General features: G+C 45.0%; 1 protein-coding gene and 1 long non-coding RNA gene across 2 annotated transcripts; both read right to left on the bottom strand.

Annotated features, from left to right (window-relative positions):
* Window positions 1–54,159: 54,159 nt before the first annotated feature.
* LOC120991736 lies at window positions 54,160–54,809 on the bottom strand. Its single transcript, XR_005776789.1, has 2 exons — window positions 54,605–54,809; window positions 54,160–54,475 (listed from the first exon to the last, which is right to left on the bottom strand). It is a non-coding gene; the product is annotated as an uncharacterized LOC120991736 (long non-coding RNA).
* A 34,358-nt stretch (window positions 54,810–89,167) lies between these two features.
* FHDC1 (FH2 domain containing 1) lies at window positions 89,168–141,074 on the bottom strand. Its single transcript, XM_040418555.1, is given in 13 exon segments — window positions 89,168–92,703; window positions 92,705–92,793; window positions 93,386–93,550; window positions 93,686–93,803; window positions 98,402–98,472; window positions 99,365–99,472; window positions 99,604–99,674; window positions 103,850–103,950; window positions 106,028–106,113; window positions 110,968–111,070; window positions 111,829–111,890; window positions 123,515–124,106; window positions 140,945–141,074. Coding segments are annotated over 12 exon segments (3,402 nt in total). The 5' UTR covers window positions 124,007–124,106; window positions 140,945–141,074; the 3' UTR covers window positions 89,168–90,767.
* Between the last annotated feature and the right edge of the window lie 3,105 nt (window positions 141,075–144,179).

Below are 144,179 nucleotides of genomic sequence, written 5' to 3'. Positions count from 1 at the left end.
AGCATCTGCGCACGTCTGCCCATGGTGATCCCCAGGGGCTCATGGTGGCCCCTGTGGGAAATATGTGCCCCCTTATAATGTAGGGGCTTGTGCCCCCTTGTGATGTAGGGGCTTGTGCCCCCTTGTGATGTAGGGGCTTGTGCCCCCTTATATATTTGAATGTGGCCCCTTATATAATCCCCCTTAGAATGTATGATTAATGTATACATGTGTATGGATGTGCCCCAAGCATCAATACACATGTATATTATATATAATATATATATATTCGCCCCCCCCTCCTACAACTGAAACCAGGTGCATCGGTGTGAATGTGCCCCAAGCATTCGCACCGATGCAATCTGGCTAGTTGCATCAGAATGACCGGACAAGGGTCCGGTCATCCTGATGGATACAAAGAGCTCAGATTCAACAGAATCTGAGCCCTTTGTTGTAATTATCCCCAGCGCCGCTGGAGATAATGACACATGATAGAAGAAGGGGAGAAGCCTCTCCTCCTCCTATTATGCGCATTCCGACAGTGCGATTACTATCGCACTGTCCGGAATGCTAGGTGCAGCAGGCGGGAGATCAAAGGCTTCTCCCGCCTGTCTGCAGCGCGTCCCCGATGTGCTGGCCGGCGCAGTGACGTCATATCACTGCGCCGGCCCACGTGGATGATGGGCGGCGTGGCGCGGGAGTGCGGGCCGCCGGGGGATAAATATCCGGCGGCCCCGGCACTCTGAGTTCAGGATCGGGGCCCCCACCTGGAGAGCGCATCGGCGCTCAGGACAACGCGCCCCCCCCCCCCCCCCCCCCCCCCCTCCGGCCCAAGAGAGCAGAGCGGATCCTGCGCTCTGGGGGAAAGAGGCCTGACCGGAGCCCTGCCACCCCCACCTAAGGGAAGAGCGCATCGCTCAGGAGAAGAGCCGTGATGGACCCCTGCCGCCCCCCCAGAGGAGAGCGCGATCGGCGCTCTGTACAGAGCGGCCCCCTGGCTGGCGAGGATCACCCTAGAAGAACGAGCAGAACAATAAGTATCACCCCCCCACACTATCCCACCAACGCCTTAACCCTTGCCTGTGCCCTGATCCCTGTACCACCCCTATCCCACCAACACCCCTGACAACGAGATAGCCCCTGGAACCCTATAACCCTGTTACCCCTGGACACCCCTGGTAACCCTAATCCTATATCCCCTGATCCCCTACTGACCCCTGGAACCCTATACACCCCTGGTTAACCCTGATTAACCCCTGGTGGTTACCCTGGTTCCCTGCCTTGGTTCCTCTGTAGAGCATGCTTCTGCTCTGCAAACAATCCTCTGTAGAGCATGCCTCTGTTCTGCAAACAATTAATTAACCCTCTTGTAACCCCGTAGGGACAGTGAGTACAGACGGGTGGGTTATTGTTAATATACTTGTATGTGTGAATTGTCTAGTTAGTTTATGGGTGGAATTGGGAATGTGTAGTGTAGTTTAGGATTGTATATTTAGTGCTGTATTGTTAGTATTGCGTGCGTAGTGTATTGTTAGTAATAAATACTGTTACTTGTAACTATCTGTGTAACGTGTAGTTATTGGCGATAGTTAGTAAGGCGCATGCAGTTAGCGTAGTGATTAGTGTAAAGCATAGCGAAAGTATTATTGTGTTATTATTATATAAAGGCATAAATAGGCGGAGTCATCAATAGACGGCTCCTCCCATTTATGAATATTAATTACCGATATTTGCATAAATATTGGTGATTAATACTCCCCCTTTACATTAAGTCAAAGCGTTTTAAAGTTATCAGCACTTAAAGTGACATTTGCAAAAAATGGCCTGGTCCTTAAGGTGAAAATGAGCCGGGTCCCTAAGGGGTTAAGGTGGTACCAGGATGTGTTGTGTTTTTAACTCGCATCAATCTCTTATTTACAGTCAGGTCCATAAATATTGGGACATCGACACAATTATAACATTTTTGACTGTATACACCACCACAATGGATTTGAAATAAAACGAACAAGATGTGCTTTAACTGCAGACTGTCAGCTTTAATTTGAGGGTATTTACATCCAAATCAGGTGAACGGTGTAGGAATTACAACAGTTTGCATATGTGCCTCCCACTTGTTAAGTGACCAAAAGTAATGGGACAATTGGCTTATCGGCTGTTCCATGGCCAGGTGTGTGTTATTCCCTCATTATCCTAATTACAATGAGCAGATAAAAGGTCATTAACTCAAAGAGTTAATTTCAAGTGTGCCATTTGCATTTGGAATCTGTTGCTGTCAACTCTCAAGATGAGATCCAAAGAGCTGTCACTATCAGTGAAGCAAGCCATCATTAGGCTGAAAAAAACAAAAAAAAAAAAACATCAGAGAGATAGCAAAAACATTAGGCATGGCCAAAACAACTGTTTGGAACATTCTTAAAAAGAAGGAATGCACAGGTGAGCTCAGCAACACCAAAAGACCCGGAAGACCACAAAAAACAACTGTGGTGGATGACCGAAGAATTATTTGCCTGGTGAAGAAAACACCCTTCACAACAGTTGGCCAGATCAAGAACACTCTCCAGGAGGTAGGTGTATGTATGTATGTCAAAGTCAACAATCAAAAGAAGACTTCACCAGAGTGAATACAGAGGGTTCACCACAAGATGTAAACCATTGGTGAGCCTCAAATACAAGAAGGCCAGATTACAGTTTGCCAAATGACATCTAAAAAAAGCCTTCACAGTTCTGCAACAACATTCTATGGACAGATGAGTCCAAGATCCACTTGTACCAGAGTGATGGGTTGAGAAGAGTATGGAGAAGGAAAGGAACTACTCATGATCCTAAGCATACCACCTCATCAGTGAAGCATGGTGGTGGTAGTGTCATGGCGTGGGCATGTATGGCTGCCAATGGAAATGGTTCTCTTGTATTCATTGATGATGTGACTGCTGACAAATGCAGCAGGGTGAATTCTGAAGTGTTTCGGGCAATATTATCTTCTTATATTCAGCCAAATGCTTCAGAACTCCTTGGACGGCACTTCACAGTGCAGATGGACAATGACCCAAAGCATACTGCAAAAGCAACCAAAGAGTTTTTTTTTAAGGGAAAGAAGTGGAATGTTATGCAATGGCCAAGTCAATCACCTGAATCCGATTGAGCATGCATTTGACTTGCTGAAGACAAAACTGAAGGGAAAATGCCCCAAAAACAAGCAGGAACTGAAGACAGTTGCAGTAGAGGCCTGGCAGAGCATCACCAGGGATGAAACCCACCGTCTGGTGATGTCTATGCGTTCCAGACTTCAGGCTGTAATTGACTGCAACAGGTTTTGCAACCAAGTATTAAAAAGTGAAAGTTTGAGCTATGATTATTATTCTGTCCCATTACATTTGGTCCCTTAATAAGTGGGAGGCACATATGCAAACTGTTGTAATTCCTACACTGTTCACCTGATTTGGATGTGAATACTCTCAAATTAAAGCTGACATTTCATTTCGTGGTGGTGTATAGAGCCAAAAATGTTTGAATTGTGTCGATGTCCCAATATTTATGGACCTGACTGTGTGTGTATGTGTATAGAGATAGAGATATATAGATAGAGATATAGAGATATATAGATAGAGATATAGAGATATATAGATAGATAGATAGATAGATAGATAGAGATATATATATATATAGATATATAAATATACACAAAGTTTCTGGATGTCTGTCTGTTCTTTATGCCCGACCAAACGACTGGACTGACCTTCACCAAATTTGGCACACAGGTACATCACGTGTCCGGGAACGTTTTAGACCAGGTCTCGGCTCTCTAGGATGTATCGTTCCTGAGATATTCCCAAAATATGACCTGCATTAGCCAATAAAAGCCTGCAAGTCTTTCTCTCATATCCCAACTGCCATACACACGGTCACATGTCCCTTATCAGCCAATAGAAGCTCGCAGGCCCTTAGTCTGCACATACACACAGTTTTACTCCAGTTTTCCATAACAAACCAGCCATTTTTCTTTACTGCTGTAGGCCAGCTTTAGGCTAGGCTACGCAACGACAATATGTTGCACGACACATAGGGCACAACTATACTGCTACATGCATCCATCTTGGATGGATTTTTTGCAACTTTCATGTCAGAGACGCAGTATGTCGCATGTCACAGTGCGACACCATAGCCTATCATTATAAAAATTGTTGTGCGACATTGGTACGACAAAGTGTCGTCATGTAGCCCTAGCCTTAAAGGGGTAGGGCGATGTGGAGGTCACTGTTAAGGGGGCAGGGGCCACTATTAAAGGGGCAGCTGCTGTGGAGGTCACTGTTAAGTCAGCAGGGTACTGTGAGGTCTCTGTTAAGGGGGCAGGGAACAGTGGAGGTCACAGTTAAGGAGACGGTCCCCTATGGAGGTAAGTGTTAAGTGGCTGGGTGCTGTATAGGTCACTGTTAAGAGGGTGGGCCCCTGAGGAGGTCAATGACAAGGGAGTGGGGTGCTGTGAAACTTGCTGTTAAAGGGGCGAGCTGCTGTGAAGGTCAAAGTTAGGAGATGGGCTGCTGTGGAGTTGCCATTTTAATGAGGTGGGGCACTGTAGAGGGGTCAGTGTTAAGGGGTGAGCGGCTGTGGACTTCACTATTAAGGCGGCGGAGTCCTGTACAGCAGTGTTTCCCAACCAGTATGCCTCCATCTGTTGCAAAACTACAACTCCCAGCATGCCCGCACAGCCAAAGGCTGTCCGGGCATGCTGGGAGTTGTAGTTTTGCAACAGCTGGAGGCACACTGGTTGGGAAACACTGCTGTAGAGGTCAATGTTATGGGGGATACTGTCGATATCTTTTAACGACACACAGAAACAATAATTGAAATAGATTAAATATACCCATGCGAAGCCGAGTCCTTCTGCTAGTAATTATTTAAAAGAGAACCTGTAACCATGAAATGCAGTGTAATCTGCAGGCATCATGTTATAGAACAGGAAGAGCTGAGCAGATTGATATATCGTTTTGCAGGGAAAGATTCAGTAAAACTCATTTATTCATCTAAGCTCTGCTCTTTCAGTGCTTAGAAGTCATGTGGGTGGGGCCACTCAGTGATTGACAGCCTTCCTTTTCTGCTTAGTCATGCAGAGTTAGCTGTCAATCACTGAGTGGCCCCACCCACATGATTCCTATGCATAAAATAGATCAGAGGTCTAATGCATAAATTTCAAGTTTTCCAGAGTATTTTTCTACGAAACTATATATCAATCTGCTCAGCTCCTCCTGGTCTATATCATGCTGCCTGCAGATTGCACTGCATTTCGTGGTGACAGGTTCCCTTTAAATGACTTGAAAATAGAACTTCCGTACTGAGCTCACAATGTAAAAAGATTAATTCAATAAATCACAATTAAATCCAGATATCTAATTTGCAAAGCATGGATATAGACTAGTAGTATGCACTAACACCTATACCAATGTACATAAATACATCATGCACAGTACGCACACACCATATGTACATAACATGAAGGCATGGCAGCATGTGGCATTGTACCAATTCATAATAGGCATAAAATGGAACCATATTTACCGTTGGCTACAAAGTAAGCTCTATAAAGCCATATCCAGAGTACAGGAGACTGTTCTGGAGTGGTCTGTGGTCTGGTTCATCTAAAAATGAGGACACATAAACTTTCCTTTCATTGAAAGAGAGCATTACATATTCAGTGCTCTGCCTCCCGGAAAATGCACCTAACAGAATGCTAGGACTGCCTTAGTGACATCCAATCGCACTCGCGCTCCTCATCAGACGGTTAGCCACTCTCATTGCCATTCACCTAATTTCCCTCTAAGGCACCTGTCTCAGTAGGGAATTGTTTCCATGGAAACTGCAGATGGAGATTTTTCCTCCCAATAACAGTTGCCATGGAAACAGAGACGAATGCATGTGATCTGCACCGTCATATCTTACATTAAAGTATATATTGTTTTATTTCAGGGCAGAATAAAGGAAAGAAAAAATAAATTGCATAGAGGTTTTGTGCAGGAACATCTGTGTACCCTCAATGACTCTGGAGGTACTGCTCACCTAACATCAACAATATCCTAATATGCCATACTTACAATATGAAACCTGTTAAATGCTAAACTACACTGCGTGCAGAATTATTAGGCAAATGAGTATTTTGACCACATCATCCTCTTTATGCATGTTGTCTTACTCCAAGCTGTATAGGCTCGAAAGCCTACTACCAATTAAGCATATTAGGTGATGTGCATCTCTGTAATGAGAAGGGGTGTGGTCTAATGACATCAACACCCTATATTAGGTGTGCATAATTATTAGGCAACTTCCTTTCCTTTGGCAAAATGGGTCAAAAGAAGGACTTGATAGGCTCAGAAAAGTCAAAAATAGTGAGATATCTTGCAGAGGGATGCAGCACTCTTAAAATTGCAAAGCTTCTGAAGCGTGATCATCGAACAATCAAGCGTTTCATTCAAAATAGTCAACAGGGTCGCAAGAAGCCTGTGGAAAAACCAAGGCGCAAAATAACTGCCCATGAACTGAGAAAAGTCAAGCGTGCAGCTGCCAAGATGCCACTTGCCACCAGTTTGGCCATATTTCAGAGCTGCAACATCACTGGAGTGCCCAAAAGCACAAGGTGTGCAATACTCAGAGACATGGCCAAGGTAAGAAAGGCTGAAAGACGACCACCACTGAACAAGACACACAAGCTGAAACGTCAAGACTGGGCCAAGAAATATCTCAAGACTGATTTTTCTAAGGTTTTATGGACTGATGAAATGAGAGTGAGTCTTGATGGGCCATATGGATGGGCCCGTGGCTGGATTGGTAAAGGGCAGAGAGCTCCAGTCCGACTCAGACGCCAGCAAGGTGGAGGTGGAGTACTGGTTTGGGCTGGTATCATCAAAGATGAGCTTGTGGGGCCTTTTCGGGTTGAGGATGGAGTCAAGCTCAACTCCCAGTCCTACTGCCAGTTTCTGGAAGACACCTTCTTTAAGCAGTGGTACAGGAAGAAGTCTGCATCCTTCAAGAAAAACATGATTTTCATGCCGGACAATGCTCCATCACACGCGTCCAAGTACTCCACAGCGTGGCTGGCAAGAAAGGGTATAAAAGAAGAAAATCTAATGACATGGCCTCCTTGTTCACCTGATCTGAACCCCATTGAGAACCTGTGGTCCATCATCAAATGTGAGATTTACAAGGAGGGAAAACAGTACACCTCTCTGAACAGTGTCTGGGAGGCTGTGGTTGCTTCTGTACGCAATGTTGATGGTGAACAGATCAAAACACTGACAGAATCCATGGATGGCAGGCTTTTGAGTGTCCTTGCAAAGAAAGGTGGCTATATTGGTCACTGATTTGTTTTTGTTTTGTTTTTGAATGTCAGAAATGTATATTTGTGAATGTTGAGATGTTATATTGGTTTCACTGGTAAAAATAAATAATTGAAATGGGTATATATTTGTTTTTTGTTAAGTTGCCTAATAATTATGCACAGTAATAGTCACCTGCACACACAGATATCCCCCTAAAATAGCTAAAACTAAAAACAAACTAAAAACTACTTCCAAAAATATTCAGCTTTGATATTAATGAGTTTTTTGGGTTCATTGAGAACATGGTTGTTGTTCAATAATAAAATTAATCCTCAAAAATACAACTTGCCTAATAATTCTGCACTCCCTGTAATTATACTGTAGGATTTGAGGACAAACAGAGAGCAGCCAGAAGCCTGTAGATGGCTATTGGCCCTCTGACCAAAGACTGCAAGTGCAAAGGAAAACTGGCTTAGTTGCCCATAGCAACTAATCAGATTCCACCTTTCATTTATCAGAGCTCCTTTTAAAAATGTAAGGTGGAATCTGATTGGTTGCTGTGGGCAACTAAGCCAGTTTTCTTTTCCACCAGTTTTGATAAATTTTTCCTCAGTGATTTACTGAACAGTGACAGAAATTTTCTGACTAGTTGGGGACCTCAACATCCATTAGAAGGCCCCAAAGTGACTGTAAGCTACCAGCCTGGCCTACTGTACTGCTATGCTTAGTACATTATAGGGATGGCACAAGAGCTGGGCTTGCATCATCGCTTGTAAGTGCCAGAGATAATGCCAATCCCAGCTGTCAGATGCTGTGGTCAATAGCAACTGCAGCATCTGGGCAGTTAGACAAAGTGAGCTCCCTCTGTTCTTTGATTGGCACACAGCAAATGCAATCACAGGGTACCAGGTACTTGGCATGGCAGCCAGGGACCTTCTGAAGGGCCCCAGACCTCTGGCAGGATGATTAGCACTGTATTATTAGGAGTATTACAATGCATAGTACAAGTGTTCAAAAGACTACATGTTCAAGTCCCCTAAGGGGACTAAGAAAATAAAGACAAAGTTCAGTAAAGTATTTTATAATATTAAAAGCACAAACTTTATAAAAAATTTGAAAAAAAAAACTTGACACACATAAAGAGACATTTTAGGCCGCACTATAACACTCGGCATTTCCTACACCTGGGACGCACGTTATAGAAGACCGTAGGGGGAGGCGCCCTTTGCAAGTACCAAACTAGACTGCGTCTTTAAAGGTTTAAAGAACTGCCTATTATAAACTGTGGCAACAATATAACAGTAACTTAGGATGCTTGATATTTTAGCATACAAGGTTAACTCTTGAACATAGGTTGTTCTCCTTTGCTAGGCTTAGAGGATGGGCCCCGATAGACTTCAGAGCAGCGAGCTACTCTTTTCACTGTTCAGTCTTATTCTGGACAGGTGCTGCCACCACCCACTGGCGTGTCTCATGGGCTGTACACATGCCTACTTCTGTGCGCCAAATGTATCAGGTGTAGCTGGCCAGCTAAGACCTGTCCTAGGTTGCTAGTATAGCTTGTGTGTTTATACAGCTAGACCTGCCAATAACCTTAATACAATTCCTATGTTTGTGTGTTAAAGACAAAAGCAGAAAAAGATATGCCTTTAAGATTAATTATATAATGTAAGGTAAGCTCAATGACACAGCAGAAACAACAGAAAGCATAGCGTTAAACTGTTGTTGCTGGGCAGGAGTCTTGACCAATCACAGCCAGCCTCACACACAGCCTGTGTGGGAAATCCCCTAGCAGGAGCTGCTAGAATCATTCACCAGAGAGAGAAGCTGAACAGACATTCACTCCACTAAGAGCTGTGTTTTATGGAAGCAGAGAGGCCAAAATAGATATTGGCATGGCTACTGTTAATCTAGTGATTAGAACTGTATGCTGTACAATTATATGTGTGTTTACTTACAGTTCCACCAATTGCAAATACTATACAATTGCAAACTACAAAGTTCACAATCCAAATTCCATATTGCAATCAAAATTGCATACAACCATACCAGATCATACTTAATCAATCTGAAAATAGTTACTGCTAACTGCATATTGCAAATTGCGACCAAATTCAGCAAGTGAACTATTAGTTAGACCTCAGATATACCTCTCAGAGAGAGAGATCATAAAGTGCTTAAATAACTTAAAGTGACAGTAATATATCCACCATTTTATGTTGAATGGTTTGAACAGTTGAACCACCATCTTAATCATACTGCCATTTTGTGACATTTTTTCAACACTTGTTATGTACATGGACTATCTGCTGTGGAGGCGGCAGTGTTATATATGAGGAAAAGTTGAAGTTAATAAAGAAGTTATTTCAAGCATTTGGTGTGCTCTTTAAACCTACTGTTTCCATAGAACGGCGCTAGAAGAATTACAGAGTAATAGACAGTCTGGTTAGACTAAAAGTCAGAGATACCAAAATTCTTCTAATGCCACAGTGCAAAAGGCACTTCATAGTGCTACGCCTGCCACATCAGGTCTATCTGGTTCTGTGCGCGGTCCCTCTCATACACGGGCCCCTCCCTATGCTGAAGCTCCATGATGCAATAAACTCCTTCACACTGCTCCGATGCCAGTGTCGAGCCCTGTGTGGGTACACACTGATGCTGAACTCCCTCTCCTGCAAGTTATCAACCAAGAAAATATGAGGGGACTTTATCAAAGGTTGAATCTAGTTTTCTAGCACACAAAAATGCATTTTGTGCAAAAATTTATAGATCACTGTTGCCACTTTTAGAAACTTCTCTTCCACGGCATGACAGTTTTACTAGAATGTACACCAGAAATTGGTGTATTATATAACACAATAAGCCAAGTGTATGAAACTCCAGTTATGATAAGTTCCTCCCTATATTTCATGGTGACCATCAACACTGTCAGGGTCTGGCAGAAAATGCCTATTTGCGTACAAGAATAGGACATGTTCTATTTTTTCTATTTTTTTTTATTTTTTTTGCGGCGCCCAGGCACGGAGTCACGGATGCTGTCCACATCTTTTGTGGCCCCATAGAAATGAATGGGTCCGCACCCGTTCCGCAAAATTGTGGAACGGATGCAGACTCATTCATACGGTCGTGTGAATGTAGCCTTATTGTGAGCCAAATCCAGGTGTGGGTCAAAAACACAGAACAGGTGTAAATCTTTCCATTATACCTTATGTCTGTGTAGGTTTCACTACTGGTTTTGGCTGACAATAACTGATGGAAATAACTGACCAAATAACTGAAGTGTGAACAGGGCCTAACAGTATGGGATGGGAAGCAGGAGAATCCTAATCTCTACTAGTGGCATTTGCTCTCCTTTTAACAAGAAACCTGAAAATGTGTCTGTTTAGGGTGACCTTCAGAGCTTAAATATATGACCATTTCTTTGATCAAGAAGGAAAAGATGTGTAATATAGTGCCAATTGAATACTATGGGGTTGTACTGTCAGTGTGTTTTAATACAGTCTACATTTTAAGGATTTTGCAGGAATCCAGGAAATAAAGTTGTGGCATATGCCATCACTTGCCATATTAAGAAGGTATTCAACCCCAGAAGAAGTGCGCACATGGTATGCATATGGATCTATTCCATGCCATGCTGGGCAGTTTACATGGGCATGGAATTGCCATACACAGATTTAAGCACAATTACAGTTTATATACATATATATTTCTTATAAGAAGGTGATCAACTTTGTAAATACATTGCATTACTTTGTACTGTGATTGAGTTATATATTTTTGATCCAGAGCTGCATTCATAGTTCTGCATGTTGTCCTTGTAAACAGCCAACCATCTTGTTCCTCAGATATCCTCCTAATAGTGATATTGAAAAATCTTAGCTGGGGCTACGAGCATGCTACTTTGGTCCAGACCGTTGCCCCTGAACATAAAAAAGTAAGACTCACCTGCCCACAGTCCCACCGATGCAATGTTCCTGGCCACTATTTCCTGTTAGACCAGGAAGAAGCTGTCCCATGACCAGTCACAGGCCTCAGCTGTCACAGATGCATGAAGGGTACATCACTGCTGTGACATATTGAAGAGTTCATGGGACACCGCCACTTCCTGGTCCCATGAGGTGTGTCTTTTTAACGTTTTTCATGTTCAGGGGTATGGATCCGGACCAAAAAGGGTTGTTGGCTACAAGGCCGATAACCCCTTTAAGGGTCAGCAGTGACATGCTGGTGTACTCAACCCAGCTGAAGATTGATTTTTGCTTATTTACTGCAAAGAATAAAGGCTTGGAAACTGGGGATGTCCTAGGTCCTTTTAATGGTATCCTCAGCAGTAAACACTGAGTTTCTCACTCTCCCCTCAACTTCCCCAGTCATCAAAGCAGATTCTCAAATGCCCAATGGGCACAACAGCTGCTCCTCTAATCTTCATTAGTCAGACAAGCCCCATTAGCGGGTCCAAGTGCCTCCCTTTCCACAGCAAGGTCACATTAAGACTAACTCCCTCCTTTTTCCCAATTTAGGCACTCCTTCACACTCATGCAATATGTCCTAGATAGTGTTTGACCCAGAAAGGAAGACTCCTAGTTTCTAACTTGCACATACATTTCAGTGAGATGCGGAGATTCCTCTTTCCTTCATCATGCACAGGTTCTGGATATTACTCTGTTTTATTGAGGTGTCTCATTTGTTGACTTTTGGAGCACAAATTGATTGGCTGTTGGCATATCTGATGGAGAGTCAAACATATGATATGTTGTGACATGTTTCATAAAGGTCCTACTTGATCTATGACTGAGCAGATGACCTTTAAATTCGTAACCAAAACTTCACTAGTAAACTGATTCACTCCAAGATTTGCAAAGCAAAATTCCATCTAGGAATGCCGATTACTCACACCCAGCTGCTACAGCACTTTATGTTCTGCTCTACGAAGCACGGCATTTGATCAAGCCAAGCATTATTAAGCAAATGAATATTTCACATCATCAATGAAAGCTCGTTACCTAGAATAAAGCTCTTACTCCAGTTGAATTTATTCATCGCTTCTCATTCAGTAAGTGATTTTCCATTTTGATTCCAATGAACGTCCAACACCCACCAAAATTAAAACTGAATTTTACGCTGCCGTCTGTTTTTTCCAAAGCTGTCCTGCTGGGAAGCTGGGGTGCATCATGTAAAGAGAAATGTGTCCCAGGAGAGGGCTGCATATGTTGAGGCACACTGCCCTCCCGTTGGCATGGTATTGAAGATTTCATGAAGTAGTTTAGAGATTTTTTTCAATGCCGGTTGCATATTATTCTGCCAAGCAGAGCTAAAGACTCCAGACACTTGATAGGATTTCAAGCTAATCTGTGCAGAGAGTGAGTGTAGATAACACAGGGTGTGTACACTAATCCAAACATAATATAATCTCAGTAGTGCAGCCTTCAGTTTACAGAGGGTTATGAAAGCTGGAGATGAACATCGGAGCATATTTTCAGTAGTGACTCTTGCAGTGATAATTGTGAATGGTGCATTTTCTGATAACTGGGTTATTAGTAGAACTGAATTTGCTAGATCCAGAGACCGTACATGTTTTAAAAAAGCTGTCTACAGAAGGAAGTCTCTGTTTGGTTGCGCATCCTGCTACAGAGCAGCGGTGCACTGCAAACTGCAAAGAAAGTATTACAAATGTATATTTCCTGTGTGATATATATATATATATATATATATATATATATATATAATAAATACACTGCAGCACATCCAATAGGTGAAAATAGTGGGATCCTTTTATTCACCCATGCAACGTTGCGATCCACTTGCTGGGACCATTTTCAAGCAATACATCTCAGTGCAAAGTACATATTTATGAGGTCACATCATATTAGCATACATAAGTATCAATCAACTTTACATAAAAAAAAATATACTAGAAAAAGCTCATGTGTACATATAAAAACGTAGTGCTGAGGGTACTTTAACACTTGCGTTGTTTGATTCCGGCAGGCAGTTCCGTTGCCTGAACTGCCTGCCTGATCAGGCAAACTGTATGCAAACGTATGTCATTTTTTCTGACTGATCAGGCATTTTTCAGACTGATCAGGATCCTGATCAGTCTGAAAAATGCCTGATCAGGCAGAAAAATGCAATGCAATACCGGATCCGTTTTTCCGGTGCCATCAGGCAAAACAGATCAGGTATTTATTTTTTTCTCATTTTTAAAGGTCTGCGCATGCGCAGACCGGAATGACGGATCCGGCATTCCGGTATTTTGAATGCCGGATCCGGCACTAATACATTCCTATGGAAAAAATTGCCGGATCCGACATTCAGGCAAGTCTTCCGTTTTTTTTCGCCGGAGATAAAACCGTAGCATGCTACGGTTTTCTCTTTTGCCTGATCAGTCAAAATGACTGAACTGAAGACATCCTGATGCATCCTGAACGGATTACTCTCCATTCAGAATGCATGGGAATATGCCTGATCAGTTCTTTTCCGGTATAGAGCCCCTGTGACGGAACTCTATGCCGGAAAAGAAAAATGCTAGTGTGAAAGTAGCCTGAGAAGGAGATATCATTTTGCACATAGATCAATATACAAAATATGTCCATATGTGATAGTATCGAACAAACACCAATATTTTACATGTGATACATGTACAAGTGATAATTCATAGTGATTAGTAGTCACCTGTGTGTTCAAGAAAAAGTGGGAGGGCCAGGCATGGAGTTAGGCGTGCTCAGTGGTCGGTGGATTCCATATCATAGAATTGAAACTCGTGGATACAGCGTTCCGGAACTCGAGTTGCGCATGTCCGTGATGTCACTTAGGGAAATCATGTGACCCTGAGTAACACGTCATGCGACCGGTCACATGATCAGTCACATGAACGTAGGATCAAGCAAAGGTAAACAAGTCATTATAATATGTAATAAGCCAACCTAAATCAGGACAATTCACCCTGGGTATTGTAGCGGAGGATGTGCTACCCTTTGACGCACTATCCTCCGTTATATGCAAGTGAAGATAGCAAGGGCCAGCGTCAGCTATTCCCCGCATATCTCACCCACACTTCACTGACCTGTAGCAGGCGATAATGTCCAAGGTGGCCGTAATAAACGTTATTAGAGCAAAACCATTCATGGAACGCACACAGTGGAAAATGCACCAAATATGAATCTAAATGTCACGGAGTGTACCGCTAGTATCCTCAGTTGCGTTGAGGAGAAGTCAGGTGGATACACAGCTGATAGTCCTACTGAATAGACTGTTTGAATTTGTATTATGGCAAGAAAAAAGCAGCTAAGTAAAGAAAAACGAGTGGCCATCATTACTTTAAGAAATGAAGGTCAGTCAGTCGAAAAATTGGGAAAATGTTGAAAGTAAGGGCTATTTGACCATGAAGGAGAGTGATGGGGTGCTGCGCCAGATGACCTGGCCTCCACAGTCACCGGACCTGAACCCAATCGAGATGGTTTGGGGTGAGCTGGACCGCAGAGTGAAGGCAAAAGGGCCAACAAGTGCTAAGCATCTCTGGGAACTCCTTCAAGACTGTTGGAAGACCATTTCAGGGGACTACCTCTTGAAGCTCATCAAGAGAATGCCAAGAGTGTGCAAAGCAGTAATTAAAGAGGACCTTTCACCGATTCTTACCCTATGAACTAAGTATACAGACATGTGGAGCGGCGCCCGGGGATCTCTCTGCACTTACTATTATCCCCGGGCGCCGCTCCGTTCTCCTGCTATGCCCTCCGGTATCTCCGTTCCCTAAGTTATGGTAGGCGGAGTCTGCCCTAGCGCTGGCCAATCGCAGTGCAGAGCTCACAGCCTGGGAGAAAATAACCTCCCAGGCTGTGAGCTCTGCGCTGCGATTGGCCAGCGCTAGGGCAGACTCCGCCTACCATAACTTAGGGACTGGTATCTCCGCCTACTATAACTTAGTGAGCGGAGATACCGGAGGGCATAGCAGGAGAACGGAGCGGCGCCCGGGGATAATAGTAAGTGCAGTGAGATCCCCGGGCGCCGCTCTACATATCTGTATAGTTAGTTCATAGGGTAAGAATCGGTGAAAGGTCCTCTTTAAAGCAAAAGGTGGCTTACTTTGAAGAACCTAGAATATTACATATTTTCAGTTGTTTCACACTTGTTTGTTATGTATATAATTCCACATGTGTTAATTCATAGTTTTGATGCCTTCATAGTCATGAAAATAAAGAAAACTCTTTGAATGAGAAGGTGTGTCCAAACTTTTGGTCTGTACTGTATGTATATTATATATATATATATATATATATATAAAAAGGCAACAAGGTCAGCAGCACTCTGTAGGTATGCCAGGTGCAAATCCACAAACGTTCGTGGACCAGGAGCAGTAAGGTAGAAGAGACGAAAAATGGGCAGCACTGCGGTCTTGTGGTGAAATCTCAGTGATGTTTATTTACACCCCAAAGCAATGCAGCATTTCAGCTCTCTCAATGGAGCCTTAGGCCTCTTTCACACTTGCGTTGTCTGGATCCAGCGTGTACTCCACTTGCCGGAATTACACTCCGGATCCGGAAAAACGCAAGTGTACTGAAAGCATTTGAAGACGGAACCGTCTTCCAAATGCGTTCAGTGTTACTATGGCACCCAGGACGCTATTAAAGTCCTGGTTGCCATAGTAGGAGCGGGGGAGCGGTATACTTACAGTCCATGCGGCTCCCGGGGCGCTCCAGAATGACGTCAGAGCGCCCCATGCGCATGGATGATGTGATCCATGTGATCACATGATCCATGCGCTTGGGGCGCCCTGTCGTCACTCTGGAGCGCCCCGGGGAGCCGCACGGACGGTAAGTATACTGCTCCCCCGCTCCCCGCTACACTTTACCATGGCTGCCAGGACTTTAGCATCCCGGCAGCCATGGTAACCACTCTGAAAAAGCTAAATGTCGGCTCCGGCAATGCGCCGAAACGACGTTTAGCTTAAGGCCGGATCCGGATCAATGCCTTTCAATGGGCATTAATTCCGGATCCGGCCTTGCGGCAAGTGTTCCGGATTTTTGGCCGGAGCAAAAAGCGCAGCATGCTGCGGTATTTTCTCCGGCCAAAAAACGTTCCGTTCCGGAACTGAAGACATCCTGATGCATCCTGAACGGATTTCTCTCCATTCAGAATGCATTAGGATAATCCTGATCAGGATTCTTCCGGCATAGAGCCCCGACGATGGAACTCTATGCCGGAAGACAAGAACGCAAGTGTGAAAGAGCCCTTTGTCAAGCTAGTGAACATAGTGCTCTCAACATATTTAAATAAACGAATCTCATCAGTTTGACATAATTGCTCATTAAGAAAAAAGTTTACAAATACAAGTATAAAACATGATTATAAATTCATTACAGTGTATCAATACATATAGGCCACCATAGTGTTTACATAGTGTACATGTTTACAGAAAAAAATGGATCCCACATCCACATTTGAATGTTACATACATAATTAACACTAATTATCACATAAAGTGCAGCTGTGCTAGAATATGAATCAATTAGAAAAGTTAAAAAAGAGGACAAACCCACGTCATGAAATCCCATGCATGTGATCCGATATTGGCGTCCCCTATCGGGGACTGCACAGGCGCCGGTATGCATCCTCAAACTGCGAGAGCCTACAAACTCTCGCGCATGCGCACAGAACGTCCGCTTCAAGTGTTTCTGCGCAACTGCCGGGATGCATCCCGGGCCCGCAAGATCTCCCCATAGCCCGCGCACGCGCACTAGGCATCCGCAACAAATATATCTATCTCAGTGGCTGTTAGCCACTGCGCATGCCCAGAAGATCTAATATTATTGTCACGCCGTGACCATGGTAACTACACTCATACGCGGTCCAGAGGGAACAGAAGTCACACAAAACCGGATAATGTCTACAGTGATGCACACACTGGGGATTAGCCCAGCGTATGATCTCCATTGTGATAGGGAAACTCAGGCGAGTCATCGCCCAGGTTCCCAGTCACTACACCTCGGTCTCATGTGACAATTAATGGGGACAGTGTGTGGTCGCGGGTGTTTCACACTGGCGCATGCAACCATCTCTGGGTGCGAGGACCTGTGCGGAACCCATCACCCACACCTCGCTCCCTCTGCCCCATTTACAGACACCGCAGTGTTTTAAAGTGAAAATGAATAAGCATATTAGTCTCAGATCCCCTGATACCCTGATCATATTCCTCTATGGGTATGGATATAGGGAGAAACTTGAAAAAATAAAAAAGCATATATATCGATCACATGGAGATTTCATGTCGGGCGATGTCCTCTCAATCAAGACAATCAGAAAAAAACGATAAATGGAGAGCACCAGGGCTTTTTTTCTGGCGGAACGCACCGGAACGGCGTTCCGCCACCTTTTGACATCGCAGCCTGCGATGTATCAGCGGGGAGGGACTGGGAGGAGGAGCTGGGGGCCGGTACGTTCACTGTGCTCCGGCCCCGCAGCTCCAATAGAGACTTATAAAATGTGTAATTAAATGAATAATGATTCATGCTGCCCCCTCAGTAGTATAACTTTCAATATATTGTACTCACAGGGCTACTGTTATCGTAATGCAGGCCGGCCGGGCAGACGAGCGGCAGCGTCACTGACTGACGTCACGTGCCTGCGCCGCCTACTTTATTCATAAAGTAGGTAGCGGCGCAGGCACGTGGCGTCAGTCAGTGACGCTGCCGCTCGTCTGCCCGGCCGGCCTGCATTACGATAACAGTAGCCCTGTGAGTACAATATATTGAAAGTTATACTACTGAGGGGGCAGCATGAATCATTATTCATTTAATTACACATTTTATAACTGTACTGGAGCGGCAATGGGGGGTCTGTGGATGACACTGTTATGGGGTGGGGGGGTCTGTGGATGGCACTGTTATGGGGTGGAGGGTCTGTGGATGGCACTGTTATGGGGTGGGGGGGTCTGTGGATGGCACTGTTATGGGGTGGAGGGGGGTCTGTGGATGGCACTGTTATGGGGTGGGGGGGTCTGTGGATGGCACTGTTATGGGGTGGAGGGGGGTCTGTGGATGGCACTGTTATGGGGTGGGGGGGTCTGTGGATGGCACTGTTATGGGGTGGGGGGTCTGTGGATAGCACTGTTATGGGGTGGGGGGGGTCTGTGGATGGCACTGTTATGGGGTGGGGGGTCTGTGGATGGCACTGTTATGGGGTGGAGGGGGGTCTGTGGATGGCACTGTTATGGGGTGGGGGGGTTTGTGGATGGCACTGTTATGGGGTGGGGGGGTCTGTGGATGGCACTGTTATGGGGTGGGGGGGTCTGTTGATGGCACTGTTATGGGGTGGGGGGTCTGTGGATGGCACTGTTATGGGGTGGGGGGGGTCTGTGGATGGCACTGTTATGGGGTGGAGGGGGGTCTGTGGATGGCACTGTTATGGGGTGGGGGGTCTGTAGATAGCACTGTTATGGGGTGGGGGGGTCTGTGGATGGCACTGTTATGGGTGGGGGGGGTCTGTGGATGGCACTGTTATGGGGTGGAGGGGGGTCTGTGGATGGCACTGTTATGGGGTGGGGGAGGTTTGTGGATGGCACTGTTATGGGGTGGGGGGGTCTGTGGATGGCACTGTTATGGGGTGGGGGGGTCTGTGGATGGCACTGTTATGGGGTGGGGGGGGTCTGTGGATGGCACTGTTATGGGGTGGGGGGGTTTGTGGATGGCACTGTTATGGGGTGGGGGGGGTCTGTGGATGGCACTGTTATGGGGTAGGGGGGTCTGTGGATGGCACTGTTATGGGGTAGGGGGGTCTGTGGATGGCACTGTTATAGGATGGGGGGGTCTGTGGATGGCACTGTTATGGGGTGGAGGGGGGTCTGTGGATGGCACTGTTATGGGGTGGGGGGGGTTTGTGGATGGCATTGTTATGGGGTGGGGGATTTGTGGATGGCACTGTTATGGGGTGGGGGGGTTTGTGGATGGCACTGTTATGGGGTGGAGGGGTTTGTGGATGGCACTGTTATGGGGTGGGGGGGTCTGTGGATGGCACTGTTATGGGGTGGGGGGGTTTGTGGATGGCACTGTTATGGGGTGGGGGGGGTCTGTGGATGGCACTGTTATGGGGTAGGGGGGTCTGTGGATGGCACTGTTATAGGATGGGGGGGTCTGTGGATGGCACTGTTATGGGGTGGAGGGGGGTCTGTGGATGGCACTGTTATGGGGTGGGGGGGGTTTGTGGATGGCATTGTTATGGGGTGGGGGGGTTTGTGGATGGCACTGTTATGGGGTGGGGGGGTTTGTGGATGGCACTGTTATGGGGTGGGGGGGTCTGTGGATGGCACTGTTATGGGGTGAGGGGGGTCTGTGGATGGCACTGTTATAGGATGGGGGGTCTGTGGATGGCACTGTTACGGGGTGGGGGGGTTTGTGGATGGCACTGTTACGGGGTGGGGGGGGTCTGTGGATGGCACTGTTATGGGGTGGGGGGGGTCTGTGGATGGCACTGTTATGGGGTGGAGGGGGGTCTGTGGATGGCACTGTTATGGGGTGGGGGGTCTGTAGATAGCACTGTTATGGGGTGGGGGGGTCTGTGGATGGCACTGTTATGGGGTGGAGGGGGGTCTGTGGATGGCACTGTTATGGGGTGGGGGAGGTTTGTGGATGGCACTGTTATGGGGTGGGGGGGTCTGTGGATGGCACTGTTATGGGGTGGGGGGGTCTGTGGATGGCACTGTTATGGGGTGGGGGGGGGTCTGTGGATGGCACTGTTATAGGATGGGGGGGTCTGTGGATGGCACTGTTATGGGGTGGAGGGGGGTCTGTGGATGGCACTGTTATGGGGTGGAGGGGTTTGTGGATGGCACTGTTATGGGGTGGGGGGGTCTGTGGATGGCACTGTTATGGGGTGGGGGGGTTTGTGGATGGCACTGTTATGGGGTGGGGGGGTCTGTGGATGGCACTGTTATGGGGTAGGGGGGTCTGTGGATGGCACTGTTATGGGGTAGGGGGGTCTGTGGATGGCACTGTTATAGGATGGGGGGGTCTGTGGATGGCACTGTTATGGGGTGGAGGGGGGTCTGTGGATGGCACTGTTATGGGGTGGGGGGGGTTTGTGGATGGCATTGTTATGGGGTGGGGGGGTTTGTGGATGGCACTGTTATGGGGTGGGGGGGTTTGTGGATGGCACTGTTATGGGGTGGGGGGGTCTGTGGATGGCACTGTTATGGGGTGGGTGGTCTGTGGATGGCACTGTTATGGGGTGGGGGGGGGTTGTGGATGGCACTGTTATGGGGTGGGGGGGTCTGTGGATGGCACTGTTATGGGGTGAGGGGGGTCTGTGGATGGCACTGTTATAGGATGGGGGTCTGTGGATGGCACTGTTACGGGGTGGGGGGGTTTGTGGATGGCACTGTTACGGGGTGGGGGGGGTCTGTGGATGGCACTGTTATGGGGTGGGGGAGTCTGTGGATGGCACTGTTATGGGGTGGGGGGTCTGTGGATGGCACTGTTATGGGGTGGGGGGGGTCTGTGGGTGGCACTGTTATGGGGTGGGGGGGTCTGTGGATGGCACTGTTATAGGATGGGGGGGTCTGTGGATGGCACTGTTATAGGATGGGGGATCTGTGGATGCCATCCCCAGATCCTCCACCCCATAACAGTGCCATCCCCAGATCCCCCATTAACAGTGCCATCCCCAGATCCCCCATAACAGTGCCATCCCCAGATCCCCCATTAACAGTGCCATCCCCATCTGGGGGTTTCTTTTCTGGGCTGGACTTTTATAGCTCCCCCTCCCCCAAATTTTACTTGCATCCCTGTTCTCTAAAGGGGCGGTTTTAGGGGGCGGTCCTAGGGGTGGGTAGGGGGGCGGTAGGGGCGGCCCTAGGGTTGGGTAGGGGCGTGGCCAGGGGAGGGGGGGTGAGTTCCACCACCTTTTCTCTGAGAAAAAAAGCCCTGGAGAGCACAATCTTAACATATACATTCTCCGATACGAGGCAAGGACCCCACTGGTCCATGATTATGTCACTCTGAAGTCAACATTTAATCCACTGGGTTTTAAGGTTCACAATTGGAAGATCCAGTATAATTCCCGTTGCTTCAGGATCATCGACCTGTCACCCCCCCCGTCCCGTCCCCCATCGTGGCATGGCGACTTGGTCAATGACCCTGAAGCGTAAGTCCCTCTCAGTGTGTTGTGCTTCTGTGAAGTGCTTAGATACTGGTAAGTCTAATCTCTTTTTCCTGATGGTATATCTATGATGATTCCGTTTTGTTTTGACGTCCCATGTGGTTTCCCCTACATAGACAAGATGACAGCGGCATTCTAACAAGTAAACTACATAGGAGGAATCACAAGTCATGTGGTGTTTGATCATGTACTCTTCTCCTGTCTGTGGATGCATGAAAGTAGCCCCCCTTAACATCAGTGGGCAATTCACACATCCATGGTAGGGAAGGCAACCTTTTTTGGATGCACCAAAGTATGTACTAAACGAAACCTTATCAGTACCAATGTCCGCCCGCACAAGTTGGTCTTTGATATTGCGTGTGCGTCTATATGACATCATTGGGGGATTGGCAAATTCGGGGGATATGTCTGAAGTTACTGCCCAAAATGGGCCAATGTCCCTTCAGAATACCACCGATCTTGTCACTCAGGGGTGAGAACCGTGTGACAAAGGGGATACGTTTGATGTCCCTTGTCTTATTTGTCTCTTTTTCCAATAGGGTTTTTCTGGATTGTTGCATAGCCCTCACCGTATGTTGTTGTACCAGTTTCTTGGGATACCCTCTCTTAATATACTTTTGGCCCATTGTTGTAAGCCTATCCACAGTTTCCTCCTCGCCTTGCACTATTCTCCTGACTCTGAGTAACTGGCTGTAAGGTAGTGACCTAACCATGTTCCTAGGGTGACAGCTATCATATCTGAGTAATGTATTTTTATCCGTCCTCTTAGTGAATAGATCAGTATGTAATTGATCACCCGATCTACTCACTGTCACATCCAGGAATTACATTTTTGTTTCAGAGGCAGCAAGTGTGAACTTGACCTCTGGATCAATTTCATTGAGGAAATCACCAAATTGGTGCAACTCCTCAATGGAGCCCGTCCACAGCAGGAAGATGTCGTCTATGTAACGCCACCACCCCAGAACTTGTCTGAAGTGGTGGCTAACATAGACGTACATCTCCTCTAGGTGTGTCATGAAAATATTTGCATAATTTGGCGCTACGTTTGAGCCCATTGCGGTCCCGCGTAATTGGATAAAGTACTCATCCTGAAATAAAAAATAGTTGCAGGTGAGCACAATTTCCAAGAGCGTGATCAGAAACTCTCTACATTTCACAGAGTAGGGTGAGTCAGCCAGACATTCTCTAACTGCACTCAACCCCCTAGCATGTGAAATAGATGTGTATAAGCTGACTACATCAAATGATGCTAAAATGACATGTGCCGGGAGTTGTACCTTACTGACCTCATTTAGGAAATGTGTGGTATCTCTTATGTACGATTTGGCTCTCAGGACATATGGTGATAAAATTCTATCCAAAAAAGTGGCAATCTGAGAGAAGAAAGAACCAATGCCCCATACTATGGGGCGGCCTGGTGGGGAGACAAGTGACTTGTGGATTTTTGGTAACATGTACATGCAGTAAGCCGGATTGGGACAGATGCACACTGGCGCAATATTAATGGATTTGAGTTTGTGACGCCAATTGCAGCTTGCGCAGGTACTGTAACAGGCCCCTTTAAGATGTTATGAGCACACGTACTAGGCTAGGAATGCCAGAGGGGGATATTATCTAGTGTCAACGATGTCTCCTACCTTAGTACGGCTGAACTCCTGTATCCTGGCTCACATGCAATAAAATGAGTGTTGCAAATAGGAGTAATGGAGGAATGATGGAATTTCCACACAGATAATAGGGTCCAACTTGTCTTTACTTAATGTTATAAGTGGCAGCTTTAGATCCATACAATTTATAGCAATAGTCTTGGGGTCCCAGCAGGTATTGGCAATATGTGGCAGGAATTATATCTATATATTCTGCATCTAAAACATACGCCTATAGATCTGGCAGGTATCTGTCTTCTGCTCTGTCTTGGGTTCTGCTTGGTTTGGGCCTGACTAGCTATGGAGGTACTTATCTTCTCCTTGTATTTGGAATCTGTACTTACAGGACTGCTCACAGGAAATGGTAGTTTCTTCCTGGAGATCTAGAAGTTCTGCAATTACTGCTTTCCTTTGTCCATCCAGATGAGGTAAGGAACTCAGGCTGGGAAGGTTGCTTTAGGCCTCAGGTTAGGCCTGAATCCTTTGTTGGGATCCCTGTTTCTGGGAGCTCCTATTCACACACAGCCTACCCCAACAGGGGGGCTGGTGCACACTGCCTAGAACCTTCTGTCCTCCCTCTGAAGTAAGAGTGGGAACATTCCACTCCTCCTCAGATGGAGGAAGCTAGCCTGGAACGGTCCATTCCAGTCTAGGTATACTAAACTGTCCTACATACTATCTGCTACAAACTGCTGCCACCTGCTGGTGTACATGGACATTACAGCATAATATATTCAATACAGATAAATACAATGTCAGAATACACAAGATATTAACACATTCACATCTTAACATCATGAAGCTGGGTGGAAGAGTTTTAGTGACATACTCTGGGATGTTACATACACTCACCTAAAGAATTATTAGGAACACCATACTAATACGGTGTTGGACCCCCTTTTGCCTTCAGAACTGCCTTAATTCTACGTGGCATTGATTCAACAAGGTGCTGATAGCATTCTTTAGAAATGTTGGCCCATATTGATAGGATAGCATCTTGCAGTTGATGGAGATTTGACGGATGCACATCCAGGGCACGAAGCTCCCATTCCACCACATCCCAAAGATGCTCTATTGGGTTGAGATCTGGTGACTGTGGGGGCCATTTTAGTACAGTGAACTCATTGTCATGTTCAAGAAACCAATTTGAAATGATTCGAGCTTTGTGACATGGTGCATTATCCTGCTGGAAGTAGCCATCAGAGGATGGATACATGTTCTCATTCTGTTTACGCCAAATTAGGACTCTACCATTTGAATGTCTCAACAGAAATCGAGACTCATCAGACCAGGCAACATTTTTCCAGTCTTCAACAGTCCAATTTTGGTGAGCTCGTGCAAATTGTAGCCTCTTTTTCCTATTTGTAGTGGAGATGAGTGGTACCCGGTGGGGTCTTCTGCTGTTGTAGCCCATCCGCCTCAAGGTTGTGCGTGTTGTGGCTTCACAAATGCTTTGCTGCATACCTCGGTTGTAACGAGTGGTTATTTCAGTCAACGTTGCTCTTCTATCAGCTTGAATCAATCGGCCCATTCTCCTCTGACCCCTAGCATCCACAAGGCATTTTTGCCCACAGGACTGCCGCATACTGGATGTTTTTCCCTTTTCACACCATTCTTTGTAAACCCTAGAAATGGTTGTGCGTGAAAATCCCAGTAACTGAGCAGATTGTGAAATACTCAGACCGGCCCGTCTGGCACCAACAACCATGCCACGCTCAAAATTGCTTAAATCACCTTTTTTTCCCATTCTGACATTTAGTTTGGAGTTCAGGAGATTGTCTTGACCAGGACCACACCCCTAAATGCATTGAAGCAACTGCCATGTGATTGGTTGACTAGATAATTGCATTAATGAGAAATAGAACAGGTTTTCCTAATAATTCTTTAGGTGAATGTATATCACTGGAGTTCTTGGCCGTTCCACATAGAGAAAGGAGTGCAACCTATTATCAATTACACTCTCCTCTCTAGCGGAATCCAGGACCTTACGGATTTTCTTCAAAAATTTAAACTTGGGATCACCTGATAGTCTACGATATACATTTTCGTCGTTCAATTGACGATAGACTTCATCCACATAGTCAGTTGTATCCATAACAACTACCGGTTCAGAACTCACACTTAGTAATGTTCAGTTACATCTAAAAAGCGACTTCACACCAGTTGTCAATCATGTTTCCCTCGACACTTTTGTGATCGCGGTCAGATTTGATTTGGAGGCCTTAAAAATGTCAGGCCATGATGGAATGTGTGTAAAAAGAAATATGACATTGGATGAAACCAATGCCCTGAAAGAACTCTCCAATAACCCTTGTCTGACCATTAAACCGGCAGACAAGGGTGGAGCGGTAGATGTTATGGATACAACTGACTATGTGGATGAAGTCTATCGTCAATTGAACGACGAAAATGGATATCGTAGACTATCAGGTGATCCCAAGTTTGAATTTTTGAAGAAAATCCGTAAGGTCCTGGATTCCGCTAGAGAGGAGACTGTAATTGATGATAGGTTGCACTCCTTTCTCTATGTGGAACGGCCAAGAACTCCAGTGATATACATGTTACCAAAAATCCACAAGTCACTTGTCTCCCCACCAGGCCGCCCCATAGTATCGGGCATTGGTTCTCCCTTCTCTCAGATTGCCATTTTGGATAGAATTTTATCACCATATGTCCTGAGAGCCAAATCGTACATAAGAGATACCACACATTTCCTAAATGAGGTCAGTAAGGTACAACTCCCGGCACATGTCATTTTAGCATCATTTGATGTAGTCAGCTTATACACATCTATTTCACATGCTAGGGGGTTGAGTGCAGTTAGAGAATGTCTGGCTGACTCACCCTACTCTGTGAAATGTAGAGAGTTTCTGATCACGCTCTTGGAAATTGTGCTCACCTGCAATTATTTTTTATTTCAGGATGAGTACTTTATCCAATTACGCGGGACAGCAATGGGCTCAAATGTAGCGCCAAATTATGCTAATATTTTCATGACACACCTAGAGGAGATGTACGTCTATGTTAGCCACCACTTCAGACAAGTTCTGGGGTGGTGGCGTTACATAGACGACATCTTCCTGCTGTGGACGGGCTCCATTGAGGAGTTGCACCAATTTGGTGATTTCCTCAATGAAATTGATCCAGAGGTCAAGTTCACACTTGCTGCCTCTGAAACAAAAATTGAATTCCTGGATGTGACAGTGAGTAGATCGGGTGATCAATTACACACTGATCTATTCACTAAGAGGACGGATAAAAATACATTACTCAGATATGATAGCTGTCACCCTAGGAACATGGTTAGGTCACTACCTTACAGCCAGTTACTCAGAGTCAGGAGAATAGTGCAAGGGGAGGAGGAAACTGTGGATAGGCTTACAACAATGGGCCAAAAGTTTATTAAGAGAGGGTATCCCAAGAAACTGGTACAACAACATACGGTGAGGGCTATGCAACAATCCAGAAAAACCCTATTGGAAAAAGAGACAAATAAGACAAGGGACATCAAACGTATCCCCTTTGTCACACGGTTCTCACCCCTGAGTGACAAGATCGGTGGTATTCTGAAGGAACATTGGCCCATTTTGGGCAGTAACTTCAGACATATCCCCGAATTTGCCAATCCCCCAATGATGTCATATAGACGCACACGCAATATCAAAGACCAACTTGTGCGGGCGGACATTGGTACTAATAAGGTTTCGTTTAGTACATACTTTGGTGCATCCCTGCCATGGATGTGTGAATTGCCCACTGATGTTAAGGGGGGCTACTTTCACGCATCCACAGACAGGAGAAGAGTACATGATCAAACACCACATGACTTGTGATTCCTCCTATGTAGTTTACTTGTTAGAATGCCCCTGTCATCTTCTCTATGTAGGGGAAACCACATGGGACGTCAAAACAAGACTGAATCATCATAGATATACCATCCGGAAAAAGATTAGACTTACCAGTATCTAAGCACTTCACAGAAGCACAACACACTGAGAGGGACTTACGCTTCAGGGTCATTGACCAAGTCGCCATGCCACGACGGGGAAGGTGACAGGTCGATGATCCTGAAGCAACGGGAATTATACTGGATCTTCCAATTGCGAACCTTAAAACCCTGTGGATTAAATGTTGACTTCAGAGTGACATAATCATGGACCAGTGGGGTCCTTGCCTCGTATCTGAGAATGTATATGTTAAGATTGTGCTCTCCATTTATCGTTTTTTTTCTCCCTTTTTTTCTGATTATCTTGATGGAGAATATTGTTTTGATTGAGAGGACATCGCCCGACATGAAATCTTTATGTGATCGATATATATGCTTTTTTATTTTTTTCATGTTTCTCCCTATATCCATACCCATAGAGGAATATGATCAGGGTATCAGGGTATCTGAGACTAATATGCTTATTCATTTTCACTTTAAAACACTGCGTTGTCTGTAAATGGGGCAGAGGGGGCGAGGTGTGGGTGATGGGTGAGGGAGCAGGGGACATGTGACACGGAGGTGCCCCGGTCCTCTGTTCCGCACAGGTCCTTGCACCCAGAGATAGTTGCATGTGCCAGTGTGAAACACCCGTGACCACACACTGTCCCCATTAATTGTCACATGAGACCGAGGTGTAGTGACTGGGAACCTGGGCGATGACTCGCCTGAGTTTCCCTATCACAATGGAGATCATACGCTGGGCTAATCCCCAGTGTGTGCATCACTGTAGACATTATCCGGTTTTGTGTGACTTCTGTTCCCTCTGAACCGCGTATGAGTGTAGTTACCATGGTCACGGCATGACAATAATATTAGATCTCAATCTTCTGGGCATGCGCAGTGATATGGGGAGATCTCGCGGGCCCGGATGGATCCCGGCACTTGCGCAGAAACACTTGAAGCGGATGTTCCGTGCGCATGCGCAGGAGTTTGTAGACTTTCACGGCCTGCGCAGTACCCGATAGGGGACGCCAATATCGGATCACATGCATGGGATTTCATGACGTGGGTTTGTCCTTTAACTTTTCTAATTGATTCATATTCTAGCACAGCTGCACTTTATGTGATAATTAGTGTTAATTATGTATGTAACATTCAAATGTGGATTTGGGATCCATTTTTTTCTGGAAACATGTACACTATGTGAACACTATGGTGGCCTATATGTATTGATACACTGTAATGAATTTATAATCATGTTTTATACTTGTATTTGTAAACTTTTTTCTTAATGAGCAATTATGTCACACTGATGAGATTCGCCTATTTAAATATGTTGAGAGCACTATGTTCACTAGCTTGACAAAGGCTCCATTGAGAGAGCTGAAATGCTGCATTGCTTTGGGGTGTAAATAAACATCACTGAGATTTCACCACAAGACCGCAGTGCTGCCCATTTTTCGTCACTTCTATATATATATATATATATATATATTTATATATATATATTTACTGTATCTCCAAACCATAAAATATTTGCGCGCGCCCATCACAACAGTTTTTTTTCATACTAGGCCACACCCCTAAGTCTGCCCAAAGCATTATTACTGACTCCATCGCAACAGCAACAGCTAGGGATCAGTTAGGTGAATATAGGTTCTACATTTTTTTTTTACAGCATGTAGAGTCCCTGGGACAGTTTTTTCCCGTTCTTCAATATCTATTTTGAATATTAGCAAATAAATAATCAGATTATAGATATTTTAAGGTACGAATTGGACAAAAGTTATGTTCTAATGTACAGGTGGAAACAATACAGATAGTTTAGTAAGGAGTAATTTAGTAAATGTATTAATGCACATTTATGCATTAATTCACCAGGTCAAAAAGAGGGACATTTTAAGGATCAAAGAGGGACAGAGGGACTTGGGTCAAAAAGAGAGACACTTGGGAGGCATTTATCTCTGTATGCCAGGGATAATAGGCCATATTTGCACCCACAAGAAGCAGATACATGTGTGTGGAGCTGACATCTAAGCCCCATTCTTGGATTTAGGTACTAGCCAGGACAGGGCCTGAATACCTATAAAAGCAGGGCAGAAGAAGGAGAGTAAAGAGGGAGTGTAAAGTTACCATCACACAAGAATTGCTGTTGTAAGAAGACCACTAAGTCCCCATTGCTCTGTGTTCAGTATTCTTCCATTGCCTGAACAGACACACTGCAGATTGGCCATCTGTGTGAGTACATTGCCCACATCGGTCGAAACACATCAGATGAGAGCAGGGATGTACGTTTTGTTATGCGATTTATTACAATAAAGGATACATTTTTATTTACAAAGTGCTGGATTCCTTCTCTACCTTCAAATCGCTTATTGCTAAGGACGTGAACAAGCCTTGAATTTGTGCAGTGACCTATTTGATGACTTCAAAATCTGGTGATGATTACATGGGGGCAAATGACACACTTTAATACTAACTAGGTCGTTAAATAAATAATTGACACTAACAACATAGTGGAAGAAATGGCCGCTGTGCTTTATTAAGGGTCACTTAAAATAATTTACAACCATAAATAAATAAATAAATTAATTTAAAATACCATAATAACCAATACCAGAAGACCAATGATAAATTAACCATATAAGGACCAAGATCCACTCAGCATGAGCTGAGCGACACTACCCCTCTAAAAAAGCCCAGCGACAGATGATACAGTGAAAAAATAAGGGAAGGAGGGGTGGGACGCTGGTCAGCTCTTCAGACACTTCTGAGCCAGCTCCGCCGAACCTGGGAATATAAAGGGGAACAGATTCCCGCCGCTAAACAAACAACAAATCAGGGAGCTGGAAATCTCCCCCAGCAACCGGCAGCAACCAATCAGCTGCCCTCTTGACTCTCAGCAGCTGGAATCTTCTAGAATGCAGGTAAGACGATTTCTGAGGTGATTTTACCTGAAATAGAAAAAAGGGCGGGAAAAGAGGTACAGGGAAGAGAAACAAGGCCCCTAAACAACCCCAACTTTAAGCCTACTTAAGGTGTCATAGCCCCCATGTCTCCCCCCAAGCTAAACGCTCTGGAGGGGTTAATTCATGGGGGCAAATGACACACTTTAATACTAACTAGGTCGTTAAATAAATAATTGACACTAACAACATAGTGGAAGAAATGGCCGCTGTGCTTTATTAAGGGTCACTTAAAATAATTTACAACCATAAATAAATTAATTAATTAATTTAAAATACCATAATAACCAATACCAGAAGACCAATGATAAATTAACCATATAAGGACCAAGATCCACTCAGCATGAGCTGAGCGACACTACCCCACAAGCCACGCCTAACAAAGACGAGGCCCCCCACAACATTGCAGCCATTTCTCCACTATATTCTGAAGGCCCAAATTAAAAATATCAATCCCTACCTCAGAAAGATGAACGTTATCGGACCTAAAAAGGCCAGGCAAAAACCCCTCCAAATCTAAATGCCTATAACTAAACCCACCCACCAAAGTAAGAAATTTTTCAAGGGCCCTATTCACTCTTTTACAGATTTTTTCAAAAAATTTACCATCCTTTCCTGACCAGACTAAACGAGGGACAATTTCTGAAAAAACTAAATCAGTACTGGGAAGACTATGACGTAATAAGGCCAGATCCCTCTTCATAACCCACAATAGTTCACAGGTTCTTAACCTACCTAAATCATTCCCCCCAAGGTGGATAACTATCAAATGCGGAACAGGCCATTTTTTCATAAGCCTATTAATTTCCACCATTAACCCTTTCCAACACATTCCTCTAACACCCTGCCAAAGAATAAGAACTTCAGATGTATTAAACGACAAATTCTCTGAGTATATTCTTTTTTCAGCTCGCTTCTGAGCCCAAAACACAAATGAATGTCCCACAATCCAAATCACAAACTGACTCCCTGTAAAAATAAAAAGGCATTCAGACTGGTAGCATTAACTCTGGTCTAACATAAATTTTAAACCTATTAGATTCCCATCTCCCAATTCTTTTAACTACTGAATCATCAAACCCAAACCTAGAAGCCTCCGTCGCAGCACCTATCCTAAAAGAATGCGACGAGAATTTCACAGAGCTAAGCCCCAATTTCCCCAAACATTTCTTCAGAATTGCGCTAAACTGAAATTTAGTGAGAGGGGAGAAATCCTGATGCATTAAAAAAGAGCCACTTTTAGAAGGATGAATCTCAAGAAAACACCTTACCAGTTTAACCGGACAAAAATCAGAACCTAACCAAGAACATAATCTAACTACCTGACCCCTACCATACTGATCAGTTTTGGACCTTCTGATAAAAATCTCCACTTTAATATCAAAAACAACAACATCTGAAAACTCCAAACCCGATAAATTATTACGGCTCGCCGCCACCAACTCACTAATCCTAAAAGCCCCGAAAAAAGCTAACACAAAGGCTGTACGAAAAAGCAATACCTCAAATTGATCCCTACACACGTCACCCAAAACTCTACAAAGGTCACCCAATAAAGAGATAGAAATTGGCCTCCTAGTATCCAGCTTGCAAACACTTTTCTTGTAACCCTTTAACGACTGTTTAATCTGAAAAAAGGAAGATAACGGTCTCTCACCTCGCAGTTTCTGAAAAAACTAAATACCTGCCACCACTCTAGCAATAGACGAAGCCGCCAATTTTCTATTAAACAAACTAGTAACAAACAATAAACCATAACTTAAAACATCCCCTTTAATATCCACTGAACATGCATTTATGAAATAACACCAATCCCTCCATGCGGCAGAGTAAGCTGCCCAGGTTTTTGGGGCTAAAGACCTCTCAATAGCTGCAGACATCAGTCCCAAATCAACCCCCACAGATGTTGAGGACACGGGCTCCCATCCAGATCCGCCTCCGGAACTAACTCCCGGAATCTCAGGAACTGTGAACGAGACAAAGAATCAGCCAGCACGTTAGAAGACCCTACAATATATTTCGCTTTGATCCATATATTAAACTTCATACAAAAAAGAACTAAATGCCTTAATAACTTTACCACTACATCACATTTAGACGAGAGAGTATTGACCGCAAAACAAACCCCTTTGTTATCCGTGTGTAATAAGATCCTCCTATCCTTAAACTCATACCCCCAAAGAACAACTGCAACAATAACCGGAAACAGTTCTAATAAAACAATATTCCTAGTGAGACCATTCTCCACCCATGAAGCTGGCCATTTTTCAGCTGACCATTTTCCGTTCCAGAACGCCCCATATTCACAACTACCGGCTGCATCTGTAAATAACCCTAAAGCGTCTGAACTCAAAAATTCTTCCTGCCAGCAAGTAGAACCATTAAATTCCTGGAGGAACTCTAACCAAACACCCAAATCTTCCTTCAAACATCTAGTCAACCGAATATGGGAATTAGGCGACTTAAGACCCCTAGTCGAAAAATACAACCGACTAGAAAAAACCCTACCTATGGGAATAACCTTACAAGTAAAATTAAGGGAACCAAGAAGAGATTGCATTTCTCTCAGCGTACATTTCTTCTTACCCAACAAAGACAACAGCAACATCCGAATTTTGACTAATTTCGCCTCAGACAGGCGGAATTCCATGCGACTAGAGTCGATAACTATCCCCAGAAACTCTAAACAAACACAGGGACCAACAGTCTTCTCCTCTGCTACTGGAATCCCAAAACAAGAACAAATATCTAAAAACCTAACTAACAGATCTGAACAAGCACTAGAATAAGAAGAACCGACAAACAAAAAATCATCTAAATAATGAAGAACACCATTAAAATTTAAATCACACTCAACAACCCACTGAATAAAAGAAGAAAATGCTTCAAAGTAATAACAGGACAACGATAAACCCATCGGCAGGCATTTATCAAAATAAAAATAACTGTCAAAATGAAAACCTAACGAGTTGAAGCCATCTGGACAAACAGGTAGTAAACGGAACGCAGATTTAATGTCCGCTTTCGCTAACAGGGCATCCTTGCCGAAAGACCTAACTAAAGCTAGTGCACTATCAAAAGAGGCATATGACACAGAAGCCTTAGATTTATCCACCATATCGTTCAAAGAACTTTTTTTTTCTGGGAACGACAGGTGATGAATCAGTCAAATCCCCAGGCTCCTTCTTTGGCACAACGCCCAAAGGAGAAAGCCTAAAAATTAACAAACGGCGGCTCTGAAAAGGGGCCCTCAATCCTCCCCAAGTCCAGCTCTTTCTGAATCTTAATACGGACCACCTCCTTATGCAAATTTACGGATTTTAAGTTCTCAACCCAACAGCAGCCAACACCAGAAAAATGTGGAACTTCAAAACCATACAGAAAACCGTTAAAAATCTAATCAGCTTTCTGACGGTCTGGATAAAGAGCGAGCCAGGGTTGCATTTCTGCCAACTTCACTGGACTCAATGCTTTTTGCCACTTGTTCCCTAACGTTCGGCTGCTGTTGGCTTGACTGGGAATTCCTTTTAAAGCAACGGGACATAGGATGGGTCCCCCCACAAAAGGAACACTTATGTTTAAAACGGCAACTATTCAACCATTTACATGAAGCCTCGTTATAAGCAAAACATACAGCCTTTCTCATAACCGTATGAGACGACACCGGCGGCTTTGCCGGAATAGCTTTTTGCGGCAACATCAAATTTACCCAAAGCCCAATGTCCTTCACACCCCATTTAAGGGATGGATGGACAGCTAACTTTTGGCGGAACGTCTCGTCGTAATGAAACCAAGCCATCCCGCCAAAATTCCTGTAGGCTTCAGTAACAATATCCAAATGCTGGAACAATCCCGAACACAGCTCAGAATGCTTCTCCCCCAAAACCGCAGCATAAACACAAAATGCCTGAAGCCAATTGTTAAATGATCTATGGGGAAAGCGTTTCTTTTCATCATCTAATTTTTCATCCTTTTTAAAAGCACTATCTTTGGCGGATGGCAATAACGCCATTAATTCAACGTACTCCATCCGCCAAATACGCTCTTTCATATTAACACTAAGATGATATCCTAAAGGAGACACTTCACAGGCTAGAGCCTCCTTTTAACAAGTCTCCTTAACCCCTGCACTTCTCTCCATCACAGGCACAACATTGCCAACATTATTAACACCAGACGGAATAACCACCGTACCTAGACCATTGCTCCAGACATCTGAAGCAGCATGAACCGTTTGCCTGCTAGAGAACTCAGCTAGCAGCTTAACCAGATCATTTAAAACAGAAGACTCAGACACAGGGACAACATTTATGTTCTCACCCACTGGTTGACCCTCCTGGCGTGGACCAGAGGCTGAAGATGATAGGTGTGGTAGTCTTCCCAGGGGGCCCGGAGACGGCCCCCTGTAACTCATTCAGGACGCTTTGCTGATCCACTTCATGCTGCAGCTCCTCACTGGCAGCACCTTGATGACGCTCCCCACTAGTGAGATCACATGCTGTATAGCTTGTAAGACCGCTCTGCCCTCCAGACTCGCTGCTCCTGGAGGACCGACAGCCTCTCTGCAAAGCCACTCCTCTCTGGCTGCTGCTGAGTCGGCGCCACGCCCCGGGGGAGGAGTATAAGCGCTCCTTGCTTTTCTAGCTCTTTTGCCAGGTAGCGCTGCTGACTCCTCCTCCCGGAACCGGCTCAGAGATCCTCTAGCTGAGCGCCGCTCCGGCAAGCTTCTAACAGCTGGAACTGGTCCTTCATCTTCCTCCACAGGCGGCGGCGGAAGCTCCAGCGATGGCGGCGGCGGCGGTAACATCGGGGTTCCCAGCAGAGGTCCGGGCGAACTCGGCGGCGGTGACATCACTTGAGGTGAGCTTAATAGGAGCGGCGCCGGCATATTCAAACAGCTCCTCAGCCAGTCTTCTCCGCCGGCGGACCCCGCTCTCTTCATCAGCTGCTGCAGGAGTTCTTCCATGTCCCACGCTGGTCAGCTCTTCAGGCACTTCTGAGCCAGCTCCGCCGAACCTGGGAATATAAAGGGGAACAGATTCCCGCCGCTAAACAAACAACAAATCAGGGAGCTGGAAATCTCCCCCAGCAACCAGCAGCAACCAATCAGCTGCCCTCTTGACTCTCAGCAGCTGGAATCTTCTAGAATGCAGGTAAGACGATTTCTGAGGTGATTTTACCTGAAATAGAAAAAAGGGCGGGAAAAGAGGTACAGGGAAGAGAAACAAGGCCCCTAAACAACCCCAACTTTAAGCCTACTTAAGGTGTCATAGCCCCCATGTCTCCCCCCAAGCTAAACGCTCTGGAGGGGTTAATTCATTTTCTCTATACAGTGGAAGTGTGGACCTGCAACCTATTTAAAAAAGATACAGAGTCTGCCTGCCATTAGGGGGACCACCCTATTGGTTGTGTTGCATTGGATTGCTTTACAAGAAGTGCTACACCCTATACCTGGATGCCTATGTCTAAAGTCAGCTAGAGAAGTGCAGTGTGAGGAGGACTATGTTAAAGAGACACTTTGGCCTATTAACTACCTGTGCCGCTATGAAGCCTGTAACATCTGTGGAAAGAGAATTTTGTCTACCAATTGCCAGTCCATTGCATGCTAAGAACTGTCCTGATGTATATGATTTCTTCAGTAAAGAACTGTTCACCTGCACAATTGCCTCCTTATTGCTTTCTGCACTACTACACTACAAAGTGTTGGCGTTACAAACCGGGGACCCTGCCTTGCACCTTGAACATTAAGGGCACCTCAGCTGTCATCAGACAGGGGGGCTTCCTAAAGGGAAGAAACCTGTGACCTTCCACATCACTGCATGAGCCCAGGGAGTTTCAGAACCATGAGTACTACTACAGCTCCCATCCGGCCACCCACTTCTGTATGCCCCTGCAACATGCTGCATTGGATGATAACATGAGTCGTGTTTTGAGATTCCATAAAGGGCTGGACATTAACTTTCAGTGCTGCTACCTATATGTGGCACTAGAGTGACCGTTTTCTTCTTTCTGGAAAATATATTTTGTATGCTTATTCTCAGGGAGCATTGCTCTAAATACTCCTTAATAGTTGAATCTCCACAATTACAATCATTACCTTCTAAGAGCTCATACATGCTGCACTGAAATACACTTGAATCTAGTGGCATACTTGCCTGTAGGCGAAATTTCTTTGCACTAACATAAAATCAGCACTCCACTAGTAAATCATTTTATCTAGTCAAAAAACCTTCCATGTTTTATCTGGAGAATGAGGGCCAACTATGCCCCTATTACATAAATAAGAGAATAAAGAAAAAAGGGCAATATCTAAAACGTAATGATACAGAAGAGGCCCACAGCCACCGCTGCTCTGCTCACCTCTCCTGGCGGCCTGGACCTACCTCCTACTGTCTCCTTCTGTCCCTCCATGCAGGTTGTGGCTTGCTTGCTGGTAAGGCATCCCCTCCTCTGCCTATAGGGCGCAGCCGGCGCTTCCTCCAGCCTGCTTGTTGGCAATGGATGGCCGCCCTGGGAGTAAGGCCTCTATCTCTATGGGAATGTGATGGAGCAATAGGTTCCTAGCTTGATAGTTCCTGCAAAGGTGTGCTGTATTTGTTTATCTGTCCATGCACCAACTCCCGCCCATCTCCTGGATATTGACCTTCTAATTCCTGACCTATGCCTTCCCTCCATATTGACCCTTTGCTGCCTGCTCTCACCTCATCCTGTCCCTGATTACGATCTTGTCTGACCTTTTAGTGGTCTGCATTGGTGTCTCTTGATCTCCGGGGGTCAGCTGTCAATCACACAAAGACTACTACGGGAGGTAGCGGCCTGGTGGTTCTCCTGCAGCAAAGTCCAGATACCTGTACAGGGGTTTAAGGGTGAAAACAGGGGACTGCCAGGATAACACCCTTAGGAGTAACCCAAAGCGTTAGTTGACACAGTGAGGCCCTCCCCCTGCTGTAACACTTAACTTTTAATATAGGTAACAATAAATTAGTAATTAAAGTGACACAGTAATTGACTCAGTAAAATGGGTGGACACCACAATATGGCACAAGTCACTGTTCTGTAACAATGTCCAAATAGTGACCACAGCCAAAAAGTAGCCACCCCTACAATACCAAACTATGAAGTCCCAATAGGGTAAAAGTTTACTCTTTAGGTAATGGTCAGCCACTGTGTACTGGGTGAAGGTATCCGGTGTTCTGCTTGATGTCCAGAGTTGGGCCTCCTGTGTGGTACTACTCTCCCCATTAGACCCTAGAAAAAAAAAGGGGGGGGGGGGTAGTCATTCCTGGTAGCTTAACCGCCTCACGTCCGCCCATAGGATATAAACGTCCTATGGGTGGACGTCTATTTCTGACAGCACGTTTTAAAACGTCCTGTCAGAAATAGCAGCTGCACGCTAATCGTGCAGCTGCTGATCGGGTTGCCCGCTGTCAGTGACAGCAGGGCAACCCTAAGACAAGGCAGGGACAGTGCCCAGGTGTCCCTGCCTTCACGATCGCTGCAGACACAGCGCTCACCGAGCGCTGTGTCTGCAGAGCAGGAAGCGCTGTGCGCTTCCTGTTCCGGCCCGGCGGTCATGTGACCGCCGGGACCGGAGTGTGCAGGAGCTGTGTGAGGTCTCTCAGAGACCTCGATCAGCCCTGCTGTGAGGCTGTACAGCGCAGGATTGCTGCTGTACAGCCTCTATAGGGGTGCATTTGTCCTGTAACTGGGGCTACTATCTCAGCCCCAGTTACAGGAGAAATCAAGTGTGAAAAAAAAAAAAAAAGTTAAGCAAATGTCCCCCAGAGGTCTTGTATGACCTTATGGGGGACGAAAAGTGTAAAAAAAAATAAAAAAAATAAAGGGTTGAAAAAATAAAATAAAATAAAGTTTCACATGCTAAAAAAAAAAAAAGTTCCCAAGTTAGGAATAAAAAAAAAAAATTAAAATAGAAAAAATAATGTAAAATAGACATATTTAGTATTGCCGCGTCCGTAAAAACCAGCTCTATAAAAATATCACATGACCTAACCCCTCAGATGAACACCGTAAAAAATAAATAAAAAAAACTGTGTCAAAACAAGCAATTTTTGTCTTCTTGCATCACAAAAGGTGCAACACCAAGTGATCAAAAACGCGTATGTCCCACAAAATGGTACCAATAAAACCGTCACCTCATCCCGCAAAAAATGAGCCCCTACATAAGAAAATCTCTCAAAAAATAAAAAAACTATAGCTCTCAGAACATGGACACATTAAAACATAATTTTTTGGTTTCAAAAATGCTATTATTGTGTAAAACTTTAATAAATGAGAAAAAGTATACATATTAGGTATCGCCACGTCCGTAACAATCTGCTCTATAAAAATGTCACTTGACTGAACCCCTAAGGTGAACGCTGTAAAAATAAATAAATAGAAACTGTGCTAAAACAACCAATTTTTTGGTCACCTTGCCCCATAAAGTGTTATATTGAATGATCAAAAAATCATATGTACCCAAAAATAGTACTAATAAAACTGGCACCTTATCCCCTAGTTTCCAAAATGGGGTCACTTCTTGGGAGTTTCTACTGTAAGGGTGCATCAGGGGGCTTCAAATGGGACATGGCATCTAAAAACCATGTGGAGTTCCTTTCCTTCTGCGCCCTGCCGTGTGCCCATACAGCAGTTTACGACCACATGTGGGGTGTTTCTGTAAACCGCAGAATCTGGGTAATAAATATTGAGTTTTGTTTGGCTGTTAACCATCGATGTGTTAGAGAAAAAAATTGATTAAAATGGAAAATCTGCCAAAAAAGTGAAATTTAAAAATTTGATCTCCATTTTCCTTTAATTCTTGTGGAACGCCTAAAGGGTTAACAAAGTTTGTAAAATCGGTTTTGAATACCTTGAGGGGTGTAGTTTCTACAATGGGGTCATTTATGGGGGTATCCACTATGTAGGCCCCACAAAGTGACTTCAGACCTGAACTGGTCCTTATAAAGTGGGTTTTGGCAATTTTCTTAAAAATTTGAAGAATTGCTTCTAAACTTCTAAGCCTTCTAACGTCCTAAAAAAATAAAATGACATTTCCAAAATGATGCCAACATAAAGTAGACATATGGGGAATGTTAAATAATAAATATTTTATGAGGTATCACTTTCTGTTTTAAAAGCAGAGAAATTGAAATTTAGAAAATTGCGATTTTTTTAAATTTTTGGGTAAATTTGGGATTTTTCATAAATAAAGGTGAAATATTTTGACTCAAATTTATGACTATCATGAAGTACAATGTGTCACGAGAAAACAATCTCTGAATGACTTGGATAAATAAAGGCGTTCCAAAGTTATTACCACATAAAGTGAGATATGTCCGTTTTGCAAAATTTGGCCTGGTCAGGAAGGGGGCAAAGGGCCCAGATGGGAAGTGGTTAACCTTGGAACACCTGCCCTGACAAGAGCAATCTTTTCCTCTAGTGCATGCCATGTTTCTATCCTAATAGATTTTTCATTGGACCTGATGATAAGGGATTAAAGGTGAAACAGAATATAGAGGCAGAAAATGTTGTAGCCGCTGAATGGAATCCAAAGTGGGTGCGAATACCATCAAAAATGTCCCGGTCCACTGACTGATGCTGTTTGCACCCATTTTGAATCCCATTCAGTGAGTACAACTTTTTCTGCTCCTAACTTCCATTCCAGCTGTATTCCCTAGCCATTATGTCTCCTGAACAATCCATCTACTAGGATAAAAAAAAAACATGGCATGTTGGGCAGTGCAAAGGGCATAGTAGGGAGATTTATCTTATATAGGACAAAGTTCTGGACTGGATCACTCTTGTCATGGCAGGTGCTTGGTAGTTAAGCTAACAGGGATGACTAGTTCCACCCTTCTTTTCTATGGATCTAATATGGACAGTAACCAATACCACTGATGTTATGTATTACACTGGATAACCTTCACTATTCACCCAGTACAGAAGGGACCTCACGGGCTAACCACCACTTGGGTAACAACAAAATGTTTTTCATTTTTTTACCCTATAGGGACTACTGGTTTGCTAGTTTCCAGCTGTGGTTATTAATTGGACATCACTACAGCACAGTGACTAGTGCTTTATGGTGAAGTCCTCCTATTTTAATGTGTCAGTTCTTTCACTTTATTTGCTATTTATGGTTATTTATATTAAAAATTAAGTTTTAGATATTGCCCCTTTTTTGGATTATTAGATCTGCGAGTCTCCATGGGGGAACTCCCTATTGATTTAAATACAAACTGATCTAATCATACAATGTGAAATTTTTAACATATATGGACTTTACAGTATTTTAAGTGGTCACTGTAATTTCAACAAACTTTGCATAAGAGAGAAAAATGCTCCTTTCTTCACTTCAATCCCACCACATTTCTTTCCTACTGTAGTGAACAGCAGGAGGAGCCAGGAGCTCCTGGTGCGCGTTCTTTATTGAGTAGACTCCAGAGCTCAAGTCACGCTGAAACAGTTCAATACAGACTTTAGCAAAACAGCTGGTATGATTCAAGAAAGTGACCCAGCGTTTTGCTCAAGGTATCTGTCACCAGTTTATGCTGCCCTCAGATAGGCCAGCATAAAACTCAGGGGCGGACATACCGAACCGGCTGCACAGGAGCCCAGTGCAGGAGGGGGCCCCTTCTTACCGGCGGCAGAGGGAGATGAGCGCTTCCATTGTGGAAGCGCTCATCTCTCTATATTCATCTGTATCGCCATCCTTAGGACGGCGATACAGATGGATGCTGCGGCGGGGCAGGGGAGAGGCGTCTCCATTTCCTAGTCCTCTCATAGGCTGCAGGCCTAGTGCCTGTAGTCTATCTGAGGCTGGCGCAGGCGGCACGATGATGTCATCGCGTCGCCTCAGCCGTACAGAGTGGGACACAGGCCGGAAGAGGCCTGCATCGCATCGCTGAAAGCGACAAGGAGGTAAGTATATGTGTTTATTTATTTTTTATTTACACTTTGCTAGGGGCCCTATCTGGCATCTACTGGGGGCCCTATCTTATGTACTGGCACACATGGGGGGCACTATGGAGGAGGAGGAGCACTATGGGGGTCCTATTTAAAATACTGACACACATGGGGGGCACTATGGAGGTGGGGAGTACTATTGGGGCCCTATTTTATATACTGGCACACATGGGGGCACTATGGACGGGGAGGAGCACTATGGGGGGCCCTATCTTATTTACTGGCACTATGGGGGGCACTATCTTATTTACTGGCACACATGGGGGCACTATAGAGGGGGAGGAGCACTATTTGGGCCCTATCTTATATACTAGCACACATGGGGAGCACTATGGAGAAGGGGGGAGCACTATGGGGACTGGCACACATGGGGGCCCCTATGGAGAATGGGAGAATAGGAGCACTATTGGGGTCATTATATAGGTGCATCATACTGGCACACATTATGGGGGCATTTTATACTGGCACATTGTCAGGCACTATGGGGACAAGGGGAGGCGCACTTTTGGTGCACAATATAGGAGTATTTTATACTGGCACAAATTATAGGGCACTATGGGGACCTTGGCTCTACAGAGGGCACTAAGAGGAGGTATTTTTTATACTGCCACACAACATGGCATTTTTATCTACTGGTACAAATTATAAGGAGGCATTTTTCTACTGTTACACATTATAAAGAGAATTATTACTACCGGGGCCTTTATGGTAAGCTTTATTACAGTTGAAGGACTATGAGGAACTTGAATACTAGTATGAGCACTATGTGAGCATTATTACTTCTGGGACACAGTGGGGACATTATTACTGTAGGGGCACTATTACTACTACGTGTTGTCTGGTAGATAGTTATTTCTATTGGTGGGACTTTGGGGAGCACTGTTACTGTGGGGGGGCACCCTGTCACGGTATCAGCTTAGCACAATTATTTTGGGGGACATTATGTTTGCACTATTAGTGTCAAGGGCACTGTTTCCTGTGCACAGTTATTTTTTAGGACACTGTGTGCCAATAATTATTGAAGGGGAACTATCTGTGTGTAACCTGTATAGGGAGCACAGCAGGCACAGTATTAAAGGTGGCAGGATGAGATGTTCAGAAGGTGGGAGGATTATGGAAAACTAGGAAACTAAGATGTCTGTCTGTCAAACTCTACAGAGAGAAGAGATGGCTGTAAGAAATCATCATGGCGGTGTGGTCTGAAAGGAGAAGATGAGGACAGAGAACATCTACATCAAAGGGCGACGTCACTGGATGTAAGAGGTATGTGGACCTGTATTAGGCTACCTTCACATCTGAGTTAGTGATTCTGGCAGGCTCTTCCAGCAGAGAACAGCACTGCTGAATGCAGACAGAATGTCCGCCGGCACCATTAACTATAATCTGGCAAAAATGCAGAGAATCAGCGGGATACAAACCGCTGCATGCCTGATTTTGTGTCTGGCCAATTCCTTGCATTCTCTGCCGGATCAGGTGGCTGGAGCGTAGTGCCGCAGGTGTGAAAGTTTTCCTTACCCTGTATGTTTTGTATTGCTTTAAGTAATGTTAGGACGGAATAGGTTATGTTGAGAATCTGGCTTGGGGGGGATGGGTCTGTGTCTGCCCCTGATAAAACTGGTAACATTCCTTTTGAAGTAAAAGCAACTGAAAAATGACACAAATATTTTAATTTATGTCCAAAGAGAACTCATTCAAACCTGAAACAGACTGAATCCCACAAATTGGTAAAATAAACACTTTAAAGGCCTTGCTTGCTAACATAGCTGCCCTCCTCAAATCTGGGAAGGTGCTAATTTGTATGAATTTTCACTCATCCATTCACCAATGTATCTGAAGACCTATCAACAGGATCAACCCTATTAAAGCATGCACACTGCCTGGCAGGGCTGATTAAGTTGATACCTGTCTTGTGGAAATTGGTTTTGGCATTCCCAAGAAAAAAACTAAAATTTTTATTAGAGGGACTAGAACCCTCTCGTGGGTGCACTGAAGCTCATGGGTGCCTGCTCTCAAGTGGATGCCAGAGCCTAGAAGCAATGTGCGCGTCTATCAATACTGATGGAAGCGCTCATTGCTGGAGTGCTGGGAGCTGCAGTCCTGTCACTCAGCTCCCCCCGCGCTCCATCTCTCCCACACTGAAGACTTCTCCCTGCTCCACCATTCATCCTGCAGGCACGGATCGCGCTGCTGGCCTGTGTGGGAGGAGTTTGCAGTCCGGGAATCTAATTATACTCCTCCCACACAGTGCTGCAGAGTGATCTGTGCCTGCAGGGGAGAGCTGGATCTGAGCTTCAGGAATGGGACAAGGTGAGTAGTTACAGATTTTTTATTTTATTAACACTGAGGGGGCAAAGAGGGCATTACTACTATACATGGGGCACAGAGGACTTTACTACTGTGAAGGGGCACACAGAGGGAATTACTACTACAAAGGGGCACAGAGGGCATTACTACTATAAATGGGGCACAGAGGGCTTTACTACTGTAAAGGGGCACAATAGGCATTTCTACTATGGAGGGGACACAGAGGGAATTACTACTTACAAAGGGGCACAGAGGGCATTACTACTATTAAGGGGGCACAATGGGCATTACTACTGTGAAGGGGGCACAATGGGCATTACTACGACGAAGGGGGCACAATGGGCAGTATTATTATAAAGGGGGCACAACAAGACCCGCCGGGGGTACCAAACACTGCATGGCACTGAATTTTAATATATATTTTTTACTGTTACTACAAAGGGAGAGGTGCAGTATCCACTTCAGGGATCATGTGCCATACATTTGGCACACAATCCTAGTCTAGAGTTAGGACCCACAGTACATGCATTAGATGAATCTCTCACTAGCGCTGTGGCGAGATCAATTCTCCCGCAGGCGCTGTGGTCTCTAACCTCATGCTAGGATCACATGCCCAATGTATGGCACATGATCCCAGTAGTGGCCTTCGCATAGGAGTGCAGCACAAGTCGAACCCTTAAAAACCATTAGGAGCCGCAGCAGGGGCATATGCAGGACATATAGACTGGGTGGTCACAGATGATATCTGAATTTTCCAGGTTCATGAAGTTACATGTATATACACATTTTACTTCTGTTTGTGTTTCTCCTTATCTGTTACCTGACAGATTAAAATCATATCTTATAATGGTTTACAAGACATGCTACGTACATAGTGTTACTAGACATCTTCAGAAATCTGTATAAATGTGCAAGATACTAAAACCTGCAAAATGAGCAGTGGAGACAAGAACAGCGAATTACGGTAACTCTGAAAGTCCTGTTCTGCTTTGGTATTGAATGGCTAAATGGTAAAAATGATACAATTCTATAAGGAAACAGTTTTTAAAGACAACAAGCTAAAAAAAATACTAAAGCCATAGCACTAATGAAAGCTCTGTTATACTGTACAAGGCTGCAGTGCTCACATAAGCTCTCACTGACAGCCAAATAATAGGCCAACAATAATGTAAACTTGGACAATCCCTTTAATGTATATTACTGAAACCACACTTGGTGCGGAGTAGTAATAAACCAGTAGTAAAGTGATCACGGACCTGTATCCAAACTAAAATGTACTTTTTAATGATCTAATATATAAAGCTGAGTATATGTGTGTGTATGTACACTCACCTAAAGAATTATTAGGAACACCATACTAATACGGTGTTGGACCCCCTTTTGCCTTCAGAACTGCCTTAATTCTACGTGGCATTGATTCAACAAGGTGCTGATAGCATTCTTTAGAAATGTTGGCCCATATTGATAGGATAGCATCTTGCAGTTGATGGAGATTTGACGGATGCACATCCAGGGCACGAAGCTCCCGTTCCACCACATCCCAAAGATGCTCTATTGGGTTGAGATCTGGTGACTGTGGGGGCCATTTTAGTACAGTGAACTCATTGTCATGTTCAAAAAACCAATTTGAAATGATTCGAGCTTTGTGACAAGGTGCATTATCCTGCTGGAAGTAGCCATCAGAGGATGGATACATGTTCTCATTCTGTTTACTCCAAATTCGGACTCTACCATTTGAATGTCTCAACAGAAATCGAGACTCATCAGACCAGGCAACATTTTTCCAGTCTTCAACAGTCCAATTTTGGTGAGCTCGTGCAAATTGTAGCCTCTTTTTCCTATTTGTAGTGGAGATGAGTGGTACCCGGTGGGGTCTTCTGCTGTTGTAGCCCATCCGCCTCAAGGTTGTGCGTGTTGTGGCTTCACAAATGCTTTGCTGCATACCTCGGTTGTAACGAGTGGTTATTTCAGTCAACGTTGCTCTTCTATCAGCTTGAATCAGTCGGCCCATTCTCCTCTGACCTCTAGCATCCACAAGGCATTTTTGCCCACAGGACTGCCGCATACTGGATGTTTTTCCATTTTCACACCATTCTTTGTAAACACTAGAAATGGTTGTACGTGAAAATCCCAGTAACTGAGCAGATTGTGAAATACTCAGACCGGCCCGTCTGGCACCAACAACCATGCCACGCTCAAAATTGCTTAAATCACCTTTCTTTCCCATTTTGACATTCAGTTTGGAGTTCAGGAGATTGTCTTGACCAGGACCACCCCCCTAAATGCATTGAAGCAACTGCCATGTGATTGGTTGACTAGATAATTGCATTAATGAGAAATAGAACAGGTGTTCCTAATAATTCTTTAGGTGAGTGTATGTATGTCCACTAAAAGAATGCGCATTTACAGTGATGAAATTTGGTACACAGGTACATCAGGTGTCCGGGAAGGTTTTAGACCGGTCTCAGCTCTCTAGGACATACCGTTCCTGAGATATTCCCCAAAAATGCATTAGCCAATAGAAGCTTGGTCACATGACCCTTATCAACCAATAGAAGCTCGCAGACCATTAGCCTCCACATACACAGTTTTACTCCAGGTTTCCATAACAACCCAGCCATTTTTCTTCACTGCTGTAGGTGAGCTTTAACCCCTTAAGGACTCAGCCCTATTTCACCTTAAGGACTTGGCCATTTTTGCAAATCTGACCAGTGTCACTTTAAGTGCTGATAACTTTGAAAACGCTTTGACTTATCCAGGCCATTCTGAGATTGTTTTTTCCTCACATATTGTACTTCATGACACTGGTAAAATGAATTAAAAAAAATTCATTTTTATTTATAAAAAAATACCAAATTTACTAAAAAAAAATAAAAAATTGCAAATTTTCAAGTTTCAATTTCTCTACTTTTATAATACATAGTAATACCTCCAAAAATAGTTATTACTTTACATTCCCCATATGTCTACTTCATGTTTGGATCAATTTGGGAATGATATTTTATTTTTGGGGGATGTTACAAGGCTTAGAAGTTTAGAAGAAAATCTTGAAATATTTCAGAAATTTTCAAAAACCCACTTTTTAGGGACCAGTTCAGGTCTGAAGTCACTTTGTGAGGCTTACATAATAGAAACCACCCAAAAATGACCCCATTCTATAAACTACACCCCTCAAGGTATTCAAAACTGATTTTACAAACTTTGTTAACCCTCTAGGTGTTGCACAAGAGTTATTGGCAAACGGAGATGAAATTTGAGAATTTCAATTTTTTGGCAAATTTTCCATTTTAATCCATTTTTTCCAGTAACAAAGCAAGGGTTAACAGCCAAACAAAATGCTATATTTATTGCCCCGATTCTGTAGTTTTAAGAAACACCCCATATGTGGCCGTAAACTACTGTACGGGCACACAGTAGGGCGTAGAGGGAAAGGTGCGCCGTATGGTTTTTGGAAGGCAGATTTTGCTGGACTGGTTTTTTGACACCATGTCCCATTTGAAGCCCCCCTGATGCACCCCTAGAGTAGAAACTCCATAAAAGTGACCCCATCTAAGAAACTACACCCCTCAAGGTATTCAAAACTGATTTTACAAACGTCGTTAATCCTTTAGGTGTTGCACAAGATTTAATGGAAAATAGAGATACAATTTCAAAATTTCACTTTTTTGGCAGATTTTCCATTTTAATATTTTTTTTTCCAGTTACAAAGCAAGGGTTAACAGCCAAACAAAACTCATTATTTATGGCCCTGATTCTGTAGTTTACAGAAACACCCCATATGTGGTCGTAAACTGCTGTACGGGCACACGGCAGGGCGCAGAAGGAAAGGAATGCCATACGGTTTTTGGAAGGCAGATTTTGCTAGACTGTTTTTTTGGACACCATGTCCCATTTGAAGCCCCCCTGATGCACCCCTAGAGTAGAAACTGCAAAAAGGTGACCCCATTTTAGAAACTACGGGATAGGGTGGAAGTTTTGTTGGTACTAGTTCAGGGTACATATGATTTTTGGTTGCTCTATACTACACTTTTTGTGAGGCAAGGTAACAAGAAATAGCTGTTTTGGCACCGTTTTTTTGTTTTGTTATTTACAACATTCATTTGACAGGTTAGATCATGTGGTATTTTTATAGAGCAGGTTGTCACGGACGCGGCGATACCTAATATGTATACAATTTTTTTATTTATGTAAGTTTTACACAATTATTTCATTTTTGAAACAAAAAAAATCATGTTTTAGTGTCTCCATAGTCTGAGTGCCATAGTTTTTTCAGTTTTTGGGCGATTATTTTAGTTAGGGTCTCATTTTTTGTGGGATGAGATGACGGGTTGATTGGCACTATTTTGGCGTACTTGCGACTTTTTTGATCACTTTTATTACCTTTTTTGGGAAGATTGCAAAATTTCAATTTCCTCATAGTTTTTCTTTTTATGGCGTTCACTGTGCGGGGAACGTAACATGACCATTTTATAGATCACGTCGTTACGGACGCGGCGATACCTAACATGTGTAGTGTATTTTTTTTTTTTTATTCAGTGATAAATGTTTTTTTTTTATCTTAACTTTTTTCACTTTCTTTTTTAATTTTTTTGGACCCAGACCCACTTGGTTCTTGAAGATCCAGTGGGTCTGATGTCTGTATAATACAGTACAGTACACTATATAGGGTATTGTACTGTATTTTACTTACACTTTGTCTGAACAGATCTATGCCTTTAGCACAGATCTGTTCAGCACCATGGACAGCAGGATGCCTGAGAAGGCGTCCTGTTGCCATGGGAACCTTCCCCGTCTGCTCAGTTGTGGCCACAACTTCGCAGACGGGGAAGGGTAAGGAGGGGGGCTCCCTCCCTCTGTCACCCCATCCTGTCGGGGGCTGCAAAGGCACAGCAGCCCCCGATGGGAGAGGGAGGGAGCTCCCTCTTACTGTTAACTTTTTCCATACAGCGGTCCGTACGGACCGCAGTATGGAAAGGGTTAAACGGCTGACATCGCATCACAGATGTCAGCCGTTTATACCAGAGTGTCAGCACCAACTGTACACCAATGATTATTCAAGAGGAGGCGGGCGGGGGATCGCGATCCCGCCTGCCGCACCGCCCGCCTCCCGCACCGCCCGCACCGCCTGCAACACCTGCAACACCCCCCCTGCACTACCTGCCGCCATAAAATCATTCAGGGGTGCAGGGGGAGTGAAAAAGTTTGGGGCATTTTAAAGTTTGATCAGAATCGGCAGAAAGCGCAGCAAACCGCAGGTCTGAATTGACCTGCGGTTTGCTGCGATCGCCGATAAGGGGGGGTCACATGACCCCCCCGGGGTTGTGACAGGATGCCGGCTGAATGATTTCAGCCGGCATCCTGTTCGGATTAACCCCCGCAGCGCCGCAATCTAATTTTAAACTCATGACGTACCGGTACGTCATGGGTCCTTAAGGACTCGGGAAACATGCCGTACCGGTACGTCATGCGTCCCTAAGGGGTTAAAGGAAATCTGTCACCAGGATAATACAGTCCTGATCAAAAGTTTAAGACCACTTGAAAAATGGCAAAACATCATATTTTGCATGGCTGAATCTTAACAAGGTTCCAAGTAGAGCTTCAATATGCAACAAGAAGAAATAGGACTGAGACAAAACATTTTTTGAGCATTCAATTTAATGAAAACAACGAATAAACTGAAACAGGCTGTTTTTCAGCTGATCAAAATTTTAGGACCACATGCCTTTAAAAGGCCAAATCTGTGCAAAGATGTGGATTAAGTGTCATTTTCTGTCAGGTAGTCACACGTTGTGATGGCAAAGGCAAAAAAACTCTCCCTTTTTGAACGTGGTCGGGTTGTTGAACTGCATAAGCAGGGTCTCTGACAGTGCGCCATCGCTGCTGAGGTGGGACGCAGACAATCATTTGGAATTTCTTAAATGATCCTGAGGGTTATGGAACAAAAAAGTCAAGTGGAAAACCCAAAAAAATGTCCTCAGCATGAGCCGGAGGATCCAATTGGCTGTCCGTCAAGACACTGGACGATCCTCGACCCAAATTAAGGCCCTTACTGGTGCTGACTGCAGCCCCATAACCATCAGACGGCATCTGAGACTGAAGGGCTTCAAAAACAAAAAACGTCTTCAAAGACGTTTGGCAGACCTATGTATGCTTTTAATACTTTACTGTCAATTTTATTCAGAATCATTAAAGGTTTTTTTTAAGTGATTTACTATCCTCAGTATAGGTCATCACTAGCTGATCGGTGGGGGTCTGATATTCCGCATCCCTGCTGATCAGCTGCTCTGTGTAGCTCGCTCAACAGATGTCAATGCTACACAGCACCAGAAACATTGTAGCTGCGGGAGCTCACTACTACTACTACTGCTCCCAATCAGACCCCCACCGATCAGCTAGTGATGCCCTAGCCTGAGGAACGGCCATTACTTAATATTCCCTGGACAACCCCTTTAAAGGTTACTTGCCTTTCATTTACTCATTAGCTCATTACTAAGTGCTGTTATTGGCTATTCCTTATTCTCTCCATGATACTCAACAGCGTTCATGCTATAATGCAATCTGTCCAGATGGTGTCACTGCAACAACAGCATACAGATCATTATTCACACAGCATATACTTACGCTGTATATAATTGTAAAGCTGTTAGCTAGGCTATGTCCATCTGAATGTCACTATATATTATGTTTTTGGAGTATATAATTAATAGGTAGAACACAAATAAAGTCGGAAAATAACATTGACTAGTGTCTAAGACCCTGGCTGGGAGACTGTTTCCTCCAGCCTTATTCATATTCCCTTTGTCAGCACAAGAGACTGATCCCTGGATTAAATTAGTACCTTGAACATAATATCACACTCCTTCCCTCCCATTTAGATTGTAAGCTCTTATGAGCAGGGACCTCTCTCCCTTTGTATCATTGTTCTCTCATTTATTTGGTTTGCTCATCATTTTTTAGCACTTCCCCTATTGTATATCGGCATGGAATAGGTTGACACTATATAAATAAAGATTATTATTATTATTGTTATTATCTTAACCATAGTTATCATAATATTCATTTTTACAAATCCCTGCTATAGTTTATTTGCAGCTGCAGAGAAATTTACGTATTTAATTTTTTTATTTACTGCAGTTGTTAAAGGGGCTGTCCATCCATTTTAAAGTGATGGCTTGTCCTCTGGATAGGCCATCACTAGCTGATAGTTGGGGGTCTGGCACCCCACACCCCGTTCTGTGTAGCTTCATTGCTGGAAGTCAGCACCACAACTATACTGCACTGTCAACATTGTAGTAGACAGCACATGACGACTGCAATGCAATCTCCCCCTTTGAAATCAATGGGAGCAGCGCGGCAGCGACGACTGCTGTCCATTATGATGGTTTGTGGTTTACATCGCTCTGTAGCTCCAGCATCAACTTCCAGCAATGGAGCTACACAAAACAAATTATCTGCGGGGTGCAACACTTTTATGGCTGCCTAGCAGTACTCTATACCCAAGGTTCTAAATCTGTGATGTGGATACACCAGAGGGTAAACACTTATCAAACTGGTGTAACGTATGTTGTAAAAACTGGAGCAGGTACAGCGCTCATTTTGAACACTATATTTCTCAAGGTATTTACACCAGACAACTGCCATAAATTAATGGATAAATTCTCCCACTTCACATATTACAAAGTTATCTGTCTGCAGCCACCACTCGGGAGAGCTCAGTGCAGAGGGTTTTTCACAGTTCAATGGAAGCTATAATAATGTCTCTGCACTGAACCTCCCTAAGACAAGGCTGCGTGAAAATACAGTGTTTTCACCTCGGGATGGAAGAAGGAGTTCAGCGCCTCCGTCTCCTCTCTCTCCTGGGCCACACAGCAGTTGCATGGTCTGCCCTCAATGAAAGTAAGCCACTGGTATTGGGGTACAGTTTTGAATAGGTTGGCAAATGGTCCTTTTTACACGGACCAACAATCTGGCCAATTATTGGAGATGAGCATTTGTAGAAACACTCGTTCCTGATAATTAGCCTGTCTAAAAGGTGAATGTCTGTTCATTGGGTGATTGTGTTTTTTAATCATAATTTCGGTGCCACAGATCATGCTGTATTACTGGCAATGTTGTATTGTTTCCTGAGATTTGCCTGCTTTATCAATCCCTGTAAAAGTACCTTAAAGGCAGGCTTGGACTGGCCCACAGGGGAACGGATGAATCCCCCGATGGACCCCAGAGGAAAGTAGGCCCCTAGTCTCCCACATTTGCACAAGTGGCACATGACACAGTAAACTGACATATAGATAGGCTGGCTGAGATGCTATACAGTACATTGCCTATGTTCATATAAAAAACTGGGTAGTGTGGGCAGGTAGTGTATGCGTGTAGTTTTACAGGGGCCCCCTACAATGAAATTTACTGGTGGGCCCTAGGCACCCCAGTCCAACACCGATTAAAAGGGGTTGTCTCACTTTAGCGGATGGCAATTATCATGTAGACAAAGTTAAAGGGGTTATCCAATTTCTCAAACCCCACCCCCCACATATGCCAGGCCCCTCACCAGTAATATACTTACCCCACTCCTCTCGCCGCTCTGGTTCCTGCACCGCCGCTGCTGCTTCTCCCTGCACACGGATGAAAACATCCGGTGTTGGGGGGTAGCAGCCAATGGCAGGCAGAATCTTCAAGTTAAACCTCTGGCTGGAGGGAAGGGGTTAGGTCAAGAATTTGGTATGGGGGATTCAATTTTTGGCTCAGGCTGCAGGAAGGCTATGTGCTCCCCTGCCCTTTGCCACTAGTACTGAGGGAAGGGGGCCCAAACTGAGCTCTTGCACTAGAGCCCATGAGCATTTAGCTACCCCCCTGCTCACCACTATGTGCCTGCTGCTCCTGTAGTCACCGGGCTCTGCTTTTACATGCAATTTGAAAGAAGTATGTATGGGTGCCGGGTGACAATTAAAGATGCGGTCCAGCAGTTACTGGTGAGCCGCATGCGGATCCTACTGTCAGGGCCGCATTATGTATGGGCTGCCTTAGGGCTTAAAGGGGTTGTACAGAATCCTAAAAAATGCCATTTAATTGTGTAAATCTTCTACAGATCATAATAGTGTACATATCCAACTATTCCTAAGTCTTCACCTCAATCTTCATGCTCCCGCTGCAGTCCATTCTTTAAAATCTGACCAGCCCATTCCAAGATCACGTGGGTCTGACATCACAACTATTCGGCAGGGATTCTGACAGAGGGGATCATGGGAGGCCTGGTGGTGATGTCAGAGGAAATCCAGAGAAGGTGCAGTCATGTGACCAGTCTCCCGATCTCCGGAGTGAGACAGAAAAAGTAGTGCAATACATTAGAAAGTTACAGGGCCTGGCAGGGGAAGCACAGGGAAAAGGAAAGATTTATACCCCAATAACCCCTTTAAGCTGCTTTCACACAATCAGTGTTTTTTCAGTGGTTTCCATCAGTTATTGTGAGCCAAAACCAGGAGTGCGTCACAAACACAGAACAGGAGCAAATCTTTCCATTACACCTCATCTCTGTGTAGGCTTCACTACTTCGTTTTCCATTGACTGTAGGTCAGTGGAAAAACAATGGAAACATTCACTACTTTGGTCTATACTGTAGATCAAACACGCCAAAAAGTCTATGGGTCAGTGAATACAACTACAACTGACAGAACAAAGATGGCGTCCATGGTCTGTCAATGGTTTTCACTGACAATTGGTAGGAAATGCTCTGGAAACCCCTTCACAGACATGAAACTCTGACTGTCTTGTCACAAATGTGTGAATAAGGACTTATGGTATGGTCACAAGTTCACTAATTATTTGGGACCTGAGTGATGTCATCATCATGTGACCAGTGAAGGAACAGACAGGTCTGCAGTGCAGAGGAGAAGCGGTGAAGGACCTGTGGGCAGAGCTCTGGTGCTAGGTGTGAAAGAGAGGTTAGCAGTTTATTTTCCTCTATCAGTTGTCAAATACTAGGAGTTGTAATTCTTTCCTTATTCTCAGATGGCTGCTTGAGTTTTAAGGACCTGGTTCGCCTGTCGTATATATATGTTTGGCATGTCTGGAGTTTTAGTCCTGCCCACAAGGGATTTTGTGAGATTACAATAGAGCCAGTTCGTACTTTGCACTGATAAAAAATAAAAACACAACACAATATGACAGCTTTCATGGTGACAGTGCGCTCGTTCTGAATGTGACTAAAGTAAAGTTTTTGAACACAATAAACTCTGATAATAAGTAACTCCTTTAAGTCATCTGTGCATTTGATACCATTACCTCATGTAAAGGGTTGTACAAGAGCCTAGTGACCGCCTAGTATGATGTCAGTGGCTACATGAGGACAGCACACACCAGATGAGTCACCGCCATCTCTAGGCAAAGAATGGTAGTAATTAAAACAATCAGTATAAAGGTGACGTAAATGTATCTGCAGCCTATTTATGAATGGGGGAAAAGGATTGAAACAATGGATGAAGGTGAGGGAGATCTTCCAAAGCTAATCCATATATTTACACAGCTATTCCCTAAAATATAACTGCATGATGTTCGTGTAAGCACCTAAATGGGACCGTCTTCTCTCCTGACATGTCTGTTTTAGTAAATACATATAATTCCTATGAAATTACAATTCTGGGGGTTTTAGGATGTGTCCAGTCAGACCCTGTCAGGACTCAGTGACCATGGGCGTAGGAATTGCCATAGCAGCCATAGCAATGGCTATGGGGCCCTACGCCACTGGGGGCCCGGGCTGCCTGCTGAGGATTATTATTATTTTTTTAATTCATGTGGTATAGCTACAGGGGTCGCAGGCCCCTCCAGGACAGACAGAGAAAGCGCTATCTGCAGGGCCTGTAGGCTGTGGGCAGTGTGATAGGGAACGGCCGGAGGCAGAGAGGTGTACCTGCAGTGAGGAGAGGGAGTGGTCCCACTCCCAGTCTGGGCGGCAGTCCTACTGGCCGGAAGTGGAAGAGGCGGAGCGTACAGCGAAGCTGCGTGCTGCTGGGCCTGGCAGCGCTGCTGGAGTGTGGGCGCGCAGACGTTCAAGTGGCTGTGAGGTGAGGGCTGGCTGACTCTGGGACTGGTAACATTTACTCTGGAGTCCTGGACCATTATATCTAGGGAGGAGGGGGGAGCAGGACCCTGGAGGTCTGGACCAGTACATTTAAGGAGAAGGGGGGAGCAGGACCCTGTAGGTCTGGACCAGTACATTTAAGGAGAAGGGGGGAGCAGGACCTGGAGGACCTGGAGGGGGGAGCAGGACCATTATATAGGGGGGAACAGGACACTGGACCATTATATCTGGGGAGGAGGCGGAGCAGGACCCTGGAGGTCTGGACCATTATATTTAGGGGGGAGCAGGACCCTGGAGGTCTGGACCAATTTATTAAGGGGGGAGTCGCAGGATCTCCAAGGTCTGGACCATTAAATTGAGGGGGGGAGCAGGACACTTGATGTCTGGACCATTATATCTGGGGACTGGTGGTGGGAGATTTAGGATGGGTGTGGAGGTGGGAGGTCTAGGAGGGGTGTGGGGATGTTGGGGTGGGAGGTACTGGAGGGGTGTTTGGGTGGGAGCTCTGGAAGGGGTGGGAGGTCTGAGAGGTATGTGGGGGTGGGAGATCCGGGAGGGGGGCCCATACATCTTTTTGGCTATGGGGCCCAGTCATTTCTAGCTATGCCCCTGTCAGTGACCCTAATTTATCAAGTCCGGCATGTGCTACTCCAGCTTTGATAGGGCCTGCACTGCCGAAAGAGGCATGTTATGTATGCCTCGTCATAAATCACCTGCCTCCTCTGGCTCTCCGTGCGCCAGAATAAAATCTATGGCATCCTGGAGCTGCCATAGATTTCACTCATTATTTAGGGGTGTAAAGCGGCAGTGCCAACACAAGTAGGTGGGGCCAACAATACTATATTGTGGCACATTATTCCACCCCAACAGAGCCAAATACCACAGTTCATCACAAAATACTGCCAGAAGCATAAAATACATCTCAAAAACTTCCACTGGCCTGCCGGGAGGCTGATCAAGAGCCTGGTCTCAGGAGGGGCACTTTCAGATTATTTTCTGTCCGCTGCCACAAAACAATAGTGCTTATAGAACAGACTACACAGTGTAGGGGTATACTGTATATTGTGTGGCACATTGTATGCTATATGTGTATAACTGTCACGGCTGAGGATGGGGAAAACCCACAGCCGTGCGATGCCTGAAGATGGTGGTCGCTGCTAGGCCAGGACAGGAATCAGGGAGCAGGTCACCTCCTATTACGTCCCTAGTTCTGACCCTGACTCCTAGCTGTATGAGCCGACCCTGATGGTAGGAGGGCTCATACTCTGGAACCTTGGGGTCCTTACTAGCCCTCAGGGTGGCCCTGAACTAGGAGCAGGGTAAGACGACCTGTTCCTCCTAGATGCGGACGAACAGGAGTCTCACAGAATTTTAATATCTCCACCCAGGATACTGATATATATGCTGGTCACCTGAGTTGGGTTTGGGGGCCATTTTCTGTAGTCTTTACAGGGTACAGAGGTTCGTTTGGTTGCTTGTCTTTGCTGTTTTACCATGGCGGATGACTCAGAGGAAGAGGTCGTATTGCCCAGGCTTGTTTCTCGGCGATGGGGACAGTGATCCGTTTTGTTGGACGAGGAACCTAGTAGAAGGCGGCGTTTTTGGGTCCATCCGATTGTTTCACAACGCTACCGGAAAGGACACTTTCATACCCTCTACCAAGATCTTCGGCAGCATCCAGAGAAGTTTTTTTCCTTCTGTCGGATGTCAGTCACTACATTTGACCGCTTGCTGTCGTCTCTACGTACTGTCCTTACCTTCATGGACACCAATATGAGGCGCAGCATTTCTCCAGAGGAAAGGCTCAGGTAAGGTAAGCAATATTTTACTTATAGTTTAAACAGTAATGTGCACTGCTTCTTGCAGGAGGAACATGTTTCTGGAAATGGCTGGTGTCATACATGTGCTAATGTTTGCTGAAGTAACCTTTGTACTTAATGTTTTGCGCTAATATTAAGCTCTCTTTTTTTGTTCAAATCCCTGACACATAACATGACAAGATTAAAGGTAGTTGTTTATTTTAATTAGGTTTCAAATTTGTGGTCCTCTAACGTCATCATCATGCAGAGTGTTCAAATCATCCTTAAAGTTGCTCATACCTTCTGCATGGAAATGGCGTAAACACAGTTGTTGGAACTTAGTTGTGGGAGTACCGCCCACACCCCAATTGCTGCTACATTTTTTTTAATACACACATATTCACGTGATATATTTATATAAATACGTGAATGGACATAGATTGTTTTAACACATGTCTCGTATACAACATTTTTGGTGAATCATGTATGGGATGTTCACTTTTATTTGCTGCTTCCTGATATGGTTTTTCTTTCTTTTTCCTACAGATTTCTTGCAAGTGGGAACTCTTTTGCATCCCTGCATTTTGAGTTTCTTTTAGGAACCTCAACAATTTCTCGGATTGTGCGTCACACTTGCCATGTCATCTGGCATCAACTCCGAGAGACGGTGATGCCACAGCCCAAGACGGACGATTGGGTTCGGATCGCTGAGGGATTCAATCTTTCGGCGCAGTTTCCCAACTGCATTAGGGCAATGGATGGCAAGCACATCCGTGTGAAGAAGCCTCCTCACTCAGGGTCCCGATTCTTAAATTATAAGCAATATTTTTCGGTAGTGCTTATGGCTGTTGCTGACAGTAACTACCGGTTTATAATGGTTGATATTGGGGCCTATGGAAGCACAGCAGATGCTCGCATCTTTACTGCTTCTAAAATGGGTGAGGGGCTTTGTGCCAACCAGCTTGCCCTGCCTGAGTCCAGAAGACTGCCCGGATCTGCTTGTCCGCCGCCTCCATTTGTCATCGTGGCGGATGAAGGGTTTGCATTGACTAACCATGTTATGCGCCCCTTCCCAAAGCGTGGATTGGATGTCAGGAGGCGTATTTTCAACTACCGGTTGACTCGTGCCTGTCGGTATGTTGAGTGCGCTTTTGGAATACTCTCTAGCAAGTGGAGGGCGTTCTTGTCATCCATACAGATGGATCCGGAGAATGCTACCCTGGTGATTAAAGCATGTGTTGTTCTACTCAACTTCACCAGGATTAATGAGGCTTCCTCTTCTGTTGACATGGAAGATTTTCCTACGTCATCAGGTTTGGGTTTGGAAAGGACACTGCATAGACGACCTGGGACTGCAGGTCCGGCTCCTCAGCAGGCATTGGGGCAGGACTAGTTGCCGGGGAAAATGCTGTATCATTTAAGGCCATATCTGAGTCTTCAGGCTCATCCAAACTGTCCACAGTACTGTATAAAAAATTGACATGAAAACATATATTACATCATTTGCCTACTACATTTCAAAAGTAGTTAATGTTTTCTAAATAAAAACAACTGTGTGTGAACTACATATACGTTGTGCATGCATACATCACAGATTTGATCATAATTTTGGATTATCACCTTCAATGTGAATTTTCCTATTAAAAAAAACCAATCATAAACATTTTTAATGCCAAATGTGAAACTATTTTAAAAAAATTGATTGGCGTCTGTATCAGTCCAGCACAAAACGAGGTATACACATTCAAGGACCAAAAGCAGTGCTGATATTCTGTCCGTCTCTTCTGTATCTGGCCTGCTTCGAACATCCTACCATCCGTATGTAATGTAAACCAAAAAGAACATCATTTCCTAAAAAAACAACATGGACCACGCATCACAAGGCCATGGTGGTAGTAGTAGTTACTATTCAGTTATATGGACACTGTTGGAGCATCATTATACTCTATTATAAGCGGTTTCTATATGTGTCATTTTTTATAGTTGAACTTTGAATACTCCATGTTGAGGTTTATAAGCCAACATTAAAACTATGTAAATGACAATCAGGGCTGGCCTTAGGTGTTCAGGCGCCCTGTGCGACCTAATCTTGTGGCGCCCCCCCCCCGTTCACCTAAACATACACAAAAAAGGAAAACAATCTTTGTAACAAAAAGTTTTTTTTAATTACAGATAATTTAAGTGCAAGTGCAAACAAGTACAATCATACCCAGTGTCACCCATAGCCAGTCTCCTGCCCCCCTTAATCATACCCAGTGTCACCCATAGCCAGTATCCTGCCCCCCTTAATCATACCCTGTCACCTTTGCCCGGTCCCCTGCCCCCCTTAATCATACCCAGTGTCACCCAGAGCCAGTCCCCTGCCCCCCTTAATCATACCCTGTCACCTTTACCCAGTCCCCTACCCTTCTCAATCATACCCAGTGTCACCCTTACCCAGTCCCCTCAATTAGACCCTGCCCCCCTTAAATTAAGGGTGACAGACACTGGGTATGATTAAGGGGCAGGGGACTGGCTTTGGTTGACACTGGGAATGATTAAGGGGGCAGGGGACTGAGTAAAGGTGACAGGGTATGATTAAGGGGGGCAGGGGACTGGATAAGGGTGACACTGGGTATGATTAGGGGGCAGGGTCTAATTGAGGGGGCAGGGGACTGGGTAAGGGTGACACTGGGTATGATTAAGGGGGCAGGGTCTAATTGAGGGGGCAGGGGACTGGGTAAGGGTGACACTGGGTATGATTAAGAAGGGCAGGGGACTGGGTAAAGGTGACAGGGTATGATTAGGGGGGGCAGGGGACTGGGCAAAGGTGACAGGGTATGATTAAGGGGGGCAGGAGACTGGCTATGGGTGACACTGGGTATGATTAAGGACCTTAAAAGTTGACAACTCTGATAAATGTATGAATTGGCCGGATTATACAGCACATGGTACAGTGGTGCAGGTGTGGGGATACTAATGTACAATAAGTTCAGGAAGGAGGAGATTAGTCGTGCAAGCCATTTGGACTAAAAGTCTTTATAATATGACATGGTGACAACTATAGGATGCTCAATTACAAAAGGGACACACGTGTCACAAAATAAAAAGTGCACATACAGGTTTTAGACATGACTACTGTTTGCTGGAGCAAAGGGAGGGTCAGCCATTTAATGAAAAAAAAAGATGGGGTATGGTATTTAGTGCACGACTCTTCCCAAAACCATACACAGTTTTATGCAAAATGAAGCTGGCCCACAAAATATACATTCTTTTGACCTCATAGAATTTATAGCTACATCATTTTAGGGACAGACAGGGCAAGGACAGTACAACGACATTGCTGGCACTTACCTAAAGCTGCACGGCCTCGGCCATCTGCTTGGGACCATTCTGCCCGCCTCATGCTACGGGCCACTTGCTCCCAAGCCGACTCCTAGCGAACTCGGTCCTGATAAATATTAGATCGGGTGTCCCATAGTTCGGGCCTCTCCTGCACCAAACAAATCAGTTTCTCCACATTTCAGCGTGGCATCTTAGTTGGCAAGAAATATACTAGCAAGCCACTCACTGCCACACCACACTAGTGATTTGCGCCACAAGTGCCTAGAAATTAGCATAACCTGTGACCTTGAACTTCCTGTATCTTATTTTTTTTTATTTTATTGGCACAAGTTCTGACAGACAATTTTGCCATGGCAAATGATAGAAATAAAACAGACGTGGACGACAATCGGATGTGCCTCCGCATTTTTAAGCGGTCCCATTGACTTGAATGGCTCCGCAAACCGTTTTTCGCGGACAAGAATAGGACAGGTTATATTTTTTTGACGGACTGGAACCACGGACGCGGATGGCAAACGGTGGACTATCCGCATTTTCAATGGCTCCATAGAAATGAATGGGTCCGCATCTGAAACGCTAAAATCGGCGGAACGGACGCGGAAACAAACAACGGTCGTGTGCATGAGGCCTAAAGGGGCACAGAGAGGGCATAACTACTGTGAAGGGGCACAAAGAGGGCATAACTACTGTAAATGGGGCACAATGAAGGGATAAGTACGGTACTTTAAGGATGCACAATGTGGGCATAACTACTGTGAAAGTTGTACAATGAGGGCATAAATACTGTGAGGGGGCACAGTGTGGGCATAACTACTGTGAAGGGGCACATATCTAGAGAAAACTACTGTGAAGGTTGTACAATGAGGGCAATACTACTGTGAGGGGGTACAAAAGTATTGGGGGGTGCCAGAGAAGGGATCCGCCCAGGGTGCCAAACACCTTAGGCACGCCACTGTACATCGTATCTCACCAAATCTATCACATGGCCATAGATCTGTCAATAATATAATATCATTGTGTTCTAGCACAGGCATGCTCAACCTGCGGCCCTCCAGCTGTTGTAAAACGACAACTCCCACAATGCCCTGCTGTAGGCTGATAGCTGTAGGCTGTTCGGGCATGCTGGGAGTTGTAGTTTTGCAACAGCTGGAGGGCCGCAGGTTGAGCGTGCCTGTTCTAGCAGATAGGAGGTGTGTGTATCATGAAAGCTTTTCATGTGAGCTGAGATCATAGGCTGAGTCAGTTAACCTTGAAACACTGATATAATGATATACTGCAGTAAGTGAAATATGTCATATATTTTATTACTTAATGAGGTATATACTTGTTATTATAGCCAGGCTATGCAATTACACTAGTTGCCTAGGTGTGATGCATGTAGTGCGCCACCACATTTTTTGGGGGCTGTAACAGGCCCGTTTTATGAGGCAACACCCACATCTCTCATCAGGCACCCATCTCGTCCTGCACACTGCCCCCTCAGTGCACTTCGGTGTGTCTGATGACGCAGTATACTGGAACCACATGCAGTTAAGGTACATGGGAGAAGCCCTCCATTCTGTGTCTGGGAGATTTGGGCAAGTGTGGGTAGACCCCATAATTTAAAAGGATTGTCCTATGATGGAATATTTATTTACTGCATCTAGATATTGTAGTTACATAGTTGTTATCACGACCACTGCTCAGAACGTCCATCTAATGTGTCCAGTGCTGGTGGCCATACTCACCCTGTACCTCAGGCCCAGTGAGTGACCACATCCTCATGTACAAGGTGGGCAGCAAACCAGAATATGTGCACCAGAAGTGACTTCTTTTTGCCAGTAGTGAACACATTAGGTGGACCTGATGATAGAACTAGAAGTATGAAACAGCAATATCTAGACACAGAAGTATTTTCTTTCAAATCATTCAGACTGAAATATTGCTATTACCTGTGGGATCTAACAGAGACATGTACTATGTAACACTGGGATAACCCCTTTGAACTGTGTAAACAGTCATTGGTCCTTTACTGAGATAATATGATATTTACGGATCACTTTATTGGCTTCTACTTCTTCCTAGTGCTCACCACCTCCATGTGGAGTGTCACAGACCCTGTCCCTCCTTGCCTTTTGACCACATATCTGACTAGACGTTTATCCTCTGAAAAGGTTGTAAATCATTCCTTTACTCCTGTAATTCCTCACCACATACATCGCTGTGAGGTTAGAGGACAGCGGTCTTTTTCTTGGTGACCAGGCGGAGTGTTGGACGCCTTCAGTAAGTGCCCCCTATGTACTCTAGGATACCTGTGCGGACTGTATTATCTGACCAATAGTTCTGTGTGTGTAAACCGCCATCTAACCAATGATTGGTCAGAAAATCTGTCAGATAATCTGTTGGCGTAATACAGGCCTTATAAAGTCAGTTTTAAATGTGTAGTCCTTGACCCTGACAGGGTACCCTACACGAGGATGGGGGGAGACCATAAAACGTTCACACTGCTTATTTAGCTTATTTTATATTTTTTTTATAATTGTTGATTTTATTAATTTTTGTCAATAAAAAGTAATACAGGTACAATGTCACATTGCATAACATCAATATCAAGAATGTATTTTGATATATAAAACATACATTTTGTATCAGAGGCCAATGGGCACATTGAGAGTTGATACAAAAAAGACATAAAATCCTAACAACAACACGACACATAAGGGGAGAGAGAGGGAAGAAAATAAAAAAAGGGGGGAAAGAAAAACGAATGTTCAGAGGACCCTTATTGGAAATGATCAAAAGCGTCATCCCATGCCTGCCAGACCTTTGTAAATCTATCAACTGAGTTAGTAATGCATGCAGTTAGGTATTCCATTTTCCTAACCTCTATCACACTGTGGATGAGGTCCAGTCGGGTAGGCGCATCTGTTCTCAACCAAAACCCCGCAATTAGGCGTCTAGCCGCCGTTAACACCTGAAGGACTAGAAGCAGGAATTGTTTTTTTAATGATATTTTTGGCATATTCAATAAGTAAAAAAGAGGTGTAAAAGGAAATTGAATTGCGAGGAGTTGAAAGAGAACCGACCCCACCATTCTCCAAAAAGGCTCAATCATAGGACATTCCCAAAAAATATGAATATGAGTCCCCTCACCTGTCATACATCTCCAACATCTATCAGAAATATCTCGGCTAAAGTGCTGTAATAGCTGTGGTGTATGATACCAAAACATAAGCACTTTATATGTGTTTTCCCTATATGTAACACATGAAGACTTCTTCGCTGCTCGTTCCCATATCTGCTTCCACCCTGCATGCGCTATAGGGTAGCCAAGAATTGTTTCCCATTTAGTCATATAGGAGTGAATAACAGAGGAGGATGATAGGATAAGGTAAATGTCTGAGATGAGACCCCGCGTTGTAATCGTCATCTTACATAGTTTCTCAAATGGTGTAGGGGTTGACACTTTCATTGAGTGAAAGTGGTCCGAAAAAAAATGGCATATCTGTACATATTGAAACCTAGAGGACTCCGGCAATTGATGCAAGGATCGTATCTCATCAAATGATAAAAAGCCCCGAGACCTATAGTTTACAACATCTGCGAATCTGAACAGTTTCTTAGGAAACCATGTTTTAAGAAAGGCTGTGTGCATTCCTAACGTAAATAGTGAATTAGACAGGGAGGAAATCATAGAAGATTTTTCCGACGCAAGTGAAAACAGTCTGTTACTTCTTGACCATATGTTACAGGTAAAAGACATGAGGCCTAATAACTCAGGTCTAAGCGCGGGCTGCTTATTTAGCTTATTAAGATAATTAAAGGGCTTCTACCACCAGAAATACAGTTATGTAGCTGACTGACGTTAGCGATGCGCTGATGTCAGCACTACATAACAGTATGTTTCTAACATTTGTCCCTGCAGCCGTTCTGGTAAAATACACACTTTTATAATATGCTAATGAGCCTCTAGGTGCTATGTGGGCGTAAAATCAGCACCTTGAGGCTCCGTCCTCTCACCCTTTATCCCGCCCAGGTCCCCTGTTCTGCCCGCCCTGCTCCTCTTGATTGATGGCACAGTCTGCAGCATCGCTGACGAAATCCCGCGCCTGCGCCGTTCACTTCTGTATTCGCCGCAGGCACAGTGAGTGAATGAAGCGCTCCTGGTGCCGGATTCCTCACTGCGCCGACTACGTCACAGTGAGGAAGCCGGCATCAGGAGAGCGGCCTTCGCTCACTGCGCCTGCGCCGAATACAGTGAACGTCAGCGATGCTGCAAACCGTAATAAAGCTACTTCACAGTATTTCTGATGGTAGAAACCCGTCCAAAAACCGTACAGTGACTGAACTGAAGACATCCTGATGCATACTGAATGGATTGATCAGTTTTTTTCCGGTATTGAGCCCCTAGGACAGAACTCAATACCGGAAAAGTTTAACGCAAGTGTGAACGTACCCTTAGATATGATCCATATTCCAAACCTTTATTGTCCTGATTAGGGATGAGCAAACTTTATATTTTGAAGTTGGTGTGCGGGTTTGTGTTCGTGTATATGCTGAATTGCGTTATGGATTCCGTTACCATGGACCATAACACAATTCATTCCGTCATAATAGAACGGATTTGTCCGGTTTTCGTTATGTTGGAGTCGTCTCCATTATGCAGGGCATAGACTTCTATTATGACGGAATGAATTAAAGGCATTCCGTTATGCATTCCGTCATGTAATTGTGTTATGGTCTGTGGTAATGGAATCCATAACGCAATTCAGCATATAACCCAATCCGAACACGAACTCAAACTTCAAAATATGAAGTTCGCTCATCCCTAGTCCTGATCCTTTGAATAGGGATCAAATTCACATGTTGTTTTAGATCCAAAGACGAATGAGCTTGTCAGCAGAAATGTTGCAGACAGAATATGCAGGTACAAGGTTTTTGTTTCTTCTCACAGAGAGGTGCATCAAATTTGTAGATATACCCATTGGAAGACATGAAGAATGTTATCCGTCTCCTGGACTCCTTTGAACCAGTATAAGGGGTTTAAAATAAACCGCGATAAATGTGTCCTGATGCCACTGAAACCAGTAATGACTGGAGATAGATTTCCCAGTTTATGCGAGGGTATTAGGGTTAGTGACTCCCAGATCACCTATCTAGGTATAAAAATAGGAAGGTCTCCTTCTTCCCTTTACAGTCTAAATTATCTCCCCTTGTTTAAAAAAATTTAATCTGATCTTAGCAGGTGGCAGAGCCTCCCCTTGTCTCTATCAGGTAGGAGTCACTTACTGAAAATGATATGTTTCCCTAAACTACTCTATCCTCTACAAACGATACCAGTGCTTTTAAAACACTCTGATGTTTGTGACCTTCATTCTGTGATCACTAGGTTCTTGTGGGCGGGTAAGAGACCCCGTATTGCCTTAGCTAAATTAATGTTACCTAAAGAATTAGTTGGCCTTAATGTACCAAACATTAGATTGTATAACCTGGCATGCCTTCTTAGACATGGCTTAGATTGGGTGCATGAGACTAGCCATTTTTCCAATTATGACCTTGAAGCACAGTTGTCTCACTCTTGGCCTTTAGTGAATCTACTACACTCTAGGAGACAGGCTCTGTCTCAGCTCATGAAACACTCATTGATAATTCGTGATACAATGGTGGCGTGGAAGGAGACCCGCAAATTAGCTAAAAAACCTTATTTGGCCTCCAGAGTAATGGGTATTTGGCAGCACCCCGAATTTCCACAAGGAGTTTCGAATAAGATGTTCCAGGTTGGAGATCTAGGGGCATTAAAACTTTACTTGACCTTCTTCAAGTCACAGAAAAAAGGTATCTTACTTTCCCAGAACTCTGTCAAAAATATAGTCTAGATAAACATCATATGTTACCTTTCCAGCAGGTATATCTTTTCTGTAGAGATAGATTAAGAGATGTAGTAAGTGAATGCACAGGTGCCTCCTTGATTTTCGCCCTAGGAGCGGATAAGTCCAGGCTCTCTATATCATATATATATAAAGTATTAAGGGAATCAGGTAACAAAGCCTCAGCCCAGTTTCTCTTCAAAAAATGGGGGAAGACGCTTAATATTTCAGTCACACCTGGAAAAATTCTCCAGGGATGGCTCAGAGTGTGCAAGGCGGTGCCTTGTGAGGTGTGGAGGGAATCTCACTTGCGTTTAATGCACTCAGCCATTTATGCTTTCACCTTTCCTAAAAAGCCAGATAAGACAGATTTTCTCACTGCCTGCCCGAAATGTGGTCTAGATAAAGCAGATCTGACGCATTGCATATGGTCGTGTCCACAGGTACAGGCATTTTGAAGTCAGGTCAAATGCTGGATTGGGGAAGTTTGGAAAGTTGATCTGAGTTTAACACCTGAAAATATGCTCTTCCATGACTTTGAAGATTCTCAACATTCTCCCCCCTTGATAGTAGACATAGTTTTGGTGATTTCACTGCGTTGTCTTCTTCAGAGGTGGTTGAAATCAGGGGTACCTGGACTTCATGAGGTGAAGTCACAGATGGTGCGTTTCATGTACATTGATAAACTAGACACAGAATCTAATAAAGATAAGAAAACTAAAGGGTTTTTCAAAAAATTGAGAATTTTTATTGAAAACAACTTTAAACAAGAGGTTATTGGTGAGATTATGCAGTCATTCAAGTACACAGAATGGTATAATCTAGAAGCCCTCAAAGGCAGCACGTTGGGAAAATTAGCTATGTAGGTATTTAAGGTCAGCTACAAAGAGGGATAAGGGGGGTTGACATGATGGAAAAAAACAATAGCAATTTGTTGGAATTATAGGTGAGAGGGCATTTGCTGATGTGACTTAGTTGGGGGGGGGGGGGGGGGTTTGGGTCGTCTGTTGTTAAAATGATAAAAATGTGTATTGCCTCTTTGCTCATGTAACCAAAAGTACTATAAATTTTGTATGTTGGTGACACTAATAAAAAATATTTGCAAAAAAAAAAAATGTAGATATGGTCACTTTTACACATATACAGTGCCTTGAAAAAGTATTCATACCCCTTAAACTTTTCTACATTTTTTCACGTTATACCCACAAACCTAAATGTATTTTATTAGAAATTTATGTGATAGACCCACACAAAGTATTAGGTATGTGTAAAGTGGGAAAAAAATGATACATGGTTTTCAAAATTTTTAATAAGTAACAATTTATAAGGCTGAAAAAAAGACATTTGTCCATCCAGTTCAGCCTGTTATCCTGCAAGTTGATCCAGAGGAAAGACAAAAAAACAAACCTGTGAGGTAGAAGCCAATTTTCCTCACTATAGGGGAAAAAAAAATTCTTTCCTACTCCAATCAGGCAATCAGAATAACTCCCTGGATCAACAACCCCATCTCTAGTAGCTATAACCTGTAATATTATTACGCTCCAGAAACACATCCAGGCCCCTCTTGAATTCTTTTATTGTACTCACCATCACCACCATCTCAGGCAGAGAGTTCCATAGTCTCACTGCTCTTACCGTAAAGAATCCTCTTCTATGTTTGTGTACAAACCTTCTTTCCTCCAGACGCAGAGGATGTCCCTTCGTCACAGTCCTGGGGATAAATAGATGATGGGAGAGATCTCTGTACTGACCCCTGATATATTTATACATAGTTATAGATCTCTCCTTAGTCATAAAAATCTGAAAAGTATGGCATGCACTTGCAATCAGTCCCCTGTACTCTGATACCCCTAAATAAAATGCAATGTAACAAATTACCTTTAGAGGTTACCCAATTAGTAAATAGCATCCACCTGTGTGTAATTTATTCTCAGCATAACTACAGCTGTTCTGTGAAGGGCTCAGAGGTTTGTTAAAGAACATTAGTGATCAAACTGCATCATGAAAACCAAAGAACACACCAGACAGGTCAGAGATAAAGTTGTGGAGAAATGTTAAAGGGAATCTGTCACCTGCTTTTACCATTTTAAGCTGGCACCATTGCTATGTTGACTAAAGTACCTTATTTCCAGCAGTCTTCTCTTTACTTTATTTCGTTTTGTAGTTTTGATATAAAAGCGCTTTTTATGTTATGCTAATTAGGGTCCAAGGAGCCCAGAGGGGCGTTTTTTTCACTCTCCGGAGCCCAGTGACGCCCCCCTGCAGTGCCCAGCCCGCCTTAATTTGAATTCCAAGGACGCCTCCTGATCATCAAATAACCTCCCACAGCCCCGGCAAACGGTTCCGCCCCCTCCCCACGTCATAGTCTACCTTATAGAAATGCCCCGTCCTTCTTCCTGTCTGCGGCCAGAAAACTCGCGCAGGCGCAGTACTGCCAGCGGCCTGCGCGATCATCAACCTCCTGAGGGCAACAGCCTCAAAAGTCTCACTGGGCATGCGCCGAGCCCAGTGATGTGACCTGAGCGCTGTTGCCCTCAGGACGTTGATGATCGCGCAGGCGCAGGCCGCTGGCAGTACTGCGCCTGCGCGAGTTTTCTGGCCGCAGACAGGAAGAAGGACTGGGCATTTCTATAAGGTAGACTATGACGTGGGGAGGGGGTGGAACCGTTTGCCGGGGCTGTGGGAGGTTATTTGATGATCAGGAAGCGTTCTTGGAATTAAAATTAAGGCGGGCTGGGCACTGCAGGGGGGCGTCACTGGGCTCCGGAGAGTGAAAAAAACACCCCTCTGGGCTCCTTGGACCCTAATTAGCATAACATAAAAAGCGATTTTATATCAAAACTACAAAATGAAATAAAGTAAAAAGAAGACTGCTGGAAATAAGGTACTTTAGTCAACATAGCGATGGTGCCAGCTTAAAATGGTAAAAGCAGGTGACAGATTCCCTTTAAGCAAGGTTAGGTAATAAAAAATATCACAAGCTCCAAACAACTCATGGAGCACTGTTCAAGCCATTATCCGAAAACAGGAGTATCGCACAACTGCAAACCTACCAAGACATCGCCGTCCACCTAAACTGACAGCCCAGGCAAGGAGAGCACTAATTGGAAAAGCATCCAAGAGGCTTATAGTCATTCTGGAGGAGCTGCAGAGATCCACAGCTCGGGTGGGAGAATCTGTCCACAGGACAACTATTAGTCATGTATTCCACAAATCTGGCCTTTATGGAAGAATGGAAAGAAGAAAGCCAGTTTTGAAATCAAACCATAAGAGGTCCCGTTTGCAGTTTGCCACAAGCCATGTAGGGGACACAGCAAACATGTGGAAGAAGGTGCTCTGGTCAGAAGAGACCAAAGCTGAACTTTTTGGCCTAAATGCACAACGCTACGTGTGGCAGAAAACTAACACTAACATTTTCTTTTCACTTTGTGTTGGTCTATCACATACAATCCCAATAAAATACATTTAAGTATGTGGGTGTAATGTCAAAAAATGTGGAAGAGTTCAAGGGGTATAGCCAGTTCCAGGTGTGAGTGATCAGAATGACATCATCTTGTCACGCAGGCAGTCGTGATGATGTCATTGCGCTTGTCTGAGCTGCCCTATGGTCCCTTAGGCTTAAGGCCTAGAGGCTTGTTGCCTATGAGAGTAAACAGTGGGGAGGAGAGCTTCTTATTCAAACGCGGGCACTGGGCAAAACATCTGGGGCCCAAGCCCCACATGTTAGCCCAAGAAAATTGATGGGTGTTTTGGGCGGCCATGGGCCCCTCAGCCTCCCCAAATGACCCAATTGTAATCTTCCATTGGTCTGACGTATTTAGGAGATGGGTCTCCCTCTCCCATCCAGCCAGCGATTGACAGCTTTCTTCCTATTACTGTGCATAGGGTGAAAGCTGAAAATCAGCAGCTGGCCCACATCTCATAAACATATCAAACTAATCCTTCATAGCACTGTGAGATGAACCAGAATACACACACTGATTGCAGAAAACAACCATGCCAGATACTGCTGCCTTCATGGTGGGCAGCATAAATGTCCTGACAGGTTCCCTTTAAAGCACCTGTGTAAATCTTTGTATTTTTCAGTAAACCGACAGGTTCTCCTTAAGGTCATGCTCCTATTTATATACTTTTGGATCAACTTCTGTTTCCTTAAGAGGGGGAGTAGCTATCATGTTCATTGCTCGATCCAAATATCCGGAGTACATTGGGAGGGGTAGCTAATTGGAGCACTTTCTTCCAGTTCGGAGCACACCCTCAGCAGTCGTGTTTGAACAGGTCTTTATATTGTCAGTTTTATTGAATATAATTCAGCAACAGAACAGCTGCCTTCACGTAAATGATACTTAACATGGATGCACGTGTCACCTGAAGCTACAGTGACCAAAGCACAGACCATTCTTATTTAGTGAAAATAGAACTACATCCAGATAGGGCAAATTGTCCTGCCATTGGAAATGCACATGTCAAATGGGTTGAGATTTTGAGGGCCTGTCCTCAGGATAGGTCACCAAAATCAGATGGCCAATGGTCCAACTCCAAGAACCCCAGCTGTTTGAAGAGGCTAATGACGCCATGTTCATTGGGCACATGACCGAAGTGCAGCTCAGTGCCATCTTAGTGAATGGGGCTAAGCAGCAACACTAGGCAGAGGCGCAATCCAATGGACGGCGCTGTGCTTGGCGAGTTGCAAGTAGGCCACAGCGCTCACTGGAACACAATGGCCTCCTCAAAACTGCTGATTAGCGGGGCTCCGGGTGTTGCACCCTCGCCTATCTGATATTGATGACCTATCTAGTGTTGAGCACGAATATTCGTATTGCGAATTTTTATTGCGAATATCGGCACTTGGAATATAGTGCTATTTATTCGTAATAACGAATATTCAGTTGGGTTTGTTTTGTTTTGTTTTTTTTAACACGTTTCATGTGAGAGAGAGAGAGAGAGAGAGAGAGAGAGGAGCTTGAATACTGTGCTGTGCTGTGCTTTTTCAAATTACATTCCAAATCACATATAAATATTCCAGATAGTTAGTGTTAGATAGTAATAGGGAATTGTGTAGCTGATAGGGTCCAGTGCAGGGTGTATAGGGATAGTAATCAGTATTATGTTGTCAGATCTGATTAAAGGTGAAGTTGTATGTATTACGCTAAAATATTCGATAGTGGCGATTTGCACCATCTTGAATACTTTGAAAAACTCTATCTGCATATAAAGCTATTGTTATGACATACATGAAATTTTAATTTAAAACTATTATGCTGTAATGTACAATTACTTACCGTGATCAGTTCTTCCTCACTATCTCAAAAGTTGCTGCCAACCATTTTTATCACTTATGAATCTAATAGTGCGCGCGCATAATAGCGCAATCTAAAAGAATATCCCGAAATCGCAAATATACACCTAAATATTCGTGATCTATCGCAGATTCGAATATTGCCCCTGCTGCTCATCACTAGACCTATCCTGAGGATAGGTCATAAATATCAGAATCTCCGAGAACCCCTTTAGGTTACTTTCACACTTGAGGCAGTGTGATCCGGCAAGCAGTTCCGTCATCGGATCCGCCGATTTGGATGTGACTGAAAGCGCTTGTGAGACGCATCCGGGTGCGGATCCATCTCACAAATGCATTGCAAGAATGGATCCGTCTCTCCGCTTGTCATTCGGACAGACGGATCCGTCTTGTATCTTTTTGCACATTTTTACTGGTCTGCGCATTAATACGCACTAATACATTCCTATGGGGAAAAATGCCGGATCCGGCATTCAGGCAAGTCCTCAGTTTTTTTTCGCCGGAGATAAAACCGTAGCATGCTGCAGTATTATCTTTTGCCTGATCAGTCAAAATGACTGAACTGAAGACATCCTGAACGGATTACTCTCCATTCAGAATGTATGGGGATATGCCTGATCAGTTCCTTTCCGGTATAGAGGCCCTAGGACGGAACTCTATGCCGGAAAAGAAAAACGCTAGTGTGAAAGTAGCCTTACAATGGTAAAACAAACGAACTTTGATCCCAGCTTTCTAAGATGAAAGGAGAGGTATTAAGAGCTGAAATAATTAGACGCGAGTGTTCACTTTTAACATCAGATCGTTTTTAGGTCCAACCATTCTGGATATACTGCATATATCCTTACAGCTGACGGCCGGCAGCTGCCACAAGAAGAAGCTTACTGGATATGTTCAGTGGTAGATGCATAAGCCTGCTGAATATTTTCATTAAACACAAGGGGGTCTTCTATTAAAGGGGTTATCTGGGAGTAGAATATTGATGACTTATGCTCAAGATAGGTCAGCAATATTAGTTTAGGGAGGCCTGATTCCTGACACTGCCACAAATTTGAAGAGCCCGTGGCCTCTACACAGCATACCAAGCACAGCACTGTACATTGTATAGAGGCTGTGCTTGGTGTTGCAGCCCCCACCCATTCACATGAATAGGACTGAGTTGTGCCTGGTCATGTGACCATTGAATGCGCCGTCATGGGCCTAGAACGAGGCATCAGCACCAATCGAAGTAACCCGGCCTCTTCAAACAGTTGACCGGTGGGGTACCGGGGGTCAGACACCCACCCCTCTGATATTGATGATGTATGCGGCAGGTAAGTCATCAATACTCTACTCCCAGAAAACCTCTTTTAGGGATTTGAACAAAATTTTGACTTTTCTTGCCACTTTAGAAAATTGGGTAGAATTAAGAGACACATGCCGCTATTAGTAAATGATACTTTTTACTTCAATGAACTTCCATTTAAGACTGGTATAACTCATTATCTCTTTGCATGATCTTTGAAGCTTTGTCTCAGACAAGAACAACACTTTTTCTGGAATAAAAATAAATAAATAAAAATTTAAATTATTTCATATAACTATAAAACTTGGATTTATACAATATGATGACCTGATGAAACATTCTGCCCTGTATATAATTGTAGGATCCACATTTAGCACTTACATGACACTGTAAAGATATCGTACTTCGAATAACACATTGAAGAGGACCTGTCACCACAAAATGCCATGCAATCTGCAGGTTATAGAGCAGGAGGAGATGAACAGACTGATCTATCATTTTGTGGGAAAAGATTTAGTAAAACGTGTCATTTATACATATAAAAATCTGCTTTTTCTGACTAGTTCAAGGGAGGTGTTATGAGTTTAGTGAACCCGAACTGCAAAGAATTTTTCACTGAAGTTTGGGATCGGTGTTCAGGTGATTTTATTATTTTCCGTTATAACGGAAAATATGAAGGTAGATAGGATTTTTTTATTATTATTATTTTTAACCCTTCAAAGGCCATTTCATTTAGCATTCTATCTTAAGAATGCTATTATTTTTCGTTATAATGGAAAATAATAAAGTGAAGTTCGGGTCCCCATTGACTTTAATGGGGTCCGGGCTCGGGGTCAAGTTCGTGTTCCGAACTTTGACCTGAAGTTCGGCCGAACCCTGCGAACCCGAACTTTACCGGGTTCACTCATCCCTAGTTATTAGTGATTGATAGCATTCTCTGTGTAAGTGTATATACATATATAGCTGTCAGTCACTGATAGTTGTACACAGAGGAGGTGTTATCAGTGATTGATAGCATTCCCTGTGTAAGTGTGTATACATATAACGGTCAGTCACTGATATCTGTACATGGGGGAGGTGTTATCAGTGATTGATAGCATTCTATGTGTAATGTGTATACACATAAGGCTGTCAGTCATTGATAGCTGTACACAGGGGAGGTGTTATCAGTGACGGATAGCATTCTCTGTGTAAGTGTGTATACATATATAAAACTGTCAGTCCCTGATAGCTATACACAGTAAAAAGGTGTTATCACTGATTGATAGTTGTCTTCAGGAGTGGTCTTAACCACTTCAGCCCCCAGTGCTTAAACACCCTGAAAGACCAGGCCACTTTTTACACTTCTGACCTACACTACTTTCACCATTTATTGCTCGGTCATGCAACTTACCACCCAAATGAATTTTACCTCCTTTTCTTCTCACTAATAGAGCTTTCATTTGGTGGTATTTCTTTGCTGCTGACATTTTTACTTTTTTTGTTATTAATCGAAATTTAACGATTTTTTTTGCAAAAAAATTACATTTTTCACTTTCAGTTGTCAAATTTTGCAAAAAAAACTACATCCATATATAAATTTTGCTCTAAATTTATTGTTCTACATGTCTTTGATAAAAAAAAAATGTTTGGGTAAAAAAAAAATGGTTTGGGTAAAAGTTATAGCGTTTACAAACTATGGTACAAAAATGTGAATTTCCGCTTTTTGAAGCAGCTCTGACTTTCTGAGCACCTGTCATGTTTCCTGAGGTTCTACAATGCCCAGACAGTACAAACACACCACAAATGACCCCATTTCGGAAAGTACACACCCTAAGGTATTCGCTGATGGGCATAGTGAGTTCATAGAACTTTTTATTTTTTGTCACAAGTTAGCGGAAAATGATGATTTTTTTTTTTTTTTCTTACAAAGTCTCATATTCCACTAACTTGTGACAAAAAATAAAAAGTTCTATGAACTCACTATGCCCATCAGCGAATACCTTGGGGTCTCTTCTTTCCAAAATGGGGTCACTTGTGGGGTAGTTATACTGCCCTGGCATTCTAGGGGCCCAAATGTGTGGTAAGGAGTTTGAAATCAAATTCTGTAAAAAATGACCTGTGAAATCTGAAAGGTGCTCTTTGGAATATGGGCCCCTTTGCCCACCTAGGCTGCAAAAAAGTGTCACACATCTGGTATCTCCGTACTCAGGAGAAGGTGGGGAATGTGTTTTGGGGTGTCTTTTTACATATACCCATGCTGGGTGAGATAAATATCTTGGTCAAATGCCAACTTTGTATAAAAAAAATGGGAAAAGTTGTCTTTTGCCAAGATATTTCTCTCACCCAGCAGGGGTATATGTAAAATGACACCCCAAAACACATTCCCCACCTTCTCCTGAGTACGGAGATACCAGATGTGTGACACTTTTTTGCAGCCTAGGTGGGCAAAGGGGCCCATATTCCAAAGAGCACCTTTCGGATTTCACAGGTCATTTTTTACAGAATTTGATTTCAAACTCCTTACCACACATTTGGGCCCCTAGAATGCCAGGGCAGTATAACTACCCCACAAGTGACCCCATTTTGGAAAGAAGAGACCCCAAGGTATTCGCTGATGGGCATAGTGAGTTCATGGAAGTTTTTATTTTTTGTCACAAGTTAGTGGAATATGAGACTTTGTATGAAAAAAAAAAAAAAAAAAAAAAAAATAATCAGCATTTTCCACTAACTTGTGACAAAAAAAAAAAAATTCTAGGAACTCGCCATGCCCCTCATGGAATACCTTGGGGTGTCTTCTTTCCAAAATGGGGTCACTTGTGGGGTAGTTATACTGCCCTGGCATTTTCCAGGGGCCCTAATGTGTGGTAAGTAGGTAAATGACCTGTGAAATCCTAAAGGTGCTCTTTGGAATATGGGCCCGTTTGCCCACCTAGGCTGCAAAAAAGTGTCACACATCTGGTATCGCCGTATTCAGGAGAAGTTGGGGAATGTGTTTTGGGGTGTCATTTTACATATACCCTTGCTGGGTGAGAGAAATATCTTGGCAAAAGACAACTTTTCCCATTTTTTTATACAAAGTTGGCATTTGACCAAGATATTTATCTCACCCAGCATGGGTATATGTAAAATGACACCCCAAAACACATTCCCCAACTTCTCCTGAGTACGGCGATACCAGATGTGTGACACTTTTTTGCAGCCTAGATGCGCAAAGGTGCCCAAATTCCTTTTAGGAGGGCATTTTTAGATATTTGGATACCAGACTTCTTCTCACGCTTTGGGGCCCCTAGAATGCCAGGGCAGTATAAATACCCCACATGTGACCCCATTTTGGAAAGAAGACACCCCAAGGTATTCAATGAGGGGCATGGCGAGTTCATAGAAATTTTTTTTTTTTGGCACAAGTTAGCGGAAATTGATATTTTTAATTTTTTTCTCACAAAGTCTCCCGTTCCGCTAACTTGGGACAAAAATTTCAATCTTTCATGGACTCAATATGCCCCTCACGGAATACCTGGGGGTGTCTTCTTTCCGAAATGGGGTCACATGTGGGGTATTTATACTGCCCTGGCATTCTAGGGGCCCTAAAGCGTGAGAAGAAGTCTGGAATATAAATGTCTAAAAATTTTTACGCATTTGGTTTCCGTGAGGGGTATGGTGAGTTCATGTGAGATTTTATTTTTTGACACAAGTTAGTGGAATATGAGACTTTGTAAGAAAAAAAATAAATAATTCCGCTAACTTGGGCCAAAAAAATGTCTGAATGGAGCCTTACAGGGGGGTGATCAATGACAGGGGGGTGATCAATGACAGGGGGTGTGATCAATGACAGGGGGGTGATCAGGGAGTCTATATGGGGTGATCACCACAGTCATTGATCACGCCCCTGTAAGGCTTCATTCAGACGTCCGGATGCGTTTTGCGGATCCGATCCATCTATCAGTGGATCCGTAAAAATCATGCGGACGTCTGAATGGAGCTTTACAGGGGGGTAATCAATGACAGGGGGGTAATCAATGACAGGGGGGTGATCAGGGAGTCTATATGGGGTGATCACCACAGTCATTGATCATGCCCCTGTAAGGCTTCATTCAGACGTCCGGATGCGTTTTGCGGATCGGATCCATCTATCAGTGCATCCGTAAAAATCATGCGGACATCTGAATGGAGCTTTACAGGGGGGTGATCAGGGAGTCTATATGGGGTGATCACCACAGTCATTGATCATGCCCCTGTAAGGCTTCATTCAGACGTCCGGATGCGTTTTGCAGATCGGATCCATCTATCAGTGCATCCGTAAAAATCATGCGGACATCTGAATGGAGCTTTACAGGGGGGTGATCAGGGAGTCTATATGGGGTGATCACCACAGTCATTGATCATGCCCCTGTAAGGCTTCATTCAGACGTCCGGATGCGTTTTGCGGATCGGATCCATCTATCAGTGCATCCGTAAAAATCATGCGGACATCTGAATGGAGCTTTACAGGGGGGTGATCAGGGAGTCTATATGGGGTGATCACCACAGTCATTGATCATGCCCCTGTAAGGCTTCATTCAGACGTCCGGATGCGTTTTGCGGATCCGATCCATCTATCAGTGGATCCGTAAAAATCATGCGGACGTCTGAATGGAGCTTTACAGGGGGTTGATCAATGACAGGGGTGTAATCAATGACAGGGGGGGGTGATCAGGGAGTCTATATGGGGTGATAACCACAGTCATTGATCACGCCCCTGTAAGGCTTCATTCAGACGTCCGGATGCATTTTGCGGATCCGATCCATCTATCAGTGGATCCGTAAAAATCATGCGGACATCTGAATGGAGCTTTACAGGGGGGTGATCAATGACAGGGGGGTAATCAATGACAGGGGGGTGATCAGGGAGTCTATATGGGGTGATCAGGGGTGATCAGGGGCTAATAAGGGGTTAATAAGTGACGGGGGGGGGGGGGTGTAGTGTAGTGTAGTGGTGCTTGGTGGGACTTTACTGAGCTACCTGTGTCCTCTGGTGGTCGATCCAAACAAATGGGACCACCAGAGGACCAGGTAGCAGGTATATTAGACGCTGTTATCAAAACAGCGTCTAATATACCTGTTAGGGGTTAAAAAAAACACATCTCCAGCCTGCCAGCGAACGATCGCCGCTGGCAGGCTGGAGATCAACTCTCTTACCTTCCGTTCCTGTGAGCGCGCGCGCCTGTGTGCGCGCGTTCACAGGAAATCTCGCCCATCGCGAGATGACGCATATATGCGTGACTCTGCGCAGGGCTGCCACCTCCAGAACGCGATCCTGCGTTAGGCGGTCCGGAGGTGGTTAAAGGGGATTTCCAGGCTCCTGATATTGATGATCTAGCCTCAGTATAGCTCATTAATAACAGTCTGCTGAGGGTCTGGACGCCATGCACACCCAATCTGTTGCTCTCTGTAGCCTCTGGCGATGGAACTAGCACTTCAAATGGAGCTATGTTTCCTGTTTCATTCAAAGTGCTAGTTTCTGCTGCAAGGAACAGCTGATCATGGGAAGTGCAGGGTGTTAGAGCCTCACCGATCAGATATTAATGACCTATCCTGAGGATAGTTAATCAATATCAGGAGCTTGGAAAATCCCTTTAAGTTCAGAAAAAACTGAGATAAAGACCACTTCTGTGCAAAACTATCAGTGACTGACCGCTATCTGTGTATCTGTTTAAACACTTAAGGGTACTTTCACAGTAGCGTTTTTCTTTTCCGGTTTGAGTTCCGTCAAAAGGGCTCAATGCCGGCAAAGAACTGATCAGGTATATCCCCATGCATTCTGTATGGAGAGTAATCCGTTCAGGATGTCTTCCATTCAGTCATTTTGACTGATCAGGCAAAAGATAAAACCGCCGCATGTTTTATCTCCGGCCAAAAAAACTGAACACTTGCCGGAATGCCGGATCCAGCATTTTTTCCATACCGTAGGAATGTATTAGTGCCGGATCCGGCATTATGTGCAGACCGAAAAAAAATTGAAAAAAATAAATGCCGGATCCGTTTTGCCAGATGACATCAGAAAGACAGAACTGGCATTTCAATGCATTTTTAAGACTGATCAGGATCCTAATCAGTCTTACAAATGCCATCAGTTGGCATACAGCAGGCAGTTCCGGCGACAAGTCCCGGCCGCAAGTGTGAAAGAGGTGGGTTTACACGGGCAGAATCTGACAGATTATCGGGAACAAACCTTCCTGCGAATACTCGTTCCCAACAATCTGCCCATGTAAAGGTGCTGTTGATCACCCGATGAATGAGCGAAACGCTCGTTCATTGGGTGATCCTGTTGTTTATATAGGCACCTAAATTATCGTTTCTGGGCAGCAAGTTATGCTGTGTGTAATGACCCAGAGTGGGCATTACCACCTCCTTTGTACACCCACTATCTTGGTTGGTGTAGCCTACATCATCTCTGATATTTAATGTCATTTCCTGCCGTGTGTATATGAATTTCCTTGCCAATGTTATGTTAACATGTAATGTGCCTGGTTCACCAGCAGGTGACAGAAACATCGGCAGTGTTAGTTTCCTTGGAGAGGAACCTCCTAGTTCTCTTCTAGCCCTCTCTAGAGAGGGAGGAGTTAGTTAGTTAGTGTGCAGTCTAGCCTACCCCCTCCTGGGGAAAGGTTGTGTGTTGGCTAGCAGAACACAGTCTGCTCTGCTAGGCCCAGAGGACCAGCCTCTGAAGTCTACATGGTTGTTTGTCCCCTTCTGGGCTTGCATTACCTTCATACAAGCTGACGCTAGAGCTTGAGGTACTCCAAAGCCAGGACAAGAAGTTCCTAGGATTAAAGTAAGAGATAGACTACAGTTCAACAGAAAAGGAAAAGTTCTTATTTACTCCAGCTAGCATAGCAGAGCTGAGATTGTTGCAGAGAAGCATTTGCCTGCCATTTAAGCCAATACCTGCTGATGACCAAGATACCGTTCGGAAACGGTTTGGATTACAGTTTATGCTAAGTAAAGCTGTGTTCAACGTTACTACAAGTCTGGACTCCATTTATTCTACTTATTCATCATCCAAGTTCAACTACTCTTTTTGCACTGCTTCGGACTACATCACATCTGGGATCCAAGGATATCCAGGTAGGAGGACCGTGACACGTGTATATAACATCTACAGAGACATTGTAGGCCACTCTACAACACTCTGGCAATCCTACCCTGGGTACCAACATTACCATCTACAAAGGGGATTCCATGTCCTCATTGCTTAACTGCAACTGGCGTCACGTTTACTTGCTCTATAAGAGGGACATATTTCGTAGAAACCTCCTAAGGGGCAAGGGATACCCCAGACGCCCTACACAGTAGGCCCGTTGCATGTGCAAACAGTGATCTGTTGCCCAGAAACAAAACAGCTCTATGAGGACGAGTGATCGCAATAGCGATCACCCATTCTCATACTGTGGAAGTGACTAATGTACGTAAACAAAGCGGTCTCTTCCACTGAACGAACAGCCAACTGTCGGAAAGGAATGCTTCCTTCCCGACAATCTGCTTCTCATTGCACCATGTAAATGCAGCTTTAGGCTGCTTCCACGCAGTCAGTGTTTGATCAGTGATTGTGAACCAAATCCAGGAGTGGAAACTACACAGAGATAAGGTAGAATGTAAAGATTTGCTCCTGTTTTGTATTTTTGATCCAAACCTGGTTTTGTCAAACACTCACTGTGTGAAAGCGGCCTTACACAGGGAATGCAATCAACCACTGATAACACCGTTCCCATGTACAGATTTATATGTATAATCTTCTCCCATGAAACGATATACCAATTTGTTCAGCTACTCCTGCTCTATACCATGCTGCCCGCAGACTGAACTGAATTTTGTGGCGACAGCTTCCCTTTAAAGAAATTTTCGGGAAAGATTTAAAAAAAAAAAAATGGTAGAAAAGAAGCAGAACTCACCTCTGCCCATACGGTTCCATCAGCACCAGCTTGACACTCCAGAAATGACAGGAAAGGCCTGAACAGCCAATCACTGGCCTTAGTGGTAGTATTGCCTCCCACTTCCTACATGTCGAGGCGGGACCAGGAAGTGCAGAGCAGCAGAGACTAAAGCAGTGGCGATACATCAGTGGTGGGAGATTAGTGTATTCTTTTAACTCTTTCTGACCATTATTTTACATCATCTCCTCAGAAAAAGCCTTTAGATCACCTCCATTAATTCTCTACTTAAAACTGTGCCTTTTTACAAATAGCATTAAAATAGCCACTGTAAGATAACCCAGGAGTATGAGGCACAGGTTATATTTGTTGAATGATTCATTCTTCACAGCTGCACCTTCACCAAATCCGGTGTTAAAAGAAAATGAATAAAATAGGTTTTGTACAATGTACACATGCTATTAAAGTGAAGGTCTACAATTTATTTTCCTGGTAGAATGTATGCACAAGGAATGCACGACAATGATGAGTAATTCAAACAGTTAAATGCAAGTAGAAGCTTAAGAAGTCGGGACTAATCAATTGGAAAAAGCATGCACACAACCTCATTTCTTGTGTGAAGAGCGAATATTTCCCTGGGTGCTATAGCAATCACAAATCAGTGAATAGCGAAGAGACATAGTTTACTTAGGCCTGGGAACGTACTTGATGAGAGCTGTGGATGATGTAACAGTTTAAGGAGGTTAGGTTTAATTAGTTCCCTTGTCATACTCTTAGAAATTAGATCAGCGACCACATTTTTTATTCTTTCCTGCTGTTTCCCCTGCTTAAATTTGAAAACCTCTTCATCATGGGTATCAGATTTTTAATATTTAAAAAAAAGAATTATGTATTTTACATGGTGGTTATTTACCATGGATACTTATTTGACAATGACCTGTTTACTTGAGAAGAGCCAGGTGACATACTTTGCTTTAAAGGGACGGTTCACTATTGACGGCCCATCCCGGGAGTCCGACATCCACACCCATGCTGATCAGCTGTTTCAGGGTAGCTTGGGGGTGGGAACTACACAGCCCCATCCATTGTGTAGTTAATGGACCCGATAACTGCAATGCTGCCCCATTTCACTTCAATGGGAGCAGCACTGCAGTTACCAGCTCTGTCCAATACATAATGGATGGATCTGTGCAGGTCCGATGCCGGAGATACATTGAAACAGCTGATCAGTAGGGTTGTGGAATGTTGAACCCCCCTTCCTCCAATCTGATATTGATGCCACATCCTGAGAAAATAATTAAAAACATAATGCAGCGCCAATGAAGTGGAATTTATTTTAAATAATTTTACTTTATGTTTAAGCTATGCAAATAGCCGACACTGAGAAGGATGCCGTTTCCTGTGTTTTGAATAAGTGAACTTTTGAACAAGATTAGAATAAATAAGAGCACTTGCAAAAAGGAGACTTTTGTATTACTTACCAGTAAAGTCTCTTTCTCGCTCTTCCTTGGGGGGACACAGGAAACCATGGGTATAGCTCTGCTCCCTAGGAGGCGTGACACTAAGTGAAAGCTGTAAGCCCCTCCTCCATCAGCTATACCCTTCAGCCTGGAGAAGAGACTACCAGTTGCGTGTCCAAGTAGTGAAAGATAACCACCAACCGGAAAAAAGAACCGTCAAGCCCCAACGGGGGCAACCAAGCCGGAACCACAACTGTAAACCCAAATGAAGGGCGGGTGCTGTGTCCCCCAAGGAAGAGCGAGAAAGAGACTTTACTGGTAAGTAATACAAAAGTCTCCTTTTCTCGCCCATATTCCTTGGGGGACACAGGAAACCATGGGACGTTCCAGAGCAGTCCCAGAAGGGAGGGACCAGAACAAACTAGACCAACACCGGAGGCATCAATCAACTGCCGCCTGCAACACCAGACGGCCTAAAGCAGCGTCAGCCGACGCATGAGTATGCACCCTGTAGAACTTGGTGAAGGTGTGCAAGGAGGACCAAGTGGCCGCCTTGCAAATCTGCTCCGTAGAAGCCCCGATTTCTCTGAGCCCAGGAAGCCCCGACCGCTCTAGTGGAATGAGCGGTAACACCGAGGGGCGGAACCTTGCCCTTGGCGAGATAAGCCTCAGTAACAGCCATCTTGACAAAACGGGCGATAGCAACCTTGGATGCCGCCAACCCTCTGCGCGACCCCTCCGGAACCACAAAGAGCGAGTCAGTACGCCTGAAAGAGCTGGTTACCTCCAGGTAAACCTTGAGCGCCCTGACAACGTCCAGGCGATGAAGTTCCCTCTCCCTAGGGTGGGAAGGGGAAGGACACAAAGAGGGGAGAACGATGTCCTCGTTCAGATGAAAGGCGGAGACCACCTTAGGAAGGAAGGAAGGGACCGGACGAAGAACTACCTTGTCTGGTGGAACACTAGGAAAGGTTCCAGACAGGAGAGTGCAGCCAATTCGGACACCTCCGAAGAGAGGTGACGGCTACAAGGAAAATAACCTTGCAGGACAGAAGTCGCAAGGAAAACCGTCCGCAGAGGCTCGAAAGGAGAAGCCTGGAGCGCTGAGAGAACCAGGTTCAGGTCCAGGCGGTACCGGAGGCCGGTAGGGGGAACCGCGTGAGCCACGCCCTGAAGGAAGGTCTTGACAGGACCAAGGGGGGCCAGTGGGCGCTGAAACAAAATGGACAGCGCAGACACCTGACCTTCAAGAACTAAGACCCAGACCTTGGGCAAGTCCGCTCTGCAGGAAGGACAAAACGGTGGGGAGAGAAAGCGGAGCGGAGGAATCCCCAGATCGGCACAGAACCCAAATAGGTCCTCCAGGTCCTATAATAGATCCTAGAAGAGGACGGCTTACGGGCGCGGATCATGGTGCGGACGACGTCCGCAGAAAAACCCCTACGTGTCAGGACGGTGGTCTCAACAACCACGCCGTCAAACGTAGGGACCTTAAACGCGGGTGGAAGATCGGTCCTGAGAGAGAAGATCTTCCCTGGCGGGGCAGCGGCCAGGGCGCGTCTGCCAGGAGCAGCATGAGGTCGGCATACCAAGACCGGCGGGGCCAGTCCGGAGCGACCAGAATTACCGAGACTCCTTCCGCCGCGATCATTCCGAAGGACCTTGGGCAGGAGTGGGATGGGAGGGAATATGTATGGACGCGCGAAGCCTCGCCAAGGAAGAACGAGGGCGTCGGCTCCGCAAGCTCCCGGATCCCTGGCCCTGGACAGATAGGCGGGGACCTTGTGATTGAACTTGGAGGCCATGAGGTCCACGTCCGGTATGCCCCAACGAAGGCAATGGCCTCGAATACCTCCGGGTGAAGAGACCACTCGCCGGGGTCGACAGTGGTGCGACTGAGGAAGTCCACCGCCCAATTGTCCACCCCTGGAATAAAAATTGCCGATAGGGCCGGGACGTGGGCTTCCGCCCAACGGAGATGCTGAGACCTCCTCATTGCAGCAGCGCTGCGAGTGCCCCCTGGTGGTTTATGTACGCCACAGCCGTGGCGTTGTCCGATTGTACACGAACTGGATGACCCTTCAACAGATGAGTCCAGTGTCGTAGAGACAAAAGGGCCGCTCTCAGCTCCAGGACATTGATCGAGAGTTGGACTCCAACGGAGACCAAATTGCCCTGGACGGATCGGGGAGGAAACACGCCTCCCCAGCCCAAGAGACTGGCATCGGTTGTAACCACCAACCAGTTGAGTGGCAGAAAAGACCTGCCCAGAAGAGGGGACTGTAACCACCAGCGGAGAGATGACCTCACGGAGGCGATAGATGGAAGGGATGATCCAGAGACTGCGGCGATTTGTCCCAGGAGGAGAGGATAGCCCGTTGGTGAGGGCGGGAGTGAAACAGCGCAAACGGGATCGCCTCGAAGCAAGGCAACCATCTGCCCCAAGACCGCATGCAGAAGCGGAAGGACGGTCGACGGTGGAGAAGGAGACCCCGAACCGCCCCACGGAGGATCAGACGTTTTTCCGAGGGAAGACGTACTTCCGCGCTCCCGTGTCTAAAAGCATTCCCAGGAAGACCAGTTGTCTGGAGGGGGGAAGGGTGGACTTGGGGAAGTTGATGACCCAACCGAACCTCGTCAGAGTCTCTAGAGTGAGATCCACGCTGGCAACCGCTTGAGAAAGGGACGGAGCCTTGATGAGGATATCGTCCAAGTACGGTAGCAGAAAACACCCCTGGAACGGTGAGTAAAGGCCAAAACCGGGGCCAGGACCTTGGTGAACACCCGGGGGCTGTTGCCAGCCCAAAGGGAAGGGCGACAAACTGGAAGTGGAGGTCCCCCACGGCGAATCGGAGGAAGCGATGGTGACACCGGGCTACCGGAACATGGAGGTAGGCATCCTGTATATCGATGGAAGACATGAAATCTCCCTGCTCCAGGGAAGCCACCGCGGAACGGAGGGACTCCATCCGAAACCGTCGAAGGAGGAGAAAACGGTTGAGCTTTTTGAGGTCCAAAATGGGCCGCATGGAACCTCCCTTCTTGGGAACTACAAAGAGGTTCGAGTAGAACCCTTGGAACCTTTCCTCTAGAGGAACGGGGGTAATCACCCCCCTGTCCAGTAAGGCTTGAACGGCCGCGGAGAACGCAACCGCGCGTTTCGGGTCCCGTGGCGGGCGGGAGCGAAAGAACCGATCTGGAGGGAAGGATGCAAATTCGATTTTGTATCCGGAGCACACAATTTCGAGGGCCCAGGCGTCGGAGACGTGAGCCAACCAGACGTCCCTGAAAAGGAGGAGCCGGCCCCCCACCCGGGTGGGTGGGGGCGCGCCTTCAGGCAGAGGATTGCTTTGCTGCGGGTGTGCGGGCAGCCTGCGGCTTGCGCCAGGAGGGCTGCGCCCGAAAAAACGGCTTCCTATGTTTGTCCTGGGGAGGAGCCGAAGCGGCAGCTGTGGTGGGAGCCCCAGAGGCCCTGCGGGAGGACCGAAAACGAGACGCACCAGGGCGTCCGCGGGGGGCGCCCCTGGCTTGGGGTTGAGGAAGATGGGTGCTTTTACCACCCGTGGCCTCCGAAATAAGTTCGTCTAGGCGGACCCCGAAAAGGCGGGAACCCGCAAACGGTAGCCCCGCCAAGGAACGTTTGGAGGCAGCGTCCGCTTTCCAAACCTTCAGCCAGAGCTCCCTCCTGACGGAAACTGCCAGGGCGGAGGAGCGTGCAATAAGGGCTCCCGCATCAAGGGAGGCCTCACAAACAAAATTCCCGGCCCGAACAATAAGCTGGGCCAAGGAACGCAGGTCCTGGATAGGGACGTCCGAGTCCAACTCCTGTTCCAGCTGCGCACCCCAAGCAGAAATTGCCTTCCCTGCCCAAGCAGAGGCAAAAACCGGTCTGAGAGCAGAACCGGAGGCAGCAAAAATGCCCTTAGAAAGGGTCTCCATGCGACGGTCCTCCGCTGACTGAAGAGAGGACCCGTCGGGAACAGGGATGGCCGTGTTCTTTGACAGCCGGGCCACAGGGGGGTCCACCTTGGGTGGGGAAGACCATGTGGCCACGACATCTGCTGGAAAAGGATAGCAAATGTCCAGCTTCTTGGGGTTGACAAAACGGGCGTCCGGGCGAGCCCAAGCCTTAGACACCACAGAGGAGAAATCAGAGTGGATTGGAAAGACCTTTGAGACCTGCCTGGGTCTGATAAATGAGACGCTAGCTGCGTCCGAGCTAGGGGGATCATCCTGCACCTTAAAGGTGTCACGAATATCAGAGATGAGTTGACCCATCGCTGAGGCTAGCTTGGACGGCAGGGCCGAGTCCATTTCCAAATCTGAAACCGCCAATTCACCTTCAGAGAGCGAATCCTTTGGAGAGGAGAGGCCTCGTCTGGGTGCGCACGCGTGGCCGGGAAGAGGGAGGCATCCGAGGAGGAGGCTCGCTCTACTCTAATACGCTTCTGAGAGTGCCTAGCTCGGGTAGGGGTCACTAAAAGAGAGTGAACCCGCTGCAGCGGCAGACAGAAGCGGTGGACCCGGAGGGCGCGACAGTAAGAGTGGCGTCCTGCGGGGTAGGCGGCCTGTCTATTAGGCGGCCCACGACATGAGTGAGGCTTTTCCACGGCCTGGGACAGGGATCTAGCCCAGTCAGGCGGGTCAGAGGGCAGCAGGGAGTGACACAGCGGGCGACTGGGGGGGGGGGGGGAGGGCGGCGGTGGAGCCCGGCATGCAGTACAGTGCGGATCAGACTGCCCCCGGGGAAAGGGTTCCCTACAAGCAGTACAGGCATGGTACCAAGGCTTGGCGGCTGCAGAAGGGTCTGACATGGTGGAACAAAGATGTTGCACTTAAAGTGGGAGACCCCAAGGAAAGAAACGGGGATAACACCCAAGCGACAGTACTGTGGCACGGAGGGGGTTAAAAGTCCTACCAGGACCCGGATGATGCAAGCGGCAGCGGTAAGGGGAACAGACTGAGGAGGCTGTGGAGGAGAGGCAGCAGCACCGGCTTCGGATCGCACTGCAGAGAGGATTCCCACGCAGCACTGTGCGATGAACCCGGAAGTAGCGGAGCGCATGTAGGAAGCTCCGCCCCCCTCTCTGCCCGCTCCGAAGCAGAGCCGCGCGCGCGCGGCAAAATGATTTTAACCCCCAAGGATCATGAAGTGCCGGCCTGAAATGGCGCCGTTCACGCCAGGAAGCGGCCCCCTCCGCGCCTGGATGTGGCAGACGGCTTGCTTTTTTCCTGCAGCCGTCCCCTTGAAGGTAGCGTCCCTGCCAAGGACCTGCCCAGATAAACTCCCCTGCCCGATAACGGTCCCGATATATGCCCGGGGGGGGGGGGGGGGAGGGGTGGCGCACGATGTAGCAGTGGCCATGTAGTAACAGTGGCCATGGGAGCCCAGGAGGCCTGTAGCAGCGGTGGGAGGGAGGAAGGGGAGGCTGGAGCAGCCTGTCTCACCATACGCTGTCTTCACCCTCAATCCATCCAGCGGGGTCGCCCCTTCAGCTCCTGGCACCGCAGTGGCAGGAAGCCGGGGGAGGGACTTGGCGTGCGGGCGACCCTGAGCTGGCGGGACGCAGGGGAGCGAGGCTGCCCTGGTCCACCTTGTCTTCTGTGGGGGAGGCGGCAGTGCGGAATTACCGGCACTGGCGCAACTCAACCCCGGGAGAAACAGAGGGGTCTAATGCGCCTCTGTTGTCCCTGTAAGTAGAAAAAAAACCGAATTAAAAACAACAAATAACGCAAAAATAAAAAATCATAGGAAAACAACCCTGCATAAGCAGGGGGTGTCTTGCCTCCTTGGACACTAAGCAAAAAACTGGTAGTCTCTTCTCCAGGCTGAAGGGTATAGCTGATGGAGGAGGGGCTTACAGCTTTCACTTAGTGTCACGCCTCCTAGGGAGCAGAGCTATACCCATGGTTTCCTGTGTCCCCCCAAGGAATATGGGCGAGAAATAATAATTGTTACTGTATTTCTGTGGAGCAGCCCCCTCTTTAGGCACCATGCACACAACCATATTTGTTTTGCAGTCCACAAATCGCAAAATACGGATACTGGCTAAGTGCAGGTCACCTTTTTTTAAACTCTTGTAAAAGTCCTATCCTTGTCCGCAAAACCGACAAGAATAGGACATGTTCTATTTTTTTTTTTGCAGGGCCACAAACGGACATAAGGAAGCATCTTTTGTAGCCCCATTGAAATGAATGGGTCCGCATCTAATCTGCAAAAAAGGTGGATAGGATGCAGAATGAAAATACGGTCATGTGCATGAGGCCTTATTCATCAAGGCCAACTGTCCTAAATTTTTACATGCAATCTTGTTGTTTCTTCATGTCCTGGGACTTCACTAAAAAGGAAGACTACAAGCTGAGGGCCCTGTATATACGAGCTGTGGAAACAAAGTGCAAGGCTTGTGTGGGGGCACGTTGGGGGAGGCGTAGTTTAAAATCAGGGATGTCCAACCTGCGGCCCTCCAGCTGTTGCAAAACTACAATTCCCAGCATTCCTGGACAGCCTACAACTATCAGGGCATGCTGGGAGTTGTAGTTTTGCAACAGCTGGAGAGCCACAGGTTGAGCTTCCCTGTTTGAAATGATTCTAGATTTCCCAAGACAGCAGATAAGAAAAATATAAAAATATTTTCATGTAGTGACAAATACAAAAAACAAAAAAAAACGACTGATCATGCCATCAACATGCACTTTTGGACGATGAACGGCTGAAGTTTTACAGCTGCCATTGGTGATATTGATTGCTCGTTCACGCTGGTTTTTCAAACGGCAGTCAGCCGGAATGGCCGAAATCTGCTATACCGCCTGACTTTATTCTTATGTGTATTGCCACCTTTAGTCTCTGTGTTATTGCTAATGTTGCATGATCGCCTACATCAGGCATGCTCAACCTGTGGCCCTCCAGCTGTTGCAAAACTACAACTCCCAGCATGCCCGAACAGCCTACAGCTATCAGCTTACAGCAGGGCATTGTGGGAGTTGTTTTACAACAGCTGGAGGGCCGCAGGTTGAGCATGCCGGGCCTACATGAATACATGGCAGGCACAGGAAACTTTCATGCAATTGTTTCTTAAAGAAAAAATACAACGAAGAGTGAAAAAAAATTCCATACATGGCACAAGCCAGATGACTCATGTGACTTGTACAGTAGATGTAAGTGTTGGGTGGTATAGCTGTAGGATCACCCTCTTAAGGCACAACATACTGTAGGTTTTTTCTTTTAATTTACTACTACAATGGGGGGAAAAAGATGACAAAACAAGAAATTTACTTTTATTTGAGAAATTTATTAGCAAACTATTCTGAAATATGTAAAGATCCTTTAAATACATATTGTCTATGTACATTGTACCTTCTTAGTATACAAATTTACATTATTAAAACATACTTAAATAAATCTTCAGTCAGAAAAATGGTAGTAAATGTACAGAACATGAGACAAGTACAGCCTACCACTGGATCCTGTTCCTGAATATCTGCCTTTATATACAGTGTATTTCTGATACCTGAACAAGAGGAAAAGCTCTGACCTGTATCTTCTAGGAAGATGGCACAGAGGGTCGACTATAGTCTATAACAGGCCTGGCCAACCTGCGGCTCTCCAGCTGTTGCAAAACTACAACTCCCAGCATGCAAAGACTACCTACAGCTATCAGCCTACAGCAGGGCATGGTGGGAATTGTAGTTTTACAACAAGCTGGAGAGCCGCAGGTTGGGCCATCCCTTGTTTATAAGAAAAAACAGGGCGTTTTTACCAGATTCTCTGGAATTTCTGCTGCACAGAAGATACCATTTACACATCACAGTCTCATATGCAAAGACAAAGTACACTTTCTAAAGGCATTTTAAGTTACTCACTTTGGCAAAATGTATGTTGAATGACTGTCCAAGTGTTGAAGAATTGTATGTAAATGAGCGTAGTGTCAAATACATGCCTATTATTTCTGAAAAGCACGTTATATGGGCCTCCACATTAATCCAGCATGATCCTAGTTGTATATTATATGTTCCTGTGTAGCAGAGTGGCTGAGGTTGACATTCTGGATTGCTAATCCATCATTACCTCCTCAATTGATGATACTTTGGTGATCAATAATATGGTGTACATACTCCGTTATGAATTGTGGATGAGGCATCCTAGAACAGATGTCCAACTCCATATGGCTTCACCCTGGAGGATTGCAGAATAGTGGCACTTAGGTGTCCCATTTCATAGCTGTGTGATGATGCATGGAAAGCCCTTACTACCCTATTGGATGATGAGAGAATGTTTTTTTAGCGACATATCTGCCAAAGCCATGTACCAAGCAGCTGTGCCTATTTTATAGTTGTTGCCATAAACGGCATTATTTTATAAATCGTTAACAGTGGTACGATCGATGAAGATAAGCGATTATATAATTTTATTGTTTTCCCCCGCCTCCATATAAACCGTCCAATTATAAGTACAAATGTTCAAGAACCGGGGAATCATGAGATCTACATATTAGTGTTTTTCAGAAAATAAAGGCTCAGCCTGTGTTGGGAAAAAAGTCAGTTTGGTACTTTAAGAGTTCATTTGGGACAGCACGAACAATACTATCACTTCATTTTACACTTCGTTGAGGATACCTATGGGCTTGTCCACCTTTTAGATATCGATGACCTGACCATGATACAGATGACCTGACCAAAAAAAATATCTAAAAGGTGGACAATCCCTTTAAAAAGTAGCTGCTGTATGTTGTAAGACCCAGTGGGTGCAAAGCCTAAACCGAAACAGGTTATCAGAATAGAATCAAAATTCTTAAATGCACGTCCCACTTGACCAACATTTAGCAGAAGAGTAATAATAGACTTATGTCAAAACTAACATGATTAAGCCTAGCAGCAGGTTTGACATGTGAACACTAAAGGCTAGAATCACAGTGAGTACACACTGAATGGTTGAGGTGCTGTCAACAGGTGTTAAATACAGAGAGATGACACCATTCAGATGCATTATAAATACAATGGCACTTCTGTGTTCATCAAAGTAGATAGCTTTGTATGTAACAGCACTGACGAGTCACCCTCGTATTGACTTGTATGGTAGTGAAACACTTGTGCCAGTCTCTGCTATAAAAGCCAGTCATTTAGAAGACTCTACCCAGCAGAGCCCCCTTGTCAAGCCAATGGCAGCAAGATCAAGTACTCGTTTAGCTGGAAGCAGCCAGCCATAGAAAGTCAATTATTAGCTTGTACCTTTGGAAAGTGAAAAATGCTGATTAGAGTCCTGCTTGTTCTATAGAACAATTCCCCCCAAAAGTCTGTTTTCTGGAAGTGATTACTGCAGATACAGATTCTCAGATAAGCACTCTTTCAGCCCAGCTCAAAGACACAAATTCCTTCATGAGGCTTCATAATGCACATGGTGGTTAATAGTCCCAACAGTTATCGTCTATAGAAAAGAAAAAAAACCTCTGCACTGCTTTTGAGCACAGCTTGTCAAAGGAAACAGCTACCTGAAAAAACACTTACTTTATTAAATTCACCCAAATAGGGGTTGTCGGACAGAGACTCTAAATAAACACCTACTTCAGTAAAGGCTTCAGTATTTTCCCTAGGGTTGTTTTTCCTGTGTCCTTAATTTTCAAAGAAGACCTTTCAACTATATTCCTTTCTTTTTGGGAAGTCTCAAGTTTGCCATTGCTAGTAGCTTCTGTCACCTTCCCATTTGCCCTAATGCTATTGGTCCTTTTGAAGGTACCAGCACTATTATTTTCTTTGGGGGTAGAATCTCTACTTACTGGTTCAGACTTTCCTTTAGATTGGCGCAAAGATGTTGACCTAGTTATTGATGAAGTTTTTGTTGGGGTAGGAGGAGGAGGAGCTTCTGTCTTTGCACGGCGGGAAGATGAGGCTATCGTGTTCCTGGCAAAACTTGGAGTAGATGAAGTTCTCAGATTATTGCTTGTAGCTGAAGGCTTGCTTACTTCTGCAGTTGGTGAATCTGGTGTCTGACTTGTCCGACAGATCTTGGTTTCATCAGGCTTTGGCTTACTAATATTTCTAACTGGCTTTGCAGCTGGTTTTTTGATAGAACTTTTCCTCTGAATTTGGTCCCTCTGAAAACGTGCACTGTTAGAAGTCAAACTTGCTCTTCTTTGAAACTTGGACTCCTCAATAGTAGTAGTAGTATTAGACTTAGGGGAAGACTTTTGAGTATTATCAGATTTTGCTCGAAGAAACTGACGTTGCGTCTGTTTTAGGTCATCTGATTTTATTTCATCCCGAATTGAGCTCCCGAGTTCTGTACGTTTTATACTTCCAGGTCTGTTGGTTTTAGAAATGGGTACAACTTTCCTCATTGTGACATGCTCAGAGTCATTCAACATACGAACAGGTTTAGCATTGACACTGTTACTTGGGCGAGTAACAGTTGCCTTTGTAACGCTTGGGATTCTTTCTTTTAAGGAGTTTTGCCTCTTGGGGTCCTTAGGGTCTTTACTTTTCAAGGCATTCTCCTTGGAAATACTGCTCTTTCTATTACCAGGTTCTGATTTTTCAGATTGATCAGAAGCAGATGAATTAGGTCCAGCTCCACCTTCCGAATCAACAATCTGCACATTTTCATTTACTTTCTCATACACATCTTGGATTTCAGAACAGTCCTGTGTTAAAGAATAATCTGTAGCATCTTCAACGTAAAACAGTGGCATGTGCTCTTGTTTATCAGAAATACATGTGCTTTGTGACATAGGAGTGCCGGCATTGTCTAAATGAGCTTCAGTTGTATCAGTTGTTTCCTCTGAGGTACTTAATGAAATAAATGGCTGGTCTTTGGTAGTTTTATCTAGTGCCATATTATTGTCATCTACACTGCTAAAGGAACCCAAGTTGAGCTCATCACTTGGTTCTAAGCTTGTGATACATGTATAATCAGAGTTTTCTGTCAGAGATTGCTGGAGACCAAATTTTTGCAACTTTTTAACCAGCCCTCGTTCTTCTACTGTGACTGTTAAGGGACTTAATGGTGCCTTTTTGCGCTGGCTTTCCATCGTATTCTGGCAGCTTGGCTGTTGGTTGTTATTTCTGTCTATTTTATCCTGTATGTAATGCAAGTTAGAAATGGCAGTGTGGTCAGGCACCTCATCTTCCAAACTTATAAGTACAGTAGGCAATGATTGTGGGCTTTGAACGGCTTCAATCTTACTGAAGTCAATATTGTTCATGTTCTGATTATTTTTCTCCTTGGTTTCTATCCATGCAACTGTGGGTCTTGGATGGTGAGAATGAGATCGGGGCAGACTGTTAAATTTGTTGGCTTGACCATCCTGTGGTGCTTCCAAGTACATCTGCAGTTCTCGATCTGCTGTAACTGCTAGCGACAGCCGGGACCGCCTTGTGCTACTGTTTCTGCTTAAAGGACTTTGGGGTCTTTGTTGCAGAAACGGCAAAACGTCTTCAAGTCCTTTTTTTGTTAACAACTCCACATCATTTTCACTGCTACTTCTTCCAAACCCTCCATTTCTCCAAAGATCGAGGTGCGCCTTTCAGTTCCATGTCCTTCTGTCTCTTCTGCTGTCGCAAAGCTTGAATTTCCCTCTCTTTATTTTCCTACAAAAATAAAAGCAGAACAGCCATTTCACAATTAGCTAAAACATCCATATGCACAATGCCCACAAAGTTCAAGGCCTTACCCAAGAGGATTTTCCAAACTAAGGGGAAAAAAAAAACAACTATGGGGGTCATCTATCATTCTGAAATATGCCTAAATTAGGGGTAATTCAGGTGCAGATTGCAGCGCAAGAGCTAGCTATGCCGCAATCTGCGACTTCGTCCTGCTCATGCCAGGTCTAAATAAGTGAGCATGGCGTGGACAGGGCCGGCAGGCCCGTCTCATTTACCAATTTCTACGCCTGTTTCAGGCGTAGAAAAAGGTCTAAATGTAAGACAGCTGTCTCAGATTTAGAACTGGCGGAGGATCCGCCGAAGTTATGGAGAAGCGATCCGTCCAATTGAAATTAATGGGACGGTTAGGTGAAATTACACCTGCTCACCGCTGCAGAGGCGACGGCCAGAAGGTAAACAGTGAAGAGGAGGCAGCGCTGGCATGGCGCGCGCCCCCTCTTCAAACAGCTGATCTGCGGGGGTGCCGGGTGTCGGACCCCCGCCGATCTGATATTGATGACCTATGTAAAGATCTCACCTTTACAGCTTTGTTAAACTTTTCACAAAAATCACGAAAGATCTGAAAACATTCATCAAGTTTCATGGTTTCTTTGTCTTCACAGAAGAAGTCTATTAAAGTGTTCCCTTCCTTTTGCAGCTCCATCTTCTGCTTCTCCAGCTCTTTCAAGTCTTTCACAGCATTCTGAAATACAATGGATAGAAGCGCACTATTGGTGATATGTGCAATGCATGTAATCACTGTACACATCATACAAGATTACACACTAGTCAAAAAGCATTAGAAGCCCCTGTTACCAGAAGGGTCCAACTCATGTACCTGAAGAAACTGGTCCATTTGCTGTGACAACTCTGCATCCTTCTTGATCTGTTCTTTGAGGGATTTCGTCTTTGTTAATAGTACATGGAACTCTGCCTCCATGTTTTCTGTAGACAACCTGAAAGGTAAGGAGACACAATTACATAACAAGTTAAAAGCCTGTGTTGAGGCATCATCCTGTAATGTTTGAACAGTTTACCAAACACCTCAATGTCAAACACAGCCATGCCTGGTTGTCAAATTCATAAAGAGGATAAATTGGGTGGAAGCAAGTTATCTCAAAGAAAAAGAGGGCTTGTTACTGGATTAACAATGACTAATTTCTCACAGACTATGCCATGCTGTAATGTTCTGGGATCACATACCCTTACGGCATGATTAGTAATGTCATGCTGACGTGCACAGCCGATTAATCTAAAAGTGGATTAAACATTCAGAAAAGCAGAGAGGGGCTACATACTGAGCTGTGAGGGAACTTGTCTGAAGGATTTCACACAGATCGGGACCAAGCAGCCTGCAGTGTATGACAATATATGCAGGCTGCAGAAGACAAATTGAGGAAAAGTTTTAACACCAATTTCAAACGTGTATTTTAATCAAATAATATTTTAATAAAATAGCCAATGTAATAAAAAATAAATAAAAAACCCAACAGGTGTCCAGAACCTTTAAAGACAACCCCCAATAACCCATCTTTATATTCTTTATTGTGACCTTTAGTGGTTCTATTCTTCTACTGGTGCACTTGCAACTATTTTTCAAATATTGAATTACAGCTGACCATACATATTAGCTGTTGGTCAGCTGAAGCCACCAATTCCAGCAAGATGGGTCAAAAACCTAATGTGAATAAGGGTCTCCCGAGTCTCCCTGGTGACAGATGTCAGGGAAGAGAAGAGTCAGGAATGTTGGGTGTCAACATTCCTGACTCTCCAAAGAACAATTTTGGCTGTTATGTGTAACCCGCATTCATGACCATTTTATTGAATAAAGTACCGCAATTTTGGATCTAGTGAGTACCACTACTTTCTTCCTATATTTGATGTACTTTTACACAATTTTACGTATCACTGTTTTATCTAAGAAGCTGATTTTACATACAGGGAAACCTCTCAGAAAGACCACCTCTTTGAGAAGACCACATACTCCCCTTATCCAGACTAAACTTCCTCTGATAGATTTTCAGTTCCACCATATATTTCACTTGGGTGAACTAAGTGGAGCATTATATAAACTGGGGGGACAACAAGAGAAGAATTATTCATACTGGGGCACTAAGGGGTGCATCTGATGTCCAGGAGGCACTATGGGGGACATTAGGTATACTGGGGGCACTGCAGGGGTTGTTGTTGTTTTTTTTGTTTTTTTAAACAAAGCCAAATGAACTACTTCTGTTTTCAATGGCCAATTTTAAGGGCTGTTAAAAACAGATGCCAAAACGGCCATTAAAAATGGATACACAGACAGAAGATGGATGCACACACTGATGCAAAATGGCCACAAAAAAACTGACTATGTACGTTTTTATGGGTTTGAATGTAACCCTATACTAAAAAATGTAAATAGCAAAAATTATCTGTCACTCTGGAATCTATTACCAGAAATTGATAGAATGTTTGGTGGCGCTTTCATCAGTGTGAATGAAACAACTTAACCATTGATTAAACCATACCTAAAAAAAAATTCAGCACAGGATAAGTGCGCTACACAGCAGATGAGCACAAGGAAGGCGGCTGATGCTTTTCATCATGCCAGTTTACATGGTATTGCTTTTCTGAAGACTTTAGTTTGCTCAGGGCTGGAGTACAAGCTGAGCTTTTGTGCATGAATCAGCCTTTTGACCCAGCTTTCTCTGTCATAGTAACAACTGAAAGGAGACCCCAGTAGTAATGTGGGAAAGCCAAGCACCCGACACAAAAAGGTTAAATTCTTGCTCTTTTTTATGCTCTGGAGAAACAGAACCATAATCCCACTGGTAAAGCGGAATACAGTTGCATTTTAGTTATAAAATGTGTGCGCCTATCATTTTAGAAGGTAAAGGGAATCTGTCACCAACGACCTCCCTATCAAACTGTTTGCATAGACACATAGCTGTGGTTCACCTGATTAAAACGCTGTTTTTCTTCTGTCAATCAAAGGCTCTGTCCTCTAGTTATGATACTTTTTCTTAATATGCAAATTATGGCTTTGGTGCAATGAGGGCATCACCATTGCTCTTGTTGTATCCAAGCTCCGCTCATTTCCGTGGCCTGCCCATTTCTCACTGATTTGATTGAGGGGGCTAGACAGTGGCAAAGCAGCGAGTGAAGGGATATCCACAGAAAGGAACACAGCTTGGGTGCAACAAGAGCAATGGTGATGCCATCATTGCACCAAAGGTCTAATTTGCATATTAAGAAAAAGTAATATAACTTGGGAACGGAGTCTCGGATCAACAAAAGAAAAACATAGATCACAGCTATGCAAACAGTTGGATAGGTAGGTCGCTGGTGACAGATTTCCGTTAACAAGCCGGTAGCATGTGGGTGTGCAGATACTTTGAAGGGAAGATGCTGCATTGCTCACAGTAACGTGATGGCTGGGTTTACATGGCCAGGTTCTCTGATGCAGTTTTTGAAGCAAAGACTAGTAGTGGATTCAGATTTATATATATATATATATATATATATATATATATATATATATATATATATGAGGTGAGGTAGTATCTGTCCTTCATATTTAGTCTCCCATCTTTACAATCCACTCCTGATTTTAGCTTCAGAAACTACATAAAAAAACCTGAACACTGAAACCCAGCCTTAGCTTTGCCCACATTCATATTATGACCAGAAGAAATCTAAAAGCAAGTACTTGAAAAATGTGACTACATCGTTTGAATTATATGAAATACATTATGGGGGAAAAAAATCTAGAAATAAGGAAAAACTACAATAGTGCTCAATATTTGAGATCTATGGAAGACAAACCAAAAAGGGCGTCATATCTAGTCTATGCTAGTTATACTCAACATTGCTATCCACAATACAGTGAGGCCCTGTTCACATTAGCATCATGGCTTTGGTTAATACCGCGATAGCTATGCCGCCATTTCTTTCAAATTGAGCCCTTAAGAATCTTGACACTCATTTGACTTTAAATGGGTTCCATAAGGTTTTTGGTACTTTCGACAGTAAAAATGGAGCTGTAGCCCCTTATTCTTGCTGTTAAATGCACCATTACCCCTACTGGAAAGCACATTTACTTTCCATTTATATCCTCCACAAGTACACAAAATGTAAGCATTCATACAAAAGAGAACTCCTAGTGCTGGAAAGTTCTGATCGTTGTTAAAGGGGTATTCCAGGAGTCTAATACTGGCGGCATAGCCTCAGGACAGGCCATCAATAGCTGACTGCCAGGGGTCATACGCCTGGCACCCACATCGATCAGCGGTTATGAAATACGTCATGTTATTTGGATGAAGTTATATACACCATGAACCATTGTCCCTAAACAGTGATGTGTTCTGCTGTTTTTTTAATGGTGCTTTTTATTGATTAATTTTTAATGTGTCAGAAGGCAAGAATAACCTGAATTGAAGCCAACAAGGTGCGCTACTTCTGTATTATACTGCACATATTGTCAGTTGTACCATTTTTATTTTCCCAGTCAAATTATTTTTATTCCAACGGCAAACATAGGGGATGTCCCGAATAAAAAGCCTTTTGGCTCTCTGGGTAATCTAAACATGTACAAGGCAATCTTTGTACCCAATTACCATATGTTTCGCCCCAGAAGATGCATTTTCCCCCAAAAGTGGGGAAAATGTCCCTGCGTCTTATGGGGTGAATACTAATGAGCGCTTCCATTATGCAAGCGCTCATTAGTACCGGAGGACCAGGAAGCAGTGAAGGCTCTGTACTCAATGCTTCCTAGTCTTCGGCTGTGCTGTGGCTGTGCACAGAGTGAGGGCGCTCTGTGACCCCAAGCTGTGCGCAACGGTTCACAGCACAGCCGGCGGCAGGAAGAGCAGGAGGTGCGCTGGAGGTGAGGAGCTGTGGCGTTCAGAGCAGGAGAAGCAAGTGTTTTTTTTTTTATGTGTTCTGTGGCTGATGAGAGGCATGGGAGCTGAAATATGGCAATGGGGGCTGAAGAGAGGCATCGGGGCTGATAAGAGGCATATGGGGGCTCATGAGAGGCATGGGGCTTCAATCTGAGGTCCTATTGGGGTCCTATTAACATTGGGGGTCTGACTGGGGTTGTCATCTGATGTCTGAGAAACATTGGGGGTCTGATTGCTGGTCTGACCTGAGGTCTAATGAAAAATATTTTTTCTTAAACCTAGGTGTGTCTTCTGGGCGGGTGTGTCTTATAGGGCGAAAAATACAGTACTTCCTCTTACAGTATCACTGAGCTGTATGCAATGTGCTGTGTACGGTATCAACATCGTACAGGACATTTTGCCAGAGAACATGCTGTGAAAACAGCAGTCTGCTATAGCACCTAACAGGACACGTGTTTTTGTTGTCGTGGAAGGCATTCACATTTGACAATATTAAAAACCAATATGTCTTGCCATAAAATATCACAGTTTACAAATTACATGGAGAAGCACACATGGGCTTGTATCCAGCAGTCCGTTAATGGTTGTCTCCTGTACAGCCCCATGGCAATACCCCTATGGGGACAGGAATGGCGTCACATGTATATGTCCACAAGGAAAAAAGTATTTACCTCGCTGCTTCATTTACATGTTGCAGTTTCTCAGAAAATGTAAGTAATTCTGAATCTTTCTTCTGGGCTTCCTAAAAATAAATCATATATATGATAATACAAGTAGTATGTAGACTCTAAGAAATATTCTTAAAATAAATACAGATTATTGCTAGTCTTAGTGCTATCCTTGGTATGGTAGACTGAGACACCCATTTCCAAAAGTCCTATTAAGACATATGGACCTTATTGGGGGAAGCAGATCACTTATTAGAGTCCAATATATTACAAGTCACAGTGGAACCCCACTAAGGTGCCTTTCAGATGAGCGGGTGTCACACTGGGACTCGCAGCACAGCACCCATCCTGACCTCCGAGCACTGACGGGTCACATAGCATTATATTGATTTATGATGCTATGTAACCCTTAGAGGTCTGGGATGTACTGGATAACACTGACATAAGGCTGTCAATGTTATCTAATACATCCCAAAACTGTAAGGGTTACATAGCATCATAAATCAATATAATGCTATGTGACCCGACAGTGCTGGGAGGTCAGGACGGGTGCTGTGCTGCGACTCTGCAGCGAGAGACTTGCTTGTCTGAAAGGGGCCTAATAGTGTGTCTCTTGATCTGGTGGACGCTCTTATATTATATGGTCAGTCATTCCATTGAATATCCACAAGGTAAAACTACATTTTCCATACAGCAGGGGTATGGTTTACCGGCTGTACTGGGGACATGGCATATATGAGACAACCTTTTCAATACTGAATAAAAGGTCAAATTAAATAGGATGGCCCACAACTGCCTCTGGTATGCCAGCTAAGCATGTTGGCCATTAATAAACGCTATATATCCAATATAGACAGCCTATTCAATCACAGATTTTCCGTCTGGGCCACTGTGTAAGGATTGCTAGAAGTTATCACATTTTTCTTCAATAGTTCCATGCAAACCGTGACCGTGGACTACACTTACCAGAGCCACAAAATGTAACAGATTCATCCCAGGTTTATTCGCCTTTGTGTCTGCCATCCTGAGCAGCGATGACAATTTAAAACCAACAGCATTGCCAGCATATCCACCCTGGAGAGAAAATAGGCAATGTAGGCACTGGAAGATCTCCGAAAAACAAGTCAAATGGGAGTTGTACAGGGGACTTGTGGGCATCTCGTAAAAGAAAGACAACAACAATAACCACAAGGCACCACACTTACTGCATTCATGATGTTCCCCGCTTGCAGGACCAAGTACAGGATGGCGTGTAGCTGCTCGCATGACATTAGTTCTAAAAAAATAAAATTATATATATAAGAAAGGAATGTCTGAAAAACCTACATCTTATTTTATTATTATAAGTTAAAAGGGAATGTACTATATGGCAACCTGACTCCAAAACAATCATGCTGGAAGCAATACGTGCTTTTGTTCTGCGCCTGTCCCACTTCCGTACAGGCCTATGTAACAGAACCCCCCGCTCTGCCGTGGTAACTGTAAATGATCCCCAGCTCATTATTCATGGATTTCATGAGTGCACAATGCTTCGAGACAAGATGCTCCAGCGCTGTAGTAAACAGGAGCATAAATGTGGTAGGCATTACTTACTATGGCATCATCTCCTCTCGTATTTCCGATTCAAGTGAAACTCAAATACTTAGGGGAAAAAGCTATTCTGCAGCTCAAATAAAAGCAGTTTCCAGATGCCAAATTACTAGATATGAAGAAAATGTAATAGATCACTGCTCTCCAACTATGCACTGACTGATTTGCGTCACATTCTGAGCTTTGGAGTCAAGGAGGAGGTCCTATCAGTGATTGACAGCCTTCTCCCTATGACTGTGCATACACCGATAGGAACGCCTTGACTTTAGAGCCCAGAAAGGGCAGGAATCATACTGAATCTTTTCCTATTCATTTGCTCAGCTCCTCCTGCTCTACAACATGCTGACTGCAGATTATTCTGCGTTTTCTTGCTGACAGGTTCCTTTTGAAGCATACCACATATTAATACTAGGACAATTTTATTACTCGCTCATAATATAAATAGCATTTTATAGATAGGCCTAGCTATATTATTCACTCCATGCCTCTTCTCCAGGTAGCAATTAATGTCCAATAACCAATATAAATTTATTACATACATATAGGCAGCTTGTGATTAAGTTTTTCACCCTCCCACATGACAGTAACACACCCTACCAAAATGTGGGTCAAACCTGTAATATAATCCAAAAAGATCTCCTGCAATAGCAAGCCCTTCTCGCCACTGTAATTAACCTCTGTAAATCCGTCTGCCTCCCTACGAGAAGAGTACTTGTTACCTACACACTAATCCTCTGCATACAAATGGAACAGGAACCATCTCCATGTATATCGCTATAGAGGTCCAGGATCATATGTGAAGATGTGCACATGTACAAGATAGAAGTCTAAATGTAAGATGATCTTATGTGTACTGTACGTGGGCCTCACAGGGACATTCTTTCTTCCATGGGGGTAAGCCATTGCCAGAGGTTCCCGCAGTAGCCAGTACCCTTTGTAACCACTGAAATAAACTTGCAGTTTCGGATAAGCCTAGAACGCATGTCTGTGGTATAGTCACGTGAAACCGGTAGCACTGCAAACACCTAGGCCCCCCGCACACGGGTGAACGCACGCAGGATCCGCACAAATTTCCGTGTGTATTTATGTGCATTTCTGCAGCATATCCGCAATGTCTAAGTGCGGATTTTGGTGTAATTTGATGCGGTTTTGCCGCAGATCTCACACCCTTCCATTGAAAAGGATGAAATATGCAGCTAAAACTGCAAACATAAATCAACATGCTATTTGAAATCCGCACGGCCGTTCAATTCTGCATGGAAAAAAAATAATCTGCTGGGTGTACATGACATTTGGGTAATCTCATACACTTCGCTGGTACTGTAATACCCTGTGGGTTTTCTGCACGGGAAAACAGCACGTATTCCGCAGCGTGTGCAGGTGGCCATACACCTTCCTCGCTGCCTTTGCAAATGAAGCAGGTGTCAGCTAGTGAGATAGCATAAGCTCCACATACATTGCTATCTCTGGTCTCGGCAGGGTTACGTAGCAACCTCCTGCTTTTGTTCTGTACACAGGGGATAATGAACTGTGTACAAAGCAAAGGGTATGGGACCTGTTCACCAGTGCATTCAATCCGATTTCTTTACCAAGTGTAAAATAATGAATAGGTAGCCTGCATAAATCCTATTCCACTGCGCTGCTGAAAGCAATCAAATTTCTCTGCAAGTAACTATTTCAGGCTGGGGGGGGCAGGGGGCAGCTTTTTGAACCCAGCAGGTACACATCACAGCTGAGGCCAGTCACTGGATGCAGCGGTGCATGAGACCCTGTCCATCCAGAAGTTTACAAGACAGGGGGAAACAGGGACCCTGAGCAGAGCTGCAAAGAGCAGGAGAGTAGGATTTGTTTCAGCTGCTATCAGTGTCCAAAAAGCTGGACAACTCCTTTATTGTCCAAGGTCACATTCCAAGAGGACAAATTTTCTTGCTTTTCAATCGGCAGCCATATTGACTTTTATTTTGCAGGATGGGCTGTATCTTTCAAATGTCCAAAGTCTTGATGAACATGCATTAATATTTTCGGGGGGTGGGTGGGGGGATGGTGTCTGCATCTGCATCTCCCAGTCACGCGGATCAAAACATCTGGCAAGGGGGAGGGGTTCAGCCAATAGCAGGCTACAACAGGGATGCTAGTGAGGCTCGTCCCCATCTGTACGTCCAGTCCGTGGCACCCGCAAAAAAAAAAAAAAAAAAAAAAAATAGAACATGTCCTATTCTTGTCCACAGAGGGCAGGATGTTCCGTTCTAACGCACACGGCCGGTATCTGTGTTTTGCATACAGCAAAACAGGCTACAGTCGTGTGCATGAGCTTTAAAAGGCAGGGCGGGAAGTGTTAAATATAAAGGAAAACACCCAAATACAATACAAAAAGAAATTCCTTGTTTTCCTATGAATAATGACTATTTGTATGAAGGGGACTTCCATTTTCAGATTACTGTACAGAACTGAATGTAGGAAAACACTTCCTGATAAAGCCTTTAAAGGGAACCTGTCACCGGGATTTTGTGTATAGAGCTGAGGACATGGGTTGCTAGATCACCGCTAGCACATCCGCAATACCCAGTCCCCATAGCTCTGTGTGCTTTTATTGTGTAAAAAAAACAATTTGATACATATGCAAATTAACATAAGAGTCATATCTTACTTGTGTGACCAGAGAAGAGTCATTTTCAAGCTCTGACTCATCTCAGGGTAATTTGCATATGTATCAAATCGGTTTTTTTTTCACAATGAAAGCACACAGAGCTATGGGGACTGGGTATTGCGGATGTGCTTGCGGCCATCTAGCAACCCATGTCCTCAGCTCTATACACAAAATCCCGTTGACAGGTTCCCTTTAACAAACAATAGTTGAGAACTCAGATTGTTACTTTGTATCACAATGCATTCTGACGGAACAGATATGTGGCAGATTTTCTGATGTCGACTTGCATGAAATTAGGAAATTGGCCTGGGGTTGTCTCACTTCAGAAATTACATTCATCATGTGGATAAGGTTAATACGAGGCACTTACTAATGTACTGTGATTTTCCATATTGCCTCCTTTGCTGGCTGGATTCATTTTTCCATCACATTGTACACGGCTCGTTTCCAGAGGTTACGACCACCCTGGTGACACACTATAGGAAAAGTGGCAGCGATACTGTGGGAGCACGTATGCGCAGCAGATCCCGTCCAGAACACCTGACATCTGAGCTGCAGCGGTGGCCGTAACTCCTGGATACGAGCAGTCTACAATGCCATGGAAAAATGAATCCAGCCAGCAAAGGAGACAATATGGACACAATACATTAGTAAGTGCCTTGTATTAACTCTCTCTACATGATAAATGTCACTTGCTGAAGAGAGACAACCCCTTTAAGTCCTAAGCACTTCAAGTTATGTTCACCACAGTTTTACCCTTTGCAATGCCGAAAACCATAGCAAATCCACCACAAAATCTACAGATAAATCACCCGGATTTCACCTATTTCCACCTGGAAACTGCAGCAGATATTTTCCCTTGCAAATGACGTCCTGTGCGGCCGTACCCTCACCGTCTACTAGCCATTACTGCGCAGTCATGGAGGTTTTTATAGCAAGCTCCAGAGCCCCAAAATCCAGGGTTCTGCGGAGGCAGATTTTTTTTTTTCGGAATCTTAAATCAAACCTTTGTAAAGTTGATGAATGGTTCTCCTGCCATATCACAGGCTATCATATGGGCAATTTTTCAAACCAAAATGATGTAGGGTAAAGGGCGTTTAGAAAAAAAAAAAGCCCTTTATGGCGTACTTTTTAGAATTGCCATTTTGAAGACGTACAAGATATAGATCCTACAGAATGAAGGAAATAATAGGACGTGCAGTATCTCTAATTACCTTTTGTGGCTAATCGGATTATCACCATATCCTGATTCAAAGAGGAGCAAGAAGGTGAAAATTCTTTCTTCAGCACCATTGCTTCTATTCGCAAGTAATAACTGCAGAAAAAAGAAGCGTCTGTGTATAAGGCCGATTCTTGTAAGCACATTACTTTTACACACTGACATAAAAGGCGGCAGCACACTGAAATATTAAAGAGCCATTTCATTCTCCCAATTTACTTTTTCACAGATGTAATCCATCCGTCATCCATACTAAACCCATGATGAATGGATGGTTTGGATGACAGACGGATATGATATTTTTCATTATTTGCCATGGCTGCTCTGCTCCTCGATTCCCCCCGATTTGTGAGCAGTACCAAGCCCGATACCGTGATATTAGCAGCATAGGGTTAATTTACAGGGTTTCTCAAAGGGGCATCTTACTCATCTGTAATGAAGAGCAGAAAGGTAGGTAGGGCGTGAGCTACTGAGCATGCCTGTCCCAACCGAGATCCTAGCCAGGACCATGGCAAATAACAGAACACCAAACCCACAAGTGCATCCACTGCTGCAGGATCATGGCGGTGGCTATAACCACCGGGGACAGCCGATACACAAGGTAAGGGACATAGGTGGATGGCCACCAACAATGCCATTAAAGATGCTGAATAACCTTTACCACAGAGGTATTTCACACAATCTTAGTTTGACAGGTATTTCATACTGAGTACTGTTAATAAATTGTTTTATTAGGGAATGTGTCATCAGAAAATAAAATTAAGAATTGTTTTTTTTTTCTTCTTCAATATAATCATCTACAATAAATGAAAATCATGAAATCTTGCAGTTCTCAACCCGGCCACTGAGCCTCACAGTAGGCTGACATTTCCTGTAAACTCTTTAGTAGTCATCTCATTATTTTCACAGGCAGGATTATCTATATGTTAATAACACAGGAACCACCATTCACAGATGACCTCCTCCCACTCCCAGCAAAGTGACCTTTGCACAGGTCATAGAACATGCCTAAAACACTCTCCCATAGAAGTCAATGAACATCTTCAGACTACAGGTTCCTATGGTCCATATGGCTGCTGTAATGCATCTCTCCAAATGGGGTTAACAGCAGCACAGGCAGGATAACTGAACCCATAATCATGTACAGAAAAGAGAAGAAAATCTACAATCCGGTAAGAAAAAAAGAATATGTATTAGTGCCTGGTCTTAAAGGGGTTATACAAATTCTCACCACTAATGTTTGTTTCGTGTCACTGCTGCAGCCAATCACTGGCCTCAGTAGTCACATGCTGTATAATGCTGAGGCCAAGAATTGGCTGCAGCAGTGGCGTGGTGTATATGGTATGTCACCACTGTAGCCAGGAAGATTTTGTTGACGCTGGAAGCGCAGGGTAGAATAATGGTGTCATTTTTGCTATACATTCACAATGGCTGGCAAAGTTTTATAAGAACTGAGACAACCCCTTTAATTAGGAAAAATGGACAGATGATGTGTTACAGAAGCACAAGGATCTCAGGGCCCCTAGAAACGCCAATGTATCCATCATGGCAACCCTGAGCAACGCCTTAAAGAGCTCTGAACACAAGAAAGCTGATAACACGAGAAGTCATAATGCCAACCACAGAAGTGACAAAAGGACTGCACTACTGAGACTATTGCTGAAAGGCTTGATCAAACCCCTACAAAAACCATAATCAGATGTGGCAGATATAGATTGTCAGCTCATGTGGCAATTCTGTCTGAACAAACATGCAGTGACATCAGAAATGAATCTCGCCGCTTTAGCCTGAACGGCAGGATCTTGTTTGAATTAAAGGTGATGACCACTGTTTCCAGAATTACTTTTTCTTAGGAGGATTCCCTGAGAGTAAGCGGTTATTGCAGGTGATCACTGGAGCGGGACTGCAGCGCCACCACAGGAGAAATACAGCATTACATAATTCCCTTTGAAATCAATGGGCTGTCCCATGCCAATGCTCTACCTAGTAGATGAGGGTCCTAAACAAGGGGACCCTCTAGTACCCAGAATATCCTAATAAATTGGAGATGGGTTTTCTATAGAAGACGATCACTAAATTAGAAGCTGTTCCCATTTATCAACCCAAAGTGCAGACAAAACCTGACAGGAGCCGAGCGACTGAAGTCTACATGTTACTTCTGCTCTGTACTTACTTTGGCACCTGTATCAGCATGTACATAAAGGAATCTGCCAGGGATAATTTCGTTATTTCCCCGCTGAAGGCTTTCAACTTCTTCACCTATAAAGTAACAGAGATTATTATTATTACATGCATATCCATCCAGCATAAGCACAAGTACAGATGGCGTCCAGACTCCATGCAAACAATTCCAGGTGGTTTAGTTTATTCCACTGAAACAGGAGAGCTGAATTGTTCCCAATCTGAACGGCCGCGCCCCGACTGTACAGTACACTAAGCCGATAATAGTCCTTCCAGATTCCTTTTCTCCCACATAACTCCAAAATGGTTTTATTTCTATATAAAGACAGCCCTGTGAGGTTATTTGTAATCCGCAGTGTAGCTAACGCAGCGTGTCAAGACAAGATACAATATAAAAGCAGAAACAAAATATATATACATATATAATTGTACATAATCCCCCACACAGTATACAAAAACACAATGGGCTGCAATAATAGGATTATTGCACAGTGGATCATTATAGAATTAGCCAGCCAGGCATGTGTCATATTTGACATGCAAATCTTTTACAAATCTACGGACAAATTCAGAATTACTGCACGCAACATGCTTAAAAGAGGACAAAAAGAGAAAAGTAGTGCAGGGCATTACTAGGGGAAAGGAAATAAAAATGTCCTACTGACATCATAATAGCTCAGGATCTGGGATACAGAAAAAACTATTTGCTAGTATCAGTATTAATGTGAGGATACTATTACTGTAGCTACTCCTTCAGACGTAACACAGCAACAGGTAGGTCACCAGTATCTGATCGGTGGGGGGGTCTGAAACCCGGGACCCCCACTGATCAGCGGTTTGAGAAGGCACTCTTCTCTAAAGCCTTCTGCATACTCAAAGCACAGCACCGTACATTGTATAGAGGCTGTGCTTGGTATTGCAGCTCAGTCCCATTCACGTCAATAGGGCTGAGCCGCTCCTAGGCCATGTGACCAACGCACGTGACGTCCCATGGCCTATGGAAAGCTACAAGGAGGAACCTTTCCCATGTATTTTGCACATGAGGGGGAGGGGGGGGAAATGGTCTTCTGCTGGCGGTCTAGTGTGCAAAATGCAAGGGGCAGGTTCCTTTAAAGGGGTTTTCCGAAAATTTGGAACTGATAACCTATCCCCCAGATAGACTGCCAGCACGACAATATTCCTCCTGTACATATACGTATTATATATACACCCCTTATATAAACTGGGCATACACAGAGTAAAAAAAAAAAAAAGATACACTTTTATGCACTATGCCAATTACCAATGAGTAGGGCCTGGGGGGCTGTTCATGTGAAAAGTCTCCTTACTGTAAACGCACCGACCAGGAGTGTTTGATGCTCCAAAGATGACCCAACGTCAGAAGAAGTTCTCCTGAAACCTTTAGCATCTGCCATTGATTCCCACTTCCCAGGTAAGCGCAGTGAAGCTGGGTGTACTAACACTGGTATATACAGGGGCGTAGCTAACGGCTCATGGGCCCTGGTGCAAGAGTTCAGCTTAGGCTTTGTGGCCAGGTAACCACAAACTACCTGCTGCCTGAGGCAAACCACCCCCCTCCACCCCATGCCAAATTCTTGACTTTACCCCTTCCCTCCAATCAGAGGTGTAACTTGAAGATTCTGGGCCCCAGTGCAAAATCAATGACAGAGCCCTCCCAGCATGCACTTTCCATAATACTGGTGTCTTCTTATGTTGCACAAGAGTCTTTGGGCCTCCTCAGGCTCCTGGCTCGGTAGCGACTGCTACCTCTGCACCCGCGATAGCTACACCCCTGGGCTTATACCAGGAGAAGCAGGGAGTGCCTGTGCCAGCTCAGAGACCTGCACGTGCCCAGGAAACAGGACGGCTCCTGCATAAGAGTTGAAGATCACTTCTGTAGACTTTGGCCAACTTTGAAAGTTTTAACCACATTTTCAATAGGTGGGATGACAGCAAGGAGCTATTCACACAAACCGAGCATCAGCTGGCTCATCGGGGAAAACTTGCATGTTGCACAAGTTCATATTTTACTATATGCATTTTCACAAAGGTTAGGGTGCATTCACATGACCGTATAAATGGATCCACATTGCAATGGGGCCGCAAAAGATGCGGACAGCACTGTGTGCTGTCCGCATCCATTGTTCCATTCCGCTGCCCCGCAAAAAATATGGAGTATGTCCTATTCTTGTCCGCGTCTGCAGACAAGAATAGGCATTCTCTATATAGTGCCGGCCATGTGCGGTCCACAAAATGCGGAACGCATACGACCGGTATCCGTGTTTTTCGGATCCGCAATTTGCACCCTTAACAAAGGCATGTTTCTAAATTTACATAAGGGAGAAATAACTAGGTGCTGGCCACATCCAAGTGATCGGGTCCTTTTTGGATCACTGACAAGTTATATCCAGTGCTACACAACATATCGGCACTAACTAATATAAGAGGTGATGATAGCAGCTCAGTTTCCAGAGGGTCAATTGATCAAGTGATAAATACTCAAACCACCTACTAGACTTGACTAAAATCTGGTTACTGAGTAGCAGTCTCCAGTTTCACAACTACTTCTATCTCGTCCACACACATATCCCACGTATAGCCGTTCATGAATGACGATCCTCCCCGCAGCTCACAGGTCTAGAACGTTATCTGACGCCCATTCACTGAAATACGTAAAACCACTTCAACTGTTCTTTCCAGATAGACAGATTTTAAATGTCTTTAAATATTTATAGGTTTTTCTAAGAAAAGCCATGAAAAATATGAATAGTGGGAAGTACTCGTAAATCAAATCAAGCTCATATTGAAAGCTTGCTCAAGTCATTTGGCACTACACGTAATCTGCGGAGCGATAACAGACGAGGCTGCAGGGCAATGTCGCTGCCAGCACATCTAACAAAGCAAAATAACAACCTTTGTATAAAAGGATTAACATTATAGATCCAGAGAAATAGTTACGCTCATATTACTTCCCTCATTAGCAGTAATACAAAGTATTGTTTTAGGTGTAGTCACATTACACCAGGCTTGTCTCATGAGTAATGTCCCCTCCTTCAGAGGGATTATATCATTTAGATGATTATTTTACCAATTAGCACCAGATCGTGAAACCTGTTTATGACCTGCTTTTATTATCCCATTGTAGATTTCATTTTCTTTTATGTTCTGTATGTGGTGGCGGGGGGCGGCCATCTTGCCCGAGCTGCTGCACTGTTGACGGCATCTAGAGATTTGCTTTACGGCAGTCACATGGACAAAGGAACCTATAGACTGGAGAGGACTCCTTGACATCAATGGAAGATTGTTAAGAGCCTGCTCTGAGCTTCTCAGGGGTCATACTGTGCGGGGAGAAGGGGGTTCTCCAGCCATCACCTATTCTCAATGGTGGAGCCGGTGTTAGCTCTTGCTTTATAATGGAGGTGCTAGCTTTCATTACTTTTAAAGGACATGTTTCCCTTTGAGAAGGCTGAATCAGGAACATATGATAACAATTATGATGGGGCAGCAGAGACAGAACCACTCTAGGCTACCTAAAGGCTCTGGTGCAGGAGGATAAAGGAGCGGTCAGCAGGGCTGCGGAGTTGGTAAACCAAACTTTTGACTGACTCTTCTATTTTTCTACCATCCAACCATGAAAAACTGACCAACTCTACAACCCTGCTAGTTAGAGGCCTTAGGGCGAGTTCACGTATGTGCTGGAGGCTCTGTTTGGGGCCACCGTCACAGATTCCATCACAAAGACCAGACAAAAAAAAAAGCCCCGCATGCAGGACTTCTTTGGTCAAAAAACAAAAAAAACAGGATTCTGAAGAAAAAAAAAATGAACGGACGGCATTGTAGTCAATGCAGTCTGTTCAGTCAGTTATGTGCCCTGTCCGGCACTTCCGTTATTTTCATTGTTCTACTCCTGTAACGGAGCAGAACAGCTGAAAAAAAAAATAATACCCGGCCTTCTAGGTATAGAACATATCATTTACATGATTAAAATTTTAAAAATGTTCTTATTTCATATGAAAAAGTAAATATTCGACAAGCTATGCATCTACTACCTTTCTACAATATTAATACATAATATTTTTAAACCAAGGTTGGAGTCAATACATTTCCATAGATTCCACCCAAAATTGGCTCAGTGACTCCACGTCCTGGTTGTCAGCTAACAGCCCCCTCTAGAGTGCTCCTGGACATCAGTAACCTGAAAGAGCCGTGCGCCCTATGCTACTGCCTTCTGCTGGCGCTCAATTACTGATGGACATGTAGCAGCCGGGTCACCATCGCTTATAATTACTGTTTATTGGCACCCCAAAAAGTGCAACCAGGTATTCACCTACCGACCTATGGTTAGGGTACTACACCTTACGGTGTGACACAATATAGCGGCAGAGCAGGGCCTTTTATTGTCACTGACAGAATCTATCCCAGACAGGAAGGGTGTCAGCAGCTAATGGAAACTGTTGCAGTGGAATGTAGTGACCTGGCAGGATATGCTTTTTCCAACTTAAATATCGATTATGTTATTTGATGCTAAAATAACCTAATGATGAAAAGATGAATGGGGTCACTTGCATCATGGTGAAATGATACAATTATTTTGGAGAGGAGCGCACTGTAAAACAACCCAAAACGGTACCTGTAGGGTTAAGCTCTCCCCACAATTAGCACATCATTATGACGTGTGCTGCAATTAAAAAATAATAATAATAAACTTTATAAGTGGGCAAAAACCTGAATAATACATGTGTTGTACTCGTCCTCTGTAACTGTATATACAGGTCGAAGGTTCACTGGATAATAGCCAAGTGCGCTGGACACTTCTATCAAAGGAAAAAGTCACGTCACTAATGAGATCACTGCGTCTTTATCACTATCACCTTCTGTGGAGGAGAAGCAGTAACCCTTTACAACATCAACATGAATAAGGACAAATCTTACCTCCTCTGGCTCTGGAGACAACTTCAGAAGTTCCTGAAGGGCTTCAGAGTCGTACAAATCACACTTCCCCGTATGGATATCTTCAATGACATGTTCCCCAGACCTAATAGCAAGTTTTAAAGAAACAAAAAAAAAAAAAAATTATAATTTAAATAAATTGAACCAAAATCAAAGACTGAACTTCCACTGAATAAGGCCTCTTGCACACGACCGTATGTATTTTGCGGTCCGCAAAAATCGGATCCTCAAAAAAATTGGATCACATCCATGTGCATTCCGTATTTTGCGGAACGGAACAACTGGCCCTTCATAGAACAGTACTATCTTGTCCGTAATGCAGACAATAATAGGACATGTTCTATTTTTTTGGGGAACAGAAATACAGACATACGGAGTACCTTCCGTTTTTTTTTGCGGACCCATTGAGGTGAATGGTTCCGCATATGGTCCGCAAAAAAAAAAAACGGAATGGACACGGAAAGAAAATACGTTTGTGTGCAAGAGGCCTAAAACAAATACAGGAGTTTTCAGCAGTCTTGAAACTCTCAGATCTTCCTTGTAGTCAGTATGATAAAGGCCTGGTTTACTGGGTACACCATGGTATTGTGAGGGAGCTTTTAATACATGCTTCATGGTGTATGAGGAAGGTCACATACAAGTATTTACTGATATTTGTATTTTAACATTTTTTTATGAAAAGTTTGCAAAATTATTTATGAAGTTGAAGACCCAAATGCTAAGCCAGTTCAAGCAGTCCTCAATAATTTGCCTTTAACGAGTATTCATTTTAATAATGGCTACCTAGGAGCCATAGCGGGACATACTGGTTTCCAGTTGGGTCACACAATTAGCGGAGCTTACTTTTTAAACTGTTTCAAGAATATCCCAATATTCATGCTTCGTTTGGAATCCAGAAGAGAAACCTAAAAGGAGACCGAAAACAAATGATATGTTTTAAGACACACATCCACATAATACAGAGAAATAGGAAGTGTCCTACAAAGCAAAATACGGGCGTTCTGTACATTGTGCCAGAAATTATAATCTAGCATCAGACTATGTGAACAGATACACATAAGGCTACATGAATACCACCACGCCATGTTTTGCAGTCTGCAAATTTCGGATCAGCAAAACACGGATGTCACTTGTGTGCGTTCCACAATTTGCAGAACTTAACGGGCCACCCATAATAGAAATGCCTATTCTGGTCTGCAAAACGGACAAGAATAGGACGTGCTCTATTTTTTTGCGGGGCCACAGAATGGAGCATCGGATGCGGACGGCACACAGAGTGCTGTCCGCATCTTTCGCGGCCCCACTGAAGTGAACGGGTCCGCATCCGACCCAACAACAGTCATGTGAATGAAGCCTAAACCAGACTTTCACTGTGCACCAGTTTTAACCACTGCAAACCTTGCCTTCAGTGTAAAAGCATTCCCAATTCTATGGGCGTTCCTGAACCGCTTTTTTAGTTTCTCACCACTATTCCACTAGTGCACAGCTAGGACCAGCGACTGCTTCATCTATAGGAAGTCTCAAAACATACCTTCTGTGCCAAATAATGTGTCCATCCCCCATGCTTTATACTGAGAGAAATATTATGAGCAAAAATTAACTGAACCACAGATAAAACCTAAATAATGACAAAAAACTTTTGTGTTCATCTCCTCTGGTGCCTTGTGTGACCGCCATGTGTCCACATCTTTCATACACCCCATAGACACACAGGATTCACAGAAAACACTTTACAAAGAGGATGATAGGTTTGTGTCCCCACAGCCGCTATCAGTGCTATGAGCCATCACGTAATGGCTGAGCCGGGCAGCATGTAAAATAAAAGACTGAGCTCCCCCCGCATTATCATCTTCCTGCCGTGCCATCATCACTTTCTGTCTGTGTGAAATGTCTGAAAACAGGCCGTTATCTGGGGCAGCAGAGCACAGGATGTAAAATGTGAACACTATCCTTGATGAAAATGAATCTTATTGAGAATAAGAATCATAAAATCCAGTTTCGCCCATCATCTGTTCCCTACAAGATGGGGGGTACTCTCTCTCCTTGGAGCTCGCACCCTAATCTGCGTGTATAGGCTATACATGGTCCTCTGGAATTCCAGAGGAGAATGTATGGCCTATAAGTCTCCACACACCGATTAAGGCGCTCTCTCCCCAAGGAGACTTTGTACCCCCCAATATCTGACTTAGCCCTCTCACCCAGTTAAGCCAGTACTCTATGGTCTACATTGATGAGGGGCCATTGCCCCGAAAAAGCTGTCTGCAGATGAGATGCTGGCTTATTTAATATCTGAGTCATGTCTCAAGGCCTATTCATATGCTCAAACACTGACTTATTGGATAACTGCCTTACATCCGGTGGCATCAGAGGCAGAGCTCGATAAGAGCCCATTTACATCGCTATCTACACATAAAATAGGGTCTACTCACACAGCAGCCAGAAGGCTTCCAACACAAATCAATTGTATCTATAAGCCCCCATTCACCCAATGGAGATCAATAGAGCATCTTGAGGCCTCAGTCATGGGTGTCTGTTCAAGTAAACGGGTCTGGGCTAAAACTACCAATCCCAGCCACTACATAATGTACGGCGCTGTGCTTGGTACTCTGTGAGGAGGCTGCAGCGACCACCAGAACACCAAAGCCCCGTAGCCTCTCCAAAAATCTGATTAGTAGGGGTGCTGGTGTTCTGACCCCCACAGATCCGATATTGATGACCTGAGAATAAGTCATCAATACCGAACTCACGGAAAAACCAATTAATACAGATTTTGCCTTGGGTTGGCTTTGAACCCCTTGCTACAAATGCTAACCACAGGGCCTCAAATGGCGACCATAGGTCATCTAGCATTTTCTAGCCAGGATCCATAAGCAAAAATGCAAGTTCCTTTGTATCCTGAAGGCAGAGTCCATGTAGCCGAGCACCTTCATCTGATTTGTGCGCATTTCTTTATACAACACGTTTTCCACACGCACGTTGATGCCTGGATAAGAGGTCTCACTACAGAAGACATTAAGTAATGAGGACTCGCCCACAACTATTTAATTGCAAACTAAACAATCCTTTCACTTGTACATCCCAGATCCCGCTTTGGGCATGCAGCAACTCTTCTTGGTGGAGTCACGTGTCAACGACGGATGCCAAGGATAACACAATAAACAGGAAAGACATACTCGGTAGGACATCCGTGTCTTGCCCCCAGGTTCAGGAGAACAGCTCCTACTTCAGGACAGGTACACACTGTACAGTTCAATTAGCCATCATACATAGGGTGAAAATCACTGCCTGGATCCACAACCAACCTTTTCTTACGATATTCTGTTGAATAGCACTTCTGTCACTAGCTAATTTCTCTGGTGGGAATACATTTCCATGGAAAGTCCTCGAGGACAGCCATAACTTGTAGCCCAACATCACGCGCCATTTCATCATGCAAATATGTTTCCACATCCAGCTCCTCCATGCTGGGTCAGATGGATCTGTACAGATAAACTGCACAAGACCATGGCAATGGTTGTGCTTAACAAAGAGCGTGTGGCTACATGACATTAACATACAGGTGCACCGGCAGGAGGAAGTAGAAAGTCAAGCTATATATACACACAACGATTAGCCAAAACTTTACAACCATTGACAGATAAAGTGGCACAAAACAGGAGGTACAGTATATTAGGCAGCATGAGAATAATTGGTTCTTAAAAGGGGTTCTCTAAGAATTAAGAAAATTAAACTACTTAGATATTACTTTATAATAAATATATTCCTAAATACTTTTCATTAGTTATAATGCTTCGTTTTGTCTGTGGAGCAATCAGAGGAAATAAAATGGCCGCTGTCCCATTAGTTCACAAAACCTAATCACACAGCAGGACAAGTTACTTCAAAACACTGAGCTAAACAGCCGCCTCATCCTCCTCATTGCTCTGCTTGTCAGGGATTATGATCCTGAATACATCTGATAAGAATAACAATCTCTGTGGCAATGGCTTTCGTGAAGTACGGAGAGGATGGACAGGACAGACTGTTGTAATGTGTTGCTGTGGTAATGGAGACTGCATACAAGGCTGCAGCCCGTTATCCACACACCAACCCTTCTCTCTGTACTTCATGTCTCCTCATGAACTCTATTCTTACTGAGATCTTATCAGCTGTATTCAGGATCATAATCCCTGACAAGTAGAGCAGAGAGGAGGATGAGGCAGCTGTTTAGCTCAGTGTTGTGAAGTAACTTGTCCTCCTGTACGATTAGGACGGGTTTTGTGTGTAGTAATAGGATGGCAGCCATTTTATTTCTCCTAATGATTGAAGAAATGGCACCAAGATGCACTATGGGCAAAATTTGGGATCTTGACATTCATATGGATGTTAAGTTGTCACATGTTGAGTGAGGAGACTATAGATGTTCTACTGGAAACTCCCCTTGTCGCACAAGAGACACAGGGGGCTCAACAACCAATAAACCCTCTATTTGGTTATGACAAATAGGGGTGGAACATGAGAGGTGATAAATCACCCAGGGGAAGGAGTCTCCTTGCCATAGCCCCCTGAGGATGCCACATAACAGCAAAACATATCAGGAAGGGCTTTGCGCTCAGTTTTTAACAAATGACACAGTGCCCAGTGGATCCTCACAACAGTGCCAACATGGGCGTAGGCGATCTACATTGACAGTAAATGATACAAAGTAGAACAGCAATGTGAAGTTGCCTTACGAGTATTGGAGCAACCAGGCCATTTGGATAATTATATTACTATTTAATTCATAGCAAAGGCTTAAAGGGAACCTGTCATCACCTTTCTGCTGCTCATACTAATGGCAGAATAAAGTAGAGACAGGTGAGTTTATTTCAGCAGTCTGTCACTTATAAGTTAAAAGTAAGTGGTTGCCGAAAACCAACATCACAATCATTAGAGTCACGGCCACCTGAGAAGAGTCATGAATTCCTGCTCACCTGCTGATGACTGACAGTCTTCTACCTAGTTCTCTCTCTTTCTCTCTAGGAGAGAACTGCCAATCATCAGCAGATGGGCGAGAGAGCAGGAGATTAGGAATAACCAGGACTCTTCTCAGGTGGATGTGACTCTTTTCAAGGCCTGGGCTGCAATGATTATGATGTTGGTTCTCAGCAATCTCTTACTTTTAGCCCATGAGTGACACACCGCTGACATCAGCATTTCTGTCACTATTTTATGCTGCTCTCAGTGAGGTCAGCGAAAAGTTGATGACAGGTTCCCTTTAAGTATCTGAACTTATAATGTGATTATCACTAATGGAAGATTTAATTAGTTCTCCTTTAATATTTAGGATTTAAATACAAGCTAAGTATTAATAAAGCAATCATTGCAAATTAAGAAATAGGCTATTTGCCTGCAGATCACATTTTAAAGCACCTAGCTCCAATCTGGCATAGGGGAGGGGCATAAGAGCCAGAGTAAATGCAAAGTTGTTTAGCCACATGAAACCTCAAAAATCAGCCTCTACAAGCAGCTGATCTGAGGTGATCCCCGGAGTCCTGAGTGTAGGCCATCAATATAGAAATTCGGACAACCCTTTTAAAGGATATATCTGTCCATCAATATCAGGAGCCTGGAAAACCCATTTAAAGCTCAAGGAATATCTGTGAGTTCTGTTAAAGGGGTTGTACTATCTTAGAGACTGTGGGCATATCACTAGGATATGCCCCCAATGTCTAATAGGTGCGGGTCTCAACTCTGGGACCCGCACCTACACTTAGAATGGAGGCGGCAAAGTGACGGAGGACACACCGAGCATGCGGCCACACTCCATTCCTATGGAAAAGTTGAAAATAGCCGAGTGCCACGCTCAGCGATTTTTGGAAGTCCTATTGAAATGAAAGTAGGCGCAACACTCAAGCACAGTCACTGCGCCATTGATTTCTATGGGGCCGACAAAAATGGCCAAGCCAGCGGGATCCGCACCTACCAGACACTGGGGGCATGTCCTAGCAATATGCCCCCAATGTTTCAGATGGTACAACTTTTTTAACTTATAACTAATGCTTGGTAACTACAACCAGTGCCATCAATCACTCCAAGGTATCAGCTGCCCAAGATTTCTGATTCCCAGGGCAATTCAACTGGAAATGGAGATGGAAGCAGCACTATAACTCCCACCATCCAGAGAATACCACATCACAAGAAGTCATTGTGTCATTTCAGCTCTTTAGACAAAATAGGACTAAAAATAACGTATAATATTTCGGTAAAACCGGCATCTCCTTATTTGTTAAGCTGAAAAATGCAATATAGACATATCACCATTCTGTGACATAGGTTCATCAAAAGGGACGGAGGAAAAAGTTCAGGACACATACGTCAACAGGCGACTGTTACTGGGAGTCTGGTGACATTCCACTGATTTATAGCCGTCTCTTACTAAAGCCGTGGTCTGCAGCATGAACAAAACAAACAAAGGGATGTCACACAGATTGCTGGACACCCACGGAGGGCAGCGCCCGCTGTTATTTCAACTTGTTTCCACAAAAAAGGTTTATTACACATTTATGGCATGGTATGAACGAGGACGAGTTGCTGGCAGTCTGAATGACTGAACGGGTAACCTTAGTGACATTCTGCAATGCACATGGGGGCATCAGTGCAATCTCTACAGAAAGTGCACTCAAATAACAGGGGCGACCCTGCTACAAGACAACACACTCATTATGCACCGTGACATATCTAGGATACTTCAAGCACCTTAAATGTTTTTTAAATTTACCAGACATACCCACATCATAGAGTTAGAAACCCCACAATACAGAGGATGACTTGTGGCATGACTAATGCAAACCCGGAGCATTGCAAAAATGGATTACGGTATTCTCTAGAAGACAGGAGGCCCCGATTTAATCATGCCTTCACTCCAGAATTCTGGCTTCAAAAAACATTGGAAAATGGGTCTTTTGTGACTGTTTGGATTACTTGTGCAAAAATGTGCGACTTTTTGCATTGTAAAGGTGCCTTCCCACATAGAGACATCCCCATGTTAGCCTATGGGGATGAAAAGTGTCAATACCTGCATCCTGTTCTGGCGTGGAATTAACATTCTGCAGCGGAACAGAACGCAAATAAAGTCTTGTTGCGCAACATAATTCACACACAAAATCCACAGCATCAGCTACAACAAAAACACCCAATGTGTGAAGGCACCCTTAGGCTGCTTTAACATGAGCGAGTTGTACAGTCCGAACTCGGAGCGCGAGTATAAGACCGCTCCCGTCCTGACCTCCCAGCACTCCCGGGGTCCTATAGCATTATATTGATTTATGATGCTATGTAACCCTTAGAGGTCTGGAATGTATTGGATAACACCGACATCATGATGTCACTGTTATCCAATACATTCCAGACCTCTAAGGGTTACATAGCATCATAAATCAATATAATGGTGCTAGGAGTTCAGGACGGGAGCTGTCTTAGGCCTCCTGCACACAAACGTGTGCGCCCTGTGGCCGTGCTGTGGGGCGCAATGCACGAACACCCACGGTGGGGCAGCCGCAGCGGATTGCGGACCAAATCCCTTTAATTAGTCTGCGATCTGGCCGTTCCGCAAAAAGATAGGACATGTTCTATCTTTTTGCGGAACGGAAGTACGGGATGAAACCCCACGGAAGCACTCCTCAGTGCTTCCGTAGGGTTCCGTTCCGTGCCTCCGTTCTGCACTATTCCGCATCTCCGGACCCATTGAAGTGAATGGGTCCGCATCCGTGATGAGGAATGCACACGGAACGGTGCCCGTGTATTGCGGATCCGCAAATGCTTAATAGGGCCAGATCTATCACAGACTGCAAAAATGTTGCAGTCTCACTCCAGTAGGAGGGTGATGTAGGAGAACTGGGGTAGCTTTTCTACACAAAAAAGTATTAGGCTTAAGGATGAGACAAATTTATCAAACAACCTGTGACCCTTAAAATAAATGTGGCATAAAGCACGCCAACCCAGACTTTATACCAACTATTGGTTGACTTACATAGAAACAGAATTTTACACCAGAATTGTGGCAAATATTCTTCATGCACCACGCCGATCCCTTTCAGGGCAAGTAGGGAAAAAGTGTAGAAAGCTTTTTATTTGCACCAAATTGTGTGAATTCTTAGGCTGGGTTCACACTTCAGTTATTTAGTCAGTTATTTCCATTGATTATTGTGAGCCAAAACCAGGTGTGGGTCAAAAACAGGCTTCACTACTGGTTTTGGGCTCACAATAACTGAAGTCTGAGCTCAGTCTTAGGGCGCATGCACACAGCCGTTGTTGGGCCATGCCTGTATTGCGGCCCGCAAACAGAGGGTCGCAATATGTGGGCACTGGCCTTGTGCACCCCGCTTTACTGATGCAGACCCCTTCACTTGAATGGGTCCACAATCCGGAAGGTCGGCGCGGACCGGAGGCACGGAACCTCACGGAAGCACTCCGTGCATGTTCTATTTTTATGCAGTGCGGACGGATCACGGCCCCATTCAAGTACAATTGGTCTGGATCTGTCGCGGCAGCCGCATGGATGGTGCCCATACATTGGGGACCCCAAATTGCCGCCCCAATACATGGAACAGACGAACAACGGCCGTGTGAATGAACCCTTAGACATATTCTAGGCTCAGACACATTAGTAAATCTGGCCCATAGAGTTTGTATGTATGTCTAATGCAAAAAAAACTCTTGTAACATTAGGCGCAAGCTGAAAACGTGACACCCAGAACAAAGCGGCACCTTTTATACCGGATTTTTACAAAGCGAATTTTTGTAAAATCTCCAATTCTAATCTAATTGTGGTTAAAGATACAAGTAGGGAATATGTTTGCAGCTACAAAATTATTAAAAGGGGTTGTCCCATAAGAGAGAGCTCCTTTCAAAATGTGTCGCAGATTTTGTCACAAAGGTGTTTTGCGGCAACATCTGATTTTTCCCCTTTTTTGCTTAGTGGCGAAAAAAAAGGGGGCATGGCGCGAGTGCGGAAAACCTGCCTCATTTGTCATTTTCCACGCCAGTTTTTCAGAAGGAAAATGATCTTAATGTATGCCAGCAAGGGCCAGTGGCAGCAAGCGGCAAAGTTATGTAGACACCCCGCCTCAAACATAACTTTGGTGCATCCACTGCCAGCGCAATCGCCAATCTTAATAAATGCCCCCCAAAGTCTTTCTGCTTTAGGAAACATGGATCCAATATACAGGATACAGAAGCGAACGTGACACTGCTAATGCATTAAAGTCTCCAGGAAGGTTCCTGGACCAACTTAACTACTTTAGATAAATGTGGGTCAAATATTTGCTTATTAAGGACAATGTAGCCATTTCAGGAAATCAATTCTGATTAGGAATGTAAAATCTATATATAAATCTAATTATATATAATTTATAGGCTATCGGCCGCTGCTGTATTCCAGGGGTAAAGTGACATCTCAGAGATTACGTTCTAACACATCATCCCTTTGTGGCTGTAAAGTCATTGGCTGTTCTGGGAAATGCAAAGAGAAGCATGAATCACCTTATGGAGGCACCAGCCAGAATAAATTGTTCTTACACCCTGTACGCGTCCCACATGTGCAACGCCTGTTATTGTCTCCACCTTCAAACAGGATCACACCTAAGACCACAGCCTGCACCGAAATATCCAGAAGCAAAACAAGGTGCTCTGCATAGCCTGCCGCCTTGTATCAGTAGGGCCCGGCCCAATCTCGCCAACCATCAGGCACTAGAGCTGGCCACACACCAGAGATGGTCAATGGCCGGTCGGAACAGTTCAGAGGATTTTTTGACTACCTCTGACACAAAACAATCCATCATTGTCAGGAGCCCATTCCAATGATAAATCTGCATCTCATCAATGGGTGGCCTATCGCATCCCCTAATCTAACTCGTCTCCATTCACCACCCCTTCATCATCATTTTTCTGAACCTGATCCATCAAACACCATAGAAAACAAAAAAAAGATTTTTTTTTTTAAATATTTGCCTATTTTTATTTTTCATACTGGCAGCACTACACAATTAAAAATTGCAGACGAAATGTTGTCTTCTGTAGCAGGCAACACAAATGACCTTCCATATAGACAAGGCAAGCCACTGTCAGTTTCCTGCTACTGTGAGGGGAAGATGATCTGCAAAGTAATCCCCATGATGATAGTAGGTGTAGAATTGGGACAACACTATGACAGTTCTATTGTTCTTTTGATAGGTTTAGATAAAGATACATAGAGATTAGCATTCCGTTAATTAGCGTAATGTATGATGCTTTAATTAAAGAGGTATACCCATCACAGACAATGGGGGCATATCGCTAGGATATGCCCCCATTGTCTGATGGGTGCGGGTCCCACCTCTGGGACCCGCACCTACAACGAGAACCGAGCAGGGAGAGCTGTGGCTGGAGGACCCCGAATTTCCCAGGGTCCGTCCACCACCAAGCGCTGCTCCCATAGAAGTGAATAGGAGCGCACCGCGCATGCGCGGCCCCTGCTTCCATTCATTTCTATAGGGCAGATGGCCCCATAAAAATGAATGGAGGGCGCCTGCACAGTGCGCCCTCCGTTCATTTCCCTGCTCCGTTCTCATTGTAGGTGCGTGTCCCAGAGTTCGGACCTGCACCTATCAGACAATGGGGGCATATCCTAGCGAAATGCCCCTGTTGTCTGTGATCGGAATACCCCTTTAAGTCACTAAAAGTGGCTCTCTATGGTCACGGTGAAGTTTAGAATGAAAAAGTTAAATGAGACAAAGGAGGAAGCATGAGAACCAGAAGAGGAAGAATACATGGAGCGATAAAAACAAAAAACAAAAGCCAAGACAAAGAATAGTCACAGATATAAAAAAAATTAGCGCATATTAAAATCCTAAAACTGTCCCTTAATAATCTAGATTTTCAGGGAGGGTTAGGTCTCGAGGCCGGCCATACATGCACCCATGCTTTCAACTGGGATGAGATGGCATTCCTGTGCTCTCTGCATTTTTGTGGCCCCATCAGAATGAATGTGTCCCTGTACCATCTGCATGAAATGTTGATTGGATACTAACGGAAAATATGTATAAATTTCAAAATGGAGGAACACACAATGAAACTGCAGGTCATCTCCCTGATCTGCTGATCAGCTTCAGATACGAGGGCAGATCTGTCTCTATAATGCAGCGGGCACCATGCATCGTATCCAAGGACGATGCCACTAAACAGATCTGCTTGCACAGCTTCGCACCAGCAATTAAAGATTCACAAGTCTAATTGGGATCCTACTGCTAATTGGATAGCACCAGAAAGTGACCTCATTACATTGCAGTATCTTCAGTATTACTATGGATACAACAAAAATAGGATTACTTTAAATGGATTTCTATACTTTTTACTAAATATGGCTCAAATAACAGTGCACACTTAGAGCTTCACGTTCTCTTCTGAATGAACAGCTTAAAGAAAGTCAGGCTACAGGGGACAGCACTGCCGCCAAAAAGGTGGCAAACTGTCACATACTTTACCCCCAAAACACCACCTGCCGATATGGTGTGGCTGGCGAGGGCACTTTTCTCCACCAAAATCATACAGCAATTTAACACCTCGCTTATGCAGCCCAAGGCGTTACCCTATTCTATTCCTAGTACCATACAATATCACTATTACATAGAGGTTTTTAGAATTTTTTTTTATGATGGCCTATCCTCAGGATAGGTCATCAGTATCTGACTGGTGGGGGTCCGACACCTGGGTTTTGAGAAGGCAGAGGCGATTCTATGAGCGCAGTGGCCTTCTTTCTGCTTTTCCTAGGCCGAGTGATGACACGTTCATCGTTCACGTGGCCTAGGCGCAGCTCCGCCTCATTGAAGTGAATGGGGCTGGGCTGCGATACTATGTACAGTGCTGTGCTGGGGAGCCTTTCAGCTGATTGGCAGGGGTCCCAGGTGTCGTACCCCCACCGATCAAATACTGAAGACTTATCCAGAGAATAGGTCATCAGTAGTGTTGGTAGCGGAATCCATAACTGAATTCTTAGATAACTTGAACCTCATACGCCAAACTTCGAAGTTCGCTCAACACTAGTCATAAGTAAAAAAGAGCTCAGAAAACCCTTTTAAATTTATTAAAAGTTGTGCGCAGAGAACATACTAATCTTAGTACATCGCCCCCTAGGTTTACCACGTGGTGATTATTGCCTCATTTGGTCAGAATTACATCCTAAAGGTCAAACACTTTCACTAGCAATAGCCGCGCTCTTGGCTGACAGCCGTTCCTAACAAACTCCCCACACACATGCAGAGTGTAACTGTGTTTATGAAGGGGAAAAAGCCCCTGCCTCTTATGTCCCTGGATTGGTCATCTTGAAATTCACATGCGCCTTCCTTTCTACCCCCAATTTTGCTGTACAAACATCACCCGAGCATTTCATACACCTCGGATGTCCCGCTGACCCAAGTCTAGTTTGTATGACCCGAATGAAGAAACTTTCAGCCCTGGTATGTTATATGAATGTATAACTCTACTCCACACATTAATAAGCTACAGAAATAACGTCAATTTTTCGAACAGTTACCTCATCTTTCAGCTCACGGAAAGACAACCTAGAGCTCCCAGTTCTCTTGAAGACTCCTGGCTTTCCATCCTCTTGTTGCCCAAACAATTCTTCGATTGTCTTTGTGTCAATTTGGTACTGATGCTGTCTAGCAGCTAAAGTCCAGATGTTGGTTTTACCCTTGACTTTCTCTTCAGGGATGGTTTTCCAGAAAAAGCTCCTCATTCTCTTTTTTCTGTTGTTACTGCCATGTCCATAAATACCGTTATGTAGAAAAGGAGGAGGTGGGGGGGCACCAGGTAGGGGAGGTGGCGGCGGCGGCCCTTGGTGAGAGTCATGATTCTGAAAGGGAAGTGGTGGAGGAGGTGGAGGTGGAGGAGGAGGAGGAGGAGGTGGTGGTGGCGTTTCAGGTGCAGCACTTAATCGGTCATCAAGCATGAAGTCACTAATGACCACAGTGCAATCACCAATCTCCTTATCATTGACCAGGGATACACAGTTCATAACATGCATCTTGATGTAGAGTTGTCATCAAATGGGGCATCACTAATGATGGACCGCAAGGCAGTAGAAACCGTCGTCCACCATCACATGCATCTCACGGGTTCGAGACCTGAAAGGGACCAACAATGGTATTAATTCCACGTTTTAAATCAGAAGTAAAAGGGGTAAACAAAATATAATTCAGTTAATATTGTCAATAAGGCTACATGCACACGGCCATTGTTTTGGTCCGCATCCGAGCCGCGGTTTTTGCGGCTTGGATGCGGACCCATTCACTTCAATGGGGCCGCAAAAGATGCGGTCAACACTCCATGTGCGGTGCGCATCCGTTGCTCCCTTCCGTGGTCCGTAAAAAAAAAATATATAACCTCTCCTAGGCAGTTATATCAAAAGCTGTCCATGTCATTCCGCAAATAGCGGAACGCACACGGACGCCATCAGTGTTTTGCGGATCCGCATTTGTGGACAGCAAAACACACAACTGTCAGGTGCATGAGGCCTAAGGCCTCGCTCACACTTCAGTATTTGGTCAGTGATTTCCATCAGTGATTGTGAGCCAAAACCAGGTGCGGGTCAAAACCACAGCACAGGACCAGATCTTTCCATTATACCTTATCACTGTGTAGGCTTCACTTCTGGATTTGGCTCAGAAATCACTGACCAAACACTGAAGTGTGAACGAGGCCTAAGGGGGAGTTCACGTCACGGTTTCATTTTCTGTTCTATTGATCCATCAGAACAGGGGGGAAAAAAAAAGAAAAAGATAAAGGATAAAGGGTCCTGTGCATCAATTAGGCTAAGGCTACACTTCGACATTTGTCACCCAACAAAAGGTGTACGACTACATTGTGACATTTATTGCAATTGTCGCAGTGCAACACCTTGGACTCATTACAATAAATGGCGAGCGACATGTCGCAATGTAGCCCTAGCCTTATGCACACTTTGCATCCGTTTGAGACATTTCTGTCCGAGATCCATTATTTTAGATGGTAAAAAAAAAAGTCCTGCATGCAATACTTTTTTTCCAGTCATACAGATCTCAGACACAGGACCCGTTTTTTTGTTTTTTTTCCCCCTGTTCTTCTGACCGATCAGAAGAAAGGAAAATGAAACGGTGATGTGAAATCCCCCTAATGTGTATTGTTTCAAATTTATCTAAGAGGACAAAAGCCACCGACTGGCCCTTTGAAACAGGCTAAAACCCGAGACACCCATCTGCAGACAACTGTTTTGAGTTTTTGCCCGTGGTCAGCTCAGAGCAGTGTGGCTCTTAAGGCATCCAACAGAGGGCTCTAGAGAGTCAGTCCTCCTGGATGCATTGCCTGACCTATAAGACTACCTATGTCAACTTGGCACCAGACTTAACTGTGCAGACCAGTGGTCTCCAAGTGTTGTGAAGCTACAAATCCCAGCATGCCATAGCATCCAAAAGCTGGAAGTTTTAGGCAGGTGGTAAAAATGCTGCAAAGTAAGTGTATGAATTAACAAAATGCAAAGTGAATGTAAAGGAGAAATCTAAATCAAATCAATATTTGATGTGATCGCCCCTTTGCCTTCAAAACAGCATCAATTCTTCTCAGTCCACTTGCGCACACACACAGCAGGGAGGTTGTTCTAGACATCTCGGAGAACTAACCACAGTCAGATCATCTGTGGATGTAGGCTTGCTCAAATCCTTCTGAGTCTTCACATAATCCCAGACAGACTCAATGATGTGGAGATCGGGGCTTTGTGGGGGTCATATCATCACTTCCATTGTGCTTAAGATAGTTCTTACTTTCCGCGCCTGCCTAAACTCTTTCACAGTACGGTAGTTTGGCAACAGCTGGATTGTTGAACGCTGGAAATCACTGATATGGACTCATTCCGGTGAAACTTCTCATGTATGTTTCTAATCTTCTCTATCAGTTAAGAGCAAAGCCTTTACTCGGAGATCTTTTACCTATCACAGAGAACATAACAAAAGGCTTCACCTCGGTGGTGACAGTCACCTGTGGTAACCTCTTAGCCACCTAATGCTTCTTGTGTTTCCCCATTCACTAAGATGTTGACTTTCCAGCAGGATAAAGGATATCGGGGACAAAGGCTGCAGTGACGTAAAATTACTCACTCAGCCATCGTTCCTCCCCAATTCAGGGCATCTCCTTGCTTGTGGGTTATTTACAGGCAAACACTTATACATCCTGGAAATGTACCTGCTAGCTCTGCACACTGTATAGTAAAGCTGTAAGGTACCACTCATGGTCAAGTAGACCTTTCTAAGCTTCTAGTCTAGGTTGAGGAGTTGTTTTACATTGCATTAACCATTTAAAGAGGACCTTTCATCAGTTTAGCCCTAGTCTAATTATTTATGGTCTTACCTTATAGGGAAGCCCCAGGGAGGAGCTCATTCTCCCTGGCTAAGAGCGGTGCACTCTGATTGGATGTGCTCACAGCCACGGAGAACAGAACCGCCCCCAGCAAAACTGAGAGTCTCCGCCTAGTATAACCGAGACAGGTCATTATAATATAAGGCACCGAAATCAACGGGGCCAACAGTAGCCGGGGGATGTGGGGGCTGGTCTTTGGAAAAATAAAATAAAAAAATAAGTGCTATGGCATCAGTGGGGGCCGCTGTATGAGGTAAGACCATAATTAGACTAGGGCAAAACTTATGAAAGGTCCTCTTTAAGCCCTTCCCAAAAGTACAGATGAGGCAGGACAGTATAGTACGGAGTGACTAATGTACGGTATGTTTAAAAGCATCTAGGGAGAATGAATTCTGCCATTTATTCCATCAATTAAACATTTACGTCCAAAAAAACATGGTCACACTGAAAATGTCTGAGCCGCAAGTTGCTGGTAAATTCAGTATCTCCATTCTGCTAACTTTTTTGAAGCCTACATGCTATTACCATTTACAAAGTGATCACTGATGACATTTATTTTTCTTGAAATAGGAGGTCCCTTTTGTACCTAATGTACAGGCAAGTGTAAAAACGAAGATGATTACCAACCATAAGTCATCCTAGGAGGTTTCTCCTAAAGCATGAAAAACAAACATAACCAAATTGACAAACAAGCATAAAACGCTGAAAAAAAGTTCAACTAAAGTTGTCCGTACATTTTAGACATGCATCGTCGAGACTGCCCCACAATCTAAGGCTTATTGCACACGAACGTGTGTGCTCCGTGGCAGTATTGCGGATCCGCAATACACGGGCACCTTTCCATGTGCGTCCCGCATCACGGATGCGGACCCATTGACTTCAATGGGTCTGCAAATCCGGAGATGCGGAATGGTGCGGAACGGAGCCCTACAGAAGCACTACGGACTGCTTTCCTGGGGTTTCGTCCGTACTTCTGTTCCACAAAAAGATAGAACATGTCCTATCTTTTTGCGGAACGGCCAGATCACGGACCCATTAAAGTAAATGGGTCCGCGACCCGCTGCGGCTGCCCCGTGGTGGGTGTTCGTGCATTTGTGTGCAAGAGGCCTAAGACTGCATGCACACAGTTGTCCAATCTGGGAAAAACACCCCATATGTTGGCCGCATCTCATCTGACCTGAAGTGACTAAATCATAGTGACTTATGATACAGTGAGATCCTATCTGGGCACAGATCAGAGTACCGTGGGGGTGGGAGGGTCTACATGTCTGAGCCTTTGCTCTCAAGGGACATAAGCTGCCACCAGTGGTGTTTGTCAGTAGTGTTTTTCCATTTTCACCATTGAAGACACACATGCTCGGCTAAGCAGAGTGTAGATGTGTATGGGGAGTTCTTTCCGCAAATCATTTGGCCCATAACCAGGGGCGTAGCTACAGGCTCATGGGCCCTGGCGCAAGAGTTCAGTTTGAGCCCACCCTACCCTCAATACCATTTCCTACCACCACCAGACCCCTGCACGCCCAGCATGCCCAAAGGCAGAACTAAAATCTCAGAGAAAATACATTTTATTTTAATCCAATAAGTGCATAATAATAATAATAATAATAATAATAATGATGATGCTATCTACCGTATATACTAATCATACCCATCAATATAGACACAGGCATGGAGAGGGAGAGTCAGTTCTGCAGCCAAGGGAGGGCTATATACTATCATACCCATCAATATAGACAAAGCACAGAGAGGGAGAGAGTCAGCTCTGCAGCCAAGGGAGGGCATAAACCTGTGCACTATACCCCATCAGTACAGCTGTAAACATGTCAGCTCTGCAGCCAAGATAATCCCAGCTCATGCCCATCAGCACTGGCACAAGCAGGAACAGGACTGTCAGCTCTGCAGACAAGAGGACAGAACTAGTATGTTATTAACCCTTATCTGCCCATCATAAGAGCATGAGCACAAGACCCTCTGCCCCCAGGAGATGGTGCTGTCCCTTCACAGCAGAATGTGCCAAACGATCAGCTCAGCAGCTGGGCAATGCCTGCCGTACCAGTGCCCTACCATGCCAATAAACACAGCCACCAGCCTGCTGCCAAATCCAGGTCACCCCTGCCCTGCCATACTGAGGGGGGTCCTCAGCTCTGAAGCCTGGGCATTGAGGACTGGCATGCCAGCCACCCATCAACTGCCAGGCACCAGGCTGCCAGATCCCAATCAACTGCCAGGCACTAGCTCCTACCCCGAGGTGGGCACCGATCACCTGGTCTGTGCCCACCCACAGCTAGCCCTGCAGTATGCACAGCAGTACAGAGGCTGGCCTGGTACCCACCAGCAGAGAGGATAAGGGAGCAGCTGGGCACCTTGAACACTGTAGAGAGATCACGCCGGCGCGCCTCACTCACTCCAGCGCGCGGCACGCAGCTTCACCTCCTCCACGGCCGGCTGCCCGTACAACTCTGCCAGATGGGAGCGTGACCACTCCCTCTCCTGGCTGCGCCTGCACGCACACGGGCGATACCTCCGCACCCACCCTATGTGAACTTACTTAGCCGCCCGCAGCCTGTATTGTAAATCACTCAGGCTTTACTCAGTCTCTCCTGGGGGCCCCCCCTGACTTAGGGGCCCGGTCGCGACCCCTATAGCGACGCCACTGCCCATAACTACTGAAAACATATAGCTACCTTACAGCTCTGTTCACTCTTGGGTCATGACTTCCATTTATGATTGAGTTAAGACAAATATGCCAAATCCACTCAGAAACTGGCAAATGCCTACTGGTCCACTGACTTAACAGGATCCATTGGGGCTCCGATGTTTTTGATGGCAGCAGACTGTGCTTTTCTTGTGATCAAAAATACCAAAAACCATGAAAGAATCCCCAAATGCACGTGAGATCCGAGCCTTAATAAATACAATTATTTGAGTGCTCTGAACCTATATTTAGTTCCGCAGAATACAGCTGTCTGGACACGCATATGATGTGTGACTATATGGCAGCCGATTCTTCACCCATGATGGTTCGATGATGACAGCTTACTATATAGGTGGGAGGTTTCTTTTCTAAGTAAATACCCACAAACCTAGAAACATCTGGTTTCTGACACCTTCATCCTTGTGAATACAGTCGTGCAAGTCTTTGTCATGCATTCTTTGGGAAACCTCCTGTTCCTCTACCCTACAACTCCACGTGTGGACATACCTGATGACCTATCATTTTCATGAGAGATGGAACCAGACTTCCAGCAGTATCGGTTACATACTAGCTGCACGAAACAGTAGGCTTTATATACCACTGGGATATATATATATATATTTAAAATCACTTGGAATTGGGCTTTTTCTAGACTTCAAACAGTATATATTACTTCTTATCAGCACGCCAACAACAGTCTGGATTACTTGCATCCTGCTAGAACAAAAAGGCTCAGCTCTGTCCCCTTTAAACATCACAATTACTGATGGGTATCTATTTGCCTAATGATAGAGTAATTACTGTACGGACACAAAAACATGGTTCACCTTCATGTACAAGTGACAAGAACCAGGGTTATATAAAAACGCAGGCAACCCCTGTAAGCCACCTAAATCAACAAATGAACGTATGCCCGTTTTCTCCACGGATGCTTCCTGCGTTTCGGTCCTCATCGCTGCGCTTTGTTTTTCTGGCTGCAGCAGTGACGTTCTGTGAACACCGGTCATCACTGCAGCCAAACGCTGGCCTCAGCTGAGGCATCCCGAGCACCGCTGCCATGACTTTCTTGGCTGCAGCAGTGACCTGTGCACAGAATGCCACTGCTGCAGTTGAAAAGGTGCCGTCAGCAACAAGAGGACCAGAGCGCAGCGATTGAAGAAACAGGGAAGAAAACAAGCGAGTATTCATTCATTTGTTATTTTAGGCCATTTACAGGGGCTGCCTGAGTTTTTCTACAACTCAGTCAACCCCTTTAACACCTTCCCTGTATGCATCACATAACAAGCCTCCATTGGACTGGCAATACACCCTTTCCCCGTGGTAAGGAATAGCATGTTATGGTGCCCTACTCCATACAGAGGCATTAAGTAATATATAATAAAAAATAAAAAAAAAGCGGTGTACGTTTTTTTACAACATTTTTTTCTCCAACATTTTCCATTGGAGGTATACTTTACGAAAAACCTTCAATAAACACTGCAAAATACAGTGGATCATAAAAGCAGAGTAAATACTCATGTCCGATGTCCTCTTTTCTGAATCCACCCCTGCTTTTGGCTTCAAAAACTGCATAAAAACCTGAATGTGCTGCAGAGAAATTATTTTTTGTGCCGCTGATTGTGACACACAGGCTAATCATGGGGCAGGAGCATCTGCACGAACCTTCCTTCCCAATAATTGCCCCGATCACCCGCCCTTAGTAGTTGCAGCGATGAGATAAGTAAATCCGGGCTGTTTTTGTCTAGACACAATGGCAGAGGACGGTTCTGAACTGCATGTAGAAGAAAACAGCCAGGATGGTGACGTGAGCGCGACTGAGCTGTAATATTACACACAGGCCATGACGACGAGGGGCACTGTTCCTGGAAGAAAACAACTGGATACAACAGCACGGTGGCACAGCAGCAATCCAGCAGCGGTGGCCGTGTTCACACACTATAGGAAAAAGCACTGGCGTCTCAAATGGCTGGGACCTTTTAAGTGTGCATAGGACGGTGCTTTTTTCTATACTGTGCAAGAACGACCACCGCTAGGGGATCGCAGGGTGGTCGTAACCATGGAAACGAGAAGTGTATAATGTGATGAAAAAATGAATCTAGCCAGCAAAGGAAGCAATATGGACAATCACAATACATTAGTAAGTGCCTTGTATTAACTATGTCTACATGATAAATGCCATTTGCCAAAGTGAACCCCTTCAAGGCCTCATGCACACCACAGTGTGCTGGCCGTGCCCTTATTGTGGCCCGCAAACAGCGGGTCTGCAATATACGGGCACCAGCTGTGTGCGCACCCGATCACTTGAACGGGCCCCCAATCACTTGAACGGGCCCCCAATCACTTGAACGGGCCCCCAATCACTTGAACGGGCCCCCAATCACTTGAACGGGCCCCCAATCACTTGAACGGGCCCCCAATCACTTGAACGGGCCCCCAATCACTTGAACGGGCCCCCAATCACTTGAACGGGCCCCCAATCACTTGAACGGGCCCCCAATCACTTGAACGGGCCCCCAATCACTTGAACGGGCCCCCAATCACTTGAACGGGCCCCCAATCACTTGAACGGGCCCCCAATCACTTGAACGGGCCCCCAATCACTTGAACGGGCCCCCAATCACTTGAACGGGCCCCCAATCACTTGAACGGGCCCCCAATCACTTGAACGGGCCCCCAATCACTTGAACGGGCCCCCAATCCGGGAGATACAGTGCGGTGAGGAAGAGATCAGAAGCACTACAGAGTGCTTCTATGGGTTTTATGTCCGTGCCTCTGGACCGCAAAAAAGTAGTGCATGCAGATCGAGGAACCCCTTCAAGTAAATAGGTCCACGTCCGCAGACGGTGGGAACACAGTCAGTGCCCGTGCATTGTAGACCGCAGTTTGCGGTCCGCAGCATTGGCAGGCCGGCACACGGTAGCGTGCATGAGATCTAATGCCTACTCTCAAGTCTACTGACAAATGTGCAAAAATTGACTGAACAAGTGTAATGAATAGTCAGTACAATGTTACAAGGACTATGTTCACACCAATCAGACTTGCAGAACAAGCTCCTCCGTGATGAGGTTCAGCATTTAGACACCCAAAACATGCGCACAATGACCGTGAATAAAAGCCTGAAGGTTAGCATTAATAATGAGTAAGTGACTGTCAATCAGGTCACCTAAATCTCCAACTTTAGAGCGACTTTATGAACAATATTATATGTCCTTGCAATTATCTCAGGTTATATGAAGCCAGCACTGTAATCATACGTTTCGTCATAATAATCGGGTTAAGCTTCGACCACATCCCTTCTTCACTACTACCTGTAAGGTTCTAACTTGTGCAGGGCAAACTTTAAAAAAAAGACTAAAATACTAGACTATATTTAAGTAGGACAAGCAGTTATTACCACAAATCTAACAATGTCCCGCTGGTGACCTTTCGGGTATGTACTGTATGTGGGCTCCAAAACTAGGACAAGACCAGAGAGGTCTTCAAGCAGTCTGATCAACTTGTGCTTTAGGCCTTGGCTACACTGCGACTTTACTGTAGTGCTACCGATTGATTTTAACTATGAGTGACAGCTGCAGTCCACAAGTCCTTTCATCAGCAGTCTTAGGCCTCTTTCACACGGGCGTCATGTTTTTTGCCCGGATAAGATGCGGGTGCGTTGCGGGAAAATGCGCGATTTTTCAGCGCGAGTGCAAAACATTGTAATGCGTTTTGCACGCGCGTGAGAAAAATCGGCATGTTTGGTACCCAAACCCGAACTTCTTCACAGAAGTTCGGGTTTGGGTTAGGTGTTGTGTAGATTGCTATTATTTTCCCTTATAACCATGTTATAAGGGAAAATAATACATTCTTAATACAGAATGCATAGTACAATAGGGCTGGAGGGGTTAAAAAAATAAAAAATAATTTAACTCACCTTAATCCACTTGTTTGCGCAGCCCAGCTTCTCTTCTGTCTTCTTTCTTCAGGACCCGGGTAAAGGACCTGTGGTGACGTCACTGCGCTCATCACATGATCTTTTACCATGGTGATGGATCATGTGACGGGCCATGTGATGAGCGCAGTGACGTCATCACAGGTCCTTTACCCAGGTCCTGAAGAAAGACAGACAGACAGAAGAGATGCCGGCTGCGCAAGCAAGTGGATTAAGGTGAGTTAAAATTTTTTTATTTTTTTTTAACCCCTCCAGCGCTATTGTACTATGCATTCTGTATTCAGAATGCTATTATTTTCCCTTATAATCATGTTATAAGGGAAAATAATAATGATCGGGTCTCCATCGTGATCGTCTCCTAGCAACAGTGCGTGAAAATAGCACCGCATCCGCACTTGCTTGCGATTTTCACGCAGTCCCATTCACTTCTATGGGGCCTGCGTTGCGTGAAAAACACACAATATAGAGCATGCTGCGATTTTCACGCAACGCACAAGTGATGCGTGAAAATCACCGCTCATGTGCACAGTCCCATAGAAATCAATGGGTCCGGATTCAGTGCAGGTGCAATGCGTTCCCCTCACGCATTGCACCCGTGCGGAAAACTCGCCCGTGTGAAAGGGGCCTTAGGCCTCATACACCCAACCGTATTTCTTGTCAACATCCGATCATTTTTTGGGGATCGGATACAGAACCATTCATTTCAATAGAGCCGCAAAAGATACGGATAGCACACTATGCGCTGTCTGCATCCATATGCCCTGAAAAAAAAATAGAACGTATCCTATTCTTGACCTTTTTGCGGACAAGAGTAGGCATTTGTAACATAGTGCAGGACCTGCTGACGGGGAAATGTGGGCTGCACATGGCCTGTATCTATATTGTGTTGACCACAAAAACAGATATGGTCTTGTGCATGAGGCCTTAATGGATCAGCCAAGAGAGAATGTTCTAGAAAAGCGCAGGACTTGACCGGCCAAGAAGAGGGCCCATAGAACCTGATGGGCCTAAGGATAGACAAGACTATGAAGCCCATCCTCAACAAAACCATGAGGTTAGTGGGCAGACAACCCCATCTCATGTGATCGGTCACAAATAACCCATTAGTCCTTACCAATTTTATGGTCTTTGTGGATGATCTGATCATTCTGTACGACAACAAGAAAGCTAGCAAAGCAACTGAAGTAGATACAACCTTCTGTATCCCCAAGTTACAAACATTAAAAAATACAATATACCATATTTACAGTCACATAATGGGTTCTGAGAGTCAATATGTGGAGATTCTGCTTCAGTCTATAAACAGAACAGGTATAATGGGATCAGTGACGTCTACCCAAACATTAGGACAATACGGGTAAAGAGGGCAATGTTTAACCAACCCTCTCACTTTATCATGGAGCACTGCGGCACTTCATCCTGAAGAAAAGTCATTGCCCAGGTATAGAAAAACCTCTGCTCCCCAAATCAGAACACAGGGCCTTCAGATAAGGAACAAGTGCAAGATTCAGGGAGTGGACGTGGAACAAACATCGGAAAAAACCCATCAAGAAGACACTTGAAAAACAAAGTCTTCAAAGTGGTCTTTGTGATGACATGGCTATGGAACAACGCCACAATCAGCTTAATAAGGGAAATTAAGTAAATCCGTAGGGTAAGCATACCGACGCTCATATAACAAAGCCATACGCTCTGGCCTGAGGGGCTTCTAATATTTCAGCACATTTTATGGTCTCCCTGCCCTTTAATAACTGACACCACAATGTTGATGTAGCGTGGGTTACATAAGAGTACCTGTACTGGAACAGTAAGCGTGGCATCACATGTAAGCGCTGCGTGCCAGAGCTAGAAACCCTTCTGGGCACCTTCACCTCGTCTTTGTGTACCATGTAAACTGTAAGACATGCTGAACAGTAGATTAAGCAAACATGGAGCCTGATGCAGATTACCCGCCACCTGAATTAGATCATTTCAAGATTATTTTTACAAATATCTAACTACAAATTGGTCACTACCAAAGTCTTCATGAAAACCGTGTACAGGTACCAGTTATACTGACAGTATGGTGTACTGAGAATCTGAATGCATCAGAGGTGTACATCGGGGAGATGCCCTGGTGTATACAGTGGCACACAGACTATTGGGTCAGAGTGGAAAAAAGGGGTACCACGCAGTATACTTTTTGTGGTGGCTCCTGTATCGGAAAGAACCGTTTCCTGCGATAATCTATACTTCGGATCAGCACCCTTCGGCTCTCCAGCATGTACACTTACTCAGCTGTTCCTAAAACTCCCATAGTAGTGAAAGAAGGATTCTGGGAGTTGTAGTTTCAGAACAGCTTGAGTGCCAGAGTTTGCTCATCCCTGATCTATACAGTAGGACAAAGTTATACAGACACATACCGGCCTAAGGCCTAACAAGGACAAAAGGGACACTCCTTCGGCTTCCATCGGGTGAATGGAGCCCTGTAAATATATATAAATGAGCAAATGCAATGTACACCAAGTCTTGTGATTTTTATGACAAAGGTCCCAGAAATCCTGGGGTAGACCTAAAACACACCAACACATGCAATGCCCTTGCCTTCGCCCGGTATTACACCAACAGATTATCTGACCAATTTCTGTCCAATCAGACCAATAGTTGGGGCGCATAACAAAAGATCTGTGTGTGTAAACTGCCACCTGACCTATGATTGGTCACACAAGCCGTCAGTGTAATACAGCCCTAAACCTTTCTGCTTTGCACACATCACCTTCACCCGATACTGATTAAAAGGGTATTCTAGTTGTGTCAAGTCATCCCCTATCCAAAAGATAAGGAATAACTATCATATGGGAAGGGGCTCTTGTGCTGGGACCCGAGCCGACCACAACAATGCAGACCCCGTATCCTTCAGGGCCTCTGAAATGAACGGAGCAGCAAGTCAGGCATAAGCACTGGCGCTCCCTTCATGTCTATAGCGGAGCGCTGTATCGCTACAGGAGTTCCGGAGAAAGCAAACTGTACAGGGGTATGGGGTTTCTGTTCTCGTGATCAGTGGGCAGGGGCAGAATGGAAACGTAAAGTGGCTCCGTTTTGTAGTCGGGTCCAAACTGATGGAAGGCAGCGCCAGCAATACCATATTGCGGCACATTATACTGCCCCAACTGAGCCAAATACCACAGTCCATCACAAAATACTGCCAGCAGCACAAAATCCATCCCCACACACTTCCACTCGCTGGCTGTGATGAGGGCTCAGGAAGCCCCCTGGGCATCAGCACACCAGGAAATCTCCCTGTAAGGTCTAAGGCCAATCTGCCCCTGTCGGTGGGTGTCCCAGCAGTAGGACTTCTGCAGATCTAATAGTTATCCCTTATCCTGTGGATAACCTGAATACCACTATACGTCCGCAAAATGGGTTCTCGTCTGTTCCGCAATTATGCGGAACAGGTGCGGACCCATACATTTTCAATGGGGCCGGAATTTGCTGTCCGCATCTGCATTTGCAGATCCGCACTTCCGTTCCGCCAAAAAAATAGAACAATGTCCTATTCTTGTCCGTGATTGCGGACAAGAAAAGGCATTTTCTATGAGTGCCGGCGATGTGCGGTCAGGAAAATACACAGACGTGTGAATGGACCCCAATATATCCCTCCTGCCATCAGTCAGATAACGTGTTGGTAGAAAAACACTAACTAAATTTCACATACTAGCTGCATACATTGTAGCAGATTCTCTTCCTTCATCATCATTTATGGAAGAACTGTAACAATCCTGCAATAACCCCTCCATTAGAACCTCATCCTGGCACGAAAACGGAAGAAATGTCCTTAAAGAGGAGATCCTCATCACGTCTGAGGAGCAACGTATACACTGATGTACCCATCCATTTCAAAAGGAGTTTTCCCGAGATTCTGATTTTGCTGACCTATCCTCAGGATAAGGGCTCATGCACACAACTGTATGTATTTCGCGGCCAGCAAAAAATACGGGAGACGTCCACGTGCATTCCATATTTTGCGGAACGGAACAGCTGGTCCCTAATAGAACAGCCCTAATGCGAAGTAACTTCCGTTTTATTTGCCGCCCCATTGAAATGAATGGTTCCACATATGGTACGCAAAAAAAAAAAAAAAAAACACACGGAACGGATACAGAAAGAAAATATGTTCCTGTGCATGAGCCCTAAGTCATCAATATCTGATCAGTGGGGGTCCGACACCTGGGACCCCCGCCAATCAGTTGTTTGAGGAGGCCGCAGTGCTCCAGTGAGTGTGACGGCGTCCTCTTAGCTTACCATTGGATAGCGGCCATGTTTGGTTTCAGAGCTCAGCCCCGAACCGGTCACCTGGATTTTGTGTATAGAGCTGAGGACATGGGCTGCTAGATGGCCGCTAGCACATCCACAATACCCAGTCCCCATAGCTCTGTGTGCTTTTATTGTGTAAAAAAACTAATTTGATACATATGCAAATTAACCTGAGATGAGTCAGAGCTTGAAAATATGACTCTCCTCTGGTCACACGAGTAAGATATGACTCTTTCATGTTTAATTTTTTACACAATAAAAGCACACAGAGCTATGGGGACTGGGTATTGCGAATGTGCTAGCGGCCATCTAGCAACCCATGTCCTCAGCTCTATACACAAAATCCCGGTGACAGGTTCCCTTTAATGGGACTGAGCTGCACCTAGGCCACATGACCAATGAATGTGACGTCACTGGCCTAGGCACAGACAGCAGCGCTCACCAGAGCACCGTGGCCTCTTCAAACAGCTGATTGGTGGGCGTACCGGGAGTTAGAACCCCACCAATCAGATATCAATGAAGATAAGTCATCAGTATCAGAATATCGGAAAGCCCCTTTAGTGGCCAAACCGCATTTTGACAAGCATTTTGCACGTGTACCGTAGGATCCTGCTGTCCTAACTATGGAAAACAGGTATCTTTTTAAGGGCAGTAACTGGCAACCAAAAGCAAATGCATAGGCGTCCCGTTACATAGTCTGGCGGAGACGGGAGCAGACAGGAACGGCACCGGAGACCGGTGAGTGGTGCTTTTCTTTTAAGGGGCACAGGTGAGGACCTAAGGGGTTGTGAACTCCAAGGCCGGACAACCCCTTTAACCGCCTGCAGATTACGATTGGTGCAATACTTCATTTTAACAGTCCGGGTGTCCCACGGGGACGAAACTCTGTCGCCACATGATTGTGAGGGTATGATCTGCCGAATCGGTTTTACCATTGCATGCCAACAACACCTCATTGTGATATTACAGCCGTGTTACTTTGCATAGGACGGGAGAACGTGTCCGACTGCTGTGAGAAGTGATCCAACAACGCTGCACTAGTGCAATAATCGCGTGCACCGGAGCCTTAGCCCAAAGAACACAGATGTGTGATAAAGACTGAACGCACGGGAGGCTTTCCAAACATGACGACAACACGTAAAACCGTGTAAGAAGAGATAACCTGTGTATGGAGAGGGCCGTGCGTGTGAAAGCCTTTCCCTGAGAGCAAACAATTCTATCCTATATGAAAATAACACAAGCGTGATATCAAACCCCTGCTGATGAGCGCGCTGATACCACCGCGTCTCTGCGCAGGATAAACACTGCATTCCTGACCCAAGACTTTCCCCTACCTGCATAGCTTCCAGCACTTTATGATGGGGACGACCAGCGTCACCTCACAGAGAAGTCATATACATATTCCGTACAGAGCTTAACTTGTTATCATTCATAATCTGTCTACAATAAACGACATAATAGCCCAAAGGTGGTCCATACTGTGAGGGTCTACAAACTGGACCTCAGATCCACAGACTGGAAGAGAACGACTTACCTCACTGATGAGGAGTTACATGGGACGGAAGGAAGCATCTCCTCAGTGCTACACGCGTTTCATCCCCGGACACCCCAGTGGCTCCCCAATTATTTGCAAAGGAAAAGTCACCTTTCCACGGACACAGGCAACACAACAGGTTGCTAGACAGCTTCCCTGGGAAAAGCAATTAGTAATGCTTGTGATCATGCTGGGATGAGATCAGCCTCCTCCTCCCCCCACTATCCCCTCCCTTTAGTTTACAATGCAAACCTTATTTGATGTCACTTGCCAGCTCTCCCATTGAATGATCCTGGGTGGCGGTTAGTAGCTGGCGTCCCTCCCCCTCAGTCTCCAAGGCTGGGAGTTAGAAGGGGAGTTTATGGCTCGTATTCGGGATCAATGGGGGAAATAAAGCCTGGAAACCATGGCTCCAGGACTCCGGCGCTCCAGCATGCAAAGGGTATCAATCACTGACCACATAGTGTGTGAACTCCAGGGACAATACCACAGCACACACCGACACGATGGACGTACACGGTACGAAAACACCGCTCTAATATACCAATAGGATCAGCATCGTGCACCCCAGTACTGCCCTGGGGGACGATCACTTACTCATGCGCAAAAATGTATTTTTTGTCCGTGTCTATTCCGTTTTATTTTTTTAATGCCAGTGTGCCAAACCATTCACTTCCGTAAAAAAAAAAAAAAAAAAAAAAAAAAAAAAAAAGGAAATATACACATACGTGTCCGTTGGACGTTCTAGAATAAAACATTACGAATTACGGACAAGGATAGGACTGTTCTATTATGGGCTGCGCGTTCCTTAAAATGTGGAATGCACACGGCCGGTATCCGTGTTTTGCGGACCGCAAAACAACATTGGTTGTGTGCATGAGCCCCAAGATCCTGGAGCAGAGATTTATTTTATAATCACCATTCAGATGAACGAGAGTTTCTGCAACTAATCGGACACGAGTGAAGCGACCTTCATAGTCAGTCAAGTGCTAATATTTAGTCTAATAGGCCTCATGCACGCGACCGTATCCGCTGTGCGGTCCACAAGACAGGGATACGAGTCGTGTGCGCCCCCCATTGTTCCCCCCCGGGCGCATGTAAAAAAAAAAAAGCCTATTCTGATCTGCAAAACGGACAAGAATAGGACGTGTTCTATCTTTTTTGCGAGGAGCCAGAAGGGACATACGGATACGCATTTTTTGCAACCCTATTGAAATGAATCAATCCGCAAAAAAATGCGTCCGCAAGTGTGCGGAATGGGTGAGGACCCATTCATTCTCTATAGGGACTGAATGGATGCGGAGAGCACACAATGTGCTCTCCGCATCCGCGTTTCCGGAGCGCGGCCCTGTTCATCCGGTCTGCAGCCCTGGAAAAAAAAATAGAGCATGTCCTATTCTTGTCCGCAATTGCGGACAAGAATAGGCGTTTCTATGGGGGTGCCGGCCGGGTGTATTGCGGATGCGCAATGCACTACGGACGTGTGAATGGACCCTAGCTGTAGAGGACATCAGTGAAGACCAGAGGGCTCATCCTAGTAACATACATGTAACACGTATGACCTGCCTAACACTGACATGATCATCATCAACTGAGGTCCAGGCTTCATGAACTCCCCTGTGCAAGGGGGGTTGTAATTCAGAAAAGGATCAATAAGTCATTCTAGACTACACTGCACTACACGATAGACTGGGCAGGAATAGCAGATATGTAGTAGTGTCCAGCCCTCAGAAGACCTAGACAAGTGCATTCTGCAGCAGCCATAAGTGCCAATGTAGCAGAGCTGAATATATCAGAGCAAGGGGCTAATAACACTTATAAGATATTGGTTCTGACCCTGAGAATTGGGGTGTCTAGCCCCCCAGTGCAGACATAAGGCACAGGCAGGGTCTCTACATATATGCACACATACATGTTACTGGTAGAAGAACTCTCTTTAGGGGCAGCTTTATTATCACCACCAAGAACTCCATGGACTAACTTTACCTGCAGTCCTATGTAAAAAGCACTACTCGTGACAAACGACAGGCTCAGCTCTGCTACATCTCAACCTCTCAAGGAATAATCCTTTAAATCCTACACAAGTGTCAACAGAGAAGATCTCCTGAGAGGGCAGTATTACCTGTCGCTGGCGGTGACCAGAACCATTTACTCCGGCAGTCCTGGTGTATAATCCGGCAGCACAAGCCTCCGTCTCCAGGCAGCCGTTGCCGGGACTCTGCCGGCATCCAGCGAGCTCTGTACTATCAGAGGACTGGTACTGAAGTGAGAAGGCGCGCGCATGCGCAGTAGGCCGAGCCCAGGGCGGGCCCGCAGCAGCAGGTACAGAGGTGTCAGCTTGGCCCCGCCCCTCTCCGGGTCAGCGGTGACGAGGTGACATTGAGGTCCTTCACTTTCCAGTCACGGGATTGCGGGTGGTTATGTCCCATTAGCCCCTATATTAGGTGCCCACTGTCAGCCGTGCACAGGTCTAATAGAAGGAGCTTGATATGGACCTGGTCATCTCCCCAGTTTCTCTTGGTCATGTGATAACAGCAAATTTTCTCACACATTGGCCCCAAAATGTGATTGCGATCCACAATTGCCCCCTTTAGCCACAGTGTACCCCTTAGGTGCCCCTTGTAATGCCCCCTGCAGCATATTTTAGTTCCTAAGGGCTGGTGCACACTCCTGTATCTGTACGCAGTAAATCTGCATCAAATCTTGTAAATCTGCAATCAAATTTTTGTACGTTTTTTGTTGCGGATCTTTCTGTTTATGTCACCCCATTGAAGTCTATGGGGAAAACCACAGAAGGTGCAGAATCGCTCAAACGATTGACATTTGGATTTTAAAAACCCGGGCAATTAACACAGAAAATATCCGCAGCGTGTATATCAGATATGTCACATCTCATTCACTTTGCTGGTACTGTATTACGCTGCGGGTTTTCCGTTCAGAAATCCACACAGAAAAAAAACGTGCGCAAGGTGTGCAGGTGGCCTCATAGGCCCGGCTCAGCTCCATAGACCCCCACACTGCCTACTGCAGGGGGCTCTCAGAGGTCACCCAAAAGGACTGTAGTGAAGACACTGGGAATCTAAAGGTGTATACAGGGATGCACCGCCAATGAGGCGAGGTGAGGCGATTGCCTCAGGCAGCACCAGGAAGGGGCAAGAGGGGGGCAGCGGAAGGACCATGGGCAATAAGCGCTTCCATTTCCGGAAACGCTCATCTCTACATATTCAACTGCATTGCTATAATCAGGACAGTAATACAGTTGAATGCAGCGAGGGGATACAGGAGCGATTCCTCTAATAGGCTATAGTTCTAGTTCCTGTGGCCTATCAGAGGCTGGGGTCATCACATACCTGCCAAGTTTGTAAACAAATAAAGAGGGACACATTGTGCAGCGCGCAGCAGCAGATTTTTCCCACACTAGGCCACGCCTTTAACCCTGCCCAAAACATAACTATACACGTAATCCCACCCAGTCCCCTCAATGGCCCCACATAGTAATTATTCCCCCTTCATGCCACTGCACAGAATTATGCCCAGCTGTGCCCCTAGTAATATGCCCAGCTCTGCTCCCATATGCCCACATTGTGCCCCCAGTTATATGCCCACATTATTCCCCCAGTAATATGCCCAGCTGTGCCCCGAGTAATATGCCTAGCTGAGCCCCGAGTAATATGCCCAGCTGTGTGCCCAGTAATATGCCCACATTGTGCCCCCAGTAATATGCTCCATTGCGCCCCCAGTAATATGCCCACATTGTGCCCCCAGTAATATGCCCACATTGTGCCCCCAGTAATATGCCCACATTGTGCCCCCAGTAATATGCCCACATTGTGCCCAGTAATATGCCCAGCTGTGTGCCCAATAATATGCCCACATTGTGCCCCCAGTAATATGCCCAGCTGTGCTCCCAGAAATATGCCCATCTGTGCCCGAGTAATATGCCCAGCTGTGCCCCCAGTAATATGCCCAGCTGTGTGCCCAGTAATATGCTCCATTGCGCCCCCAGTAATATGCCCCCATTGCGCCCCCAGTAATATGCCCCCATTGTGCCCCCAGTAATATGCCCACATTGTGCCCCCAGTAATATGCCCACATTGTGCCCCTCACAGAAAGTAAAAAAAAAAAAAAACACTACATACTTACCTTCTTCCTAGCAGCAGCAGGACATCAGCTGCTCTAGTCTGTTAAGGAGGCGGAGCCGAGGCTGACTGCCAGCCAGCCCCTCCCCCCGCATAGACCAGAAGAGTGGGGAGTCGGCAGGGGGGAGGAACGATGAAGCAGGGAGCCGATGCCAGTGTTCTATCAAAAAAACCTTACCCCGTGAAAATCCCTTACCCCTCCTGACTTCCAGTGACACGGCCACACCGGACATGACGAAGATCAGCTGGAGAAGGGGGTGTGCGCCTCAGCGCAAGCGCACTACCACTGGTAAGGTTAAATTACAGGGAGCGCTGCGGGAGAAGCGGCCACCGACAGCTAAGCTCTAGGAGACACTGCGCCTGTGCACGGAGCCTTAGCTGCTGTAAGAGGGGGGGGGGGGGGGGGCAAGCCGGGATGTACTCCCGTCGGCCACAAACGTCGGGATTACACTGCGCGTGCGCTCCATTTGCCAGGGATCGCTCGCACAGCAAACCACCATCCGAACTCCCTACCCCTCATTGCGCACACGTGGAGCCAGTCAGCACAGCCTAAATCACGGACACCGCACGTGCGCCCTAAGGGGTAAGGAGATCTGATGGTCGTTTATCTTGGGAAATCTCCTTACCCTCGACACAGCGCTTCAGATGCATTGCTGGCTGGTAGGGTTGAGCGAACCCGAACTGTAAAGTAAACATTTCTGTAAAAGTTCAGGTTTGGTGTTCGGCAATTTATTGGCGCTTTTTGAAAGGCTGCAGAGCAGCCAATCAACGAGGGTTTAACTCTGTGCCCTTAGAAGCCAGCACAGTCATGCCTACTAATGGCATGGCTGTGATTGGCTAGTGCAGCATGTGACCCAGCCTCTATATAAGCTGGAGTCACGTAGCGCTGCACATCACTCTGCTGTTACTAGTGTAGGGAGAGGATGCTGCTGCTGTGAGGGAGAGAATAGGAAAGAGACTTTAATCAGAACTGCAATTGAACTCAGCGATCTACATAGATTTTGTTGTGTGGGTGCAGTGCACAATCTTTTTACCCTGTCCTGAGCACAATGACAGAGAAAAATAACTTTTATCCGTCTGTTAGGTGGGCGGCTCCGGCCATTTTATGCAAGCTCAGTGCACCAGCATTGCATATGTGCTTTTGTGACATTGAAATCCAAGCTTGAAATACTGCAATAATAATCTGGGTTTAAAAAAAACACCCATTTTTGGCAATAT

Source organism: Bufo bufo, chromosome 2 (genome assembly GCF_905171765.1).
Source record: "Bufo bufo chromosome 2, aBufBuf1.1, whole genome shotgun sequence".
In the NCBI taxonomy this organism is placed as follows: Eukaryota; Metazoa; Chordata; class Amphibia; order Anura; family Bufonidae; genus Bufo; species Bufo bufo.
The sequence above is the reverse complement of the archived record's forward strand: the minus strand, read 5'-3'. Positions and strand labels throughout refer to the sequence as shown.